Source organism: Balaenoptera ricei, chromosome 10 (assembly GCF_028023285.1).
Source record: "Balaenoptera ricei isolate mBalRic1 chromosome 10, mBalRic1.hap2, whole genome shotgun sequence".
Taxonomy (NCBI): Eukaryota; Metazoa; Chordata; class Mammalia; order Artiodactyla; family Balaenopteridae; genus Balaenoptera; species Balaenoptera ricei.
Genome location: NC_082648.1, coordinates 98869866 through 98980982, shown reverse-complemented (window position 1 = coordinate 98980982; position 111117 = coordinate 98869866). Strand labels below are relative to the sequence as shown.

The 111117-nt window shown below is 44.9% G+C and overlaps 1 protein-coding gene, 1 long non-coding RNA gene and 1 other non-coding gene across 3 annotated transcripts; 2 read left to right on the top strand and 1 right to left on the bottom strand.

Moving 5' to 3' along the window:
- Positions 1–25316: 25316 nt before the first annotated feature.
- LOC132373892 (U6 spliceosomal RNA) lies at positions 25317–25423 on the top strand. Its single transcript, XR_009505548.1, has one exon. It is a non-coding gene; the product is annotated as a U6 spliceosomal RNA (small nuclear RNA).
- A 32837-nt stretch (positions 25424–58260) lies between these two features.
- On the top strand, positions 58261–71191 carry LOC132372741 (uncharacterized). The gene is made up of 3 exons (XR_009505242.1): positions 58261–58395; positions 69869–69931; positions 71048–71191. It is a non-coding gene; the product is annotated as an uncharacterized LOC132372741 (long non-coding RNA).
- A 13832-nt stretch (positions 71192–85023) lies between these two features.
- Positions 85024–99306, bottom strand: RBX1 (ring-box 1). Its single transcript, XM_059937044.1, has 5 exons — positions 99189–99306; positions 97187–97265; positions 92401–92471; positions 89151–89236; positions 85024–86069 (listed from the first exon to the last, which is right to left on the bottom strand). The coding sequence occupies exons 1-5, from the start codon at positions 99264–99266 to the stop codon at positions 86057–86059; spliced, it is 327 nt and encodes a 108-aa protein (XP_059793027.1). The 5' UTR covers positions 99267–99306; the 3' UTR covers positions 85024–86056.
- Between the last annotated feature and the right edge of the window lie 11811 nt (positions 99307–111117).

Below are 111117 nucleotides of genomic sequence, written 5' to 3'. Positions count from 1 at the left end.
CAAAGGGAAGGCTTGAGCTCAGGTCTTCCAGCATGACATACAGGCCTCTTAGCACTGAACACTTAGGGTGGGAAGCAGCTTCCTCATATCTCTGGCACCTCATACAGGAACTGCCACAGAATTCATAGCCAATGAGTGTTTGTTGAATGAATGAATGAATGAATAAACGAAGAAGAAAGTTCTATACATAAACACACACTCATAGTATCTCTTCTATAAAATCAGAACACAGAGTGCCAAAGCCACAAAAGCAGGCACAGAACTTGTAATTGTCCATGTCATTAGGCACAGTGTCCCACCATTAAGACTGAAGTGGGCTAGCATAGGCTAAGGTAACTGAGGAACTTGTATTCCTTATACCCTGAAGCAACCTTTACTGAGCATCTTCTCTGTGCCCAGCACTTTGCTGGATATTGTGGATTCCAACATGGGAAAAACACTATTCCTCTCCTCTGGGCACACTATCTGGTTGGAAAGAAACTCATAGAGGTAAAGTTCCTGGACAGAGTGATAGAGGCTCTCTCAAGGCAAACAAGGATGGTTAATTCATGAGCGAAAGCACTTGTCACATTGGTGCCTCGACACTGCTCACCAAGGCTGGAGCCTATGCTAATGAGAACAGCCAGGAAGGAGAGGATACCAAAAAAGTGGGCTTGGCCAGGCCACAAAGGACCCTGTGTGCCATGCTGGGAAGTTTGGGCTGAGACCTAAGTCCTGCTTTTTTGTTTGGGTTTTGTGGTCATTTGATCTATAAATTAGCACATCTGTACAGTAAGTCAGTGGAATATTAAAATGTTAGTAGTATTGCAAATAAAAATTTGATTGACTGCAAAATAAGAAAAACGATGACCTAAAATTTGGTACTTTGTATTCTAAAAGGGAGCTCCAAAGGATGGCAAAAGAGACAGATATACAAATAAGATGTTTTCAATGCCTTGTACTCCTAAGTTGAGTGTAACTATCACCAAAACGTGTGGGCTTATCAGACTGTGACGCTACCTAAAGGATCTCAAAATAGCTCTGCTCTGCTGTCTGCGGCAGACAAGGTTCTGCTCTATTCGGCAGTAACTCATTCTTTACTATTGTTGCTATTTGACAAACTATTGGTTCTCAGTGTTAATCCAAGCCTGCTAGAGAAGGAGGGCGGGCAGAGGGCTCTGAGAGAAGCATCTTTCCCAGAATCTAATGTAACAAACGTGTCCTGGGCATTTTCAAGATTCCTGCACGGTCCCTGGCCCTGAAGATACAGATATCCAGTTCAGTTCAGTGACCATTTATTGAATAACTCCTATATGGGAGGCACTGTGCTGGGCTCCAGGGATAGAAAGATAAATAAAATTCACATGGTTTTGCCCTCAGTTGCTCACTATCTAATGGGAGAGAGAGTTTTGTAAACAGGAAACTACAATCTAACATACAAGATGCAATGAAAGAGGCTTGGATGCTGTACAGACACTCAGAGGGGGTGCTTCAGGTGAGGTCAGCTTTGGACATGGTGATGTGCTTGTGGGAACCCATATGGAGATCTCCCATGGACAGCTGGATGTACAGGTCTTTAGGGAAATCAAACTCGGTCCTTGCCCTGGAGGGTCTTGCTATGGAGTGAAAGAAACAGAAATGTGAATATAATAGGTCAGTTACAATACTCTGTAGTGAAGGCTAACACAGGGGTTCACAAAGTTGATGGTATGACTACCTTGGCCTGGAAGTTGTGATGTCCCTCTAGGAGACAGCCTAGGAGGAGCTGAGTCTTGAATGATTCAGAGTGGTTATCCTTGTTAAAAAAAAAAAAAAAAAAAAAGGAGAGGCCTATGTGAAATAATTGAGCAACTCCTCTTTGGCTCTGTAGTCTAGGCACAGGTAAGAGGAGAGTGCCCAGAGCTGGCGCAGCAAACATAAAGCTTAGAAGCTGGACAATGGCCACTGGTAATGTGGCTTACTGGGGAGCTGAATGTATCACCTGGTGACATAAGATGTTTTGGGGTGTTGAGGTCATTAGAGGCAGACAAGGCAGCAAACCCAGTGTCCCCCACTCTGCCAACCTACAGACATCTCATTCTGTAGGACTTCAGGTACATCTCCATGAGACTCAGGTGAAATACCTGCCTTGTTCTCCTACCTGCAGCCTCACTGCAGGTTTATTCTTTGCACTACTTCTTTGGCTCATCTTGGCATAAATCAAAGTCAGAGCAATTTCAAGTCAAGTCCAAATCAATATTCTCACTCATTCTTGAACATTAATTAAATTCTGTGCTTTGACCCAACTCAACTTTCTGGGTAAGGGAAACAGACTCTATAAGGGCCTGATGAAGTCCCTGTTGCCGTAGCTAAAAGTGTGTAGAGCAACTAATAGGAGATTCGTGAAGTCATGTATTAATTTATCAAAATTGTTTGAATTGGCACCTCATGTGGCAAACAAAGGGTTAACTTATCCACAGGGCTCTTGCAAAAAGATAAAGGAAAAAAAAGTAGAAAAAAATTGGGCAAATAACCGTCCCCAAACAATAAACAGTTGTGGCTGACAAACCTTAAGGTGACTCCCAATAATTCCCACCTCCTGGTGTCCGTGCCTCTGTGTAATTCCCTCCCCTGAAGTGTGGGCAGAAGCTGTGGCTCACTTCTAACCAGTAGAATACGGCAAAGGTAATGGGATGACACTCCCAGATCATGCTGTGTTAACGTATGACTGTATCAAGAGCAGCCACATTGAGGAAGCCCACCTGGCAAGGGACTCTGGGTGGTCTCGAGGAACTGCAGGAGGCCATCAGCCAACACAAAGCCGGGGCCCTCAGTCATACAGCTACAAGGAAATGAATTCTGTAACCATCTGAATGAGCTTGGAAATAGATTGTTCCTCATTCTAGCCTCCCAATGAAAATGTAGTCCAGTTGACACTTCATGCAGCCCTGGGAGACCCTGAAGTAAGGACCCAGCGAAGCTATGCCTGGACTCCTGACCCACATAAACTGTGAGATAATAAATATATGTATTGTTTTAAGCCACGAAATTTGTGTAACTTGTAATGTAGCAGTAGACAGCTAAAACAATACAGGAAAGGAAATACCAACAGGACTTTTTTATTTATTTATGGCTGTGTTGGGTCTTTGTTTCTGTGCGAGGGCTCTCTCCAGTTGCGGCAGGTGGGGGCCACTCTTCATCGCGGTGCGCGGGCCTCTCACTTTCGCAGCCTCTCTTGTTGCGGAGCACAGGCTCCAGACGCGCAGGCTCAGTAGTTGTGGCTCACGGGCCCAGTTGCTCCGCGGCATGTGGGATCTTCCCAGACTAGGGCTCGAACCCGTGTCCCCTGCATTGGCAGGCAGATTCTCAACCACTGCGCCACCAGGGAAGCCCAGGACTTTTTTTTTAATGCAAATGTATGTATGTATGTATGTATGTATGTATGTATGTATGTATGTATGTATTTAAGCCTCGCTGGGTGGCTTGTGGGCTTTTAGTTCCTGAATCCTCGGCAGTGAAAGCAAGGATCCTCACCACTTGGCCACCAGGGAACTCCCCATGCAAATGTATTTCTAAGTAGGTAATATATTCACATGGTTTAGCACTGTAAAAGACATCTTTTTTGTCCTACTCTTGTCCCCCAGTGACCCAGTGCCCCACCCCAGTGACAATCTTTGTTACCAGTTTCTTCCGTATGCTCCCAGAGCTAATCAGTACACATATGAGGAAACAAATGTGTATTTCTTTGCCTTTTTAAAACTATTTTCTTTTAGTTAAGTGGTATTATACATATGCTATTCTGAACCTTTATTTTTTATTTTTATATTGTGAAATACATCATACCCCCAGAGGAGTGTATGAAACATATACATACATTTTAAAGACAAAGCCAACACTTGTAAAACCGTCATCCAGGTAATGAAATAAAATAAAGCCAGTATCTTAGCAGCCCTGCCCCTGGCTGGGTGGCCTCTCCTATCACAAACCCCTTGCTTCTCTGAGGACGTAACCACTACACCGACTTCAGTCATTATCATTCCCTAGTCTTTTTATTTTATTTTATAAATTTCTTTTATTTATTTATTTTTGTCTGCGTTGGGTCTTCGTCACTGCGTGCGGGCTTTTTCTAGCTGCGGCGAGCGGGGGTTACTCTTTGTTGCAGTGCACGGGCTTCTCATTGCCGTAGCTTCTCTTGTTGTGGAGCACGGGCTCTAGGCACACGGGCTTCAGTAGTTGTGGCACATGGGCTTAGTTGCTGCATGGCATGTGGGATCTTCCTGGACCAGGGCTCGAACCCGTGTCCCCTGAATTGACAGGTGGATTCTTAACCACTGTACCACCAGGGAAGTCCCTTGAATGCATTTTTGACTTATAATATTTTCAACTTATGATGGGTTATAGGGACATAACCCCATCTTAAGGTCGAGGAAGGTCTGTATTTGCTTATGTGTGAAATGACACGTTCAAGGTTATTCAGGGTAACGTTATAATAGCAAAGACTGAAAACAACTTAAATGTCTAGCGGCTAAGGACTGCTTCAATAATTTATGATGCATCTTTACAAAGGAACATGCAGATTTTTTAAAAATTTATACAAGCCAAAAAGGAATATCTTTCAAGATACATTGTTAAGAAAGAAAATAGCCAGGTGTAGAATACTGTGTATAATATGCTACAGCACCTACAGTATATATGCACATATGCTTGTATTTGCAAAGAATATCTTGAAAGGATCCTCAAGAAAATAGGTATAGTGGGTGATCGGGGAATTAGGGTGGAAAGAGACTTTTTTTACTCTATGTCCCTTTGCACCTTTTGGATTTTCTACTAGGTGCACATATCACCTAAAAGTAAGTTAAATAATTTTAAAATGTATTGAGCTCCGATTATCGGCCAGTTCTGTGCTAAATCCTAGAGATATGGTGGTGAACAAAACAAAGACTGCTTTGTGGAGCTCCTCGTCTAGTGATGGGTGACTGTCACTGAAACCATCGTTGGGGTGATATGTGATGAGTGCTATAATAGGGGACATTGAGGCACTTAGGAGGAAAGTAACACAAAGCAGGGATGTCTAACAGAGCCTTGCAGGTGGGCAGGCAGCCTGATGTTTACGTGAGGAGCAGAAAGAAGAGGGAGCCCGCCTGTGGAGGTGGCTTACAGAGACCACAGGCCCCAGCAGAGGAAACAGCATTTATGGAGGGAGAGCAGAGCTCTGTCCATTTGAGGAACTGAAAGAAGTTCGGCTCAGCAGGAAGTTGACAAGAGCGGAGTTGGTTTTCAGAAAAAGCCACAGTAGAAGTATGGGGAAAGGATTGAAAGGGGACAAGAGTGGAGTCCAGAAGACTGGTTAGGAAGCTTCTGCCGTCACCAGGTGATAGAGGACAGGTGGCTGGATCAAGATGGTGGCCGTAGGGATAGAAAGGATGGGACAGATTCCAGAGACATTGAGAGTATAGAATTTACAGACCTGGTGGTTGGATGACAGGGTGAAGGAGAGAGAGGAGCAGTATAACAATAAAGGTTAATATTTGGTAAGGATTTACCACGCGGTAGTACCTGCCCAGCACTTGACATGACTCCATCATTCAGCCGTCTCAGTGATCTGGAGAGGTTAGGTCTGCCACGATGAGAGTGTACAGATTTAAAGGAGCTTAAGGAACTTGCTTGAAGTCACATAGGTACTGTGTAGCAGAATCAGCATTTGAAGCCATATATCTGGCTGCCAAGTTCATGCTCTTGACCCATCTCTTAAGGGTGGCTCCCAGGTGTCAAGTTTGGGCAAATGAGTGGTTGATGACGCTATTTATTGAGAGAAGAAGGTTTGAGGAAGAAAATGGGCATCTGATTCTTCTAATTTAAGGTCCCTGCAAGACCCTACCTGAGTAGGTTAAGTACAATAGACAGTTTTACATATAAAACTGGAGAAAGTTCTGGGCTGGAAATTTGGATATCATCAGGATACAAATAGTGCCTGAGGTCAAAGGAGTGGATGAAATTAGACTGAGACAAACTAAGTAAGAGCAAAGAGGAGCCAGTACAGTTTTTTTTTAGCAAGGAAGTCACATGATCAAATCCTGTTTATAGGAAGATAACTCTGGTAGCAATGTAGAAGATTGGCTGATTTGGAGACATATGTAGTAGAAGATCCAATACATGTGTTCATGTTATCGTTTAATCATCTTCCAAGCATCACCACACACTTTGTGCCAGGGATCACCAAGCCCAGGGAACACAGAAACAAACCAGACCCTGTCCTTGACCTTGGGAGACTTTGGGGCCAGGAAGGAGTGAGATTAGTGAACCTCATGTTACAAGAGGAGTAGGTGGGTACAGGGTGCTGTGGGAGCACAGAGGAGGGAGAGGAGATCTAAATCCACCTTGGGCAGGAGGTTCCGTAATAGAAGACATGGCTAGGGGGTTCCCTGGTGGTCTAGTGGTTAGGATTCAGCACTTTCATGGCCTGGTTCAATCCCTGGTTGGGGAACTGTGATCTCGCAAGCTGTGCATCTTGGCGAAAAAAAAAAAAGAAGATGAAGAAGCAGAAGATGAAGCAGAAGACATGGCTAGAGGTTCATTACTTCTTGATGAACAAGTAAGAGACACCTAGATGAGTAACAGGCAGACCATTGCAGGCAGAGCCAGCAGGGTGGGTGAAGGTACCACTAACTTAAAATGCTTCATTCAGTAACTTCATGGGATTCAGTGAGACTGGGGCAATGGGTGCCTGTGTGGGGAAGGGAAGTAGATAAGGCTGGAGATCTGGATAAGCTCCTAAAAAGCTGGGGTGTGCTTAAAGAAGGAGATTGAATTTTATCCTGAAAATAGTGGTAAAACTTTGGAGGTAAGCAGGGAGGTTATGTGATCAGATTTGCCCTTTAGAAAGATCCCTGTGGCTGCAATGTGGGGAGTGGGCAGGAGGAGGCCAGATGACCAGCAAGAAACATAGCTGGGAGGATGCTGCAGTGGGAGTGGGGAATGGTGGTAGTGATCCAGGTAGAAATGATAAGGACTTGAACTCAGGTGTATGTACTACTCAGCTCTCTCTAAGTTACGCTGCATAACAAACAACTTTAAAATCTCATGGCATATGGCAACATATACTTATTTTTCGCTCATGTAACATGAAGGTTGCAGGTTGGCTATCCCTCTGCTAGATGCAGCTGCACAAATCTTTTCTTTCTGGAACCCAGGATGAAGGAACAGCCACCTTCTGAGACGTGTTGTTCTCATAGCAGAGGGTCGGAGCAAAAGCCCCCCGGTCAAGCCACACAATTGCATTTAAAGCTCTGCTCAGTTGTGACAAAGGTCACATACACTTACATCCCACTGGCCAAAGCATATCAAGTGGCAAAATCCAAAGTCAGTAGGCCGGGGAAATTTGTTATGCGTTGTAGGGAATGAATGATTGTGAACATACAAGACAGTTGATAGCAACCTGTCGTTGAGGACAGAAAGGAAAAATTGATTAGAATCTTATCATTTGGTGGGATTTGATTGGATGTGGGGGATGTGCCAAGGATTACCTCAGGTGGTTAAGTCAAAGGTGGTACCACTCAGTAAGAAAAGGGATACAGGAAGAGGAAGCTTGTGGTAGATGATGCTCAGCATCAAATCTGCCTTCTTGTGATAACGGTACCCTGGTTTTGCTTTAAGGGAACCATTCCTCCCCCACTTTCAACCATTATGCTTCAGGTGAAACTTCTTCTGGCCCCTTACCAAGGGTGGAGCATGTGACCTAGTCTTAAGCCAATAAGAACATTCTGTACTCTTGAACACAATAATCGGTTCAAGATGGGGTTCATGACACAAATCTGGTCAATCAGAGCCAGTGAGGCTCAATTTTAGGTCTTTAATTTGCTGACTTGAATGAGAAAGGCCAGAGTTATGGCAGCACCACGGGAATGGAAAAGAGCCTAGGCATAGAGTCAGCACAGAGGAAGCAGGGCAGGGAGAAGATATGAGACTGGTTCCTGGTGATACCACCTGAACTTTGACCAAGCCATATGTGGAACAATCCCAGGGAAATATGAATTCTAAGCATCAGAAGCCCAGAGGGAAAAGCTAGAGAATGAGTGTTTCATGGAGGTAAGAATAATCTAAGCAAGAGATAATGTGGAATTGAAATAAGTCAGTGGCTTTGGAAATGGATAGAAAGACTGAGTGAGAAACATGTTTGAAGACCGTGGAATTTGTTGGCTCACAGCACATGGGGGTTAATGGAGAGAAAGGTGAAGTTGATGATGTACTAGTAGAGAGCGAGAGATATTTGGAGAGATGGTGAAAGCATTGAGATCAAGAGTACAGGGCTTCCCTGGTGGCGCAGTGCTTAAGAATCCACCTGCCAATGCAAGGAACACAGGTTCAAGCCCTGGTCCGGGAAGATCCCACCTGCCGCGGAGCAACTAAGCCCGTGCACCACAGTTACTGAGCCTGCGCTCTAGAGCCCGTGAGCCACAACTACTGAAGCCTGCGAGCCACAACTACTGAAGCCTGCGGGCCTAGAGTCCGTGCTCCGCAACGAGAGAAGCCATTGCAGTGAGAAGCCTGCGCACCGCAACGAAGAGTAGCCCCCGCTCGCTGCAACTAGAGAAAGCCGCGCACAGCAACAAAGAACAAAAGCAGCCAAAATAAATAAATAAATAAATAAAATAAATTTATTAAAAAAAAAAGAGTACAGAAAGTGGGGCATCCTTGAGGGTCAAAGAATAGGTTCTGTTTTGGACATGTTCAATCTGAGGTGCCTATTGCGGACAGAAAGGCTGGTATGGAACATGATAAACAATGGGTCAAGAATGGAGATGTAGACTTGGAAAATGTCAGTATATAGTTAAGAGTAGAAGCTAAGGGGTAAATGAGCTTTCCCAGAGAAAGCTGATAAAATTGGAGTGGAAGAGAGTCATAGGCCTTGAAGAATCACATCCTTTAAGGAGCTGGCAATGATGGTGGAGAAGTGACAAGACTGAGAGGCATGACTTGGGAAAGGGAAGGGCAAAGTGCTGCAGGCACCAAGGACTCGGGGAGTCTCCGGAAGTAGGGGGTCTTTCCTAACACCCCCCTCTCCCATACAATCTATACCCAATCCATTGGCAAATGCAATCCATTCTATTTTAAAAATAAATCTCAAATCTCTCCCCTTATCTGTGTCCCCACTGCCAGCATGTGGTCTAAGCCACCATTCCACCTGCATAAGGAGACGTATTCACTGGTCTTCCTGCTGCTACTTTTGCCTCCTGTCAAAGTAGTTCTTCCACGCAGAAGCCAGAGTGATCTTTTCAACATGTTAATTGAATCAAGTCACTGCTCCAAGCCCTCCAGTGGCTTCTGCTGTGCTTAGAACAAAGCCCACAGATGATAGGGAACCAGTGGAGGGCTTTAAGTAGGGGAGTGACATAATCAAATTTTTGAGAATTTGGAAAGCATCTGAAAGTTACTGTAATAGCCTGGCGGAGTGGAGAAAGAAGAGAAGCAGAGAGTCCAATGAGGAAGCTGTTAAACGATGAAAGAAAATGTAGAGGGGATGGATTTGAGGACTATTTAGGCAGTTGAATCTGTAAGGTTGGTGGTTGAATGGCTGGCTCCTTGAGGGCTTGAGGTTTCCAGTTAGGGGACAATAGTGCTATTAGCCAGGAATAGGAGACAGTGGTGCATCTAGGCAGCTGTAAGCTGCAGGGGCAAACTGGTCTGGCTTAAAATTCAGGGTCACCCATCTCCCTGGGCCTTCAACAATGCTGAGAATATTACCAAGCATCTCTGGTCAGCTCTCTCTCCAGGTCTCCACAAGACTATTGCTAATCTTTTTTTTTTTTTTCTGCTAAATTATGTACTCCTTTGCCTTCCTCTTTTACTCTCATTAGATGGCCTTGCTTCCTACCGCACAGAGCAAATATAAAGCATCAGAACACAACTCACCCACATCCTTAGGCCTGGTGTCTACCCCATCTCTGGTTTCAATACTATGGCAGAGGGCTTCCCTGGTGGCGCAGTGATTAAGAATCCGCCTGCCAATGCAGGGGACATGGGTTGAAGCCCTGGTCCGGGAAGATCCCATATGCTGCAGAGCAGCTAAGCCTGTGCGCCACGGCTACTGAGCCTGCGCTCTAGAGCCCGCGTGCCACAGCTACTGAGCCCACGAGCCACAACTACTGAAGCCCGCGTGCCTAGAGCTCATGCTCCACAACAAGAGAAGCCACCGCAATGAGAAGCCCATGCACCACAACGAAGAGTAGTCCCTGCTCACTGCAACTAAAGAAAGCCCACGCGCAGCAACGAAGACCCAACACAGCCAAAAATAAAAATAAATAAATAAATTTATTAAAAAAAAATACTATGGCAGAATGAACAAAACCCTCCCTAGATTAGAAGAGAAATTTGGGAAATCAGAGATCTAGTCCAGAATGATGCTATCCTTTCCTGGTAGCTCAGATGGAGGCATTATCATATATTATTTTTATGAAAAAAATCCCCAGGAGGAAAGCAAATGCATTTGGGGGACAAAAAGGCCAAGGAATTTTTATCATTTCTCAGGGAAAAGGGCAAAATCATATCAATCAGAGGAAATTATGTTTTTCACTGGACTAGACAGTGTGGAGTTGGAAGAAATGAATTCTGTGGTGAGAAGGTGAGTTTGCCATTTGGTAACTGAGGAGCGAAACAGCTACAGCTATGGCTGATACAGAGATTCAGCTGAATGCCTAAGATTTTACATCCCTGTTAAGAGTCCAGAGCACTCCCCCACTACCTTTAATCCCCTTGGAAAGTAGTAGACACCCAAGCAGAAGAAGGTTCCACTGACATCCAACTGGAATGTGACACCAGAAAAGGTACTCTCATGCCTGGAGGGATGGGGAGTCCCAAGAGGCAGGAATGGGACTCAAAGTGAGGAAGGGCTTAGGGAAGAGGCTGGCCAAAGAGCCAGAGGAGAGCATGAGGGAGGATCCACTTGACAGAAAGGGAGCCCTTCACTCCTCCCCAATCTCATTTTCTGGGCCCTCCTCCTCTGCCTTTAAAATGCTGAGTGGAGGGACTTCCCTGATGGTTCAGTAGGTAAGACTCCGCTCTCCCAATGCAGGGGGCCTGGGTTCGATCCTTGGTTGGGGAACTAAGATCCTGCAAGCCACGTGGTGGGGCCAAAATAAATTAAAAAAAAAAAAATGCTGAAATGCTGAGCTCCCCAAGACTTAGACCTTGGCCACCTAATACCACTCTCCATCCCTGGGCAGCCTTTCAGTGCCATCTCTACATATGTCCAGTACATGTTTGTTGAATGAATCGTGCATAAATGAAGGTGAAGATTTCTGGAGCAAGATGATGTTATGGGGTCAATTGTGTTCCCCCCAAATTTGTAAAGTCCCAATGCCCAGTATCTCAGAATGTAGCTTATTTAGAGATAAGCTCTTTAAAGAGGTGATTAAGTTAAAATGAGGCCGTTAGGGTAGGGCCCTAATCCAATATGACTAGCCTTCTAATAAGGAGAGGCAGAGACACCAGCGATTGGAGCACACAGAGAAAAGGCCATGTGAGGACACAGGGAGAAGGGACTGTGATATTGTGATATAAGAAATATATATTTGGTCTTTGTCTCCAGTTCATGGCACAGAATTCCTAAAACCCTGAGTGATGGGGGGAGAGGAGTGTCTTTTGTTATTCATAATAAGCTCCTTTCAATCATACCTGAGTTTATGCTAATGATGTACTCTTGGTGGGCCCCCTGGGTAGCTTCAGGAGCTACCAGAAGCCCACCAAGCTTGGGCAGCCCCTTACCAGAGGAGCCAGCCATGGGATTAGAGAGTTGGAACTTTCAACTCCATCTTCACCCACCCACTTCTGGGGAGAAGGGAGGGGCTGGAGATTAATCACCAAAAACCAATGATTTGATCATGATTTGGCTGCGTTGGGTCTTTGTTGCTGTGTGTGGGCTTTCTCTAGTTGTGGCGAGCGGGGGTTACTCTTCGTTGGGGTGCGTGGGCTTCTCATTGTGGTGGCTTCTCTTGTTGCAGAGCACGGGCTCTAGGCACGCAAGCTTCAGTAGTTGCAGCGCATGGGCTCAGTAGTTGTGGTGCACGGGCATAGTTACTCCGCAACATGTGGGATCTTCCCGGACCAGGGCTCGAACCCATGTCCCCTGCACTGGCAGGCGGATTCTTAACCACTGTGCCACCAGGGAAGCCTGAAACATTTGTTTCTTGAAGTTTCTGTAGGTTAGGAATCCAGGAGCAAATTAGCTGGGTGGTTCTCTCTCAGAGGCTGCAATTAAGGTATCAGCTGGGGCTGCAGTCATCCCAAGACTCTACGAGGGTGGGGGAGGGGGGAGAGGGATTTGCATCTGAGCTCACTCACGTGGCTATCGGCAGGCCTCAAAAGTTTCATTTCCAAAAAAAAAAAAAAGAATTAAAAAAAAAAGATCCATTTCCAAATTCCCTCAAATTAAGCTCTGCATGAGACAGCCTCACAACATGGCAGCTGGATTTCCCCAGAGTGAGCCATCCAGAGAAAGAGAAAGAAAGCCCCCAAGACAGAACCACCATCTTTTCATGAACTAATCTTGAAAGTAATATTCTACCACTTCTCCTGTATTACCTTCCCTAGAAGTGAATAAGTAAATCCAGCTCATGCTCAGGGAGAGGGTGTTACACAAAGATGTGAATACTGGGAGGCAGGGATAACAGGGAGTTATTATAGAGACTGCCCACCACGGGGGGGAATGTGCTCACCTCTTTACCTTTTCCTTCTACCTGCTGGCTAGAAGACAGAAATGGTGGCTGGAACTCAAGCAGCCACCTTGTACTGTGAGGTGATCTTGGAAGTGGAAGGTGTAAATGGCACAGCAAAAGGATAGAAAAAGAAGCCAGGGTCCATGTCATTGTGGAGAACCATTCCCTCCATGTGCTGTGTGTCTCTCAGTTTTTATTTATAAATTTATTTATTTATTTATTTTTGGCTGTGTTGGGTCTTCGTTTCTGTGCGAGGGCTTTCTCCAGTTCTGGCAAGCAGGGGCCACTCTTCATCGCGGTGCGCGGGCCTCTCACTGCCGCGGCCTCTCCCATTGCGGAGCACAGGCTCCAGACGCGCAGGCTCATTAGTTGTAGCTCACGGGCCCAGCCGCTCTGCGGCATGTGGGATCTTCCCAGACCAGGGCTCGAACCCATGTGCCCGGCATTGGCAGGCAGATTCTCAACCACTGCGCCACTAGGGAAGCCCTCAGTTTTTATTTAGAGAAAGAAATACTCTTATTTTGTTTAAGTCATTGTTATTTTGGATTTTCCAATTACTGCCAGCCAAACCTAATCCTAAATGATCCAGGTTCCTTTGGTGTGGCCCCGGAAACTACTCCAATTAGTAAAAGGGCTGGTTTTTTATTATTTTAATGCATTAGATATGATCATTACAAGGACTTGCTCTTTTCCTTTTAATATAAATTTATTTATTTATTTATCTTTTTATTTTTGGCTGCGTTGGGTCTTCGTTGCTGCGCATGGGCTTCCTCTAGTTGCGGCAGCTTCTCTTTTTGCGGAGCACGGGCTCTAGACGCGTAGGCTTCCTTAGTTGTGGCACATGGGCTCAGTAGTTGTGGCTCACAGGCTCTAGAGCACAGGCTCAGTAGTTGTGGTGCACAGGCTTAGTTGCTCCACGGCACGTGGGATCTTCCTGGACCAGGGCTCGAACCGGTGTCCCCTGCATTGACAGGCGGATTCTTAACCACCACGCCACCAGGGAAGTCCCCAAGGACTTGCTCTTGATGTATGTTCACTGAAATCACTTTCAGTCTCTTGCCCTCTCCTTTAAGTTCAGCCCCAAACTGTTCTGTGTTCCCTCACCTTTGACTCATCCTCTCTCTCCTTTCAGCTATTTTCCCATCAAGAGGCAGACACTTGGGGCTTCCCTGGCGGTCCAGTGGTTAAGACGCCGCTTCCACTGCAGGGGGCGTGGGTTTGAACCCTGGTCAGGGAACTAAGATCCCACATGCCGCCAGGAGTGGCCAAAAAAAAAAATTAAAAATAAAAATAAATAAAAACAAACAAACTAACAATAAAAACCCACAGCGTAAAAAAAAAAAGGCAGATACTTGAATATAGTTGTAGAACGTGGAGAAGAAATTGGCATAGAGAAGGAAATTAAGAATCCAGAAGGGAGTCAGGAATGCCTGACAGAACAATGCCCTAGAGCAGCGGTCGGCAAACAACAGCTGCCAGTTTTTGTAAATACAGTTTTATTGGAACACAGCCCCACCCATTCGTTTACCTATTGTCTATGGCTGCTTTCTTGCTACAAGGGAAGAAAGGCCCACAAAGCCTAAAATATTTGCTATCTTGTCCTTGACAGAAAGTCTGCTGACTCCTGCCTTCCAGGAGGCAGGGGCGGGGCTTGGGAGCACAGAAGGAGTCAGAGATGCCGGTGAGGCTGGAGAGATAATAAATAGTTCAAGAGAGTGACTGTGGGCCCTAGCCCAGCAGGAAAAGCAGCATGATTAAGGTGAGGCGGAGAGAAAGGAGAAAGATTCAGAGTGGACAGATGGGGAGGCTGAATGCTTCTGAAAGGCAGAGGGAGTGGGTGTGTGTAACATCCCCTGGAGGGGATGTTAACGACTAAGATTGCCCAGGTGCTGAGATCCTCATGACAACTGAGGGTTTCGTCCGGACACCCTGGTCAACCATGAGCACAGATCTCTGGCCCCTTTGCCTTCCATTGCCTGCCCCTGCCCCGGGCCCAGATGCCGAGTTTTCGAAGAGTGAACAGTGACAGGAGACGGCTTGAAGAGACCAAGGAATAATGGCGAAGAGCTGGCAGGAGGAGCTTCAGAGTTAGAGCCCCGGGCGGAGGAGGTGAGGGAACCCGGAGGAACCTCTGCTCCTGCAGCTTTTGGGACACAGCCATCTTCTCTAGCCCCAGTGAGAGCAAGCTCCTGGAAGTGCGGGTCCAGGCTGAGGGCTTTGTTTGCCATGAAGGGGGAGCAAAAGGCCGAGGAGAAAAGGAAGGAGGAGGTGTGATGGGTGAGGGAGCTTGAAATAGCCTAGCGTTGAGCAAAGCAAAGAAAGCAAGGCAATGGGTTGGATTTCCACAAACTTAACTCCAAGATCAGTAATATGTAACTATCATATTTCAAGCAGTAAAACAATCAGTGACTAGCTACTGAGAGTCCCTGTAAGAATTAGGAGGAGAAAACCTCAAAACAAACAAAACAAGGATTAATTTTTTCCTCTGGTAAAAGTCCAGAGGTAGTTTGGTCCATGGTTGGCATTAGGGATTCCAGACGTTATCAGAGACCCAGGCTCCTTCTACCCCCTCTGCTCCGTCCATCTTCCTTTCCTAAGTTATCTCTGTTCTGAGATCTAGCAGCCATAACATTTCCATTCCAGTCAGGAGAAGGAGGAAATGGGAGAAGGAGGTCCCTATAAGGACCCTTCCCAGAAACCGCAGCTGCCTTTACATATCCCGTTGGCCAGGACTTTTACACGACTACACCTTGCCACAAGGCAGCCTTGGAAATATGAATTTCATTCTGAGTAGACACATGCACACCTAAATTTTACAGACCAAGTAGAGAACATATACAGGGAAACAATTTTCTCTGCCACATTCCATCCTTATATCTATATATACAAAAGACGACCATACATCCCAGTTCGCATGGAAGAGTCACAGTTTACACTGCTATCCCACATAATTATTAACAGAATTCCTTTTCACTCAAAAGTGAAAAAAAAAAAAAAAGGGGAAAAGCTTGGTGGTTCCTCAAAAAGTTAAACATAAAATTACCATATGATCCAGCAATTCTACTTCTAGGTATATACCCCAAAGAATTGAATGCAGGGACTTAAACAGATACCTGTACACCCATATCCATAGCAGCATTATCCATAATAGGCAAAAGGTAGAAACAACCAAGTGTCCATCAACAGCTAGAGGGATAAACAAAATGTGAAATATACATACAATGGAATACTATTCAGCCATTAAAAGCCTGAAATACTGATACATGTTAACAACATGGATGAACCTTGAAAACATTATGCTAAGTGAAAGAAGCCAGTCACAAAAGGACAAATACTATATGATTCCATTTATATGAGTTACCTAGAACAGGCAAATTCATAAAGACAGAAAGTAGTTATAAGGGCTGGGGAGTGGGAGAAATGGAAGTTATTATTTAATAGGTACAGGAGTTTCTATTTGGGATGATGAAAAAGTTCTAGAAATTGATAGAGTGATGGTAGCACAACAATGTGAATGTATTTAATGCCACTGAACACTTAAAAACTGTTAAAATGATACATTTTATTTATTTATTTATTTATTTTATTTTTTAAAATAAAGCCTAGGCATGCCATCTTACAGAGAAATCTAACACTTTTTAAATCTTATTTTATTTATTTATTTTTGTTTTGTTTGTTTAATTTTATTTATTTATTTTATTTTTGGCTGTGTTGGGTCTTCGTTTCTGTGCGAGGGCTTTCTCTAATTGCGGCGAGCGGGGGCCACCCTTCATCGCGGTGCGCGGGCCTCTCACTATCGCAGCCTCTCTTGTTGCGGAGCACGGGCTCTAGACGCGCAGGCTCAGTAGTTGTGGCTCATGGGCCCAGTTGCTCCGTGGCATGTGGGATCCTCCCAGACCAGGGCTCGAACCCGTGTCTCCTGCATTGGCAGGCAGATTCTCAACCACTGCGCCACCAGGGAAGCCCCTACATTTTATGTTACGTATATTTTACCACAATTTTTTTCTTAATAGATTTATTTATTTATTTATTCTTGGCTGCATTGGGTCTTCGTTGCTGCGCACGGGCTTTCTCTGGTTGTGGTGAGCAGGGGCTACTCTTCATTGTGGTGCGTGGGCTTCTCATTGCGGTGGCTTCTGTTGTGAAGCTCTAGGCACGTGGGCTTCAGTAGTTGTGGCACGCGGGCTCAGTAGTTGTGGCGCACGGGTTTAGTGGCCCCACGGCACGTGGGACCTTCCCAGACCAGGGCTTGAACCCGTGTCTCCTGCATTGGCAGGCAGATTCTTAACCACTGCGCCACCAGGGAAGTCCCATTAAAAGTGAGAAAAAACCTTAAGGTATCTACCCAAGAGAAAAGAAAGCATATATGTCCATACAAATACTGACAGTTCAGAGCAGCTTTTTGTAATAGCCAAAAACTGGAAACAACCCAAATGTACATCAAGAGGTTAATGGATAAGCAAACTCTGGTATATGTATACAATGGAATCCTATTCAGTAAGAAAAAGGGATACACTCACGATACTTGCAATAACATAGATGAATCTCAAAATAATTATGTTGAGTGAAAGAAGTCATATAAAATAATTTATGCTGTATTTATATATACATTTATATAGAATTTACATACTTCCTAGAAAGTGCACACTACTGTATGGTGACAGAAGTAGATTGGTGGTGGCCTGTTGGGGGGTACAAGGAAGGATAGGAGAGGAGGATCACCAAGGAACACACGGAAGCTTTGGCAGAAGTGATGGATAAGTTCATTATCTTGATTGTGGTGACAGTTTCATGGGTATATACAGGTATATACTATGTCAAAACTTTTCAATTTATACACTTTAAATATGTGCAGTTTTTTATATGTCAATGATACCTAAATAATGTTATTAAAGTAAACATGCACACGTAATTTCATTAACATATGAATAAATAATATTAAAAATAATTTTTTAAAAAGTGTCCTAGTTTGGATGATAAATTAAATGGTCACCCTATATATATTCTTCTCTCCACTTATAAAACACATTCACCTGCTCCCCAATAGAGAAACCCCCCAAATCCCACTGTATCCGGCTCAAAGTCTATAACCTAAGTCTATAACTACCCACTGGGTCCAGATAGAGGTGCAACCTATAAACTAAAAGACAAACTGTCTTTAGATATGTACTAGTGGAGTAGGAACAAGATAATCACAATAAAAATGACTGTTCTGAAAATAAGAGAAATGTCCACTATCCCCCAAGGACACAGGAGAGGTTGGTGTTGGGGAGATGCCTATTGGGGCCACACAGTTTTCAGTGCCTGTTTCCTGCCGGTGCGGGTTTGGAGCCTGGGAATGGCTTCAGGGTTGAGTAGTCACAGATGTTTTCAGGCCAAACTGGTGGTTACTTCGGTAATACAGTAGCCCCCCCCCCCCCCCCCTTATCCACGGTTTCGGTTTCACTTACACTTTCCCTGGTTTCTGTTAGCCAAGGTCAAATGCCATCCGAAAATATTAAATGGAAAATTCCAGAAACAAACAATTTATAAGTTTTAAATTGCACACCGTTCTGAGTAGTGTGATGAAACCTTGCCCAGTGTACCTTTGTCCCGCAGGGACATGAATCACCCGTTTGTCCAGTGCATCCGCACTGCATATACTTCCCGCCCCTTAGACATTTAGTAGCCTTCTCAGTGATCAGATCGACTACTGTGGTGTCACAGAGCTTGTGTTCAGGTAACTCTTATTTCACTTAATAATGGCCCCAAAGAGCAAGAGTAGTGGTGCTGGAAAAAACAGTTTGTATAGTGTTCAATACTATCCATGGTTTCAGGCAACCACTGTGGGGTCTTGGAACTATCCCCCATGGATAAGGGGGGACTACTGTTTAATTCTTTCACTTAGCAGCCTTCCAGACCATTTGCTTCATGTGCAAATGACCACAGTCAAAGACCTCACCTAGATAAAATTTTTAGGCTGGGAGACTTTGGTCTACAAATGAGCCTCTGTGCTGAGCTTATTGGCAGCCGCTTTCAATGCTTCTAACACAGGATGGGAAGGCAAATTCCTTAATCCCATTTTTTGCCTTCAGGCTCCTGGCCTCTGGGGGAAAGTTAGCCTTATCTCTCACTATTGCTCCTAAGCCACTCTTCATAATTGCCTTGGTTTGAAATACCAAAGCAGAGGGCTTCTTTCAGCCCCGATTGTCTCCATGTTAGGGAGCCCTTGGACAATTTGGATTGGGGGCTGCCAGCAGAGTACATTCCTTGCTACCTCTGCTGAAGACTGGAGTGCTTCTGTTTGTGTGTGCCCTCCTCTCTGAGGACTCTTTTTTTTTTTTTTTTTTTAAATAAATTTATTTATTTATATTTATTTTTGGCTGTGTTGGGTCTTCGTTTCTGTGCGAGGGCTTTCTCTAGTTGCGGCAAGCGGGGGCCACTCTTCATCGCGGTGCGCGGGCCTCTCACTATCGCGGCCTCTCTGGTTGCGGAGCACGAGCTCCAGACGCGCAGGCTCAGTAGCTGTGGCTCACGGGCCTAGTTGCTCCGCGGCATGTGGGATCTTCCCAGACCAGGGCTCGAACCCGTGTCCCCTGCATTGGCAGGCAGATTCTCAACCACTGCGCCACCAGGGAAGCCCTCTGAGGACTCTTGAAATCAGAAAACAGCACTCAATGCACACAATGACTGAATACTCCCTACTAGTTCTCCAGTATTCCTGCCCCATTTGGAACTTGCCTTTCAAGGGCGGCCGGCACTTGTGACCCATTAGTGTGTTGTGAAGTCAAGCGGGTCACAGCCAACTTTTTTTTAATGAGGTAGAATAGAATAGAAAATATCAGATGCCTGCAGCCCAGGGCAGAATAGAAGCTCTACTCCACGAAATTCCCTGCTCAGCTGCTTCCAGCTCCCTGGGTCACCCTCCATTGCTGATGGGTGGCCTTCAGCCTCAGGCACCAAGTTTGTATCTGCAGACCAGGCAGAAGTCTGTCAAAAGATGGAGAAGTAGGCAAAGGGTACACCAACAGTCTTTTATTTTCTGTTCCTAGAAGCTGCCATATAACACTTCTGCTTGTATCCCATCAGCAAGAGTTTAGACACATGGTCACATCTAGTGCAAGGAGGGTGAGAGATGTTATTTTCATTCTGGGTGACCGTGTGCCCATTTAGTGATATTACAATAGGAAAAAAGGAGAGAAGAGGTTCATTATAAGGCAACTAATAGGATTTGTGTGTAGATTCAAGGCATTATGAGGGGTAACCAATTCTTTCTTTTTTTTTTAACCAGTGATTTCTTTCAAAACTCAGAGCTATTCTCACATAGCTAGAAGAAGACACCTTGTTCTCGGTCTGCATTTGACCCATTTCCACCTCTTCAACCACTGGATATAGTGCTTAAACTTAGAAGTAGAGACAAGATTCCTAGGTTCAAATCCAGGCTACCCCACTTATGAGCTGTGCGACGTTCGTTGGCAAGTTATTTTAACTTAGTCTTAGTTTCCTTGGCTGTAAATGATGGAAACCAATAGTATTATAGCAGAGTATTTTTACAAGGATGAAATATGAATTTGCATGTAAGGAAGTAGAGTGCCAGGCACATGATAAGCTCTTAATAAATGATAATTCTAATTTTTTTTTTTTTTGGCTGTTTTGGGTCTTCGTTCCTGCACGCAGGCTTTCTCTAGTTGTGGCCAGCGGAGGCTACTCTTCGTTGCGGTGCGCGGGCTTCTCATTGCAGTGGCTTGTCTTGTTGCGGAGCTCGGGCTCTAGGCGCGTGGGCTTCAGTAGTTGTGGCTCACGGGCTCTAGAGCACAGGCTCAGTAGTTGTGGCGCACGGGCTTAGTTGCTCCGCGGCATGGGGGATCTTCCCGGACCAGGGATCGAACCCGTGTCCCCGACATTGGCAAGCAGATTCTTAACCACTGCTCCACCAGGGAAGTCCCAATAAATGATAATTCTAATTTATTATTCAATACCTCCTTGCTGCCTGAAGGCTTAACTACTCAGCACATGAGAGTCTTCTAGAATGTGTCTGTGGTGCCCCTAGTGGGTCCCATTCCCCATTGTATGGTCCCTCATTTATTTATTTTTTAAAAACATTGTTTCCAATTAAAAAGTAATACAACCCAACAACCTCACCTCTAGGAATCTATCTTAAAGAGAGACTCGCATGACTGCACAGAGATGTACCTGATGTGCCGCCATTGTTGTAACAGCAACAAACTGGGAAGCAACCATCAATAAGAGAATATTTTAAAGTTATGGTTGCAGCAACATGGATGGACCTAGAGACTATCATACTAAACAAAGTCAGAAAGAGAAAAACAAATACCATATGATATCACTTACATGTGGAATCTAAAATACGACACGAAGGCGCTTATCTATGAAACAGAAACAGACTTACAGACATAGAGAACAGACTTGCAGTTGCCAAGGGGGTGGGCAGAGGGAAGGACTGGGAGTTTGGGACTAGCAGATACAAACTATTATATAGAGGATGGACAAACATTTAGGTCCTACTGTATAGCACCAGGAACTATATTCAATATCCTGTGATAAACCATAATGGAAAAGAATATATATATGTATAACTGAGTCATTTTGCTGTACAGTAGAAATTAAACACAACATTGTAAATCAACTATACTTCAATAAAAATTTTAAAAAATTATGGAACAGCCAGAACTCTGGAATCCCATGAAGTCATTTAAAAGTCCTAGACTGGGAACTTCCCTGATGGTCCAGCGGTTAAGACTCCGTGCTTCCACTGCAGGGGGCAGGGGTTCGATCCCTGGTAGGGGAACTAAGATCCTGCAAGCCAAAAAAAAAAAAAAGTCCCAGACTGACTTCCTCTGACACCACTCTTCCTCTATCCCGTCTCCAGCCTTCCTGAGGGGTCTCAAACTTTCCACTCTTGTTCCTATTGTGAGACTTCTACGTAAGCCTGTTCTTCAGCTTGGCAGGTTCTGTCCTTGACAGATTTAATTTGGATATGGCTTTCCCTAAACCACCTCTTTCAATCTGAAGGAGTCCCTCAGCCTATCTCTAGCACATCACCCTGTTTTATTTCTCAATATAGCACTTTCCCTTAATTAATTAATTAACTGTTTGCCTCTCCCAACTGGAACATATATGCCAGGAAAGTAGTGCCCTAGTCTTGTTTACCATTCCAACAAAAACTGAGCCTGCTGCATAGTGGGGATTCAATAAATATTTGTTGAATAAATAATATTAGCTATACTTATTAAGTGCTTTCTGTTTTCTGGTCATTGTCCTACATCCTTTAAGTATATTAATATATATAGAATTCTTACAACAATTCCATGAGGTATTTACAATTATTATCATATCATTTTACACATGAGGCATTTGCCTAAGGCCAAGCAGCTAATACGTTGCAGAGCTGAATTTCAACCCAGGGAGTGGGTCCCGATCTTATGACCTTAACCCCTACATAACATTGCCTCTTATATGTCAAGAACCAAAATATACATAATGTAGCTAAAGCAGGGCTCAGGGCAAAATTTATAACTGTAAATGCCTATATTTAAAAAGAAGAAAGATCTCAAATCAATTACTTAAACTTCTGCCTTAAGGAACTAGAAAAAAAAGAGCAAATAAAACTCAAAGCAAGGAGAAGGAAGGAAATAATAAAGACTAGAGCAGAAACAAATGAACTAAAGAGCAGAAAAACAATAGCGAACATCAACAGAACCCAAAGTTGGTTCTTTGAAAAGATCAACAAAAGTGATAAACTTTTAGTTAGACTGACCAAGAAAAAAGGAGAGACGATTAAAATGACTAAAATCAGAAATAAAAGAGAGGACACTAATACTAAACTTACAGAAATAGGAAAGATTATAAGAGGATACCATATGGGGAGCTGCTGATCAAAGGGTACAAGTCTTCTAAGATGAATAAGCCCTGGGGATCTAATGTACAGAATGGTAACTGTGCCTAATGATACTGTTCTGTGTATCTGAAGTTTACTAAGAGAATAGATCTTAAGCATCCTCACCACACATACATACAAAAAAGGTAACTGAGGTAATGGATGTGTTAATTAACCTGACTGTGGTAATCATTTCACAAACTATACATAGGTCAAATCATCATGTTGTATACTTTTTTTTTCCCATTTTTTTTGCCACACCACAAGGCATGTGGGAGGTTAGTTGCCCAGCCAGGGATCGAACCCGTGCCCCCTGCGTTGGAAACGCGGAGTCTTAACCACTGGACCGCCAGGGAAGTCCCATGTTGTATATTTTTAATGTATACAATTTCATTTGTCAATTATACCTCCACAAAGCCAAAAAAAGGAAAAAAAAAAAGAATACTATGAACAACTGTACTCCAACAAACTAGATAATTTAGATAAAATGGGCAAATTCTAGAAAAGCACAAATATCAAAACTGACTCAAGAAGAAATTGAGGGCTTCCCTGGTGGCGCAGTGGTTGAGAATCTGCCTGCTAATGCAGGGGACATGGGTTCGAGCCCTGGTCTGGGAAGATCCCACATGCCACGGAGCAACTAGGCCCGTGAGCTACAAGTACTGAGCCTGCGCGTCTGGAGCCTGTGCTCCGCAACAAGAGAGGCCACGATAGTGAGAGGCCTGCGCACCGCGATGAAGAGTGGCCCCCGCTCGCTGCAACTAGAGAAAGCCCTCGCACAGAAACAAAGACCCAACACAGCCAAAAATAAATAAGTAAAATTAATTAATTAATTAAAAAAATAAAAAATAAAAATAAAAAAATTTAAAAAAAAGAAGAAATTGAAAACATGAATAGGCCTATTACAAGACATCAAATTAATAATTAAAAACTTCCCACAAAAAAAGTCCAGTCCCAGATAGCTTCACTGGTGAATTCTACGAAACATTCAAAGAAGAATTAATACTAATTATGGTAGGTTGAATAATGTCTTCCCCAAAATACCCATGTCTGTCTCAATCTGAAGAATCTATGAATGTTAATTTATATGACAAAGGGATTTTACAGATGTGATTAAGTTAAGAATCTTGAGATGGGGAGATCATCCCGGATTATCTGAGTGGACCTGGTGTAGTGACAAAGGTCCTTCTAAGAGGGATGATGGAAAAGTCAAGGTTAGAATGCCATGTGAAGAAGGAAGCAGAGTCTAAAAAAGAAGCTACTACCCAGCTGGCTGTGAGGATGGAGGAAATAGCCATGAGCAGCTTCTAGAAGCTGGAAGAGGCAAGGAGCAGATAGATTCTCTCCTGGAACCTCCAGAAGGAACCAGTCCTGTTACATCTTGATTTCTCACTTTAGAGTCATTTCTGGATGTTGAATCTGCAGAAGTGTAAGAGAATAAGTTTGTTATTTTAAGCCACTAAGTGTGTGGTAATTTGTTACAGCAGCAAAAGGAAACTAGTACACCAATCTTCCACAAACCCTTCCAAAAACAGAAGAGGAGGGAAAACTTCCCTATCATTGCATGAGGCCAGTATTACTCTGATACCAAAACCAGACAAAGACATCACAAGGAAAGAAAACAACAGACCAACATCCCTCAAATTTAGACACAAAAATCCTGAACAAAATACTAGCAAAATGAATCCAACAATATATAAAAAGGAAAGAATGAATATATGTGTATCACTGAGTCACTTTGCTGTACAGCAGAAATTGATACAACATTGTAAATCAACTATACTTCAATAAAAAAAAATAAAAATTAAAAACATATAAAAAGAATTATACCATGGTATATAATTATACCATTATACCATGATCAAGTGGGATTTATCCCAGGAATACAAAGTTGGTTTAATATCTTATGCAGAAAAAATTTAACATGTGAAGCTTGAGACTGCTATCCTTAGAAATGCCTGCTTGCAAGATTGGCCCTCAGCTGGCATCTGGGAACGTGAATTTAAGGACTGGTAAGAGTAGCTCACTATGCCTACACTGTTTATACAAATCATGTGGTTTATGCTAAATACCTGCTTTCCTTCTGGGAGTCTGGAATTTTGATACGTGCTAGACAAAGCATGCCTATATGACCAGCCTTTATTAAAAACCCTGGACACTGAATTTCAAATGAGCTTCCATGGTAGACAATATTTCACATGTTGTCAGGACTTGTTGGAGGGATTAGGCGTGTCCTATGTTGCCTCCACTGGGAGAGCACTCTGGAAGCTTGTGTTGGTTTCCTCTGGACTTTGCCCCTTGTGCTGTTTCTCTTTGCTGATTTTGCTCTGTATCCTTTCACTATATAATAAAACTTAGCTGTGAGTATGACTACATACTGAATCCTATGAGTCCTTCTTGTGACTCATTGATCCTGAAGGTGGTCTTGGGGGTTTGAAAATCAATTAATGTAATACATCACATCCATAGAATAAAGGACAAAAACCATATGATCATCTCAACAGATGCAGAAAAAAGCATCTGACAAAATCCAACACAGTTTCATAATAAAAATACTTAGCAAACTAAGAATAGAAGGGAGTTTCTGCAGCCTAATAAAGGGAATATATGAAAAACCCATAATTAAAATCAAACTTAATGGTGAAAGACTGAATGATATCCCCCTAAGATCAAGAACAAGACAAGGATGTCCACTGTCATCACTATTTAACATTGTTTTGGAGGTTCTAACCAGGGTAATCAGGCAAGAAAAAGAAAGAAAAGTCCTCCAGGTGCTCGCTTCAGCAGCACATATACTAAAATTGGAACGATACAGAGAAGATTAGTATGGCCCCTGCACAAGGGGGACACACAAATTTGTGAAATGTTCCATATATTTTTTTTTTGGCCATGCCCTCGGCAGTGTAAGCATGGAATCCTAACCACATGATCGCCAGGGAATTCCCAAAGCATTCCATATTTTTAATTATTAGAGAAATGCAAATCAAAACTACAATGAGGTACCACCTCATACTGGTCAGAATGGCCATCATTAAAAAAATCTACAAATAACAAATGCTGGAGAGGGTGTGGAGAAAAGGGAACCCTCCTACATTGTTAGTGGGAATGTAAATTGGTGCAGCCACTGTGGAAAACAGTATGGAGGTTCCTCAAAAAACTAAAAATAGAGTTTCCATATGATCCAGCAACCCCACTCCTGGGCATGTATCCGGAGAAAACTCTACTTCAAAAAGATACGTGCACCCCTATGTTCATAGCAGTACTATTCACAATAGCCAAGACATGGAAACAACCTAAATGTCCATTGACAGATGAATGGATAAAGAAGATATGGTACATATATAGAATGGAATACTGCTCAACCATAAAAAAAAATGAAATAATGCCATTTGCAGCAACACAGATGGACCTAGAGATTATGATACTAAGCAAAGTAAGTCAAAAAGGGAAAGACAAATACCATATAATATCACTTATATGTGGAATCTAAAATATGACACAAATGAACTTACCTATGAAACAGAAACAGATTCACAGACATTGAGAACAGACTTGTGGTTGCCAAATGGGGGGGTTGGGGGAGGGATGGATTGGGAATTTGGGATTAGCAGATGCAAACTATTATATATAGAATAGATAAACAACAAGGTGCTACTGTATAGCATAGGGAACTATATTCAACATCTTGTGATAAACCATAATGGAAAAGAATATGAAAAAGAATACATATATGTATAACTGAATCACTTTGCTGTACAGCAGAAATTAACACAACATTGTAAATCAACTATACGTCATAAAATAAATAAAAAGTCATCCAGATTAAAATGAAATAAGTAAAACAATCTCTATTTACAAATGACATGATCTTGTGTACAGAAAATTCTAAAGAACTCACTAAAAAACTATTAGAAATAATAAATGAGTTCAACAAGGTTGCAAGACACAAGATGAATATATGAAAATCAATTGTACTTCTATACGCTAGCAATGAACATTCCAAAAATGAAATTAAGAAAACAATTCAAGTTAAAATAGCAACAAAAAGAATAAAATACTTAGCTGTAGCTTTAAAAAAAGATGTGTAAGTCTTGTACAATGGAAATAGCAAAACATTGTTGAAGGAATCAGATCAGATGTAAATAAATGTAAAGACATATTCACAGATCAGAAGACTTAACATTTTAAGACTGACTGATTAATTTACAGATTCAATACAATCTCCACCAAGATCCCAGCTGGCTTTTTAAAGAAAAATTGGTAAGCTGATTTAATATTTAAATGAAAATGCAAGGGACTCAGAATAGATAAAACAATATTGAAAAAGAAGAAAACAGTTGGAGGACTCAAACTTTCTGATTTTAAAACTTGAGAGGGTACTGGCATAAGCAAAGGCATATAGATCATTGGGCAAGAATTGACAGTTCAGAAATAAACTGTACATTTATGGTTAATTGATTTTCAACAAGGGTGTCAAGACAATTCATGAGGGAAAGAATAATCTTTTTAAGAAATTCTGCTGCAATAACTGAAATGCACAAGCAAAATAATGAAGCTGGACCTCTACCTCACACCATACACAAAAATTAACTCAAAATGGATCATAAACCTAAATGTAAGAGCTAAAAACTATAAAATCCCTCAGAAGAAAACATAGGACTAAATCTCCATGACCTTGGGTTAGGAAACAGTTTCTTAGATATAACACCTAAAGCACAACACCCAAAAGAAAATAAATAAATTGGACCTCATCAAAAATTAAAAACCCTTGGGAGTTCCTTGGCAGTCCAGTGGTTAAGACTCTGTGCTTTCACTTCAGGGGGCATGGGTTCGATCCCTGGTTGGGGAACTAAGATCCTGCATGCTGCGTGGTGAGGCCAAAAATAAATAAATAAATAAATTAAATAAAATTAAAAGCCTTAAAATAACTATAAGTGGAATATAACCTTTAAAATTTTGAATCACTATGTTCTACATCTGAAACTTATATAATATTTTACATCAACTATACATCAAAAAAAAGTAAAAACTTTTGTGTCTCAAAGGACACTACAAAGAAAGTGAAAAGATATTCCACAGAATGGAAGAAAATATTTGCAAATCATGTATCCAGAATATGTAAAGAACATTTACAACCCAATAATAAATGAACAGATAACTCAACTTTAAAGTGAGCAAAGGATTTGGACAGATATTTGTTTAAAGAAGATGTACAAATCAACAATAAACACATGAAAACATTTTCAACATCATTAGTCATCAGGGAAATGCAAATCAAAACCACAATAAGATACTACTTCATGCCCACTAGGTTGGCTATAATCAAAGATAGACACTAACAAGTGTTGGTGAGGATGCGGAGAAGTTGGAATCCTCATACATTGACGGTAGGAGTGTAAAATAGTGCAGCTCTGTGGAAAACAGTTTAGCAGTTCCTCAAAATGTTAAACATAGAGTTGCCATATGATCCAGCAATTCCACTCCTAGGTATATATCCAAGAGAAATGAAAATATCAATCAACAGAAAAACTTACACATGAATATTCAGGGATTGAACCCAGGCCCTCAGCAGTGAAAGTGTGGAGTCCTAACCACTGGACCGCCAGGGAATTCCCTGTATGATCCCGTTTTTATGAAATGTGCAGAAATAAGCAAATTGATAGAGACAGAAATCAGATTAGTGGTTTCCAGGGCCTGTGGAAGTTGGGGGGAAGTGGGAAGTGACTGCTAACGGGTACCAGGTTTCTCTTGGGGGTGGTAAAAATGTTCTAAAATTGACTGTAGTGGTGATGGTTGCACAAGTCCATGGATATACTGAAAGCCATAGAATTGTACACTCTAAGTGGATGAATTGTACGGTATGTGAATTACATCTCAATATAGCTGTTAAAAAATGTCAAGGAGGCAGGCTTCCACAGTGGCACAGTGGTTAAGAATCCACCTGCCAATGCAGGACATGGAAGAGTTCCCAGTCTGGGAAGATCTCACACGCCTCGGAGCAACTAAGCTCGTGCGCCACAACTACTAAGCCTGCGCTCTAGAGCCGGCAAGCCACAACTACTGAGCCCTCGTGCTGCAACTACTGAAGCCCATGCGCCTAGAGCCTGTGCTCCTCAACAAGAGAAGCCACCGCAATAAGCCCTCGCACCACAACGAAGAGTAGCCCCCGCTCGCCGCAACTAGAGAAAGCCCGCGTGCAGCAATGAATACCCAACGCAACCATAAATAAATAAATTTAAAAAAAAGACAAAAAAAAACGTCAAGGAGGCAATCGGGTGTGCCCCGGAGAAGAGAGGCTGGAGCGGGAGAAATAAGTTGGAAGTTATTGGGCCACAGACAGGGATGGGAGAACTCTTACTGGAAAGATGAGTAGAGAGGTAAGAGGATTCAGGATCAAGTCCTGGGACCTTTCATCACTGGAATGAGGAAAGGAGGGGGGTGCAGGAAAGGAGGCCAAATAGAAGCAGACAGTCGGGTAGGAGACACCCATGTGATGTGGACAAGCTGAGGAGGACTAGCTGAGGCCAAGAGAGGAGAGTCTTTTGAGAAGGGGGAGGGGCCAAGTGTGTCACAGGCAGCGGAGTGGGCAGGAAGGTGCAAGCAGGAAGCAGGGCCGATCCCCGGCTGTCCGCCCCCTTTGGCAAGAAGTCCACAGTGTGCCCCAGTGAAGCCTCCCTGAAGCAGCAGGGGGTGTAGTTAGGTGAAGGGGAAGGAAAAAGAGCAGAGTTTGGTGTTCAGCATGCCAAGGACAATCTCAGTCCTGCTGCTCACTGCCTAAGTGACCTTAGGAAAGACACGGGGTCTGCCTCCTCAGCTCCTGAATGGCCTTTCAGGGTTGATGAGGAGATTGAATACTGTACCCTGTGCAAACTGCCTGACACATAGTGGGCACTTTAGTTGTTAAAAGCTCTGGCTCCAAAGACAGGCAGCTAGCTGTGTGATCTAGGCCGGTTTCCTTAACTTCTCTGAACCTGTTTTCAGGAGGTTCAGGGGTATATTAGTCAAATCCACCTCACTGGCCTGTTCCAAGAGTTAGATGACAAAATGCAAGTAAAGCATTTGGCAGGGGGCTGGGACACAGTAAGGGCTTCACGAAGAGCTGGATGTTCCTTTCTGCTCTCAGCCCTTGCCTTGATGCACGCCTGGGCTGGGTGACAATCGGGGGCCATGGGGAGCAGCTCCCACTAACCATCTTCCTGCAGGGCTGGGCCCCGGCCCCTAAACAGCCGCTCAGCTCAGCCAGCCCGGCATCAACGCGCCACCAAGAAGACTGAGACAGAGCAGAGCGCTGGGCCTTAGCTGGAGCGGGGTGAGTGTGTGCACGTGGCCGGGTGGGGGGCCTGTAGCCTCTCCCTGGCTGGTATTGGCTCGCAGATCGGCAACATGATCACCGCCTTGACCTCGGGAGGGAACAGCTGCTCTGAGGCCATCCCATGACTCGAGTACCTCACATAAGGCCCCCTTAACCTTGGGCAGCTGCCGCGTCCAGGCCAACAGCTGGGCCCCGCGGGCCGTAAATCACTGACGACACAAGCCGGCCAGCGCGGCTGGCGGCTGCTGCCGGGGGTGGGGGCGGGGCGGGGGCGCAGGCAGGGCCTCAGAAACACTCCCCCCGCCCCCCCCCCCACCCATTCCATTCAAGCCAAGGGTGGCGGCTTTGTAGCCTTGCTGGGCAAACTTTCCTCAAATCCGCAGAGGTCTTTCGACACAACAGACGCTGCACTGCAGAAGCAATGTGGACGTCCAGGGGGAGGCTACGTGTATAAGCCGAGCCGGGAACGGGAAAGTCTGACATGAAAGTCACTCGATCACACGCCGTGGGGCTGGCGGGGACCGGCGAGCCCGCGTCTCCAGCCGGAGACCCCGCGCGCGCGTCTTGCCTCGGTCCTGGCGGCGAGCACCGGGGCGCACGGGAAGCCAGCTAACCCCGCGGATTCCACGAACGCGCAGAACACACGCTCCGCGCTGCCCGCCGGCGGCCACCGGGCAGAGGCAGGGGGACCACCACCCGGGGGACTAGGACACCCGCCCCGGGGTATGTTAGTGCCGGGCACCAGAAGACAGCCTGGATTTTTCCATTATCTGATGAGAGTGCATTCCAGACCGTTCATCCACGTGTTTGCTTTGCTCCCGTGTGATTTGTCTAGAAATGTCTGTAATGGCATTTTCCCTTTAACATCGTAATAGGCAGCGGAAAGGAGAAGAGTATTAACCATTCTTTGCCGTTAGATTCCTCATGGCAAAGAAATGGCAGGCGGTGGAAACAAACGTGGGTGTCAACTACCTTCTGGCAATCGTCACCACTTGTTTACATCTTGAAAAGAATGGAAGGAAAAGTGCAAACGTAGAAACAGTTGTTTTAGGTGCTGGAGTGATTTGCTTTTAATTGTCCCTGGCAAAAATAATCTATGGGGTGGGGAGGATGGTAGCCCTGGGGCCTGGTAGTGACTGGGAGGGGTTTCTGGGGGTGTGGGTGATGGTCTACCATCCATCTAGGTGTGGGTTGTTACCTGGGTATGTTCACTTTATTCACCAAGCTGGACACTTACGATTTGTGTGCTTCCCTGTGTGTTATATACTTCAATAAAATGTTTCCTTTAACAAATGTTTGTGAATGATATCTTCTTATTTGTAAACAATAAAGTATTTTCAAAGTTACTCATAATAGGGTGAAAGGGACTTTAGTGATTACCTAAACCAATTCCACTGCTGTACTGATGAGAAAGGAAGGCTCAGAATGAAACTAGTCACTGAGACCCACTGAGTCAGAGGCTGAACCAGAAATGGGACCTCAAAACCCTCTCCCTTCTGTTCCACTGAACCAGGTGACCTCTGCAAGCCTGGATTAAGAAAACTTTAAGAGGATCATGTTTTTTTTAAAAAAGAATAGTGGTAACATTTTCAAATTTAAAAATCAATACAGTGTTACTTTAGGTTTTGAATTGGTTATATGTACAAAAGCTACAGAATTCAAAAGTCACAGAAAAGATTTATGATACAAAGTGTCATTCCCATCCTTAGGAACTCTGTCCCACTCTGCCCCAGGTGCCACTGCAGAGACTTCTGTGTATCTTTCTGGAGACAGTCTGTGCCTGATTAACATGCTTCTTTCTTATTCACAGAAAGGGAACACACTGGACACACCATTCTACACCTGGTTCCCATCACTTCATTAACACACCCTGAACCCTGTTCATTTCAATACCCGTAGCCCCTGCCCACCCCCACCCCGCTTTTAAAGGCTATATAGTGATCCTCTGTATGGACTATTTAAGCAAATCCCCTATTAGTAGACATTTAGACTGTTTCTAGCATTTGATATTAGATCGATGCTGCAGTATATAGACTTTTTCATGTTGTTAGGCAAAAGTGTAAGTAGATCGTAGGATAAATTCCTAGAAGTAGTATTAGTGGATCAAGGGTGCATCCACTTAAAATTTTAGTAAATATAGCCAAATTGCTAGGCATAAATTGTGCCATCTTACAGTCTCATAAACAAGGTATGAGAGCAACTGTTTCCCTCTACTCTTGCGACACAGTGTTTTCAAATTCTTTGGACTGTGCCGATCTGATAGTTTCAAAAGCGTATGTCAGGCTAATTATGATGTATGTTTTTCTTATTATGAGGCAGACTGAACATTTTTTCATTCGCTTGGATCACTCGTTTTTTCACTATGAGAACCATCTATCCATATCCTCTGTCCATTTTTCTATTCCATTTTAAATCGGGTTGTTGGTTTTGTATTGTCAAATTTTTATTTGGAGAATATAATTTACAGAGTGAAAAAAAGTACACTCCTTCAGCACAAAAATCACAGTTATTTTTGGTGTGGTCCTTTCATGGTCTCTTCCAGGGGCATATACATATGTTTACATTATTACAACTAATTAATAATATGTAGTGAGTACTTCCTGGGTGCTAGGCATTGTGCTAAACAATCATAGGGGCACACGAAATTTCTTGTTCTGCTTTTTCACATAATGTAGCAGGAGTGGTTTTTCATGTTGCGACACTGTCTTTATGATTCTCATTTGCAGTGGCTACTTAGCATGCTGTCAAGATAGTGGATATCCCGTCATGTAATTAGCTGTTCTCTAATTGTTAACTTTCAGTTGTTGCATCTATTGCCTTATCATTTCTGATTAGTAAACCCTTCAAATCTATTTTAAAAATTAAATTCTTACATTGATGTTGTAAATTGCATCTTACCTTAACATCAAATAAATATCTTTTAAATACTTATAAATATTCAATCATCGTAATTAAAATGTTTGTCTCATGAAGTAGAGGGAAATGAAATAGCAAAAGTAGCTACTGGTGGGGGGAGGGATAAATTAGGAGTTTGGGATTAACATGTATGCACTACTATATATAAAATAGATAACCAACAGGGACCCACTGTATAGCACAGGGAACTATACTCAATATTTTGTAATAACCTATAAGGGAAAAGAATCTGAAAAAAAATATGTATGTATAACTGAATCACTTTGCTGTACACCTGAAACTAACACAACATTGTAAATCAACTATACTTCAATAAAAAAATTAATTTAAAAAAAGTAACTCGTGGTTATAAAGGGCACACACAAACACACAATATATATGCGTACGTTGTTCATATATTACCTACCACAGCTGCTTTTCCATTTGGTGGAAAAGTCTCCCATAATTTAAAATTAAGGATGAAAAATTATGTCACTCTACTTGCTGCAAAAGGTTTCATTTAAAACAAACTTTATTTGCAAGCACTTTAAAAACTAAATGAATATACACACTTTTTAGTGTGACTTTCTCCTCAATATCAATATAAAAAGTGAGTGCAATTTCCCTTCACATAGCATAAAACTGTAAGAAAAAGAATTACTTTTTCCCTATGCTACCTTTAAAAGTATGGTTGTGAAATTGAAGTGGCTGCCATTATATATGCTTATGTATGTAAAAGGTTGTTTTACAAAAAGGCTTATTTTTCTAAGTAAAAATGTTTTTTTATAATGCCAAGTTAAAAAAGAAAAATAAAAAATTACATGAACAATATGAGTAAAATCATATTTAAAAAATAAATATACCTAATAAAGGGGAAAAACGACTATAAGGAAATACACAAAAAAGTTTACAGTTGAGTTACCAAATTTTCTTCTGTAAGGTAATATTAGTTTTACAATGAAAACCAAGAAATAAAAAAAAATTAATTTTAAGGAAAGAAATGAAATCATAACAGCTCTTGAACAATAATCTGATTTATGGGCCAGAAGATTTGGGGAAGAATTTCTGGGGTCCAGTGTACAGCGGCTCGTCCCACACTACATGGCAGGGCCTTAATTGATTGTTTTCACCCATGCACAGCCAACTCAGAATTCAGACTAGGCAGGATCTCTTTGCCTTGGAATAAAACAGAGCAGAACTGATGTCAGATGTGGGCAGGGACAGATCTGAAAGGGGCTTCCCACCCAGCGGTTAAGGTTCACCTGCTCTATGGACGGACATCAAAATGATAATTATGGGGACAAGGTAACCCAGCACCACAAAAACTCATTGTATTAAGTGGTTGTGATTATAGGTGAGTCCCCACTTCCATGGTATAGAGCATTTTCTGCTTAAAAAGTGGGTGGTGAGGGGAGCTGCGGGAGAGATGAAGTGTTCCCAGAGTGGGAGACAGAGGGGAATAGAATTCTGAGAAAGAAAATGGGGAGGGGAGAACCAAAAGAGCACAGATTGCTCTGGTCATTGTGACACAGCAAGCCCACGAGGGCATGTGACTTGATTTTAGCGTAGGAAGGCCTGAACTCTTGCCTACACACCTGGATGGGTTCAGCCAAGACAGACAAAATCCTGTCGGTCCCCAGTATCCCGGAGTGAGGGGACCTGCCCCTCTGAGCAGGGGCCCAGGCTGTCACGTGGGGTTATTTCTTTGCTGCACTGGTGAATGGAGGCTCAGCGCTCCCGGCTCCTTGTATCAAGAGAAATCACCCAGCTCCTTCCCAGAGGTTCTCTCCCTGAACACCCAGGGCTCTGCTCGATGGTTTCAACGTGCAAACAGGTGGTAGGTTGCAGTTTTCTCTGTGTTGTGGCTCTGAGGTTTTATCACTAACAAATGTGGTTGCCAAGGCAACCACACAGCTGTTTAGTCTCCTGATACTCGTCCACCTAGGTTGGCTTAAGTGGCAGGAGTTTGGGGCTGTATTTCGTGTTCTGTAAACTCTGTCATTAAATCTTCTCTACCTCAAAAAAGCACATAGAAATGGCCACCCAGTGGCTGTCTGGGTTTACACTGCTAGGTAGAATTCTTTCTCTCTTGTCTTCCTCCTTCCCTATCAGACAAATGCAGAGATCACCGGAGGGAAGGGCCGGCGTAGGAAGGAGGAGGGCATGGTGTGTCCAACGAGAGGCTCAGCCATGAGCCGAGTGGTGGTCCTTTATTCTTGCGTTGCTCTTCACAGCTTGCTGTACAAGCCCCTCCCTTGCTGATGCCACCTGCCCAAGGTCACACAGCCAGCGTGGCAGAGCTAGACACAAATTTCAGTGTTCTTATGTCCAATCTGCTGCTCTTTTTCCTGCACCAAGAGGGGAAAGCTGGGGAATCACAGAGGACGTGGGTCTCCAGGGGAGAATGGGGACAGCAGGGAATCACTGCTCGGCTATGCCACCCCAGGTGCCAGGCCACGTCAGCCAGCTCAGCTTCCTTCAACCCCAGTGAGAAACAACAGCTTCCTGGAGTTCAAACTCAGAACCCAGTACCCACCACAGCGTGCTGAAATGATCCATTAGTTGCCTGCCTCCTTGTAGTGAATGCCTGCTTTTGTTTTCCTAGCACCTCTCTTTCCACTGGGAGACCGACCCTACCACATCCCACGGTGGGATGGTCACTCCCAGGGACTTGACCACCACCTAACTGTGGGACTGGACCCAGTAGCCAAGGTTTGGACAATAATGGTGCCAATCTCAGTCCAGAGTGACCGGTCAAAGGGGCATGTAGCCCAGTCTTGGCCAATCAGTTCTCTCCAGTCCATCTGGCTTAGGGACACCGGGAGGGACAGTTGTAACCTTTGAGGCTGGAGGCTGGGGGTTGCCAGCAGTGGCCTTTCCCACCAGATGGAGAGGGTCTGGCTGTGGCCAGAGGGAACGAGACAAACATGTGAGGAGAAATAGGGACACGCAGAGTCAGGAAAAGGAGAGCCCTGCCCACCGTGTGCCACGCAGTCATTCCTACAGCAATGCCTCCCCTGGGCTTCCCTGTTACCCGATCACCCAATTTCTACACCAATTCAAGGGGAAGCCCAGGTGTATTTCTTCTGGCTGGGCTCCAGAGTTACCAATGATGGGAATTACCAGAGTTGCTGTATATTCTCAGGGTAAGTGAAACACCCCAACATAAGTGAACCAGTAGGGTACAGTGCTTAAGAGCATGGTTCTGAAGCCAGATTACATGGCTTTGTGAATTCACTAGCAGTAGAAATTTGGCTATATTACTTGACTTCCCCTAAGCTTTATTCTTCTTATCTGTAAAATGGGAATGATAAAGATACATGCATCATAAGTACTCAATATATGTGGGTTGTTATTATCACATGATTGTTATTGTTTGGGCAGATGATAATAGTACCTGACATGTATAGTGAAGTTTGACTCTGTTAACTTATTCTTTTATTGTTCTTTATATTGGTAATATTTTCATTTGAACATTTTTATATGTATTTGGATTATGAAGAATTGTTGGCTAATACTATTTGTTACAATTAACATTTTTTGAAGGCTCACCGTGTGCCAGGCGGCATGCTAAGTCCTCTACATGATGATCTCACAGCAAGTATGGGAAGGAATGTTTACAAGCCCCTCCTCTCACGGCTGCCTCCACAGGAAAGGAGGGCACTTCACCCAAATGCCCACAAAGAACGCTTCCAGCCTTTCTGCCCCTTCCTTGCTCCTCCTTAAGGGGACAGGAGCTAACCCAACAGTCAGAGCTTGACAATCATTTTCTTAGTGGGTGGGGTCGTTTTAAAATGATTGGCAGGTGCCCATTCCCTTTCTTTTCTACCTGTGACGAGCTGTGTGGGACAGGTGGCTGGTCTCATGCACTTGCAGCTTTTCTACTACACCTGGTGGAATGTTGAGTCAGGCCGCACCTGGGTCCAACCGTCTTTATTTCTGGAGGAGAGAGTAGGACGGTGGAATATAGGCCCATGGCCAAAGGGAAATTCTCAACACGGTTAACTAAACGCCCTGGATTGAAGTTATAGACTGCCCAAGTCAACAGAGTGTTTTATCTAAAGTAACCTATGAAGATTCTGGTATATGGGCTTGGCAATTACAGAAAAGAGAGACTGAGAGAAAAACTAAAGATTGAAGTAATGTAGGTTCCACTCACCATTCACCTGGGAACCTCTGGCCCAGAGCCAAGAGAGAAAGAAGACCCAAAGCTGCTGTGTCTCCAATCTACTCAATTCCAACACACTTGCCCCATAGCGTGTGGCCCTCTCACCATACTAACAGTGATTTAACGCCGAAGGACGGGGATTTTTCACAAGACATTAGCCTGCAGATGCAAGCTAACTACTTCCTTTGGTGCTTATCAGTGATCTTCTTTTCTAAAACAGGAGGGGAAATTGGTTGTGTTGGACTCACTGTGGGAGTGCGTCATTGCGTCGGAGCCCTGGAGGGGAGAAGAGGTGAGAAGCATCCCGCAACCCTGAACAGTACATTACTTGTGCTCAGAGAGGGTGAAGCATCATGCCCATGGCTGCACAGCAAAGTGGCACAGCCTGGATTTAAACCCAGGTCTGCCTGGAAGCACAGCCCATGCTCCTAGCCACTTGACTGCCTCCGTGGCCTAATTTAGTAGTTTACTCACTTAAATGTTACAGAAACAGCAACGTTCAGACCAAGGAAGCTAGAAGGAACAGGTAACCATCTAGCAGAGCCTCTTACCCAATGTGGCTCCCCTTTTTCCAGCATCTTTAGTGGGCGGTCAGCTCATCTCTGTTCAGATACTTCTAGGGATGGTGAGCTTCTCACCTCCCTCCAGGCCAGCCACCCATCTCATTGTTAGAAATGCTTCCTTTTTTGGCCCTGCCGCAGCTTGTGGGATCTTAGTTCCCCAACCAGGGCTCGAACCCAGGTCCCCTGCAGTGGAAGCGCAGAGTCCCACTCCAAAATGCTTCCTTCTAATAAAGGTCCAGCTCTGCCCTCTGGACCCTGCCTAACCTGTTTGCCAAATCCACAAGACTGTCTTTCCTTTACTTGAGGCCTGTGTCCCCTGGAGGCTTCGCTTGTGAACATCTGTTGTTCTCTTATATGGCAAATGCAGAGATACACACAATGCTATTACTGCCCTCATGACGCTCACAGAATAGAGGGGCAGCCAGTTGTAGACACAGAAACCAACAGACCAGAGGAAGAATAAAGTTAAGGGAGACACTGCAATGGTGGGGTTACACACAAGCTGGCAAGAGCAGAGACTCCTCCACCGATGTGCTCCCAGCACCAAACGCAGCTCCTGGCACCCAGCTGGGGTTTAATTAATGTTGAATGAACAGAAGAGCCAGTGATGCCAGGGAAGGGTCCCCTGGGAATGTGTTCTCCAGCCTGGGGCTTGGAGGAAAGAGCTGTATTGGGCCAGGGGGAGACTGAGTCTGAAAACCCCTGGCTTTGCAAAAGCCAGATTTACTGGTTTTTTTTTTTTGGCTGCGTTGGGTCTTCACTGCTGCGTGCGGGCTTTCTCTAGATGCAGAGAGCAGGGGCTACTCTTTGCTGCGGTGCGCGGGCTTCTCATTGCTGTGACTTCTCTTGTTGTGGAGCACGGGGTCTAGGCACACGGGCTTTAGTAGCTGTGGCTCACGGGCTCTAGAGCACAGGCTCAGTAGTTGTGGCCACGGGCTTAGTTGCTCCGCGGCATGTGGGATCTGCCCGGACCGGGGCTTGAACCCGTGTCCCCTGCATTGGGCAGGCAGATTCTTAACCACTGCGCCACCAGGGAAGCCCCCCAGATTTACTTTTAACATTGAAAACTTGGGAAATCTCATATTAAAACCTGGACTTGGGGGGCTCTCCTGAAAAGCTGGAAGATCTTGCAAACTGGGGCCCACAGTCCCTCCAGGTGACTGTCTCTCTGTGCTGAGAAGCAGTGCTCCTTCCAGGCATGAGCCTCATTCTCCTCCAATCAGCTGCTCCCGCTTACACTTTCCTGCCTGGTCCTCACAGGCAGCTGTGTAGACTCTTGTATTGAATCCACTCCCCTCAGTTTCCTCATTACTCTTATTTGGAAAGCTTTTTTTAAATTTATTTTACTTATTTATTTATTTATTTTTATGGCTGTGTTGGGTCTTCGTTTCTGTGCGAGGGTTTTTTTTCTCTAGTTGCGGCAAGCGGGGGCCACTCTTCATCGCGGTGCGCGGGCCTCTCACTATTGCGGCCTCTCTTGTTGCGGAGCACAGGCTCCAGACGCACAGGGTCAGTAGTTGTGGCTCACGGGCTTAGCTGCTCCGCGGCATGTGGGATCTTCCCAGACCAGGGCTCGAACCCGGGTCCCCTGCATTGGTAGGCAGATTCTCAACCACTGCACCACCAGGGAAGCCCCCTGGAAAGCTTTTAATTCAGTGATTCTCAACTTGAAGGATGCGGGAAAGACAGCCTCTTATATACTGGAAAGATTCTAACACAACTCCCTCCCCCTGTCCTTCCTCTCCGCATGCACAATGAAGATCGCTGTCGGAAGCCCAGCCACACCCCTGCCACGCTGGCAGTGCTGAAGGGTGGGAATTCCACCCACGAAGTTTCCCTGATCCTGCGGGAAGATGTGTAGACTCTCATCTCACACAACAGCATCACCCCCCTCCTCTCTAATCATCACTAGAGTTTGTCACCTAGCAACACAGCATCCGTGGGGTAGCAACTGCTCACCAATTCATTCATCCCTTTAGCAGACATTGACTGAGCTGCTCCCACGCCTGGGATGAGCAGGGACTCAGAAAAGATTTGTTGCACTAATGAATGAAGATTTGGGGATGAATGAGGCCCAAAAGGAGGTCAGACTCTGGAGAAAAACAGATTTTAAAAGAAGATTTGTAATACGGGCCATAATAGATGTGTTTATGCATATTTTTATTCCAAGGAGGAAGCCACAGTCCTGTATAGGGAAGTCAGAGAAAGAAGAGGGAGTAGTTCAGTTAGGTCTTGAGAGAGGGCAGGAGTTTGTTAGGACAGGAAGACGGAACAGGAGAACCACGTTCCCGGGCAAAGAAACATCATAGGCAAAGGCTCTGAGGTGTGGAACTGCATGGCAGGTCTGAGACCACAGAAAAGTTCAATATCAATAGAGCAGAGGATGTACCAAGATTCCTAAAATCTATATCCACAAAGGTTCAAGCCAGTCCCAACGCTCAGACAACAAGATCAGAGTTCTTTTGAGACAGAAGGTAGACTCGTATCCCTGCATGGCCCCCTCTGAGCACAGGGCCTGGACTGCCCTGGTCAGGAGAATGTTTGCAGAATAAAGTTGAAGATGAAACAGAGACTGGAAGGGAAGATAGGAACCATCCACATACCAGGCACAACCAAGATGCTGCCTTGGTGCTTCTCAAATACTTTTTTTTTAAAATTAATTAATTAATTAATTTATGGTTGCATTGGTTATTCGTTGCTGCACGGGCTTTCTCTAGTTGCGGCGAGCAGGGGCTACGCTTTGTTGAGGTATGTGGGCTTCTCATTGCAGTGGCTTCTCTTGTTGCAGAGCACAGGCTCTAGGCACGTGGGCTTCAGTAGTTGTGGCTCACGGGCTCAGTAGTTGTGACTCACGGGCTCTAGAGCACAGGCTCAGTAATTGTGGCACATGGGCTTAGTTGCTCCGTGGCATGTGGGATCTTCCTGGATCAGGGCTTGAACCCGTGTCCCCTGCATTGGCAGGAGGATTCTTAACCACTGCGCCACCAAGGGAAGTCCCCCAAATACCTTCTTACAGTAAGTCCCCTACATATGAAAGAGTTCCCTTCCAAGAGCACATTCATAAGTCCAATTTGTTCATAAGTCCACCAAAGTTAGCCTAGGTACCCAACTAACATAATCGGCTATATAGTACTGTACTATAATAGGTTTATAATACTTTTCACACCAATAATACATACATAAAAAACAAACAAAAACAAAAATAAAGAAAACATTTTTAATCTTACAATACAGTACCTTGAAAAGTACAGTAGTACAGTACAACAGCTGGCATACAGGGGCTAGCATGCACATTCGCATCTTTGAAAGTTCACAACTTGAAGGTTCGTATGTAGGGGACTTACTGTACTTGTTCCCCTCAAGGTTGTTACACGGCCCACAGGCCCTTCCAGAGCTGGCCCTGCCTACCTCCCCACCCTCACTGTGTACTCCTTCCCTCGTTCTGTTCTTCTTACTCATGCTGGTCTATTTTCTCCATTCATTAATTCCTTTATTCATTTCCAGGCAGGAAAACAGAGACCAAACCAGCTGTTTTAGTAGGGAGAAATTAATGGAGGAAATTGATTCAACAGATATTGAAGGACTGAAAAGGTGAGGGTGGAACACAGGTAACACTGAAATAGTAACTGCAGGAAGCAGCTACCTCCCCTGGGCCTGGGAGGACAAGGGCAAGGGCTGGGACTGTAGAATCTACACACCTGGAGGAGAGGCCACGGAGCTTGGACTCCGACGAAGCCATCATGACGGCACTGCACCCCACCCCCATTTCCTCAAAGCGCCCGTTGTTCCTATGCACCCCTAGGCTTCCTGGTGCAAGCACCCAAGACTCTCTACCTAAAGGACTTTCTCAGGGCCACAGGAACACGCTCAGTGAGAATGCGGGAAGTACGGAAGTGCCAGGACGTTAACACTTCTAGGGTAGCCCTCAAAGTACGGGAGGTGGAAGTTAGTGGATAAATACCATGCTTCCCTAATCCTAGTGTAGGACAATCCTGAGGACTTCTCTGCACACCTCCCAGAGGGAGTCTGCGGTGGAGCCCTAGGTGCCCACAGTGGTAACCACCCATTAATGCACCCTGTATATCAACCACACCCCCTGTACGTCAGCTTCCTTACCTTCCCCGTCTTACTTTCCCACTACTCTTGCTGGGGTTTCGTGGAATCATTTTCAAAATAAGCTACCTGCTCTCAAATTCATGCTCCATGGGCCCCTCTTCCAGGGGTGCAGATTCCACAGTCCCAGCCCTTGCCCTTGTCCTCCCAGGCCCAGGGGAGGTAGCTGCTTCCTGCAGTTACTATCTCAGTGTTACCTGTGTTCCACCCTCACCTTTTCAGTCCTTCAATATCTGTTGAATCAATTTCCTCCATTAATTTCTCCCTGCTAAATCTGCATGTGATGGAATCGAAAACGAGATGTTACCGGAAGTGGCTCCAGGAAGTAAGCCCTCAGAACGGGATTTTGGAATTGGATCACTTACCAGTCAGCTGGCAGTGAGGACCCTGTTACTGATGTTGAGCGGGATGGCGATAACCCCAAACATGCTGGGCCAGTGCAGTGACTAAGACTCTCTCACCTTTGGTAGATGGGGATGGGGTACAGGTGGAAGAAGCTGCATTGGCATCTGCAACGACGCTGTCACTTGAAAAACACGAGGGTAATGGATTATTATAAGGATGGTGGGGGGACTTCCCTGGTGGTCCAGTGGTTAGGGACTCTAAGCTCTCACTGCCGAGGGCTCGGGTTCCATCCCCAGTCAGGGAACTAAGATCCCGCAAGCTGTGTTGTGCGGCCAAAAAAAAAAAAAAAAGGACGGTGGGGCTGGTTGGCTGTTTTAACTGCCGCCCAGAAGGAAGAAAACAATAGGCTCAAGTCAGTCCACTATCAACTCAGAGCATAATGTGAAAGTCAGAAAGTCTCCATAGTGACATCTAAAGAGACCCTAATCTCCTGTAGCCGGAGGAAAGACAGGGCTGAAAATCAGGCCCAAGATTTTATTTATGAGTTACAAAGGAGGCTGAACTCACAGCCCCAGCAAGTCTCCTCTGCTAGGGACTGGAAAGGGAAGGAGTGGGGCTCTGAGGCCCGGATGTGACATTTGAGATGCAGCAGAGAACCTAGAGCACTCAGAGTCACCATAACCACCCTGGACGGCAGGACTGGCCCCTCCCCTTCACTGGGGAAAGCAGCTTCCCGTTACCTGGAGACCATGCGAAGGCCTCATCAGAGGCAGATGTCTTACACGATGACACTTGTCCTCCTTGAGATCTGCCCTTTCCTGCCCTTAAGGATTCTAGAACAAAAACTAGGGTCAAGTTTTCCCCAAAGAGCTTCAGAACCTGGCTAATATTTTCCAGCAGGAACATGGAGAACATTCCTGGGAATGGATCCTGCTAGTGATGGACCAGGGAGGGTGGTGCCTGGAATTATAAGGTTGGAATGGGGAGAGTTTATTGATGTGAGGGGAACCCTCTCATGATTCAGGATTTAATATCCTGGCAAGGACTTCTGGAGCCAGTTCTGGTACCCTTTGGAATGGCCAGTTCTGGTACCCTTTGGAATGGCCCCTTCAAGCCTGGAAACAATGATGTCCTACAGAAAATTAGATGGAAATGCTGGCCTTGCTTTAGCAGTGTGAGGAAAAGGTCTAAAGCTGAGAGAGGTAAGCATGTTAGGATGGATTACGTTAAACCAGTGAACCTGACCATGATCTCTAGAAGACACTGTCTTCACTAAAGCAGTACGGAATGTACCAGTGAGAGGTCAACATTGTTGAGAAACTCAATGGTAGCCATTCTCTGTGGGCCAGGGTTTACACAAAAGATGCAGCTGTGTACCTGGGCTCCCTAGTGCCAGTATGCATGATGGGATTCTGAAACAGCAGAGGCCAAGTGGTAGCACTTAATCAACAGAGGCAAGACACGCAAAATGACTGTAATGGGGAACAAAATGGGAATGGCAGTCAGGTGGCCTTTAACGCAGAGACCTTGAGGTGATGGATGGCTTTGGCAGATGGCTGATGTCAGGCATTAAAATGGAAAAGTCTAAATCTCTCACCTATTTAGCAGACATTAGCTGGTTCTTATGCCCAGAACCCATCAAATGAAGGCGAGGCCAAGTACCCTCAAGAAAGGACCCTGCAATGCCACAACAAGTAGTACATACTTATATACGTCTATAGCTTCTCCTAAAGGACTTTTAATCATTTACCAGAGTAACTGTACAATACAGAACAGAGGAATGCCAAGATCTTCTGAGGGCTCTTAGATATGGGTCTGAGCTGACACTGATACTAGGAGACCCAAATACCATCATGGCTCCCTTGTTAGAATGGGGGTATATGGAAGCTGGTGATACCTGGAGTCATGTTCCTCTGGTCAGTTCCCAAATCTGTGAGTGAGTAATCAGAATGGATATACTTATTAGCCAGCAGAACCCACACATCTATTCCTTGACTTAGAGAGTAAGGACCCTTATGCTTGGAAAAGTCAAGGAGAAGTCCCTGAAACCGTGGGAGTTCTTTCCTTGGCCAACATCATGTATCAGAAGCACTCCGGCATCCTAGGTGGAATGGTAGAGATTAGTATCCTGTTTAATTCACTGGTCTAGCCCTTGTAAAAGCCAAATGGATCACGGTAGATGACAGTGGATTATTATAACCAAATGGTAACCCTAGTCACAGCTGCTGTGTCAGATGTAGCGTCTTTAGTGTAATAGAGCAGCAACACAGCCTCTAGCACTCGGTATGCAGCTATCGACCTGGCAAGTGCATTCTTTTCAATGGGCAAGAAGGAGGCTCAAAGCAGACTGCATTCACCTGTGATGGACAGACGGCCACACTCACAGTCTTACCCCAGGGCTAAGTTAACTCTTCTGCTTTCTATCATCATATAGGCCTAAAGAATCTTGATCAACTGGACATTGATCCTACGATATACCACATCATCTTGAAGCTGCTCGTCTGATAGGATGTTAGAATGATCTCTAAAAGGCACAGCTGGAGTGTATAGCTGCTATAGTTCTCTGTATGTGGTCTGTAACTGCTCACAAGGTTAATAGTTATTAATTCCTTCTTCCACTATCCACTCTGTTTCTTTTGCCCTCAGCCAGGACTTCAGCAAGTTAGGGTTCTCTACGTGGTAGAGTGCCTTAAAACTTCAGGTCTGGGGCTTCCCTGGTGGCGCAGTGGTTGAGAATCTGCCTGCCAACGCAGAGGACACGGGTTCGAGCCCTGGTCTGGGAATATCCCACATGCCGCAGAGCAACTAGGCCCGTGAGCCACAATTACTGAGCCTGCGCGTCTGGAGCCTGTGCTCCGCAACAAGAGAGACCGCGATAGTGAGAGGCCCGCGTGCCGCGATGAAGAGGGGCCCCCACTCGCCGCAACTAGAGAAAGCCCTCGCACAGAGACGAAGACCCAACACAGCCAAAAATAAATAAATAAATAAATTGAAACAACAACAACAACAACAACAACAAAACTTCAGGTCTCAAAGCAATTTTAAAAAAAAGCAACTTCATGTCTAAAGGGTTTTAACTCTCGGTGGCCCTGATTTGTTGGGTTGCGTTAATTTCCCATTAAGTCTTGCTACTCGACATGGAAGTAATAAGAGGTGTTACATAGGATCCTCTGGGTTCCAGACAGTTTTGCCGCCCCCTTTGTAAGTAACAACTTGCTTTGCTAATTGGGGTGAATCATCCCAGCCAGTAGATAACCTCTTTCTTTACCACTTGGGAAGTGCCAAATGTCCAGATTCCAATTGAATGGAACCATAGCCGTGTCCCCTAATATTAGGAAATATTCCTCCTTTGGGAACTAAGCCCTCCCATCAAGCTTAAATGTGTGGGAGCAGGAATTGAAAGTAGGTGTAACCGTGAGAGGAGCTGCTCCTGTTCCAGACCTTCAAACAGCACCACGTATCGACCACGTGTGTAAGACAGTCTCCCATCCTTTCAGGGTGTTCTTCTCAACTGGCATCCGAACAGAACCTTCAGTAGGTCATTCCACCATTCTTTCAGGCCAGCCGCTTCTAGGTGATGGGGTACATAGTAATTATTACTGAGTTCTACACATGCATGCTCACAGCAACAATTCTTTTGCTAAGAAGCCATTTCCGGGTTTACCTGGTGGCGCAGAGGTTAAGAATCCGCCTGCCAATGCAGGGGACACGGGTTCGAGCCCTGGTCCGGGAAGATCCCACATGCCGCGGAGCAACTAAGCCTGTGCGCCACAACTACTGAGCCTGCACTCTGGAGCCCGCGAGCCACAACTACTGAGCCCGCGTGCCACAACTACTGAAGCCCACGCCTACAGCCTGTGCTCCACCACAAGAGAAGCCACTGCAGTGAGAAGCCGGCGCTCCACAACGAAGAGCAGCCCCCGCTGGCCACAACTAGAGAAAGCCCCGTGCGGCAGCAACAAAGACCCAGTGCAGCCATAAATAAATAAATAAAAAATAAAAAAAAAAGAAAAGAAGTCATTCCCTTGATCAGATACACTGCTGCATGAAATACCATGAAAGTGCAAAAGGCATTCCAAAAGACTATGGATGGTGATGCTGGGCGAAGCATTGCTGACAGGAAAGGCAAATCCTATGCAGAATGCATATTTATTCTAGTAAGGAAAACTGCTGCCCCCTCCATAATGAAAGGGGTCCAGTATAACCAGCCTACAGGCAGGTGGCTGGCTGGTCCCCCTGGGGGATGATGGCATGCAGGGTGGTAGGTCAGTGCTGGTCTCAGCTGTTGGAAGGGTAAACACTCAGGAATGACAGGAGCCAGATCAGCTTGTCGAGGGGATGGCCTTAGTAGCCGTACATATTCTCCATCCCTGTCACATGGACCCGCTTGAACCAGAGTGTCCAGGGAAAGACGCTGACTGACAGCTGCAGAATGTGTCATTTTGTCCACTTGATTATTGACATCCACAGTAGATGTCCCCTGAAGAGCATTCACATAAGACACAAATATGGGGGACTTCCCTGGCGGTCCATTGGTTAAGAATCCACGCTTCCACTGCAGGGGGTGTGGGCTCAAACCTTGGTCAGGGAACTAAGATCCCGCATGCCACGCAGCACGGCCAAGAAACTAAAAAAAAAAAAAAAAAAAAAAAGGCAGATACAAATATGTCCACACTGTGCCCGTTCTGAGCGTTCCATCCACATACCTCCTCCCCAGATTCCGTTACTCATCTTCCAGTCCTGTTCCTTCAAGTCTCTGTTAGCCACGGCCCGTAAGTAAGTCTAATTTCAGGTCATCTCTAAGTCTAGACCATCTGGACAATGAAATATTCTGCTCCAAGTTTTGCCCCTTAGGAGGATTTCTCTTCACCATTGTTTTTCAAGAACACTCATGATTGGGGTTGTAAAGCTGATGGGGTGACAGGTGATGGGGAACTTTATAATGGAAGGATCAAGCTGAAAACACCTGACTAGTCACAAACAGAGACCACCTGGCTTTATGTGATGCATTGGGAAGTTCACATCCATTATAAGGATGCCATCAGCAAAACCCAGAATGTAGGAAATTCTAAAAGACAAATGATCTGGTTTCTTAAAAAATTTTTCAAGGAGAGAGAGGAAATGTTATAGATTAAAAGAGGCTTAACAGACATATCAATCAAGTGCAATATGTGGACCTATTTGGACCCTGACTGTAACAAACCAATTATTAGAAAATCATTTATGGCATAATCAGGAAAATATGAATACTGGTGACTGGATATTAGATGATATTAAGGAATTATTATTATTTTTTTTAGGTATGATAATTATGTTGTGGTTATGTTAAAAAACAAAGTCCTTAACTATTAAAGATTGAGTCCGTACCTGTTAGAGATACATACTGAAGTCTATTTATGATTGAAATAGAATGAATTGTAAGATTTGCTTTAAAATAACCAGGCAGGTATAGATGAAACAAAATTGTATGTTGATAATCATTGATGCTAGATGATGGGTATGAGTTCATTATATTATTCTACTTTCGTGTAAGCCTTAAATTTTCTATATTAAATGGTTGTTTCATTTTGTTTTAATGTATCTTGACCTTATGCTCTCTTTGGCCTCATTTCTCTAGTTTCTCTTCACATCGAAATTTCTTCAAAGATTAATCACTCCCTCACTCCTGTTCTCTCAATTCTCTCTGGTTTGGTTTTCAGCTCTGTCGCTCCTTTTGAAATTATTCCTGCCGAGGTCACCAAGGGTGTCTCTGTTACTAAATCCAATGGTCACTTTTCTATTGTCCTCCTCTTCCTTGACCTCTCCGTGGCATTTTACACTTTTGATCCCTCCCTCTTGCTTGGAACACTTTCTTCCCTTGACTTCTGAGAGGCCACTCTCCTGGTTTCCCTCCAACTTCAATGGCCACTATCTATACCAATTCCAGTCCCGTGATTTTGAATACACTACAGGTTCTCAACTTCCGGATTTAAATCTCTAGCCCTGCTCTCATCCCTGAGAATTCTCTTTCAACACCTTCCTTTGCGGTATCTCCACTTGGATATCTCAGTGGCAGCTCAGGTATAACATGGCCAAACTCCATTTTGGTTTCCCCCATAGCTGCTCCTTCCCCAGTCTTCCTCATCACATTTAAAAGCATTGCCATTCATCCAGTCTCCCATCCTTGAAGCCTCTCTCCTTCAAGACCCCTGTCTAATCCATCAGCAAATCTGGTCACTTCTACTTTCAATTAGTGCCCTGAATCACACCTCTTCTCCCCAGCTCCCTGGTTCCTCTCTGCTCAAGCTCTCACCTGGGCAACCTGATATCCCAGAAAGCATAGCCAGGGCTTTCACCCATCATTTCAGTCTTTCCACTCCTTCCACTGTTTAATCTCCTTTATCTTTATGTTCATCTCCACTCCTTAACGTTTTAATCTACTCAATTTTTAAAATGTTTTCTAAACAAACAATGGGCTTTCCATCAGAAGCCAGTAAGTGTTTCAGGGAGCGTAACTGAAATCTGGCCTGATGTCAAGGATCTGTTTCACAATGCCAGGCAGGGGCAGTGGGTGGAGAGTAAGGGACAGACAAAGCCAGACGGTCATCAGTTGATCATTGTATTTGAGTGATGCGCACCTGGGGGCTCATTTTACCATCATGACTTTCGTTTATGATAAAAACGAAGATGACCGACTTCTCTGTAACTTTATGGACAGGAAATCTTACCGGGCTCTTCAGGTCCGACCTAGTGGCTCTGATCTCGACCATTTAGTGAGGGCTGACTGTTACTAACCGCTATTAGCGCGGCACTGATCCTTCCCGAGCTCCACCAGGGCAGGGGCCCAGCGCTCTCCGGCGGGCTCACGTCTGCAGCGCCCGCCCCCGCCTCGGTGCCTGCTCCAGGCCGGCGGCCAGGACACCTTGGCGGCAGCGGAGCGAAGACGCGGCTCCGTCCAGGCAGAGGCCCCGCACGTGCAGCCTCGGGGACCCCGGGCACCTGCCTCCCCCGCCCCCACCGCGGGCACGCGCCGCGCCGCCCGGGGGGCCGGATGAGGACTGAGACGGCGGAATGGCGATGGGAGTCAGCGAAGGTTAAGGGTCGACATCCGGACAGAGCCCTGGGGTGAGGGTGGACGGGCCGAGGGGAATCTCGAGTCAAAGCCAGAACAAAGGTTGGAAAGAGCAGAGCCCGAGGGCGCGGCGGCCCACCCAGCGCCGGGGCTGGAGGGAGGGCGCGGCCCGCTCCGCCCGGGCCCAGGTGTCGGGGTGTGGCCGGACCGAGCCGGCCGCGGCCGCCGGGGTCTCCCTCCTCGGCGGAAGTGCCCCGGGGCGCCGGCAGCGCGGGACGAGCCTGGGGGCGGAGCGGGCGGGGACTCTGGGCCGCCTGCCCGCGCCGAGCCGCCCGCCGTCGCCTTTGTGTCCGGATCTGGGCGAACGAAACCGCCGCCGGCTTGCTTTCCGGTCCGAGTTCCCTTTTCAGACCCGCTCCCACTCCCTCCGCCCGGGCCCTCGGAGGCCGGAGGAGAGACTCGGTCTTTTAAAAGCAGATGTAGCCCCTACCCGCGCCGCCTGCGGAAGTGGCGCGGTCCCCGAACCTGGCCGGTCCCCCTCCCCCCTCCCCCGCCCCGAGGCAGCTGTGCGCGGGCCCGGGCCGCACAGCGAGGCGGCGGGGCTGTGCCGTGCGTGGCGGGGCCGCGGCGGGAAGGCAGGGGCCGGGTGCCGGCGCGGCTGCGGCGAGGAGACCCCGCAGAGCAGGAGGCCGGGTGCTGGACGGTCCGCCCCTATTATTCGGGGCCCGGGGGTCGAAGGCACGAGGACGGAGTAGACAGGACGCTGCCCAAGGGGCAGGCAGCGCTTGCACACAGGATTCCGTGTAATGTCAGCAAGCCGCCTCTCTGTGCCTCGGCTTTCCGGTCTGTATAATGGGAATGGCATTTGTGCGGGGTACCTGCGGTGCTGGGCAGATCGCCCCTCGGCCTCCTTGCTCCTGAAGGAGATGCGCGCACAAATCTAGCAAAGGTGCCATAATACGCTTCCACGAGGGACAAACCCAGTTACACAGGTTTTCGCTCCGTCCTCCCATTAAATATTCTGAGGCTTCTGGCACCGGGCCTGTGCTGGGCGGAGGCTGCCGTGATGAAGGCAGGAGGCTGGGCCTGCAGGAGCCAATAAAAGAGACTTTTCCCTCTGGCCAGGAAGTGGGCCTTGGAAGCCTGCGGAAGCCAGCCTGCCTGCCCTGGGCCCTTCCGTGTGCCAGGGCGCAGGGTCTCCAGGTAGTGCCATCCACTTGGAGTATCTGCTCCCTGAACTGGTTTTAGAAAGGCACGTGACCTGAACACGGTTGGTGCTTCTAAATGTTGGTGAGATTACTCGGTGTAGACTGTGAGAAGCCAGACCCTGACCCTTCAGTAGGCTGAAAGATCCTTTTCTGTTGCCACCTCTGCATTATAAAGAGCTCCAAAGGGACCCCCTTTCCTCCCCAACTTTTCTCAGTCCTGCAGTGCTTAGTGCCTGATGCCTTCCCTCAGTCGGTACCAACACTGTGGCTTACTTGGTCTTATCCAGGCTGTTCAGTAGGTGAATATTGAGTGAATGGAAGAAGTCTTCTTTTGTCCCCCCCTGCATGCACCCCACAAGATGTAACTAATTAATAATCCCACCTACCGTTTACTGAGGGTCTGTGCTGTGCCAGGTTCTATGCCAGGTGCTAAGTTCATGCTCTCCTATAAGAGGGGGCATAGGTCACTTGGGCAGTGCAGCCAAGCCCAAGCTGGACGCTGGCGTTGGATGGACTCTGGAGGCAATGGGCTGCTCAGCCTGCTCGGCCAGGCTTGCACAACTCCAGTGTCAGAGAGGCCCGATATTCCCAGGGCGGGCACCTGGGCGGTCATTCTGGAAGCTTGCAGGACCATCAGTTCAGCCAGGGTCCAAGTCCTACTGATTCTACCCCTAAATGTCCCTCAACTCCATCTAGGTCTCACCATTTGTCCCCAGATCATCATCCAGAGCACCCTTCCCCTCTGACTGCCAGTTCTCCCTTTGTAATCCATCCCTACCCTACATCTTCTGGAAAAAGCAAATTCCATCCTTAAAACCCCAGGGAGTGGGCTCTTTGCCCTCTGAATAAATCCACACTTTTGGGGCTGGCTCAGGAGGCTCTGGCCACCCCAGGCTCCATATTTTTAGCCTGTTCTCCAGCCACCCCGCTGCAGGCTTTACGATGCAGCAAAACGGAACAGTTCTCACTTCCCTGCCTTGCCTCAGCTGAGCCTTCCCTCTGGGGTCCCACCATCCACACCTGCCTCTCCAGGAAGAGCCCGATGGTCCGGATGCTGCCAGATCGAAGTCACCTGTTTGCTCTTCTGGTTCCTCTGCGAGGACTGAGTTCTAGAGGGCAGGACTGTCATTTCGCACAGACTCCCTAACGTCCAACACGGCGTGTGTTGAGTGAGTCGAATGAATGACACAATAAGTGAATGAAGGGGCTGCATATGAGGCCGGCCTGTCCCTGTGGCCTCCAGTGAGTTTCCCAGGCAAACCTCAAGCAAATAACCCTAACCTGCTTACACTCCACCCAGCAGAGAAGATCAAGGGCAGGTCGAGGTTGGGAGCTATGAATCCAGAAAGCCCCAGGCCTTGCCACAGGGCACTGCTGAAGGCCAAGTAAATCCCATCCCTCCCTCACTTCAGGCCACCCTGTTGATGATCCCAGAAAACTGTTCCCGCACCTCAGTTCCGCTGCGTGAGGACACTTCTGGGCTTCCCGTCAGACTTTTCTGCAGAGGACGGGAGGGATGGGATTTAATATTAGCTAACATTTACCACCTGCCAGGGATTTGCGAAAGGCTTTCTATGTATAATTTCATTTAATCCTCACATTCCCACTGTACAGTTGGGAAAAGTGAAACACAGAGAAGTTTAGCAACTTGTGAGGATGCAAAGTTTCAGAAAGTGTCAGGGCTGGGATTTGATCGTAGGTTGTCTCCCTCCACTATGATTTGAATTTAGGATAAACAGTGGGCCTTTCTTGGCTCACTGGCTTGCAGGGGCCATGGGCTACCTGGTGATAAGCTGGTCGTCCTTCCCTCTCAGTGCAGTTGAGAAGCAGAATCTGAGGGAAACTGCAGAAGTGACCTTGTTACCACAGTAACAGCCCTGTCACTGCAACTGGGATTTTGCAGGCAGGATATCAGCCATACCAGCACGTGCCTCGCCTGAGAAGTTCAGGCAGCACCAAAGTGGCTGCACCTGTTAGGGTTCCAGGGCGGTGAGTGGCGCAAGCCACAGAGGTGGGCCCAGGGGTGAGGGGCCCTATTATATTGTGTCAGACTGAGGCAACTTCCAAACTATAAAACATGCAGGACAGTGCCCATCGTGGAATAATTGCTTTTCTACTCAAAAACCTTCAGTGGCTCCAAATAATCTGCTGTGATTTACCCCTTTGGGATGAATAGGATGTGGACAGGCCATAATGTGTTTTCTCACCATTAAAAACAAACATCTAGGGAATTCCCTGGCAGTCCAGTGGTTAGGACTTGGCGCTTTCACTGACGTGGGCCGAGGTTCAGTCCTTGCTTGGGGAACTTAGATCCCGCAAACGTGGCCAAAAAATAAAAAATAAAATAAAAAGCCATCTAGATTCTAGCTCTGCAATTCCTCTCCCATCTGGGCTTGTTTCTCAGCCCCGCGCCCCATGGACCCAGCACAGACCTACTTTAATTTTCACCTTGACCGCTGTGATAATTTCTCCCTTATTCTCCCACTACAAGCATCCATTTGCTCAACATGTATTTCTTAGCTGGAGGCTGTGCTTGGAGCTGGGGACGACAAAGAGTAGGCCCACTCCTGCCTCCTGGAGCTGGTGGTCCAGCAGGAAGTGCACGCAACACCAGCCATTGTCAAAACCCAGTCATGGGGCTTCCCTGGTGGCACAGTGGTTGAGAGTCTGCCTGCCAATGCAGGGGACACAGGTTCGAGCCCTGGTCTGGGAAGGTCCCACGTGCCGCGGAGCAACTGGGCCCGTGAGCCACAGTTACTGAGCCTGCGCGTCTGGAGCCTGTGCTCCGCAACAAGAGAGGCCGCGATAGTGAGAGGCCCGCGCACCGTGATGAAGAGTGGCCCCTGCTCGCCGCAACTGGAGAAAGCCCTTGCACAGAAACGAAGACACAACACAGCCATAAATAAATAAATAAATAAATAACATTTGGAAAAAACAAAAACAAAAAAAAACCCAGTCATGCTGAGTGTAAAGATACGGGGAGCTCAGGTGCTCCTGAAATGCTCAGACGGACAAAGGTGAGCTAGGGGAGGCATGGGGTGAAGGGCAGAGAGGTGAGAAGCTTGAGGGCTGGGCAGGGCCGGAGCCCAGAGGGCATCATACACATTACACTGCAGGCAATGGATGCGGGGTCCACTGAGGGCAAGAGGGAGAGGCAACAACTTTGTCCAATTTCTTTTTTTTTTTTGGCCGCACCATGTGGTGTGCGGGATCTTAGTTCCCTGACTAGGGATCGAACCTGTGCGCCTGCAGTGGAAGCACGGAGTCCTACCACTGGACCATCAGGGAAAGTCCCAACTTTGTCCAAGTTCTAACCTGATTACCCCACCATGGGCTCACCAGGATAGCCCTGGGACCCGATAGCAATTTCAGCCTTGGTCTCCCTTGTAAAAAGGGGGGACTGGGTGAGATAGTCTTTCAAACCTTTGAACAATTTTAAACCCTAGAGAAAGGTCAGATTTGCAACACAGAAAGTTTTCTCAGGCTGGAGAGAGGCTACCCCAGGCCTCTCTCTCTGCTTCTCCCTAATCCATCCTAGGATGCCTGAGGTTACAATAAAGGGCCCACACCCCCTCCCCATTAACTTGGAATGATGGACTTTTTATTTTTCAAAATAAATTAGAAGTTTAATATATAATGGAATAGAGCTTTAAAATGTCAAGTCACTATAACACTAGGGATACTTTAATAGGAGGTAACTGAAAAAAAAAATCTTGGCCCTACCTTGGAACATTACAACCACAGTGAAAATGGATGAACTATATCTGAATAGACCAACCAGGAATGAGCTCTAAAACATAGTTGAATCAAAGAAGGTTTCAGGAGGGCCTGTAGGGTATGAACCCATATGTTTTTTTTGTTTGTTTGTTTTGGTTTGTTTTTGGCTACGTTGGGTCTTCGTTGCAGTGCATGGGCTTCTCATTGCGGTGGCTTCTCTTGTTGCAGAGCACGGGCTCTAGGCGTGTGGGCTTCAGTAGTTGTGGCACGTGGGCTTAGTAGTTGTGGCTCGCGGGCTCTAGAGCGCAGGCTCAGTAGTTGTGGTGCACGGGCTTAGTTGGTCCGTGGCATGTGGGATCTTCCCGGACCAGGGATCGAACCCGTGTTCCCTGCATTGGCAGGTGGACTCTTAACCACTGCGCCACCAGGGAAGTCCAATCCCATATGTTAAAGGTCTCATTTTTTTTTCAACTGTAAAATGAGGATATAAAATACCGGGACCTCACAAGTTAGTTGTGAGGATTAAATGAGTTTATGCTCCTATGACAGGAACAACGCCTGTAACTTGGTAATCACTCAATAGATGTTAGGCATTCTTACTGTTCTTAAAATTATTTTGGAAACCGTTGGAAGTGTGTATTCCACAATCATAACAGTGGTTGGTGACCCAGACATTATAAGCAAGTAAACACTCACACAAACATGTAATTGTTAATTATGATAAATGCAAAGCAGGAAAACGGACCTGAGGCACAAGCGTGGGAGTCAGCAAGCAAAGGGGAGGATACAGGCTTTGGGGTCTCCTACCCAGACCACGGGAATTCAGTATTCAGGAATTAGGGTAAATGAGACTTCATGCTGAAGGGAGAAAGGTTACTAAAAAGAAGCTGAGAATTACACATTATTGGGTGGAGTCTCTGCTTCTTCAGAAAAGAGTGGATGGAATTGTCCCCAAAATGCAAGTTGCATAGTGTCATTTCTAGGCTTAAAACCCCTCAGTGGCTCTCTGTCCTGGGGATAAAGACCCAATTCCATGTTTTCCACCAAAATTGGGCCCCACATCCCCCCCCCCCCCCCCGCCCGCCATTCCTCTGATATCTGGCCTTAGCTGCCTAGCTTTTCCCAGCCGAGAGTGGTCCAAGAATATTCCTTCGGCCCAGACAGCTCGTCCTCAGCTGTTTTGTTTTACTTGCCATTCCCGCTTCCCCCTGCAACTGCCTCCCTGAATGTCTCCAGGGCCTGGCACATAGGAGACCCTGGACAGACACATGCTGAATTTCCATGTCCCGGCCATCTGGCCCATCCACAATGCCCCTTGAGTGACCTGCTCCCTCTCACCTGTTTCCTGAAAGACTCTCGCTCACATGCCTCCATTCACCTCACTAATACCCGAATAACGTTTGGCTCCAGATGGAGGCTCCCTCTTCTGAGAAGCCCTCCCTGACCACCCCTCTGGGCTTCCACACTGTGCTATAATTGTCCCCTCCTATTGTCACACTGCCGTCAGTACCTCTGTTCCTCCTGGAGCTTAGATTCCAGAGGAAGGAGACAGAAAACACAAAAACAAACAGGAAAAAATATGTAGTGCTATGGGGAGAAGGAAGGAAGCAGTGTGGGAAGAGGGGTGGCAGTTTGGGGTCGGGTGGTCAGGGGAGTTCTCGCGAGAAGACCTGCAGGAGGAGAGGGACTGGGGAGCCAAAGCAGACATCTAGAGGAAGAGCAGTCCAGGCCAGTGCGGAGACCCTGCCTCAAGAGGTACAGCCAATGTGACTGGAGCTGAGTGAGCGAGGGGCAGAGAGGAGGAGAAGGGGGCCCGGAGTATGTAGACTCTGAGACCTTTGTAAGGCCTTGGGCTTGTACTCGGAGTGAGGTGGGAAACTTTGCAGGGCTGTAGGCTCAGGAGGGGCAGGATCTGACTTAAAGGAACAAGCATTCATTGCACCTGCCCTGGCCAGGCTGAGTGAGTCCTGAGGACAGAGAGAAAAACAGCCCCCCAGGGGCTCCCAGGGCAGTGGGGTGGCCCCCAACCAATTAGAAGAGCCCCTCCCACCAGCACGTGGATGGATTGGAACACTTTGCCTGACCTGTATAGTGTGTTCTGATAAAGATTTATTAGATATAAGTGATTAAGACAAGTTCCCTACCAGTTTCTTCTCCTTGTCTTTCTCCTTCTGTGCTTGCCTTGCTTTCTTCCAGAAACATTTATTCAAAGCCTATTATACTAGCAGCAGTACTGGATTATAACCCATAGAATAAAATATCCACAAATCCGTACTGATACAAATGAATGAATGAATGAATGAATAACTAAATAAGTAAATGCGGGGGAGGAAAGGACAGCTCTTTCTTACAGAAGGATTCCAATTAATAAATGCAGAAGGAATGAGGGAAATAGGAGCTCACCATTAGAACACCATAATAATAAGCATGGGAGGCAGGATCCACTGATAGATGCAAAAATTAGTGGGAAAAGTTTAAGGAGAAACAGAATATTTGCATTGTCTAAAAGATATTTATTAACTACAAAAGGAAAAATAATAATTGGACAGGGGAAAAATCTGGCAGACACCATCTTAACCAAGTGATTAAGCTTCATATCTCAAGAATAAGACATCTCAACATCACTTACCCCCTGATGTACTGAAAAGAGGGCCACTTCTGTGTTATCCTTCCCCTGAAGGCATAACCTCCCTCTAATGATGAGAAAACGTGAGATTAAACCGAAGGTGAAGGGCGTTCTACAAAACACCTGACCAGTACTCTTCAAAAGTGTCAAGGTCATGAAGATAAGGAAAGACTAAGGGACTGTTATGGATTAGGGGAGACTAAGGTTACATGACAAGTAGATTCGACGTGGGATCCTGGATGGGACCCTAGAAACAGGGTGGGGTGGGGGAACACTGATGGAAAAATTGGTGAAATCTGAATAAACTCTGTAGTCTAATTAATTGTATTGTCCCGATGTTATTTTCTTGGTTTTGATCATTGTACTGTGGTTATGTAAGATGTTAACCTGAGAGGAAGCTGGGTAAGAGGAGATACGGGAACTCTCGGTGCTATTTTTGCAACTTTTCTGTAAGTCTATAATTATTTCAAAATAAAAAGTGAAAAGAGAGGACTTCCCTGGTGGCGCAGTGGTTAAGAATCCGCCTGCCAATGCAGGGGACATGGGTTCGAGCAATGGTCCCAGAAGAGCCCACATGCCGCAGAGCAACTAAGCCCGTACGCCACAACTACTGAAGCCCCCGAGTGCCAGTGCTCCCCAACAAGAGAAGCCACCGCAATGAGAAGCCCACGCACCGCAACGAAGAGTAGCCCCCGCTGGCCGCAACTAGAGAAAGCCCGTGCGCAGCAACGAAGACCCAAGGCAGCCAAAACTAACTAACTAACTAACTAAAAGAAAAGAAAAAAAAATTAAAAAAAAAAAGTAAAAACACCTGCAATCTACAACCTAGAGATAACAACTATTAACATTTTGTAGTTTACCAGTGTCAATATTTTAAAAAAATATGTGTATGTGCCTGTGTATTTTACTAAATACAATGTATTTACTAAATATACAATGTATAATCCTTTAGCAACCTGTTTCTATCATATATTGCCATACCAGTAAATAACCGACCAGTGGATACTTTTTAAGCCTTTTACACCCTGGGTGCTGCAGATGCAGAGTTAAGCCTGATTTCCCACCTCCAAGGGAGACTGTGATCTAAGGGAGTGAGCAAACTCACCCCTGTGACTCAGTTTGCCCCTCTCTACAATGGGAGTGCCCTTTCTACCTCCCAGCTGTAGAGTTTCAAGGACAGAATATTCACACCGCTGCCCAGGCCTCCCTTCCAAGGGAGACCTGGACTTGATTCTAGGCAGGGAACAACTGCCAGGATCCATCCCAGTGGCCTCCAGGCCTCTGAAGGACAGTGTCCCTTGCATAGTAGGCACTTAAATTAATATATTCCCTAGCTCCACTTCAGCGGCCGGGGCCTCACTGAATTATCACTACTTTATTGTCCTTCGCATGTTTCTCTGGGCAGCGTCCCTGCCTTCCAGGCTGCAGCAGGGATTCCTCCGGGGCCCAGACCGCCCCCTCCCTGGCCCGTGGCTGCAATGTGGTTTGCAGTCGCCTTTCTAGCTTCCCTGGCGGACCCCGGGCTCCTCAGGCCCCCAGCGCCCGGCAGAGGTTCCCGCCCAGAGGAAGCTCTCATAAATGTGTGTTGACTAAACAGGAAAAGAAAAGCCATCGGCGTGCAGGACCAAGAGGGCGTGTGTTTAATCAAACTCCAAACCCCAATACCAACTCCTCAGCGACGCTTTACAAAACGAAGCGCCGAGAAGTTGAGGATTAGTTGGCCGAACTGTTCCCCCCTTTCCTTGGGAGGCGCGGGAGGAAGGATGAAGGGGGAGGGAGGGGTGCTGGTTCCGGACAGGAGGAGCGGGACCAGGAAGAAGGGCCCCTTCGTCCAGCCACTGTGCTCCGCTCCGTGAGTCCCTGGGGTTGAGAAAGGGGGAGGAAGCCCCGGGCGGGTGTCTGGGGCTGGCGTCTCCCGTGTGGCAATCGTGATTGCTCCAGAGCCAGCACTCCCCCTCGCCCACACTTCCTCCCAATCTTCCCGCCCCTTGGCCCTGGGCCCGCACTCCGGCCTCCCTCCTTCGGGCTTGTTTATCTACCTGGCCAGGTGCAGGGTGCTGTGAGGTGTGTGCTCCTTCGGCCTCGCTCAGCCTGGGGGCCAGGGCTATAGCGTGGGAAGCTGTTTTGTTTCTGCTGTAAACGAGGGACATCAGTTCAGATGGTCTCCCCTTTAGTAGAGCTAATGAGTTGCTGGGGACAGGGAGCCCCCTTGATCAGTTTACAAAGGCCGGGGGACACGTTGCCCAGACCTTAGGACCTGAGCTCCTCGTGGCAGGATCCAGACCCACCTCTGTGAGGGTCCCCAGTCGGCTGTACAGGGCGTGGACTTTCAGCGGGGAGGGGTGGAGGAGGCTTGGGAAATATTTACTGAATGAATGAATGAATGAATGAACCATGTTAAGTACAGCTGCAGTGACCACAGGGCAAAGTAGAAAAGAGCAAGAATTCCAAAGTCAAGCAGACAGGCCTGGGTTCCAATCCATTCTCTGCCAAGTATAACTGTGTGACTTGGGATAGCTGTCTAAAAAGTTTTGAGCCCCAGGTTCCTGTAAAATGGAAGCAAAAACATTTTACCTTCTTTATGAGATTTGTGTGGCATCTTTGTAGAGTATGTGGCACATAATAGGCTTAATAAACAGTTACTATTGTTGTTAGTATTGTTTACTAATTCGAGAAATGTGCATCAAGCACCTACTATGTGCCGGGTGCTTTCTAGGTACTTGGAGTTCACTGAACAAAACACAGGACTCTTCTCCTCACGGGGTTTGCATTCAGGCAGAGGAGAGACAATAATACAGAGTGAAGTAAGCCAGAAAGAGAAAAACAAATATCATATATTAATGCATATATGTGGAATCTATAAAAATAGTACAGATAAACCTATTTCCAGGGCTGGGATAGAGACACAGAGGTAGAGAACAGACATGTGGACACAGCGGGGGAAGGGGAGGGTGGGACGAATTGGGAGATTAGGGTTGAAATATATACACTACCATGCGTAAAATAGATAGCTAGTGGGAACATGTTATGAAGCACAGGAAGCTCAGCTCGGTGCTCTGTGTTGACCTAGATGGGTGGGATGGGGGGTGTCCAAGAGGGAGGGGATATAGGTACACATATAGCTGATTCACTTCATTGTACAGTAGAAACTAACACAACATTGTAAAGCAATTATACGCCAGTGAAAAATTTTTTTTAAAAATACAATTGATTTTTGTAAAAACAACAACAACAACAGCAACAAATGAGTAAATGAAGCCGCATGTTGGAAAGTGATAAAAGCCAAGGGGAAAAAAAAGCAGAAAAGTATGGGGAATGAGGAGTGCAGGGGGTGGGGTTGGATTGTCATTTTAAATAGGGTGACAGAGTGGGCCTCATTGAGAAGGTGGCGTTTCAGTGAAGAATTTAGGTGAGGGAGACAGATGTGCCAGTATCTCAAGGAAGAGTATTTGCACAGGAGGCACATGCCCGAGCAAAGCTCCCCAGGTGAACCGTGCCTGGTTTGGCTGGGGGCGGAGTGGCGTGGAGGCAGTGAGCAGGGAGATGACGTCAGAGGTCAGGCGGCCAGATCCCACGGGGTAGTGCGGGCCATGGTGAACTTGGCTTTTACTCCAGGTGGAAAGGGGCCACTGCAGGGTTTTGAGCAGAAGAACAACGTGATCTGACTCACATTTTAAAAGAATAACCTGGGCAGCCAGGTTGAGCATAGACTGAACGGGGTGAGGGATGAGTTTGGGAGAACAGGTGCAGAGGTCCCGGCAGGGCAGTGGTGGCGGTGAGAAGTCGTCGGATTCTGTATTTTGAAAGTGGGGCCAGCTTGGTTTCCTGAGGGTTTGGATCTGGAGTGTAAGAAAGAGAGGAGACCCGGATGACAGCGGTGCTGAGCCGGAACTAGCAGAAGGAATCAGGTGCCACCAACTGAGATGGTCAAGGCTGCAAGTGAACCGGGTTTGGGGAGGAGATCCAGAGTTCAATTTGGATGTATTAAGATCTAGATGCCAGACATGTGCACAAAGATATCTAACAGGCTGCTGATGTAAAACAGAGTTGTTAGTGCTGCTATGACTATTCTCCTCCACTTTCACACCCAGTCCTCACGCCAGCCAGTGAGGAAGGCAGGCCAGGGATTACTTCCCCAGCTTGACAGAATGGAAATCCTATAGAGTGTATACCCAACAGAATTGAAAACAGGTATTCAAACAAATACTGGTACATGAATGCTCACAGCAGCACTGTTCACAGTCGTCAAAAGGTGGAGATAACTCACATGTCCATCAGTAGATGAATAGATGTGTAAAATGTGGGATACCCATACAATGGGATATTAGTCAGGCATAAAAAGGGATGAAGGACCAATACACGCTACGAAGTGTATAAACCTCAAAAACATTAAATGAAAGAAGCCAGTTGCAAAAGACTACATATTATGATTCCATTGATATGAAATATCCGGAATAGTTAAATCTATAGAGACAGAGCAGATTAGTAGTTGCCAGGGATTGGGGGGAGGAGGAAATAGGGAATGATTACTTAATGGGCACAGGGTCTCCTTTGGAAGTGATGAAAATAGTTTGGAATTAATAGGGGTGGGCTTCCCTGGTGGCGCAGTGGTTGAGAGTCTGCCTGCCGATGCAGGGAACACGGGTTCGGGCCCTGGTCTGGGAGGATCCCACATGCCGCGGAGCAACTAGGCCCGTGAGCCACAACTACTGAGCCTGCACGTCTGGAGCCTGTGCTCCACACCAGGAGAGGCTGCGATGGTGAGAGGCCCGCGCACCGCGATGAGGAGTGGCCCCCGCTTGCCGCAACTGCAGAGAGCCCTCGCACAGAAACGAAGACCCAACACAGCCAAAAATAAAATAGATAAATAAATAAATAATTAAAAAAAAAAAAAATAGGGGTGATGGGGCTTCCCTGGTGGCGCAGTGGTTGAGAATCTGCCTGCCGATGCAGGGGACACGGGTTCGAGCCCTGGTCTGGGAGGATCCCACATGCCGCGGAGCAACTAGGCCTGTGAGCCACAACTACTGAGCCTGCGCGTCTGGAGCTTGTGCTCCGCAACAAGAGAGCCCGCGACAGTGAGAGGCCCGCGCACCGCGATGAGGAGTGGCCCCCGCTTGCCGCAACTAGAGAAAGCCCTCGCACAGAAACGAAGACCCAACACAGCCATAAATAAATAAATAAATAAATAAATAAATAAATAAATAAATAAATAAATAAAATTAAAAGGAAAAAAAAGGATTCCTGATGAATAAAAATAAAAAATAAAAAAATAGGGGTGATGGTTGTACAACATTGAAAATGCACTAAATGCCACTGAATTATACGCTTTAAAACGTTTACATTTATGTTATGTGAATTTTATCCCAATGGAAAAAAAAACCCTCTATGAAGAACCTAATGCCAGGCTTATGGCACCCTGCACCATGCAGTGACTCCCACTGCTATTTTCCCGGAAGCCTGTGAAGGACTCTCACCAGTTCCCCATCTCCTTTCTGAGTAAAGTAGCCCAGTGAAGCAAAGGAATGTATCCCCTGCAAGGTCAGTTTAGGGCAATTGGATTTTGCAAACTCCAAACCAGGGAATTTGGTCTGACAAGCATGGGATTCACATCTGAAATCAGCCCTGCCCTGGAAAACCTGTGGCTGGGGGTTGCTGGTGTCCCAGGGAAGCTGTACTTCCAGGTCTGTTCCGGTTGGGGAGGAAGGAGCAGGAACTTCTCAGAGCTGCCCTATTTAACCCTTCAGGGTCAATGCTCCTGAGCTGGAAGGGACTTTATGGATCATCTATGAGGAAATGGAAACTCCAGAAAGATAAATACCTTTTCCCAAGTACCCCAGCCAGTAAACGGCTGAGCTGGGACTAGGAGGAAGGGAACCATCGTGGATATAGCACCTACTCCATGAGCAGGAGCCTCAGGGACATTACCTCAACCACTCTGGCAAACAGCTCTTGGCAGCTCCATCTGCAGATGAGATTCAGGGAGGTTTAGGGACCGGGCTGACATCATGCATCTATTAAGAGGCAGGGCTGGCAGCTGAATATAGGTCTACCTGACTCTTACAATCTGTAATTTTTGCTAGGCCTTTATCTGTCTTCACATGTGTATCCCCAATACGGAGGAAATGAATGAATGAACCAAGCTCTTTCCAGTCTCCCACACCTCCATCCAGATTCACCCTGATCAGAGTTAACAGACGCTCTGGGGCTATCCCATGGTTGCCATGGTAACTGAACTTTTAGAACTTTTAGAAATAGCAGCTGCAGGCAATCCAGGACAAAACCAGTGAACCCTTCTTTTGCTGCACTAGTTAAGGCTTTTCTGTCTAAGCTGACAAAGGTTAACACAAAGCAGCAAAGAGGAGAGATTCCTTAACATACCTTATTGTTCTTGACCATCCTTGTTGACCAAGGACCCTTTGTTTGCCCCACCACTGCCACCTTCACCACACATCCATGGTTTAAAAAATGGTATCTAAAAAAAAAAAAAAAAAAAAAAAAAAAATGGTATCTACTGAGGACATCTCCCTGTAAGTGGTAATGAAATTGTAACCCCGCTCTTTACACATCAACAGTTACAGAGCTACCACCGGAGCTTCAGATCAGCAGGAGACAACCACCATCCTCCCACAGGGTTGATAGCATTTTAGCCCAAAGTCAGAAACTTGACAGTTTTATTAAGTAGTGCATGCCTGTAAGGGTTTGGACTTTTTGAAATATGGAAAATAGCTTCTTGAGGCCATTCCAAACAAAATAAGAAGTGAGAATGAGGAAATAACCACAGCTACAAAGAACCTTAAAAGAGTTGTGATTATTTTGTAAATGAGAAAGCCTGAACTAAACAGGTGGTTTTCTAGGAAACCATAAATTACCAAAATCAATCCTTGGAGACCACTAAATTTTAAACAGACCAAATATCACATAAGAAAATGAAAATGTTATTAAAGAGCTATTCTCCCACACACAAAGGGGAAAAAAACTAGCAAGTCCAAACAAGACTTCAGGTGAATTCAACCACAACTTTGAAGAGTGATGAATAAAAATGCCATTCAAATGGTTCAAAACCCTAGAAATTATAATAAGAAAGCCGCTACATTTATTGAGTCCCCATGTGGCAGATACAGTTCTGAGTGTTGTATTCATTTAATTCTCACAATAATCCTGTTGAGAAGATAAATTATTGTTCTTATTTTAGAGATGAAAAAACTCATAAATAAATAGTTCAGGGTGACACAATTAGTAAGTGGCTGATGCAAATTTGAAGCTAGTGAGTTTAGTTCCAGAATTCACTTTTTTTATTATTATTTTTAATATTTATTTATGGCTGCATTGGGTCTTCGTTGCTGCGCGCGGGCTTTCTCTAGTTTGGCGAGCGGGCGCTACTCTTCGTTGCGGTGCGCGGGCTTCTCATTGCGGTGGGTTCTCTTGTTGCGGAGCACGGGGTCTAGGTGCACCAGCTTCAGTAGTTGTGGCATGCAGGCTCAGTAGTTGTGGCACACAGGCTTAGTTGCTTTGCGGTATGTGGGATCTTCCCGGACCAGGGCTCAAACCCATGTCCGCTGCATTGGCAGGCGGATTCTTAACCACTGCGCCACCAGGGGAGTCCCCAGAATTCACTCTCTTAACCACTATGCCGGGTCAACTCTTCCAAATTCCTTTTATGAATATTACATATCAATACCCAAATCTGTCAATGATAGCACAAGAGAGGAACACTACAGACTATCTCATTTATGAGTATAACAGCAAAAATTGTAAACCTAATATTAGCAAATAAAATCCAGCCGCACAAACAAAAATTATATACTACAACTGAGCAGGGCATACCAGGAAAACAGGGTGGTTCAATATTAGGAACACCATTAATATTATTCACCATATTGACAAATCATTGGAGAAAAACTGCATGATGATTATGACATAGATGTTGAAAAGGTATTTTAAAAATTCAAAAATCCATTCTTGATTTAAAAAGAAAATCCCTTAAGAATTGGAAGGGAAGGATGCATCCTTAAAATACAGTTACACCCCCCCCACACATACATATATACCTCAAGCCAGAAAGCCAACTTGTAAGAATAAAATATTAAAAGACTTCTTGGGGCTTCCCTGGTGGCGCAGTGGTTAAGAATCTGCCTGCCAATGCAGGGGACACGGGTTCGAGCCCTGGTCTGGGAGGATCCCACATGCCGCGGAGCGACTGGGCCCGTGAGTCACAAGTGCTGAGCCTGCGCGTCTGGAGCCTGTGCTACGCAACAAGAGAGGCCGCGATAGTGAGAGGCCCGCGCACCGCGATGAAGAGTGGCCCCCGCTTGCCGCAACTGGAGAAAGCCCTCGCACAGAGACGAGGACCCAACACAGCCAAAAATAAAATATAAATAAATAAATAAATATATATATAAAAAAAAAAAGACTTCTCGGGCTTCCCTCGTGGCGCAGTGGTTGAGAATCCACCTGCCAATGCAGGGGACACGGGTTCGAGCCCTGGGCTGGGAAGATCCCACATGCCGCGGAGCAACTGGGCCCGTGAGCCACAGCTACTGAGCCTGCGCGTCTGGAGCCTGTGCCCCGCAACAAGAGAGGCCGCGACAGTGAGAGGCCCGCGCACCGCGATGAAGAGTGGCCCCCACTTGCCACAACTAGAGAAACCCCTCGCACAGAGACGAAGACCCAACACAGCCAAAAATAAATAAATAAAAATAAAAAAATAAAAGACTTCTCATTAAAGTCAGGACAAAAAAAGGATATCCACTACCATCACTTTTTTTAAAATTTATTTTTATTTATTATTTATTTATTCTGGCTGCACTGGGTCTTCGTTGCAGCGCGGGCTTCTTTAGTTGAGGCTCGTGGGCTTAGCTTGCGGTATGTGGGATCTTAGTTCCCTGACCAGGGATCGAACCCTGGCCTCCTGCATTGGGAGCGTGGAGTCTTAACCACTGAACCACCAGGGAAGTCCCTACCATCACTTTTATTTATAATTGTTCCAGAGGCACTTACCAATGTAATTAAACAAATGAAGAGGAATAAAGTTAAAAAGTGATATAATTATTATTTATAGGTGATGTGATACAATTATATTTTAGAAAACCTACAAAATTCAACTAAAAAATTGTAGCACAAAGAGAATTCAGTAATGCATCTAGGTACAAATTTCATATACAAAAATCAATAGCCTTACTAAATATGAAAAAGATTGTTTTGAAAATATAATGGAAGACTTACATTTTGGCCCAGCAATCCCTCCTCTGAGAATTTATCTTACCAACATACTTGTGCATTCATTCATTCATTCATTTATTCATTCATTCATTTATTCTGCAATTATTACTGAATGCTTACTTATTCAGTATCAGATTCTTTTCTGAGTGCCAAGAATACAAATAAATGAACAAACTGACAAAAACAAAACAAAACAAACAACAACAAACCCTTATAATCTGGTGGTAGGAAACAGATAATTAGTATAATTTTATTTTTAAATTTTTAAAAGCATTTATTTATTTATTTATTTGGCTGAGCCGGGTCTTAGTTGTGGCACATGGGATCTTCATTGCCGCGTGCGGGATCTTTAGTTGTGGCATGCGGGATCTAGTTCCCGGACCAGGGATCAAACCTGGGCCCCCTGCATTGGGAGCACAGAGTCTTAACTACTGGACCATCAGGGAAGTCCCAATAAACATAATTTTAAAAGTAAATGATACAGTGTGTTAGAAGATGATGATTGCTATCAGGATAGGGAAATTGGGAGCACTGGGTGGTCATGATGGACCTCCTGGAGAAGGAAGGAGGTAAGGGGCTGAGCCATGTGAAGATGGGCAGGGGGCAGGCACAAGTTCCTGGGGTGGTATTGAGCCTGGTGTGTGCACACAAAATGAGTCATGTGTGTAACAGCAAAAGATTCAAAGAATAAGTTATTCATCTATAGGGAACCATTTAAGCAAAGGTACATCTACCAAAGTCTAGGGAAACTCTCTGTGATGTGAGATGGGAAGATCTCCAGGATATATTGTTTAGTGGAAAAAAGCAAGGAGCAGAATAGATTATAAGGTATGCTAGCTTTGTGTACCCAAAGGAGGTAAATCAGTGTTAGAAAGGTGTCAATTCTTTTTCAAATAATTTATAAATTTAATATGGGCTCCCCCAAAAGGAATCAGAAAAGCTAGTTTTTAAGAGCTAAGAACATTCTTTAAAAGGAGAGTAAGGAGGGGGGCTAGCCCAACCAGATATTAAAACATATTGTAAAACTATGGTAATTAAGATATTGGGTTGACCAAAAAGTTCGTTCAGGTTTTTCCATAAGATGTTACAGAAAAACCCAAACGAACTTTTTGGCCAACCCAATACTTTTGTATGGGAACATGAGTAGAGATCAACAGAATACAATAGAATATCCAGAAACAGATCCAAATACACACAGGAAATAATTATGTAATAAATTGTCCTGGGAATGTTGAATAGCTTGTCAGAAACAAATATATTTGTATCCTTCCTGCATTAGTTACACTAAAATAAGCTGCAAAAGGCTCAAAGATATAAATCTAAAATGTGAAACCATAGAAGTACTGGATTAAAAAAAATTTATAATCTTGCAGTGGGATGGGCTTGCTTAAGCATGACTCAAAACTCAGAACTCATCAATTCTGACCGCAATAAAAGTTTTAAAATTTTCCATGGAAAAAATAGCAAAACCAAAAGACAACAAACCAAGCAATAATTTATGCAACACATGTAACAGACAAATTTCTGTAACATAAAAACAACTCCTATATATCAAAATGCAAAAGTCTATGATCCTATAGAAAAACAGTCCCCGGATATGAACAAAGAGTTCACAGAAATGGAAATTAACTTGGCCCTTTTATATATATATATATATATATATATATATATATTCTTTTTTTTTTAAATTTTTGTTCATTTATTTATTTATTTTTGGCTGCATTGGGTCTTCGTTGCTGCACGTGGGCTTTCTCTAGTTGCGGTGAGCGGGACTACTCTTCATTTCTGTGAGTGGGCTTCTCAATGCGGTGGCTTCTCCTGTTCTGGAGCACAGGCTCTAGGTGCATGGGCTTCAGTTGAATAGTGCTGATCTAGATTGAAACAAATTCTCCCTTCAGCTGCTAAGTCACTGAGCTACAGGGCCTGGAGGACTGGTCCTTCTGTATCCACCAGGACCACTGTGGGAGCCACCCAGCCTCAGCCTTCTGAGGCCCAGGCACGGATGCTCATCCCACCGTGCCTGTTATCCTCGGTCACTGCCCCAAATATCAGCTCTTTTGGCCATTTCTTTTCTCCACACCGCTCTGTTAATTCCCCTCTTGTTTTAACAAGCCTCTGCTCTCCACCTTCTGAAACCTTTTTCCTTGGTTCTTTGGAAAGCTGATTCTTGGGCAAGAAAATCACCTACACTCTCACTCTTCTACCGGCACAGCCTAGGGTTTACTCTGGGGCCCAGCAGGTAAAGAAAACACGTGAAGTGTGAAGGTCAAGGGGTGAATGCCCGTGCCCGCACTGTGTGGTGAGAACTGGGCAAGCTGGAGAGTTCCTGTGCCCTGACCCAGCTCCAGGCTGACTGTTGGCACGTGGGAATGTGGACCCAATAGGGCCAGACCTTCAGATGGTTCAAGAGAGGCCAGAAACCCTCATATACCCGTGGCAGGAAGATAAAGTGGTACAGCTCTGCCGAAACCATTTGGCAGTTCCTTAGGAAGTTAAACATAGTGTTACCATATGACCCAGCAATTCCACTCCTAGGTATATACCCCAGAGAACTGAAAATGGTTCACACAGAAACTTGGACATGAATGTTCATAGCAGCAACATTATGTCCAAGAAGTGGAAACAACCTGAAAGTCCATCAAGGGATGAATATATGAACAACATGTGGTCTAGTCATACAAAGGAATATCATTCAGCCATAAGGACAAATGAAGTACTGACACGTGCTACAACATGGATGAACCTTGAAAACATGCTGAGTGAAAGAAGCCAGACACAAAAGGCCACTAATTGTATGATTCCGTTCATACGAAATGTTCAGAATAGGTAAGTCCATAGAGACAGAAAATAGATGAGTGGTTTCCAGGGGCTGAGGGAGAAGGGAGAATGGGGAGTGAGTGCTAATGGTACAGGCTTTCTTTCAGAGATGATGAAAATGTTCCAGAATTAGATAATGGTGATGATTATACACCTTTACAGATATACTCAAAACCACTGCATTGCACACATTAAAATGGTGAATTTTATGGTATGGGAATGATATCTCAGAAACAAAGAGAAAGAGGCCAGCAGTCTGGCTCTTTGTGAGAAACCTGATATTTTTCATATTGACTTAATTTTTGAGCAAGCAAAGCAAAGTAAGCTTTGGCCTGTAGGCTACCAGTTCAGAACCTCTGAACAGAAATCACGCTCTCCTCTGAGGTCACCCCTTCCTAGCACCCCTCCCTCGCTCAGCGGTTCCTTTTTCCCCCCTTCCTGGCTCCTCTTGCACCCGCCCCAAGGCTTCTTCCAGACCATCGTCCTTTCCTGCCTCCTCTGTCTCTGTCTCTCAGCTGTGCTCATTCACTGACAGCTCACTTTCTATCTTCCTCTCTCCCCCAGTCCCTCCTTTGTTCTTTTTTAAAAAATATTCATTTATTTGCCGTGCCGGGTCTTAGTGGCAGCACGCAGGACCTTTGTTGCCGCGTGCGGGGTCTTTTGTTGCACGTGCGGGATATTTAGTTGCGGTATATGGGCTCTTAGTTGCAGCAGGTGGGATCTAGTTCCCTGACCAGGGATCAGACCCGGGCCCCTGCATTGGGAGCGCAGAGTCTTAGCCACTGGACCACCAGGGAAGTCCCCCTCCTTTGTTCTGCTCTCTTCGTGTCCACATCTGAGACCCTCCCTACTTTCCAGCTGTTTGTTCGTTGCTCGAACTTCCTGTTCTTTGACTCAAGCCTGTCTTTGACTCCACTCCTGTCCTTACCTCCTTCCCCTCCCTCACTGATTCCACAATTCCCCACCTTGGCCACTCTCTTGACAACATTCTGACTTCTCTCGACCTGTCTCTCTGTTGTACCTGCCTGGAAGCCCCAACTCTGGGTCAGTCTGATTGCCCTTCCTCTCCCGGGGAGCACCTGGGCCCTGAGCTCTGCTGAAGAAAATCACAGCACCACAGAGTCTGGTGCCATCAATTCATGGACGGTGACATAACCGGGCCCACAAATACCGTACCCCAACGACGCTGTCCTCCTCATCAGCTCACCCTGCCACCCTCTACAGTGGCTATTGAAAACCCTCACCACTCCCCCCAAACCTCTGACCTCACCTTCTATTCCACACAGAACCTGGAGGCCTTCAGACAGGAACTCTCCCATCATCCGGCCACCGATGCATGGATTTGACAGGTATTTAAGAGGTTAAGTTGATGGAGATTGGCGGTAAATTGTATAGATGAGGGAGAAGGGAGATCAAAGGAGACACCCATGGGGAGCTCCCTGGTGGCCTGGTGGTTATGATTCTGGGCTTTCACTGCCGTGGCCCGGGTTCAACCCCTGGTCAGGGAACTGAGATCCAGCAAGCCGTGTGGCACGGCGTGGCCAAAAAAAAAAAAAAAGGAGAGAGAGAGAGACGCCCATGTTTCTTACTGGAGCCTAGATGGATGTGGTGCCGTTTATGACATGGGGAAGACTTCACAGGAAGGGGCAGAGGAAGAAGGACAGACCCTGAACCAGAAAGCAGGAGGGAAATCTGGGGAGTTTGGCATCACAGATGTCAAGGCAGATACCAAAACTGAAGTTACAGAACATGCGATGGGCTGAGAGCAAACCTTTGCCACGTATATAACAGATTCGTCATGGAAAATATAGAGACTCTTGAAAGAAACAGGAATGACAAACAACCCAATAGAAAAGTGGGCAACTGATATGAAAGGGCGATTTGCAGAAGAAAGGATCCAAATTTCCAGTAAACATATGAAAAGATGTTCAATGTCCCTAGAATTAGAAGAATGTAAATGTTATGGGTTGAATTGTGTCCACTTCCCCTGCCCCCAAACATGCTGAAGTCCTAACCTCCAGTACCTCGGAATGTGAACTTATTTGGAAATAAGGTTGTCACAGATGTAATTAGTTAAGATGAGGTCATACTGGAAGTGGGGTGGGCCCCTAATCCAATATGACTAGTGGCCTCCTTATAAGAAGAGGGCCATGTGACAACCGAGACCCAGGGAGAATGCCCTGTGGGGACAGAGAATCAGAGTGATACACCAAAGACAGACAGGCACCGCCAGAAGTTAGGAAGAGGCCAGGAAGAATCGTCCCCTACATCCCCTAGGTTTCAGAGGGAGCACCGCCCTGTTGACGCCTCGATTTCAGACTTCTTGTCTCCTAAACCATGAGACAATACATTTCTGTTTTTTTTTTTTTAAGCCACTAGGTTTCTGGTACCTGGTTACAACAGCCCTAGAAACTAATACAGTAAATTAAAATAACACTGAAATGCTTTCTTATTTTTCCCATCAGCTTGGAAAAACAAGAACAAAAGAGATGATAACATCCAGTGCTGTCAAGGACATGAGACAATTCCGCCCATGACTGCCCACTGGAGTGGAATTTAGTGATGCTTCATGGGAGGGCCTTTGGCAGTAAACCATCAAATAAAAATGAAAAGGCCCATGACCTAGAACTTGGCAATTCCTATTCTTTCTGTCCCTGGAGAAATACACGTGTTCACAAAAGAGTCGCATGTAAGAATGTTCTTTGCAGGAGTTCCCTGGCTGTTCAGTGGTTAGGACTCCGAGCGCTTTCACTGCCGGGGGCCCAGGTTCAATCTCTGGTGCAGGAACTAAAGTCCCACAAGCCGTGTGGCCAAAAAAAAAAAATGTCCTTTGCAGTACTGTTGTAATGGCACACCCATCCTGTCCATTGGTAGAGAATGCTTACATAAACTTGTCTCTTCTCAGGGAGGATTCGCTGTGAAGTTAATGAAGCTTAAGCTTCAGGGCCCCTCACTTGCAGCAGCCCAGGAGAGAATCTAGCAATTTCTCAATGTAACTTTGTAATATTTTTCTTAAAGAGGCTCCCACCAAATGCATAAGCTTCAGGACCCAAAAAACTTGAACCTGCCCCATCATACTATATAATGCATGGCAACAGTTAAAAAGAGATGCGGGGCTTCCCTGGTGGTGCAGTGGTTGAGAATCTGCCTGCCAATGCAGGGGACACGGGTTCGAGCCCTGGTCTGGGAAGATCCCACATGCCGCGGAGTGACTAGGCCCGTGAGCCACAATTACTGAGCCTGCGCGTCTGGAGTCTGTGCTCCGCAACAAGAGAGGCAGCGATAGTGAGAGGCCCGTGCACCGCGATGAAGAGTGGCCCCCGCTTGCCGCAACTAGAGAAAGCCCTCGCACAGAAACGAAGACCCAACACAGCCATAAATAAATAAATAAATAAATAAAATTAAAAAAAAAAAAAAAGAGATGCGGCATGGGCTTCCCTGGTGGCGCAGTGGTTAAGAATCTGCCTGCCAATGCAGGGGACACGGGTTCGATCCCTGGTCCTGGAAGATCCCACATGCCACGGAGCAACTAAGCCCGTGCACCACAACTACTGAGCCTGCGCTCTAGGGCCCACGAGACACAACTACTGAGCCCACGTGCCACAACTACTGAAGCCCGTGCACCTAGAGCCTGTGCTCTGCAATGAGAGAAGCCACTGCAACGAGAAGCCCGCGCACCACAACAAAGGGTAGCCCCTGCTCGCCGCAACTAGAGAAAGCCCACGTGCAGCAACGAAGATCCAAAGCAGCGAAAAATGAATAAATAAATAAATTTTTAAAAAAATGAAAGATGAGGCAGACAACAAGAGAGTGGAGGGTTTCATCAAGTGCAGGTCTGAATTCTTACAGAGAAGGACTGAAAGTGGCAAGTTGGTTTGTTATTGGAAGTTCCTGTTGACCTGGGTGGGCAGTTTCAGTGGAATGATGGGTAAGAAATGGCAGACTGCTAGGAGGGATGGTGACAAAGTGGGGACTGTGAATGTGGACAGTCCTTTCAAGAAATCTGGCTGTGAGGAGAGATGAGCTGCAGGAGGAAGTCTCATGAGGGAGGAAGAGGCTTGAGCCACTGTGTTGAGGAAAAAGAACCAGGTAGGCCTGAACCTTGAGGTTAACAGCAATTCTGAAAATATTTGTCATGTGGTTGCCTAGCCTCCAAACACTCTTCCAATTTGGGGCATTATCTCAAGCCCCCATCTCCTATCACAGGAGCAGAAATGGATCAGACATCACGCCCTTCCACCCACCCAGAGCAGCTAGCCAAATTTCTTGAAATATTTGATTTCTACTACCGCTTGCTTCAACTAGAATTTCATAAAAGTTGGTATTTGATCTGACACAGTTTTGTATGGCACACTTGCATGGGCTTATTTTTTGTGGGTTTAGTACGAACCCCCATCTTGTGCTCTGCCATTCAGGAACCCAGAGTCCTGAAAGTCTGAGGCTTCCTGGGCAGATCCCTTTCCACTGTGAGATAATCCACCAAATAGGAAGATTCTTATAACACTCAACACTTTGAGATTTTGGTTCCCTGTGTAAGAGGTAAAATGATTGAGACTTCGTGCAAGTCTAAGCTTACCTTTGACTAACTGTGTGCCTTTAGGCAAGACTCTTAAATGCTCTAAGCCCCAATATCCTCATTTGTAAAGGGGGATAACTGTACTTCTACTGATGAGTACATCCTACTGATGATCTGGGAGACCTGAGACTGAAGAAAGAGTCCAAAATGGTTCTTGTGAACAAGTTGTTATGTTTTATTCCTTGGACCTCAGAAATGGGGACTGAGAGAAGATCAGGGCCTGTGGCCAGGGCAGCCAGTTTTGGAGGCCAGTGCCTGATGAGCTGGGCGAGTGTGAAGAGCCCTGCCCAGTCAAGGCAGTGACGCCACCAGCCACCCTAGCTTCTCTGGAGGACAGGTTAAATGCAAGACTTACACAGAGACTCAGGCAGCAGAGTGACACAGAAACCCAGAGATGCACAGAGATTAAAGCCAAAAGTAGAAGTCTGCTGCAGTGGAAGCTTTGAGCATGCAGAACTCATGAAGTAGTAAAGGCGGAGAGGTGGTAGGTGGTGGTAGCTGCAGACGCTGTTGGTGCCCTGCCCCGCAGCACCTTCGTCCTTCTTAATTTACCTGCGGGTACAGGACATGCTTTTCTGCATGCACTTTAAAAAAAAAAAAAAATTAATTAATTGATTAATTTTTGGCTGTGTTGGGTCTTCGTTGCTGCCCGCGGGCTTTCTCTAGTTGCGGCGAGCAGGGGCTACTCTTCGTTGTGGTGCACAGGCTTCTCATTGCGGTGGCTTCTCTTGTTGCGGAGCACGGGCTCTAGGCGTCGGGCTTCAGTAGTTGTGGTACGTGGGCTCTAGAGCACAGGCTCAGTAGTTGTGGCGCACGGGCTTAGCTGCTCTGTGGCATGTGGGCTCTTCCTGGAGCAGGGCTCAAACCCGTGTCCCCTGCACTGGCAGGCAGATTCTTAACCACTCTGCCACCAGGGAAGGCCCTGCATGCACTTTTTACCTCTAGTATTCTCAGGGCTCTGCTTCTCAGCTTGAGGGTTTTTTTCTGGAGATGTGGGGACTTGCTCAGCCCTTTGTGCTGGGCAGCCCAGAAGGGCCAGAGATTTGAAACCTCTAGGGCAGTGGGCGTCAGCGGATAAACCCCCCAGGAGCACAGCGCTGTGCTGAGTTCTGCAACGCTCCTCCCGGTGAGACTGGGCCCCAGCTGCCCACAGAGGCTTTCCTCACTTCCTTCTCCCTTTCACTTTCTGTCTCACTTTCCCTTTCCCTTGCTGTGCTTCCAGGAATCTCCTCCAAAATAAGCTATCAAGTTCTTATCTCAGGGTCTTCTTTGGGGGAATGTGAATTTAGACAGTAGCACTAGAAGAGAGAAGCAAAATGGAAGATCTACTTCAGGTGCTGAGAAGCAGTGGACACTTGCTCAGAGACAACCAGATGACGGCCTATTGAGACATTCTGGTCTCCCCAGGCTGACTGTGCAGATGAGGATGGTTTCCCATTAGACAAATTTCCCAGTGTGTCTGAGGGAACCTGAGTGTGTCCCTGGTCCTTCCAGCCTGAAGGCACATAACCAGCCTTCCCCTAAGGATAGTTGTCGTTTGTTAAGCACCTACTATGTGCCAAGCTCTGCACCAGGCACTTCACTTTCATTATCTCTCATTCTCATGACAACTTGCAAGGGGGGTAATATCCTCTTATAACAAACAAAGCAGTGTGGTACTGGCATGAAGACAGACACGTAGACCAATGGATTAGAATAGAGCACCCAGAAAGAAATCTTCACATATACGGTCAAAAGATTTTTGAGAAGAGTGCCAAGACTATTCAATGGGGAAAGGACAGTCTCTGCAACAAATAGTGTTGGGAAAACCGGATATCCACAAAAAATTAAGTTGTGCCTTTACCTTATACTATATACAAAAATTAACTCAATGTAGATCAAAGAGCTAAATCTAAGAGCTAAAGCTATAAAACCCTTAGAGGAAGAAATAAGAGCAAATATCCATGACCTTGGATTTGACAATGGTTTCTTAAATATGACACCAAAAGCATAGGCAATGACATTTTTTAAAAAAAGATAAATTAGACTTCATCAAAATTTAAAACTTCTGTGCATTAAGGGACATTATCAAGAGTGAAAAGACAGCTCACAGAAAGGGAGCAAGTTTTTGAAAATCGTATATCTAACAAGCATTTAATATCCAGTTTATAAAAAGAACTCCTACAACTCATCACCAAACAACCCAACTGAAATGGGGGGGGGGGCACTTCCCTGGTGGCGCAGTGGTTAAGAATCCGCCTGCCAATGCAGGGGACAGGGGTTTGAGCCCTGGTCTGGGAAGATCCCACATGCCGCGGAGCAACTAAGCCCGTGCGCCACAACTACTGAGCTTGTGCGCCCCACAACTACTGAAGCCCGTGCGCCTAGAGCCTGTGCTCCACAAAGAAGAGTAGCCCTTGCTCATGCAACTAGAGAAAGCCCACGCACAGCAATGAAGACCCAATGCAGCCAAAATAAATAAATAAATAAAGTTATTAAAACAAAAATGGGTGAGAATTCCCTGGCGGTCCAGTGGTTAAGACTCTACACTTTCACTGCCGAGGGCACGGGTTCAGTCCCTGGGTGGGGAACTAAGACCCCCGAGCCACGTGGTGTGGCCAAAAAAAAGAAAAAAAATGGGTAAAGGATTTGAATAGACATTTTGCCAAGGAAGACATACAAAGAGCTAATAAGCACATGAAAATATGCTCAACATCATTAGTCGTTAAAGAAATGTAAATCAAAACTACTATTGCTTCACACCCCCTAGAATAGCTATTATTTTTTAAAAATGGAAGATAATAAGTGTTGACAAGGATATTGCTATGGATCCAATTGTGTCTCTCCCCCATCCCTCATTCATAGTTGAAGCCATAGCCCCCAATGTGACTGTATTTGGATATAGGCTGAGGGAATTTTTTGTAAATATTTATTTATTTGGTTGTGTTGGGTCTTAGTTGTGGCACTTGGGATCTTTGTTGCGGCATGCAGGATCTTTAATTGTGGCTTGCGGGCTCAGTAGTTGCAGAGCGCGGGCTTAGTTGTCCCACAGCCTGTGGGATCTTAGTTCCCCGACCAGGGATCGAACCCGCGTCCTCTGCATTGGAAGGCAGATTCTTAACCACTGGACCACCAGGGAAGTCCCATAAGGGAGTTAAAGTCAAATGAGGTAATAAGGATGGGACCCTTATCCAATAGATTTGGTGCCCTTTTAAGAAGAGGAAGAGAAACTCTACTCAGTGCTCCCTGGTGAGTAGAAGGAAATCCAAAAAAGAGGGGATATATGTATATGTATAGCTGATTCACTTTGCTGTACAGCAGAAACTAACACAACATTGTAAAGCAACTATACTCCAATAAAAATTAATTTTAAAAAAACATAAAGAGGAAAAGAGACCAGAGTTCTCTTTCACTTTCTCTCCCTAAGTTCATGCACCAAAGAAAGGACATAGCCGGAAAGTGGTTATCTACAAGCCAGACAGAGAGCTCTCACCAGAAAGCAAATTTGCCAGAACTTTGATCTTGGACTTTGCAACCTACAGACCTGTGAGTCATACATTTCTGTTGTTGAGGCTGCCGAGTTTGTGGTATTTTATTATAGCAGCCTGAGTGGACTAATACAGATGTAGAGAAATTAGAGTGCATTGTTAGTGAGAATGCAAAATAGTGCACTGCTGTGGAAGACAATTAGGCAATTCCTCAAAAAGCTAAAATTTAACATGTGATCCAGCAATTCCACTCCTAGGTATTTACCCAAAGGAACTGAAAGACGGGTCTCAAAGAGATATTTGTACACATCATGTGCATTGCAGCAGTAGTCACGATAGCCAAAAGATGGAAAAAAACCAAGCATCCATCAGCAGGTGAATGCATAAACACAATGCGGAATGTACATACAATGGAATATTATTCAGCGAAAAAAGGAATGAAATTCTGATATGTGCTACAGTATGGATGAACCTTTAAAACTTTGTGCTAATGAAGTCAGTCAGACACAAAAGGACACATATTGTATGACTCCACTTATATGAGGTACCTAGAATAGGCAAACTCATAGAGACAGGAAGTAGAACAGAAGTTACCAGGGGCAGGAGGGAGGAAGGAGTGGGGAGTTACTGTTTAATGGGTAGAATTTCTGTTTGGGATGATGAAAAATTTTTGGAAATAGTTGGTGATGGTTATACTATGTTTGAGTGCACTTAATGCCACCAAATTGTACCCTTAAAGTGGTAAATTTTATGTCATGTATATTTTATTGCCATTTTCAAAAACTTGTAAAAAACAAAAACAAACAACAACAAAAGCATGGGAAAAAACCCAAGTGTCCTTCAACAGGTGAATGAATAAGAAAACTGTGGTACCTCCATGTGATGAAATGGATACAATGGAACAAACTATTCACACACATGATAACTTGGATTAATCACAGAGGTATTATGTTAAATTAAAGAAGCCAGTCTTAGGCTTCCCTGGTGGCGCAGTGGTTGAGAATCTGCCTGCCAATGCAGGGGACACGGGTTCAAGCCCTGGTCCGGGAAGATCCCACATGCCACGGAGCAACTAAGCCTGTGCACCACAACTACTGAGCCTGCGCTCTAGAGCCCACGAGCCACAACTACTGAGCCCGCGTGCCACAACTACTGAAGCCCGCGCACCTAGAGCCCATGCTCTGCAACAAGAGAAGCCACTGCAATGAGAAGCCCGCGCACCGCAACAAAGAGTAGCCCCCGCTCACCGCAGCTAGAGAAAGCCCGTGCGCAGCAACGAAGACCCAACGCAGCCAAGAATAAATAAATTAAATAAATAAATTTATTTAAAAAAAAAAAAAAAAGCCAGTCTTGAAAGGTGACATACTGTATGACTCCATTATATGACATTCTTGAAAAGACAACACTGTGCGGATGGAGAACAAGTCAGTGGTCCTCAGGGATTAGAGGCGGGGGAAAGAGAGAGCGCGAGGGAGGTTTTGGGGGCAATGGATTGTGGTGATTACACTAATCTGTATATACATTAAGATTCATAAAGCTATTCACCAAGATGTTTTAAAAAGTTGAGTTCAGGGGCTTCCCTGGTGGCGCAGTGGTTGAGAGTCTGCCTGCCAATGCAGGGGACGCGGGTTCGGGCCCTGGTCTGGGAGGATCCCACATGCCGCGGAGCGGCTGGGCCCATGGGCCACAATTGCTGAGCCTGCGCGTCTGGAGCCTGGGCTCTGCAACGGGAGGGGCCGCGATGGTGAGAGGCCCGCGCACCGCGATGAGGAGTGGTCCCCGCTTGCCGCAACTGGAGAAAGCCCTCGCACAGAAACGAAGACCCAACACAGCCATAAATAAATAAATAATAAAACATTAAAAAAAAAAAAAGTTGCGTTCATTGTATGATAATTTTTTTAAAAATGAGTGACTCAGATCAAGTGACCTGTCCAAGGTCACATGACTCCTCGGTGGTGGGCTGGGATGTGGACCCAGGTTTATCTCCTTCCAAGGTTGCCTCCCCTCCACGGGCCCAGGCTGCCTCTCCAAGGGCTAGTGTGAGGGAGACACGAGATAATGGAGTGAAAGCCCTTTGTAAATGGTTAAGGGCTACACAAATGTCAGCCCTCCTTATCCATCAGGGAACATGGCTGTTCCTCCAAGCCCCAACTTAATGAACAGCATTATTATTATTGATTTGTACATTCAACTCTGGCCTTCAATATATTAAGAACTGAGCTTCTAAAAAAACAAAGCAAACAAACAAAAAACAACAGGTGACATCTTCACTCCTTCCCTAAAGGTCATGTCTCTAGAAGAGAAAAGAGCGTAAAAGAGGAATATCTGGCCACAGTTTAAAATAAAAAGACTGCCTACTCTGGGTCATGGATGACAGCATTGCAGGGTGGGCAGGCCTCTGCAAGTGTGAGGTGGAAACATCATCACCAAAGACCAAGAGAGGGTGAGCTGAATCCCCTGGGTGCAGGTAGGGGGAGGGTTCAGTGTCAACTGTGGGCCCAGGGAAGAGTACACTAGTTTTTGCGTCAGACCAACCTCAATTAAAAATTTGTCTCTGCCATGATTCCCTACAGTGAGAACTTACACAGTCATTTAAGCTCTCTGAGTCTCATTTTCCTGATGTGTAACATGGTCCAGAGCAGCACTAATCTCAAAAATAGATTTTATTTTTGTGAAGATTAAGTGGATGGTAAAGTTCCCATCTATGGCTGGCACATCATTAACAGTCAATGAATAATAAATAGTCATAAAAATAAACATCAGCAATAATTACCAAGCTCTTAGATTTATATATAAAAAGATAACACAAATATAATTTCAAAGCAAACCACAACTATTACAGGAATCAGAAAAAAATACATCTACACCATTGGTTTAAGACTCTTTCCCAGTAGACCACCAAACCCTGATCAGACAGTTGGCTTGGTAGGCATGAACAAAATAAATGAAAGAGCAGTTTATTTGTTCATTCCTTTGTTTTTTTATTCAATTAGTGAAGGCACTGTGGTAGGTGCTGGGGATTCAGGGGTGAATAGGACAGGTGAGGTTTTTGTTCTCCTGGAAATTCAGAACCAGGTAAACAAGTGATCACATAAGAGACCAAGACAACGTAGATCACTAAGTGCTGCGCGGACAATAAAATGGGTTGATGTGATAGAGTGAATGGGGTGGCAGGGAAGTCCTCCTTGGGGAGGTGACAATTAAGGTGAGTTCTGAGGCCTGAAGAGGCCAGCCATGCAGAAATGTGGGAGAGCGCCAGGCAAAGGCCAATGGCCAGGTGATGACTCCCAGAGGTGGGGGGAGGGATGGAGCTCTGCGAATACCAGAGGGAATGACATTCTTAGATGGCCTCGGGAAGGAAGCCAGGGGTCAGCTCACCTGGGGATGAGGTGCTCTGGGTAAGAAGTTTCAATTTTAGTTATAAGTTCAACGGGTGGGCAAGGAAGAGCTCTTTAAACTTAGTTAGACGACACATATATTTAAAGCAGACTAAGATCTCCAAACAGAGGTTAGCTTTGTCAATGGGCTGTTACTAGTCGAAGCCTATTGGCCAAGGCTGCTTCTTCTGCAGAGAGTAGGGGTGGGCACTGCCTACTTTTGCCTCAGTGAGGCTCCAGTTTTAGGTTTCCAAGATTAAGCCCCTTTAGGAGTCAATGTATTATTTATTTGGGTATATTAACGCCCTCAGTCCCTTTACAGTCCATTCTTGCTTGCCTAGGATCCGCTTTTTCTGTCTGTCCGTCAGTAATCCCAGCTCTGATCTCTTCGATGTTAATTTCAGCAGGTAATCTAATTTTCTTTATTTCTCACTTTTCATCCCTAGGTATACCATTTTTATTCTTCTGCCTATTTAATTTTTTTTGGCCGTGCCATGAGGCTTGTGGTATCTTGGTTGCCCCATCAGGGATCGAACCTGTGCCCCCTGCAGTGGAAGCACGGAGTCTTAACCACTGATCTCCAGGGAAGTCCCTCTTTTGCCTATTTTAAAGATGAGGATGCCAGGCTCAGAACCTTGTTCAGAGTCACCTCGTGTGTTGGTAGCAGAGCCAGGATTTTAACCTAAACTCATTTGACCCCTCACCATGGGAAGACAGTGGGGATCAAGAAGGCTTTAGGGAGAAACCTGAGTAGGAGTGTGAAAACACACAGATAATGCTGTATACTCAGGAGGACAGGGATATAATGAAGTAAGATATAATGACAGCAGAGGAGGTGCTTGGAAACTCAGGTAAAGCAAGAGAGAGAGGAGGGCTCCAGAGCTTTACATCTTTATAGCAACACACGGTGGGTAAGTAATGAAGAGTGAAGTTGTCAGTGTGACACAAGGGGCTAAACGCAGTCTCAGTTGTCTCCAAGATGCCCCAGGATGGGAGTGGAGACAAGGAGCCCAGAAACTGACTTTGTTTGAAAGCAAAGATCTGATAGAAGCAGCGATTAGGTAGATCAGATGAGATTGTGTATATGAGAGCATGATGGAAGTGGTGAATTGTGAGGCTCATCCTTCAAGAGCTTGAGTCACTGATCTTGGTAAGTGGAGCCTTCCAGAGTCTGAAGACAATTTAGCATCTTAGGGGGGGATTCTTTTTTCCTTAGTTTAAATGTGAGAGAAAACATAGCAAGAATAAATGAAACATGGTTATAAACGACCTACAGTGTAATCTGCCTAAGTGCAATCTCATTTTTGCATGTTGTATATATTTTTTACTGAGGTATATTGTAGATTTCTTTATATTGTTGCGATCACAATGCCCATGATAATTCTATTTCCTTTTGGCATCATATAATAAATGCTTTCCTGTGTTTCTTATCAGTTGGCACAATTAAAGAAAATATTCTACCCCATCGAAGTCCCATCGTGTAATTATTATTCCACTTGATTAGTGTTAGAGCATTTCCATATGTTTATACCTTTTGGGCAATTGTATTTTCAAGAAGTTCTAAAATTCAGTGATGGGAATTCCCTGATGGTCCAGTGGTTGGGATTCCGCCCTTCCACTGCAGGGGGCACGGGTTTGATCCCTGGTGGGGGAACTAAGATCCCTCATGCCAAGTGGCACGGCCAAAAAAAAGAAAAAGGAAAAAGAAAAGAAATTGATCAAATATGGGACAAAAACAAAGGAGAGAAAAGACAGGCAAAGGACTCTTAGAAGAGTGTTCTGTTGGCTGAGGAAATGAGTGAAGAATGTCAGATGACATTATAATAAAATGATGGGCTTTTTAGGAATGTTTTGAGAATGAAAAGGAAATGGTGTGGGCCTACCCGTTAGGGACAGGAGGAGATAATGATGAGCGTTGAAAACCGAAGACCTGGCCGATTGTTGTAGCAGAGAGGATACGGAGAGAATGTTGGAGAGCTCACAGCACCACAGGGGATGTTGGGGAATCAATCAGGCTCAGGAAATGGGTGGCAACTGGGACCACGGCCAAAATGATGCCACAAAACTAGTCTGGGGAGGTGTTGGCTATTGAGGCTGTTAAACACCGGATGCCACCACCCATTTGGCCGTCTGCACTGGGACTTGGGTGCTGCCCACAGCCGTAAGGGATGGCAGGTTGAGTATCTCTGATGGAGGTTAGCTACCCTACCTTGCTCCAGCTACACAGAAACTGGAGGAGCCAGGATTCGGCATGCTCAACGCCTACGATGGGAAGTGAACTCTGCATCCTTCAAGGTGGGGCTTTCTCAACTAGTGGAGGGGGCATCAGACCAAATTAAAGACTCGTTTCAGGTTGTAGCAAGGAGACTAATGACAGCATGACCAGTCAAGGAACTGCAGTTGTTCCAGAGAAAAACGAAGAAGGCCTGGGCTCTGTCAGTGGCGGTGGGAATGGAGAAGAGGGTACAGATTGTAGTGAGAGTACAACAGCAGAGTGAATAGAGTTTAATGACTACTGAGATGCAGAGGCGGAGAGGAGAATATCTAAAATGCCTTTGAATGCCTATGGCTTCATGAATTGGATGAGTGGCAGTGCCATTAACCAGGCTAAGTCATCCAGGAGGAGGGGTATGCTTTGGGAAAATGACAGGTCAGTCATTTTTGACAGGCTGAGTTTGAAGTGTCCAAGAGACGCACAGCCAGGGAGAGACAATGGACACATTTGGGTGCCATGTTCCTAGACAGTAACTGTGCAGTGGGGTGCTGGTAAATGACTAACAACAGGCTCTCTGGAGAAAAGAAATTCTGATTTGTAGCATTTCTCAATTCTGTGGTGTAAATACAACCACTATGGCCAATTTCTAGGTATCAACACAAGGTTACTAAGAGTGGATTTGTGGGACTTCCCTGGTGGCACAGTGCTTAAGACTCTGTGCTCTCAAAGCAGGGGGCCCAGGTTCGATCCCTGGTTGGGGAACTAGATCCCACATGCATGCTGCAACTAAGGAGCCCGCCAGCCGCAATTAAGACCCGGCGCAACCAAATAAATAAATGTTAAAATAAATAAATAAAATATTAAAGTTAAAAATGAAAACATTAAAAAAAAAAGAGTGGATTTGGAGCCAAAAATAAATAAATAAATCTATTTAAAAAAATTTAAAAAAAATTTAAAAAAAATTTAAAAAAAGGGGCTTCCCTGGTGGCGCAGTGGTGAAGAATCCACCTGCCAATGCAGGGGACAGGGGTTCAAGCCCTGGTCCGGGAAGATCCCACATGCTGCAGAGCAACTAAGCTTGTGCGCCACAACTACTGAGCCTGTGCTCTAGAGCCCGCGAGCCACAACTACTGAGCCTGCGTGCCACAACTACTGAAGCCCGTGCGCCTAGAGCCTGTGATCCGCAACAAGAGATGCCACCGCAATGAGAAGCCCGCGCACCACAAGGAAGAGTAGCCCGCGCTCGCCGCGACTAGAGAAAGTCCATGCGCAGCAATGAAGACCCAACACAGCCAAAAATAAATAAATAAAAATAAATCTATTAAAAAAAAAAAAAAAAAGAGTGGATTTGGGAAGAGATGCACACAATCAGTTGTCAAGAGGCCACCTGGGGGTCCACTATGGTGACTATGAGTGAGGCTGAGGTCTCCCAGACAGAGCAGAACCCGGAGAACAGAATCTTCAGGGACGGACTGAAGAAGAGGGGCTGCCGGAAGGAATCTAAGAGAGAATGGGCAAGTCAAGATCAAGCCCAGATCTGGGCCCTGTCAAGCTCTCCAGAGGTAGCTTCCACCACTTATTCATTTTAAGAAAATCTGCTAGACTGTAAGCTATTTGAGGGAAAAGACTTTGTCTACCTCAGCTGTGTCCTCTAGGTCTGGAACACAGTAAGCACTCAATTAATTCCACTAATACCTTAGGGAAGAATTATGTCCACCAGTTTCATGAGGCAACACAAGAATAACTGAATTGTGTTACAAGGAGACATTTTGGCTCAATGTAAGAAAAACTTCCTAGCAAGTCTTGCAGACGTACACACCTTGTTTGGTCTGCCCCATACCACTCCCATTCTTCTGGGAACTGTCACTCTACCTTTCAACTCTGAGGTTCTCAAGACCGTCACTATTTTCTAAGTGAATCTACCGATTAGTCCGGGTGTCGGCACCTGACACAGCTGGGATTTTTGGAATCAGGACTTGGAGTAAGTCCCTCTCTTGTGGCAGAAACTGGGAGAAGAGGTGGCAGAAGAGGTGTCAGCATCCAGGGTTTTCCTGCCGTATATGAAGCTAGTTTCAGGGATTCCCTGGTGGTCCAGTGGTTAGGACTCCACGCTTCCACTACGGAGGGCAAAGGTTTGATCCCTGGTCAGGGAAGTAAGATTCCCGCAAGCCAAACAGCGCAGCCAAAAAAAAAAAAAAAAAAAAAACACACACCAAAGCTAGTCTCTGCGAAACAGAGGCAGGGAGAATCCCAGCAGCGATGCCCCAGTTCTATTCATTCATTCTTAGGTCCAGCTAGTTCTCTGTCCCTCTTATTACAGGACATAGTCCCATAGCCCTCTCATAAATGTCCCATGCCTTAGAAACTGGATTCGGGTACCCTGCAACCAAGGGTCCCAGTGAATACCCAAGCAGAACTCTCCAAACGTGTAATGCCACCTGTGTGAAAAATGCTGTGCTCTTCACCGCTCAAGTATTCATGCAGTTTGAATGGCCACTTGAAAAGGGTTTAAGGAGCGGATTTCTGCCGAGGGTGGAAGCCCGAAAGTAGCAGCAACGGCAGCAGCCACCTCTCCGTGAGCACTTGCTGTGTGTGGTGGCAAAGTGGGGAAGCTGGGCTCGATCCAGCTTTGAATTCGAAGTCCTTAATTACTAAGCTGGAGGTTCTCAAACTTTTTAGTCTCAGGATCCCTTTATGATCTTAAAAGTTGAAGACCCCAAAGAGATTTGGTGTGGGTTATAGCTATTTACTACAATGGAAATCAGACCGAGAAATTCAAAAGATTTTAAAAGAACAAAAACCCATCACATGTTAACGTAAATATCTTTATTAAAAGTAACTATTTTTCAAAACAAAAAATTAGAAGAGTGGCATTGTTTTACATTTTTGCAAATCTCTTTTATATCCGACTTAGTAGAAGACAGCTGGATTCTCACCTCTGCTTCTTCATTCAATACGTTGCTTTGGTTGAAGGATATAAAGAAAAGCTGGCCTCGTACAGTCATGCAGTCGGAAAAGGAACTTTGCGAACCTCCTGAAAGGGTTTCTGGTACCCTCGGAATTCCTCAGCCCATACTTTGAGAACCACTGCAGTAAACTAACCTGCCTCTCAGTTAAAGACTATATAGCCATTGAATTAGTATTAGACCTGGCAGTTCTTTCCATGGCCAAGGCATTTTAAACAAACTGCAAAGGGTGGTGGTGGGGAAGGAAACTTGAATTCTCCTGTTAACTCAATTTAAATGACATCGATTTCCAACTTGAGTTCACAGATTACTCCTTTGGCAGCCAAGATTACTTATTAGATTTCTTCAAGTTTACTTTTCTAAACTAAGAAGAGAAAGCGACATGTCATACACAAAGTTAACATTTGTATAGTGTTCTTAACAGTTCACAAAGCCTCTTTCTGTGCCCACATGACGCCATTTAGTCCTCGGCAGCCACTTTACAGAGGAAGAGCTCGGAGCAGAGAGGCGACTTGCCCAAGACTGCCATCAGTAGCCGGGCTGTGGACCAGGCTTCCTCGTGACCAAGAGACGCGCTCACAGGACAACTCTGCTCTGCCTCTAACGAACAAACATCTCACTTTCAAAAGCTGGCTTTCCAACCTAGAAAGAGGGGTCCCTTTATGTTCACTTTTCTCACATACACAAGAGGCGGCATCTGTTCTAGAATCCAACTGGATTTTATTTGACACAGAATACAATATGGGTGCAGGAATAGCAAACTGAAAAGACAAAGCAGAAAAAACACGGTTCTATCTAATTTATAATTAAGTAACAGGAGGGCAAGTCATTAAATGGCTAATGAAACAGGCTTGACGGAAGAATTCTCTTTTTCTAGTGCCCATACCTGAAAGACAAGGTAAATTATTTAATTAATTCCTTAGTAATTTCCTGTTTGAGACTATAAAACCTGCTTAAATATATCCGCAAACTTGGTTAAAACTTTGAAAAGAAGTAAGTGACCACAAGTGTGTGCCAAGACCGGGTTACGACCCTGGTCTCTGCCCCTTTCATCTTACTGGCCCCTGTAACATCTTACTTATCTCCCCCTTCTTATGACGGTTCCGCCCCACCACGGACTCAGCTGCACCAGCCTGACTCCTTCCAGTTACCAGGCAGATGCCCGGCAGTAACCGGGAGGCGAGAGGGAGAAGTCAGGGCCGGTGGTTGTTAAAGGGAGCTCCACCTGTTTGCCCCAGGCAGTGGCTCAGACAGCATGAACTCTTGGCCTCCCCAACCTGTGGTGGCCTCTTCACCTCAACTCCAGTCCTCAGGCAAGTTTAGGGTAAGGCAAATACAGAAACCAGTAACTGAACAGCCTTCAATTTCAAAATCTATCATCAGTTCCAATTATAGCCCTGAGTCCACTCAGCACTGCAGAAAGAGAACTGTGGAGTGAAACTAGGTATGGATCTCAGGTCCTTTCTGATTTCCCCAGAAGCCAAAAGTTGGCTCTAGCAAGATTATAAACAAGGGCAGGAAATTTCTTCCACATATAAATGGATTTTTCTTCTTTTTAAAAAAATATTTATTTATTCACTCGTCTGCATCAGGTCTTAGTTGCGGCACACAGGATCTTCATTGCCGCGTGCAGAATCTTTACTTGTGGCACGCAAACTCTCAGTTGCGGCATGCGGGATCTAGTTCCCTGACCAGGGATCAAACCCAGGCCCCCTGCATTGGTAGCGTGGAGTCCTAGCCACTGGACCACCAGGGAAGTCCCTAAATGGATTTCTTGAACACAAAATCCTTCATTATTATCTTACTTAATAATCTCTTTTTTTTTAAAAATAATAATTTCTGTGTGTGTGTTTTTTTTTTTTTTTGGCTGTGTTGGGTCTTCGTTTCTGTGCGAGGGCTTTCTCTAGTTGCGGCGAGCGGGGGCCACTCTTCATTGCGGTGCGCAGGCCTCTCACTGTCGCGGCCTCTCTTGTTGCGGAGCACAGGCTCCAGACGCGCAGGCTCAGTAGTTGTGGCTCACGGGCCCAGTTGCTCCGCGGCATGTGGGATCTTCCCAGACCAGGGCTCAAACCCATGTCCCCTGCATTGGCAGGCAGACTCTCAACCACTGTGCCACCAGGGAAGCCCCTTAATAATCTTTTGTTGTGGTTCTTTGTGGGCAGTTCACCTCTGATTAAAATACCTTGTTATATGGATGGAAACCAGGGCACTAGAACCCTGCATCACTGCTTCCATCATCCTGAAGGGCTACTAGATTCTTTAAGCACTTCACGTAAGAAATTCACTTACATATTGTCTAAAAAAGTCCTCACAGGGTAGAGCTCCAGTGTGTGTTAGTAGGCTGGAGAATAACACGGAAGTTGTCCGTCAGATTAAAGCATGCTGAAATTTGCTTCTTATGAATTTGTTTTCACAGTGCACTGATAACCATGGCCAGGCAGTCACCAGCTGGATACAGTGACAGTGTCAAAGCCCAACAGGAGGGTTCTTTACACCCCCCACTTCTTAGGCTCAGCCCCGGGCACATGTAATGGGCTACGTGAGACAGTTTTGGTCCAAGACGGAACCTGAAGCCTGTCCCAGGGCAGAGCCAATTACAAAGGCCTCTTGAGAACTTAGAACAGTGCTTCTGCCTTGACATGTATTACCTGTCATGGCTCCACTCAGAATGCAAGCTCCCCAAGGACAGGGAAGGACTGTCTCATACATTTTTATATCTTACACATTACTTAGCATATACTTTGCTGAAAGGAATGTGATGGTATGAAGATATTGAGTATTTGGCAGGTTTCTTAAAAAATGAACATGCATCTCACAAGACTTTCAAAATTCTTTACCAAAATAAATAATCAAGTCTAAAAAACAAAATAACTGTACCATTAAGTGATTTGTAAACATTTCACAAACTAAAGAACCCTATTTATTGGTTTTTAAACATAAGAATATTCTACTAGTCAAAACTCATATTTAAGTAAAAATCTCCCTTTTCATTAAAAATTTGATCAAGAAAATGAAAATTCAACAGATAAAAGAGGGTTTCGCACAAAAATATAATAGGCATAAAATATATAAAAAGTAGCCCAGTTTCACTGAAAATTTTAAAAAATGCAATTGAATACTAATTTTCACCTGTCAGTAGCTAAGATGGAGAAGTTTGATAACAGAACATTGGCAAGAAATGGAGACTAGAGCCTCCTGCTTCACTGTCTGTAGGGACTGTGAATTAGTACATATTCTTGGGAAAGGAAAATCTGACACTATCAAAAATAAAAACATACATACTCTTTAATCAGAAATTCCTTTTTTAGGAATTACTACTACAGATATAAAAAATTCTACATGTATATCCAAATACATTCAAGTACATATACAGGGACACTCGGGAAAGCCGCTAAGAAGCTGCTGCTGACAGTCACCTCCAGGAAAGAGATGAGAACAAGGTGAGACTCATCTTTTGTGGTATACTCTTTGACCACTTGAACTTTTGAAAATTTACATGTCATGTTTTATTTACATACTACTAACAGCCACGACAATAATGATTTAGTTGAGATAGCCATAAACGCTGTATCAGAATTAATCAGCATGAGATAAACCAATGAAACATGATAGGTGGATATAATTCTAGCCCAAAGCAAAGACACCTGACATTAGTTAGCCCCTGGAGCCTTATTACTGATGTGATTTTGGAAATATTTAATAGTTTGCAAATTCTCATATTTTTTACCTTCATAGAACCTGGATAGTTGGGAAAGTCTAGGCTGCAAGCTTCTAATGTGGATTCACCTATGCATTTTCCACATAGATGAGCCCTTGTCTAACTAACCAAAAGCTAGTTTATGAAAACAAGGCATGTTCCATGTCTCCATCTTCTAAGACTGTGCACCCTCCAGCTTGACGTGAGTCCAAGAATGATACTGACCACAAAGCCCAACCTTAAAACGTCAAAACATCCAGAGACACCTACTTTTGGAATTCCCACTCTCTGTTGTCCAACGGACACACCTGCCGTGTTTTGAGCCAGCGGGAGATGCAGTGGAAGTGAAAAGCATGCTGGAAGAAAAGATACATTTTATTAAAAATAATTCTGTGAAGGCTCAGCTCTCTCATGACAATACATCTCAAGGCAGTGGGGTAGTTACACACAGGGGCTGGAGAAGAGTGATGGAAGGCAACACACAATGGGAGACAAGAGGTCAACAACGGGTTACACCTTGGTTAGGTACGAGGCTAAGTCCAGTGAAACATGTCAGAAACGTCATTCCTACAAAAGGAAGAATGCATTTAGGAAGCATGGCGGTGTTCTAGCAGTGAGCTCTCTTTCCCTAAGGGAAGATGGAGCGGGGCTTCCTGGTCCTATGCGGCCTGTAGGGGAGGCTTACGCTACTGGGACTCACGCAGGGAGGCCCTTGATCACACTCTGATCACACTCGGATTTCAAACATTCCCCCTTCTTGGTCCCCAGCTGCCCTCCCCACCCTGGAGAAGGGAACCCCAGGAGCAGAGGCATCTACTCAGTGTGGGGAGTGCACCACCCCTGCCACCCACCCAGAGCTGAGAGGGGCACTTCCCTGACCTTCCACACCCAGCTCAACTCTTTCCGAAGGACTTGATTTCCCGATTTGTTTATAGGTGTACTGATATGACAACAGCCTGGTACTCAATGAGCCTTTACTGGGTGAGAGACTGTGTCTTAAAAAGGAATGAGATAAAAAATTAGGGTAAAAGCAAGTATTACGATGGGCACACCACACGCAAACAGCTGAAAGAGCGTCGAAGGGCTTATTCCATGATCAAGACAGGAAGTAAAAGGGCAAAAGTACCAAGACTACTCGGAACTGACAGGGAGCGAGGAGTTGGCCTTCGGATATGGGGAGAAGGAAAGCCCGTGCGCAGTTTTTTGGTACGAGTTAATGACGTGCAGACGCTAACCACAGCACCTCTGCAATGGATGTTTATCCTCCGCCCCTGCTCGTGTGAGCAGCGAACTCGGACGGAACAACAAGAGTCCCCTCACCTGAGCCATGATGGGTCGGCTGAGTGGGGACAGGGGAGAAATGCTGACACCCCAACACACCAGGAAAGCTTTGGCAGGCTTGGCTTAATAACAGCCCTTAACTCTGGTCAGCGTGTCCCCCCAAACATACATGGAACTTAAGAATCATAATGTGGATTATCATCTGTGAATTGTCTTTGCACAAAGACAGAAAGAGAATTCAGTGACAAACACTAGAGTCCACGGCTAGTGCACTGGGGTTACTCAACAGGAAAAAGACTCTCCCAGAGCAGTGGCCCCTTGCAAGACCCCTTTCCTCCTGATGCTCACACAACTCATTATTTCTGAAAAAGAGAAAAAACAAAATTTCCAAAAGGCAGAAAGCGGAGGCATTTTTCTCAATCCCCAGGCGGTGGGGACAGGCTCACGTAAGGGCGTTCAGGACACCCTTCTCCACCTCCCAGCTGCCCCGACAGGCACCTTGCAGCAGTACAGGGTCCTGTACTCCCCAGCCACCTCCGAAGACGGAGGGAAAGACGGGCTGCAAATGAGGCTGCAGGGCTGGTGACAGCATCCCGGAATGTCCCTGTTCCCAGCTTTCTTCCTGTTAACCATCTAAGACATATTAATGAGTATACTGAGCAGTCTCAGAATACACTTCCGGGTGCTTCACACTTTGCAGGCGGTCTGTGAACATCTACTACCTCACTGGAGCCTCCAGCAACCCAGGCGAGCAAGCATGACGGCTAGTATTATCTTCATTTTACAGACAGGAAACTGAAACCCAGAAGAGTTAAGTGACTTGCCTAATTCATAGAGCAGGTTAGTAGAAGACCCAGCACTAGAACCTGGGACTAGTCCAAAGGTTTCAGGCACACCTGCTGGCTCTTCTTGGTGGCAGGCTCTCTGAGCTTGACTCTCCCGAGCTGAATTTAAGGGGAAGCTCACTCCTTTTCCTTCCACCACAAATGACAAGGTTCTTAGTATACGCCTGGATGCCAGGGAGAGCAAAGGGACCGATAAGCTTTATTCTTTATCCCCATAAATGATAAACACTGTCCCTTGGCCAGGGGCTACTGTGAAACTGTCGAAGGGCCCGACAGCATGGAGAAGGTGCCCCACAAGGTGTGGGCTGGGAGGAGAGCCTCAACCCGAGGGAGAAAAGTACTGATAGCTCTCTCTTCAGGAACTACAGCCACCCCAAATTTTATTTATTTATATTTATTAACAAAGACGCTTACTGCGTGCAGGAGGTGTTCTAAGCAGTTGTTTTTTTTTTTGTTTTTTTTTTTTGAGCAGAGAAAGGTTTACTGCAGGGGCATGCAAGGAGATAGGTGGCTCATGTCCCAAAAAACCCCCAACTCCTCTAAGCACTTTTTAACATAAAATCACCTCATTGTGATTGTGACACTATGCAATCTACTATCAGCTCCATTTCATACGAGGCTTAGAGAGGCCAATACCTTGCCCAAAGTCACCTAGCAAGTAAGTCCCAGAGACAGGGAATGATGGTCTGACTTCAGAGTCTGACTTCTTAGGCCTGTGTCATGCTGGGAGCCCTCTGTCCCCTGGGCACAGGACAGGACAATTTTAGCTCCTATGACGGGGACTACATGTCTGTAAGGATGAATTTTTAACACGTGCTGGAAATAACATATTTGATGCCTATTATCCTTCACAGCTGTCACTCCCTGGAAGGCTGTACATTCAGTCCAGAGATGCTGCACAAAACATTTCTGGCATGAGCCACATTAAAAAAACCCCAAATCCTAACTTAGTACATTTGCCACACCTAAAACACACACACACACACACACACGGACACTCAATTTATTCACCTTAGTTCCGCAAGACACCTAGCCTTTTAAAAATGTGTTACGAAAGTAAAGATTTCCACTAACAGAATATTCCAAAGACTGTGCCATAGGCTTTGAAGGCAATTCCCAAGGATGAATCCCCAAAATGTTGCTGACAAAAGTTGGTACACTTTATAATTAAGACAAACTATTGTCTCTGCAATAACTAATAATTTTTACCCTATAACAGGTGAACAGTACAATGCTTTTAAATCTTTTTTTTTTTTTTTTTTTTAAATATTTGTGTACCTTTTGGGAGAAAAGTGGGCTAGTCATTTTTTTCCTAGTTAGTTTCAAGACTGGCAAAGCAGGAAAAGCGGTACTATGTTTACAAGCCATGCTGATAGGGAAAGATGTTTCCTTACGTTACAGACTCCCCACGCAACGGTGCACTCTTCGGAAGTAGCAGACGCCTGGTTGGCTTGACACTCTATGCCTGTGGGAACAAGAGCAACAACCTTTTCACCTACAGCTGCCCTACCTGCACGATGACACAATGACATGACTGGGGGTGGGGGCGGGGGTTGGTGGTGATGGCATAAACATGAACAAAATCTCAAGTGGTTAATTAGTCATAATTTTTTTTTAATGAATGTGGAAAGGGGTGAAGAATAGAGAAGGCAGAGATATGACTTAACAGCATGCTTTGCAATGAATCCCTCCCCTTGTTCAAAAACAGAGTAACGAAGGGAAGAGCACTTTTTAACTCTGAACATAACCTGACTTGTCCAAATGACAGTGATTCCTCCTAATCTGGTAAATTTAGTAAATTCTTAAAGCCACCTCATAACTCTTACTGTTCTGACAACTGGCATCTCTATTCTTGGTGAATGCTTCCTCTCAGGCCCTTACGACACCCAGGTTTGCCACATGAAAGCCTAGCTGGGGGACAAGCTCTAGTCCCTAAAGGAGTCAGGCAGACATATGGATCTGGGACAGAGCAAGTAAAAGGGGGTGAAGAGGCCTGTGGCGAAGTGCAGTGTACGCTCTGCATGAGGACGTCAAAACTCAAGTCCTTAAAACACCGTCAACACAGCAGATCTGTGAGGCCAACGGGTTAGAGGAGACTCGGGGCTACCACTTAGCAACACTTATTGCCCCTGAGGTGATTCTCACTGGTGAATGGAGCAAATTACTGCAAATGTATCCAAATATCAATTTCACAGAGGGGGAAGGGAGGGAACTGAAATAGAATAAAAATCTGACTGAGATCCAGAAAGGATGAGTAAAGCTCTATTGGGGATAAATATTCAACGAACAAGAATTACTAATGTGTAATTTGCTTTCTCTGAAGGTGGTAACTAAATGGAGTCTCCCTTCTGAAGAACAAAAAGCTTCAGGAAAGACTATTTAATAGGAGACAATTACTTCAAACTTCCATAGGCGGAAAACAGTAAGATTGTACGAAAGTAATGCTGAGATGTTAACGCATACATTTGGTCTTAGGGGAAGAGATATACCATAATGCCTTTTCCCCCACCCTTCAAAAATATGAAAGGCAAAGGATCTGAAATCACAGAAGTTGCTTATGCTACCCAGATTCACACTACAAAGAGAATAACTGGTTTTCCTTCTGATAAAAGTGGAGAATCTAGGGCCTATGCCATATATTCAAGAATGTATGGGGGCTGTGAATGCACCCAATTCAAAGAGATGGCAGAGAAGATAAAATCTGATGTCCTTCAAGTTGGATCCTCTCACTTAGATGAGGACTATGTATTAAGAAATTAGCTAAGCAAGAGGCACAATTATTATTATTATTTAAGTAAATAATGAAACTGTTTCAAGGTACATTATCATGTTTAAATTTTTCTAGGTCTACGTATTTTTAAGGGGCTGTTGTTCTATGCCTAGCGCAAAGTAGGCTCTCAGTACCTGAATAAGCAAACAAAAAACACTTCTAAAAATAGAGAGAGAATGGGGGCCAAATGTACAGTTATTCTTATCAGAAAACTCCTAACAAAGAACAAAAAGATACTGTACAGCACAGGGAATATAGCAACTATTTTATAATAACTTTAAAGGGAGTATAATCTATAAAAGCATTCAATCACTATGTTGTACACCTGAAATTAATATTGTAAATCAACTATACTTTAATAATAATAAGAAAAGATGAGAAATAGGATTGCAATACAGAACGTCAGATAAAAGGGGATAAGGCATGAAAAATTACTAAATACAAGTGTAAAATGTTCTCAAAGATAAAATGTTTTCAAGCTTTTGGTCCAGAGGCTGAGCATTGGGGTTTAGTCGTTTGTTTAAACAGGGGAAGGAACTGTTCTCTGTCAGCCTAGAGCAGACAAAAGAGCAGCACACAACAGGTTCCTATCAGACCCCTGCAAAGGCAGAAGTTTATTTTATGTGACTTACAAAGCTTGAGGACTTTTATACTTCAATACAAGAGCATTACAACCAGAGGACTGCTAAGGAAGCAATGGCTTCTTCTTGGAAGTGAAGAGATTTCACACTTTGAAAATATTGATGGACCTGTGGTTTTAGGAAAAGACTAACTTACGGGCAGAGGCTGGGTCTAAGCCCTTCTGGATGCCCCCTTCATCTGGAACAAGATTACCTGAGGCAATGGAGAAAATTACACCTAGCAGATTGTGTTCTTTAAAAGAACCAAGAAACAGGGCAATGCAAAATAAGTATGAAGCTATAGTAGGACAGATAGTATCAATTTGGATTCCAAAGAGGAAGTCTTCAGACCAAGAGTGCTTTGTAGGTGAGTTCAACTGGAGCACAGCCATAATCACTCGTTTATTTACGGCTCTGTATACAATTATTCATTTAATGCCAGACCAGAATTTATTAGAAAATGGCCACTGCTATATCAAGATTCTTATTTTCATCTTTAACAAAAGTGTCTTTTTACAAGCATCATAATTCATCTATTTTTGAAAGGAAGACAAGCCCAGTTGCAGCAACCAGATTTCTCTTTAGTGTCTGTAATAAACAGAAGGGTATGTTCCATAAGGGTAAAGACTTGATCTCAGGTCTTTTATCCTAGACCTTGCAAAATGCCCAGGATATAAATATTCATCAAATGAACATAAGACATGACTTGAAAATACTCTGTTTGTTATAGGAATTCAGTGTTCTACTTCTACATCTGACATTTAAAATATATGATAAAGCAGGTGGCTAACTAAAAGCCCACGCTGACCCCTCAAGTGTTCAACACTAAGAGAAGACAGAATATCAGTGGCCTTTGTCTGTCACCATCTTCCCAAGAAGTGCATTCTCTTGCATCCAGACAGACACACAATGACTTAAATACAGAGGTTAAAAACAAGTCAGGATTACAGAAAAGAGCCCCAAGAAAGTAAAATTTTCTCTGGGCACAACTCCTTGTGAAAACGCACAGCAAGGAATTGGCAAGCACGTAATCAAAAACCCCACCCTAGCACATTTAACACTGTGCATGTGTTTTTCTGTGATGGGTTCCTTCTCTCTACATTAAACATCATGGTAGCTGCTGATCTGCTTTGACTGTTGTGTGAAAAGGTAAACAGGGTCAAAACTCAAAGAAACCAAGGGCAGTAAACTACCAACACATGCCATGATTGTTTTCCCACACAAAATATTTGATTTGTGCTTTCCAAGTTGCAATGACCACAGACTAGTCTCCTATTTTGTGTTTTTATTATTTACTGAGCAAATATCTAGTGAGAACCTATTATAGTTTCTCACTAGATATAGTAGTATTAGAGTACGAGACACTATGCTAGATGCTAGAAACACATCAGTAAATAACATGGAATTATAAAGAACCAACTAAATTAAATGACTGCTACAAAGGAAACTATAGGATGTCTTGGAAATATTTAACAGAACTGTCATAGCTTGTGTTTGTGTGTATGTAAGTATGGTCAGGGAAAACATCTTTGAGCAAGTTCAAGGTGAGATCTGAAGACCAACTATGGGTTAGTTCTACATTGCCCAATAAAGTAGCCACTGGCCACATGTGAGAATTGAGCACATGAAATGTGGCTAGTCTGAAATGAGCTTCTCTGGAAGTGTGAAATACACTTTGAAGACTTAGTACAAAAGAAAAAAAAAAAAGTAAAATATTTCACTTTAAAATATTGATTACACGTTGAAATAAAAATATTTTGGATATAGTAGGATAAATAAAATACAAATCATCTGTTTCTTTTAACTTTGTTAATATGAGTACTAGAAAACTTTAAATTACGTTATTTGCTCACAACTGAGGCTTACATTTAGATTAGACAGTGCTGCATTAGACAAAGATAGGGGGAGAAGAGGTGAAGAACATTTCAGCAGAGGGAACAGGATATGTAAGGGCTCTAAACAAGAGCATGGACACTTGAAGAATGGAAAGAAAGTCAGAGGAGCCACCAGAGTAAGCAGGAGAGTGGCTCAAGATAAAGCTGAAGAGGCAGGTAAGTCATTTAAAAATTAAGTTATAATTTCAATTCTAGAAAGTTGCAATTTCTTTGCCCTATTCCTGACCTCAGTAACAAACCATTTTAGTACCTGGATGAAATAGTAACTGGATGAATAGTGACTGCCCCTGGTGTGATCAACATTCTTGCCCCTATTACGACAAGGATACTAAGTCCATCAACAGCTATAATCAAACCTACTATGTGTTGACCACTATGTGTAATGAAATATGTGGAAATTTAAATTAAATTTCTTTACAGCAATTAACTGCCTATTTAGATGTCGGCAGTGATGTCCCCTTAACTACACTTGGGCTAATGCTGAAAATCCACACACAGGCTTCTTTTCTTCATAAATCCCCAGCAAAAACTAGTTCTAACACAACATTTTAGCTCAAAGTTATTTTTCTTTCTTTCACTATTTTTGCCTTTGAGTCTGGTTACAAGATGGGAAACAGAGAGGATATAATCAATAGTACCTCTGTGTCCACAATTCATTCTAAAGGTGGCCTTGCCATCTTTAGATTGAGTAGGTTTATTCTGAGAGAGGGGTATGCCTGCAGGACATCATAAAAAACTACTTTATTTCAAACATGCCAATGGACTAGATGCAGAAGACCCCAGGTGCTCTGACTGTACTTTATATCTCCTTGTGAAGAAGAAAACTGGTCACATCAGGATGGCCGCAATCTCTGTAACGTTCTCAACTTCCTCCCATCCTCCTCCAATTACTTACAAAGATCCATAATGTGGTTCCGGCAGATGGCACAGTTATCAACCACAATATCCCAGGCCCAGAGGGCTACCGCATTCCACTGCAAAGAGAAAAAGGGGGAACAATGCACTCTACTCTCCTTGTAACACAAGCATAGACACACATAGAACACACACACGACACTCTAGGATTTCAGGCTGCAGTTATCATCTTTTTGGCCACAAGGACCACTAAACAAAAGAGCTTCTAGAGGTTACATTACTCTTATTTATTGTATCAGAGAGCAAGAGTAACCTACACATACGCTCACCCATTCTCCACACAGCTGAGTATATAAATACAGAAATGAATGTCATCTTTTAATTTTATTTTTTCCTACAGTTTAGTCAGCCATATCAATGCAAACAAATCAGGAATAATTTATAAGTGCCTGTTTTAGGTCTAATAATCACAAACTTGAATTACTGTGCAGGTTCTCCTGGCAGTTGCAGAAGAGCTCAATTTCTGCATAAAAAAATATCTGCTCTTCAAGGCGACTTTGGAAGCAGGAATGGGGAGGTCGAAAACAAGGAACAGAATGAACTAAGATGATGATTGGATCATAAAACGGGTAATCGTGGGATAAGCTGGATAACTAAGTACCCAGTGTCAATACACAGAACAAGGTCATCACTTAAATCTTACAAGATAACTGCACAACAAACTCTAAAATTCACTAGGATTTTGTTTAGTTCCTATCATCAAATAAACTGTTTTCAACTTTTACATGCTCAGACTCTTATATTCAGTTAAGATAATTTCCATAAGAGTTTACCTAAAAGTAGTATTTAAGTAACTCAACCCTCTGGCTTCTGCAATTATAAATATTCCCAAACTCCCTTTCATCCACGAATTTGGTGCTACTTCTCAAATCTTCATCTCTTTCAAGCCTAATTCTCAGTGTCTAGTAACTTCTTCAGCACTTTTCACCCTACAGCTTCAACTTGGAGGAAAAAAATCCTACTTCTATTCTTCAACATGGCTGCTGGCTCTAACTGAGCATGCAGGGCCCACAACGAAACGCCAAAAAGCACTAGGAGGGGGAATATTGTCAGGGTTTAGCCGGATGTTCCAGGAATAACAACATCTTCCCTATTTCAGGTCTTCATTTTGTACAGATCTGTTTTATCTTAGGTGGGAATCGGCACTTTTCTCCCAAACTGCTGGCAAACAACTATAAGGCATTTCATGCAAAAAGACACGTCCCACATGTCTGCTTTCCCACTTTTACCAGGTCGTTCGCAACTAGTACTCAACCCTCCCTAAATGACACAAGATTTGGGCTCGCATTTTCTTTTTAACAAATTCCACCATTTTTTTTTTTTTTTTTGGACAGCGGGATTCTGAATATGACCACAGGACTGGTGCGGCTGTGTGACAAACCAACAGACCTCTCAGAAGAGCCAAGAGTTACACTCGAGACACTTTAACTTGGCAAGGGCGAGGACCAGAGAGGGCTAATGGAGGCCTCGATTAGGCGAGGACCGGGTCGGGGTCCCTCAGAGGGACCCCCAAGCTTCGGACAGGAACGGGGCACGGAGATCGCCAGCCCGGGTCCTCAGAGGCCTCCAAAGCGGTAGGACCTCCGGTTCCCGGCTTTCGCCACACCGCCCCATCCTCCACCCACCGCAGCTCTCCGACTCCCCCTTCCTCCCACCCCACCCTCTCCTTCCCCACCCCTCCACCACTCCAGTGACAGCTCAGGCGCTTGGCTCCTGCAGCCAAGCCGCAATCCCGCGTATCTCAATAAGCACCTCCGTGATTGGCCCCTCAGCCTCCTAACGAAACCAACACTGCCACTGACAGTGGGCGGCAGTCACGCCGATCAACCCTAAAACCCGCCCCCCGGCTTCCTTTCGTGGTACCCTGTCCCAGGAACGCCCTGAAGTGAAGCCCTTTCCTCCTCGCCTTGGTCATCCTCGGGCCTGCCAGCCAGATCCACGCCTCTCTAGCTTCCCTGAGGAAGGCGCTGGCGAGACCCAACCTTTTTCACTTCAAAGCGCTTCTTGCCCGCGCCGCTGTTCGTGCCGCTCGGGGTATCCACATCCATCGCTGCCGCCATTTTGGAAACACACGCTCCGTCGCCCGGCTACTGCGCCTGCGCGTCAGCGCACGCCTCGCTCCCCCTCCCGCCCCGGCACCTCCTCCCGCGCCCCACCCCTCACTGGCGCGCGAGGGGCAGGTGGGGGCGGAGCATGTGGCCACGCCTCTTAAAGGCGCTGGCGCTGTCCTCCCCCAACCCCCACCTACCCAGCGTTGGCGGAGAGGAGGCGGTGGCCCGAGCGCCTGGGGCGGGGCCGGGCAGGGCCGGGCCGAAGTGAGCGAGCAGGGTGGAAATGTTCGAAAGGGCTCGTTTTCGTCGCCCTCCCCCGGGAAGCCCCCGGCCACACTCCCTCAGCTGGGGCGGCGGCTGCTTCCTCCGCTTGGGCCGCGACCTGCAGCACCGGCCCCGCCTCGCCTTCCCCGGCGCCGCGGAGCTCCCCGGCTCGCGGGTCCTTGTCGCGTTCTTCTGGGGAAGGGGCGAGGGTGGGCGTCCCGCCTCCCGCTGCCGAAACCCGAGACCTCACACTGTTCTTTCCAGATCCTGACCCGCTTACGAGCCCGGCCTGAGTTGCTACCCTCCCTGAGAGGCCTGAAGCACCGTTTGGTTTCCTAATTCCAATTCGGGAAATACTCAGGATTCGATGGGGAGGCTGGAGCCCCCCGCGTCCAGTGTCCTCCGCAGGATCAAATTGAGCAGGCATTATGTAGCCCTGCCTTCACCTGCCCACCTGAAATAGGTGGAGGGAGGAGGCTTAGGAGACTGGGAGATGACAGCCACAGCCCACCCAAAATACCAGTCCAACTCGGAATGGCCTTTGGTTAAAGAACACGATTTACATTTAACTCACTTGAGCACACACTTCCCATTCCTCAATTGGTCATCGGACTATGGGGTCCTTTCTCCTTAATTTCGGTCCTCTTTCCTCTCTTTGAGCCATGATCACATCTGCAGTCACTGTACTTCTTGAAGTATTTCTGTGAGGCATTTGCCACTTATTCTTACTGGTCATTCCTTCCCAGCCAAGGCACCTGAACTTTATGTCACCCTCCCATTTCTAGACCAGCCCCCCCCCCTTTTCATCTCTAATCTTGCAGAGGTATGACTCTGCTAGATCACTCTTAAATCTTGTATTAGCTTGTTTGAAATCTCATATTTTCTATTAAAAGAGAATTGAAGAGTGATGGATTGTGTTGACTCCATTGTTAAACCAGAAGAAGTAGGATTTGTTTCCTTGTCTTAATCATAAACAAGAACAACAAATCTGTGAAAACACCACCACAGCTTTAACCAGACTAGAATAGAGAATAATTGTGTGAGACCTTAAAGCATTATAGGAACCTGACAAAGTTTTTCTAAGCCCAAGTTTTGTTAAATTAATGATTCCATGTTAAGAGTTCTGTCATCTTATTTATTGTGTTCCTGCAGGAATACCCGAAACGCATAGTAAACTAAGGTGTTGAGTGCATATTTATCCTTCATTCAACAAATTCACTGAGTATGTCCAGGTCCTGTTATAAACAGGAGAGACACTGTGATGAAGGAGTCTAACTCCTGGTAGGGAGATAATACACAAGTCAACAAATAAACACATCAGAAAATCTCAGATATCAATAAGTGGAAACAAGGTCATGAGACTGAAGGGAGATGGAAGCAATATTAAATTCGGTGATCAGATAAGGCCCCTATGAGGAGTAACATTTCAGCTGAAGTCCTTCCAAGGGCTTAAAAGGCCCTGTATGATATGCTTCCCATTCATTTTACTGTGCTTTTCTTCTTTTCTTTAATGGTACATGTACCTTCTAACATATTTTTTCACTTACTCATTAGATTTATTTTTGTGTGTGTGTGTCCCACCAAGAGGGGATTTTTTTATTGTTTTCTTTATTGGCAACAAATACTCCTAGAACAGTGCTCGGTAAGTTGTAGGTGCTCAGTATGTGTTGAATGAATACATTTGAAGCTTGAGCAAGGGGAGTGTGGTAAGAGATGTTGGACAGGCAGGAAGGGGCCAGATCAGGTAGGGATTTTATTGAAGGTGTTATGGGAAGATATTGGAGGGATAAAGTAGGGGAGGGGACTAAAAGTGACATAATTTTTTTTAAATTAATTAATTTATTTATTTTTATTTATTTATGGCTGTGTTGGGTCTTCGTTTCTGTGCGAGGGCTTTCTCTAGTTGTGGCAAGCGGGGGTCACTCTTCATTGCGGTGCGCGGGCCTCTGACTATCGCGGCCTCTCTTGTTGCAGAGCACAGGCTCCAGACGCGCAGGCTCAGTAATTGCGGCTCACGGGCCCAGTTGCTCCGCGGCATGTGGGATCTTCCCAGACCAGGGCACGAACCCGTGTCCCCTGCATTGGCAGGCAGACTCTCAACCACTGCGCCACCAGGGAAGCCCGACATAATTTTATTTAAGTTTTTTAAAGTTTTTAAGCTTTGTAGGAAGAAGGTATTGTAGAGGTACAAGAGAGGAAGCACCAACAATTTACAAGTTGTTTGCTTTGTAAAGAGCTACAGTGGGGCAGTTCCATTAAGGTATGAAAACCTCATGTACTGATCTCTCCTTTGGAGATTTACCTTGCTGTGATGATTGGCCACCGCGTTCTGTATACTAGATCCTGCTGCATAAACCTAAGGAAACTTTTTGTAGACCCCATACAGATTCCTATCCTTCAAAATTTTACTTAGTTTACAGTGCCATAGGTTGTAATTTTACTTTAGTTCTATTCAGTTCATCGATCCATCCATTGTTTCATTCAACAAATATTATTTATTTATTTATTTATTTAAAACGTTTCCCCTTCCCAACAATGGTAGGTCAGGAGCACAGGTAACAACCTGGACTTTTTTATTTTTTAATTTTTTTTAATATTTGGCTGTGTTGGGTCTTTGTTGCTGCGCACGGGTTTCTCTAGTTGCAGCAAGCAGGAGCTACTCTTCATTGCGGTGAGCGGGCTTCTCATGGCAGTGGCTTCCCTTGTTGCGGAGCACGGGCTCTAGGCGCCTGGGCTCAGTAGTTGTGGCTCATGGGCTCTAGAACTCAGACCCAGTAGCTGTGGCACACGGGCTTAGTTGCTCTGTGGCATGTGGGATCTTCCCAGACCAAGGCTCGAACCCGTGTCCTCTGCATTGGCAGGCAGATTCTTAACAACTGCACCACCAAGGAAGCCCCTCAACAAATATTTCTAAAACATCTACAGAACCTGCTGTGTGTTAATTATACCATGCTGATCTGGATAAAAAGACATCTGACATTTTAAGTACTTGCAAAAGTTCCCTTTCATCATTGAACTTATGATGTGTAACAAGAGAGGCAATAGTCAGTTCATGATAATTCCAATGAATTTTAGGAAAGGGGAAGTACAGGGTGCCTTGAAGCAGAAGGACAGTCTGGAGGGTGGGGGAAGTCCTCTTAGAGGAAATGTTTTGAGATTGAAAGATGAGCCAGACAAAGAGGAGTGGGTGCAGTGGTATGCTGGTAAATGTTAAAAAACCAGCTCTTAAAAAAAGAAAGGGGGAAAAAAAGCGCCCTGATTTGTAGCTTTAGCAGCCAGATTGCAAAATTCCTGAAAATTTAACAATTGCTTCCATAAGCTGATGCAAGCTGGCTCCAGCACTCACACATACTGAGGGATATGGAAGAAGGTGGCATTCCAGGTTGAGCCAACAGTGTACAGAAGGAGATGGAAGCTGGAGAATGCATAGTGCACTCATAAAGAAGCCTGGAATGGCTGCAGTATGAAGAGAATGAGGGTGATATAAAATGTCTGCAAAGATGTGCAAGAATCAAATGTTAGTCTCTCTTCCCAATTCTATATTTAGCAATGTCATGTTGTTAGCTTGAAATTGGCCATAATCGAGTATTTACATTGTGGAAATCAACCCACACTACAAACCAGGAGTCCCCTTACCCTCCTAGATTCAGTTGTTAAACATTTACTGCTGGTATGGGCCAGGTCTTGCAAGAATGTTCAGTAGAGCCATGCAAAGAGTTTTGGTCTTTATCCTCAGTGATGAGAAGCCACTGAAGGATTTTAACCGGTTAGCCACATGGTCAGATATGCCTTTTTCAAAAGTGCTCGGCGTGTTAATGGAGACTAACTGGGGAATCTGGACTTCTACCTCTACCCTCCCTTGCAGGAGCAGTGTCAAAAAAGGAAGGTTTAAATAAGATCCAGAGTCTCATAAAATAATATTAAGATGTCTAATTTTATTAGAAAATCACTCAACTTACCAAGAGCTGTGAGATCTAAAAGTGAATGAAAAAAGACTATCTATCAATAGATGCCAACACCAAGATGACAGATGTTAGAATTATCTGACAAAGATTTCAAACCAGCAATGATAAAAATTTTTCAACAAGCAATTACACACAAGCTTGAAACAAATGAGAAAACAGAAAATCTCAGGAAAGAAATAGAAGAGATAAAGAAGACCCAAATGGAAATTTTAGAACAGAAAAATTCTATAACTGAAATATCTCAGTGGATAGGCTCAACAGCAGAATGGAAGTGACAGAGAAGGAAAAAAAAAGTCACTGAAATGGAAGATAGAACAATAGAAACTACTCAATCTGGACGAGAGAGAAAATAGACTGAAAAAACAAGACCAAAGACCTCCAGAGCGAAAATAACGAAAGATCTAACATTTGTGTCGTCAAGAGTCCCAGAAAGGAAGGACAAAGAGAGCCAGGCTGATAATGTAATTGATGAAGTAATGGCTGAAATACTTCTCAAATTTGGCAAGAAACATAAAACTAGAGATTCAAGAAACTGAGTAAATCCTAAATAGGATAAGCCCAAAAAACCCATGCCGAGACACAATTAAACTTCTAAAAACTAAAGAGAAAGAAAAAAATCTTGAAAGCAGCCAGAGAAAATGACAACTTACCTATTGAGGAAAAATAATTTGAATGACAGCAGATTTCTCATCAGAAACCATGGAGGCCAGAAAGAAGTGGCAAAATATTTTTTCAGTACAGAAAAAACAAAAACAAAATCTGTCAACCCAGAATCCTATAGCCAGTGAAAATATTCTTCAGCAATGAAGGGGCAATCAAGACATTCTAAGATGAAGGAAAACTAAGAGAGAATTTGTCAGCAGCATACCCACCCAAAAAATGGCTAAAGGAAGTTCTCTAAAATAGGAAGGAAACAATAAAACAAGGAACCTTGGAACAACAGGAATAAGAAAGAACACACAGTAAGCAAAAACAGAGGTAAATGCAATAGGCTTTCCTTCTCCTCGAGTTTTCTAAATCATGTTTGACAGTTGAAGTAAACATTATAAGACTGTCTTATGTGGTTCTAAATTTATGTGGAGGAAATATTTAAGAAAATTACAAATGAACATACAGGAAGGTAAGCTATCTATATTTCACTCAAACTGGTAAAATGATGACACCAGTAAACTGTCATAAGTTCTGTATATATAATGTAATACCTAGAACAACCACCTTAAAATATACAAAGAGATACACTTAAAAACATTATAGATGAATCAAGATGGAATTCTAAAAAATGCTTAAGTAACCCACAGGAAGGCAGGAAAATAAAAATAGAGAAATGAAAAACAGAACAAACAGAAAACAAAAAATAAAACAACAGACTAAATTCTTAACATATCAATAACTACATTAAACATAAATGGTGTACATATACCAATTAAGAGACAGAGATTGGCAGAGTAGATTAAAAAAATGACCCAATCAATATATGCTGTCTACAAGAATCTCACTTCAAAAATTATGATATAGGAAGGGTACCAGTAAAAGAATGGAAAAAAAATATGTCATGCAAACATTAAGCAAAGGAAAGTAGAAATGACTATATTAATATCAGATTAAGTAGACTTTAGACCAAAGAATATAACCAGAGAGAGGAGGTAACATCATAAATGCTAAAAAAAAAGTCAATCCACCAAGAAGACATAGCAGTTCAAAATGTATATGCATCAAAAAAAAAAAAAAAAAAAACTGTGCTGCAAAACATGTGAAGAAAAACTGATAGCTTTTAAAGTAGAAATAGACAAATCCACCATTACAGTGGCAACTTTTAACACCTCTCTTTCAGCAATGGATAGAACAACTAGACAATCAGCGAAAACATAAAAGAACTCAACACCACCAACAACCAATGGGATCTAATAAACATATTTAGAACACTCCATCCAATAACAGCAGCATACATGTTCTTCTTCAAGGGCCATGCAGCATATACCAAAATGGACCATATCCTGGGCCATAAAGCAAACCTTAGGGCTTCCCTGGTCGTTAAAGCAGTGGTTAAAGCAGTGGTTAAAGAATCCGCCTGCCAATGCAGGGGACACAGGTTTGAGCCCTGGTCCGGGAGGATCCCACATGCCGTGGAGCGGCTAAGCCCGTGTGCCACAACTACAGAGCCTGAGCTCTAGAGCCCACGAGCCACAACTACTGAAGCCCATGCACCTAGAGCCCGTGCTCCGCAACAAGAGAAGCCACCGCAATGAGAAGCCCACGCATTGCAACGAAGAGTAGCCCCCTCTCGACGCAACTGGAGAAAGCCTGCACGCAGCAATGAAGACCCAATACTCTGTAATGGCCTATATGGGAAAAGAATCTAAAAAAGTGGATATATGTGTATGTATAACTGCATCACTTTGCTGTACACCTGAAACTAACACAACACTGTAAATCAACTATACTCCAATAGAAAAATAAAAAATACATTAAAAAAAAAACCTTAAAAAATTTTGAAGAATTGAAATCATATGATATATTCTCCAACCACAATGAAATCAAACTATAAGTCAATGAGAGAAAGGTAACAGAAAATTCTCTAAACACCTAGAAACAATAATCCATGGGTCAAAGATGAAGTCTTTTTTTTTTTTTAATTTATTTTATTTATTTATTTATTTTTGGCTGTGTTGGGTCTTTTTTGCTGTGCGCAGGCTTTCTCTAGTTGAGGCGAGCGGGGGCTACTCTTCACTGCGGTGTGCAGGCTTCCCATTGCGCTGGCTTTTCTTGTAGCGGAGCACGGGCTCTAGGTGCACGGGCTTCAGTAGCTGTGGCATGTGGGCTCAGTAGTTGTGGCTCATGGGCTCTAGAGCGCAGGCTCAGTAGTTGTGGCGCACGGGCTTAGTTGCTCCGCGGCATGTGGGATCTTCCCGGACCAGGGCTTGAACCCGTGTCCCCTGCAGTGGCAGGCAGATTCTCAACCACTGCGCCACCAGGGAAGTCCCAAAGATGAAGTCTTAAGGGAAATAAAAATATGTATATTGAACTGAATGAAAATAAAAACAGAACTTGTCAAAATTTGTGAGACACTGCTAAAACAGTGCTGAGAGGAAAATTTTTAGCACTAAATGCAGACATTAGAAGAGGGAAAAAGAAGGACTTCCCTGGAGGTCCACTGATTAAGACTCCAAGCTTCCACTGCAGGAGGTGTGGGTTCGATCCCTGGTTGGGGAACTAAGATCCCACATGCCTCGCAGCACAGCCAAAAAAGTAAAAAAAAAAAAAGAAAAAAAAAAAAAGAAAAAGAAAAAAGAGAGAGGAAAAGAGTAATCTAAGTTCCCATTTCAAGAACCTAGAAAAATAAGAGCAAAATAAACCCAAAGCAAGCAGATTGAAAGAAATTATAAAGAACAGAAATCATTAAAGTTGAAAACAGAAGAACAATAAAGAAAATTAAGGAAACAAAAAAATAGGTTCTTTGAAAAGATCAATTAAATTGACATACTTCTAGCAAGACTGACAAAGGAAAAAGGGAGAAGACAAAAATTACCAATATCAGGATTGAAACAGGAGATATTATTACAGACATAAAAGTATCATAAGGTAATACCACAAACTCTACACATGAATTTAACAACTTAGACAAAGTGGACTATCTCCTCAAAAAACACAAATTACCACGACTCACACAAACAAACCACAAACAAATAATTTGAATAGCCCTATAACTATTATGGAAATTGAATTTATAATTTAAAAAAAACACATCATGCATTGAGTTACCAATATTTGAACAGCTTTATGGAGATGTATTACACATATTGTAGAAGGCGCCCATTAAGCGTACATTTTAAAGTTTTCAGGATATTTGTAGATACGTGCAATCATCACCACAGTCAATTTTTTTTTTTTTTTTGGCTGTGCCACGTGGCACATGGAATCTTAATTCCCCAACCAGGGATTGAACTGGAGTCCCCTGCATTGGAAGCACGGAGTCTTAACCACTGGACCACAAGGGAATTCCCTGAAGTTATAATTTTAAAGTTTCCTCAAAAGAAATCTCCAGGCCCAGTTGGTTTCACTGGAGAATTCCACCAAATGGTTAAAGAAGAATTAAACCAATTCTACAAAATCTCTTCCAGAAAATAGATGAGCACTTTCCAATTCATTTTATGAAGCTAGTTTTACCCTAATAAAACTAGACAAAGACAGTGCCAAAAAAGAAATCTACAGACTAATATCTCTCATGAATATAGACACAAAAATTATTAACAAAATATTAGCTCACATAATTTATCAATATATAAAAAGAATTATTTACCATGACCAAGTGGGGTTTATTCCAGGGAAGCAAGTTTGGTTCAATATTTAAAAATCAGTCAGTGCGGGCTTCCCTGGTGGCGCAGTGGTTGAGAATCTGCCTGCCAATGCAGGGGACACGGGTTCGAGCCCTGGTCTGGGAAGATCCCACATGCCGCGGAGCAACTGGGCCCGTGCGCCACAACTACTGAGCCTGCGCGTCTGGAGCCTGTGCTCCGCAACAAGAGAGGCCGCGATAGTGAGAGGCCCGCGCACCGCGATGAAGAGGGGCCCCCGCTCGCCGCAACTAGAGGAAGCCCTCGCACAGAAACGAAGACACAACACAGCCAAAATAAATAAATAATTAAATAATAATTAAAGGTGCTAATAAAAAAAAAAAATCACTCAGTGGATTCTACCATATTAACAGGTTCAAGATGAAAAAAAATCACATGATCATATCAGTAGATACAGAAAAAACTTTTGACAAATTTCAACATCCATTCATGATAAAAAAAAAAAAACTCTCAGAGAAATAGAAATAGAGGAGAACTTCCTGAACTTGATAAAGGACACTTACAAAAACATGCAGCTACCATACTTAATGGTGAAAAACTGAATGCTTTCCCCCTAAAATTGGGAGAAAGTAAGGGTGGCTTCTTTTATCACTTTTATTCAATATGACACTGGAACTTCTAGCCAGTCCAATAATGGGGGGGGGGGGGGAAACGATATAAAAGGCATATAGATCAGAAAATTGGCTGCGTTGAGTCTTCGTTGCTGCGCACGGACTTTCTCTAGTTGCAGCAAGCAGGGCTACTCTTTGTTGTGGTGTGCCGGCTTCTCAATGCAGTGGCTTCTCTTGTTGCAGAGCACGGGCTCTAGGCACGTGAGCTTCAGTAGTTGTGGCACGTGGGCTCAGTAGTTGTGGCTCGCGGGCTCTAGGGTGCAGGCTCAGTAGTTGTGGTGCACAGGCTTAGTTGCTCCGTGGCATGTGGGATCTTCCTGGACCAGGGCTCGAACCCGTGTTCCCTGCATTGGCAGGTGGATTCTTAACCACTGCACTACCAGAGAAGCCCAAAACTGTCCTATTTTTAGATGACACATAGTTTGTGTAGAAAACTTCAAGGAATTAAAAAAAAAACCAAACCCTTAGAACTAATATGTAAGATCAGTAAGGTCACAGGATACAAGAGAAACACATAAAAATTAATTGTATTTGTATGTACAAGCTATGAACATGACATAGAAATTAAAAACAATATGCCATTTATGATCATCAAAAAATTAAAGTTATAAATTTAATGAAACATGTATAGGACTTGTATGCTTAAAACTAAACAACACTGATGAGAGAAATTAAAAAAAGAAAACTTTTTGAACGTTTTTTTTTGCCATGCCGCACAAGTTGCAGGATCTAAGTTCCCTAACCAGGGATCAAATCCGGGCCCCTGCAGTGAAAGTGCCAAGTCCTAACCACTGGACTGCCAGGGAATGCCAAAAAAACTTTTTTAATAAATGGAGACACATACTGTGTTCATGGAGTGAAAGATTAAACATAGTAAAGATGTCAATTTTCACCAAACTGATAAAGTTGAACACAATTCCTATCTAAATCCCAGCACTTTCTTTTTTTTTTAGTTACAGACAAAATTATTCTAAAATTTATGTGGAAAAGCCAAGGTACTAGAGCAGCTAAAACAATTTTGAAAAGAAAGAATAAAATGAGAGGAATTACTTTATCTGCTTTTAAGACTTATTACAGGTAATCAAGACTGTGTGGTACTGGTAGAGGAACAGAGAGATAGGTCAACGGAACAGAGCAGAAAACCCAGGAAAAGACCCACCCAAAATGCCCAAATAAATTTGAAAAACGTGCAAAAGCAATTCAGCGGAGAAAAGAGCATTTTCAACAAATGGTGCTGGAGTAATTAGACATTCATAGGCAACCAAAACCAACCAAAGAAACAAAATCCTTGACCTATTCTCACACCGTATATGAAAATTAACTCAACATGTATCATGAACTTAAATAAAAACATAAAACTATAAAACTTTTAGAATAAAACATAGGAGGAAATATGCAGGATTTAGGGACAGATTTCTTAGACGTGGGACTTCCTGGTGGTCCAGGGTTAAGACTCTGCCCTTCACTGCAGGGGGCTCGGGTTGGATCCCTGGTCAGGGAACTAAGATCCTGCATGCCGCATATGGTGCGGCCCAAAAAAAAAAAAAAAAAGAGAGAGAGAGAGATCAGAGGAACAATTGATAAATTGGACTTCATCAGAATTAAAAACTTTTGCTCTGTGAAAGACTGTTAAGAGGATGAAAAGATAGTTACAGAGTGGGAGAAAGTATTTGCAAAGCAAGTTTACGACAAAGCGCTAGCATCTAGAATATAGAAGGAAATCTTAAAACTAAACAGTCAAAAACCAAACTAATTAGAAAATGGGCAAAAGACAGAAAGAGATATTTTATTGATGAGTATATGCAGATGGCAGATAAGCACATGAAGAGATGCTCAACATCATTAGTCATTAGAGAAATGCGAATTAAAACCACAATGAGATATCACTACACACGTGTCAGAATGGCTAAAATAAAAGCTGTGACAACACCAAATTCTGGTGAGAATGCAGAGAAACTGGATCACTCATACATTGCAGGTGGGAATGCAAAACGGTACAGCCATTTGGGAAAACAGTTTGGTAGTATCTTTTTTTAAAAAAAATAAATTTATTTATTTAGTTTTGGCTGTGTTGGGTCTTTGTTGCTGCGCGCGGGCTTTCTCTAGTTGCGGCGAGCGGGGGCTACTCTTTGTTGCGGTGCGCGAGCTTCTCATTGCAGTGGCTTCTCTTGTTGTGGATCACGGGCTCTAGGCACGTGGGCTTCAGTAGTTGTGGCTCTCGGGCTCTAGAGCGCAGGCTCAATAGTTGTGGCGCACGGGCTTAGCTGCTCCGCAGCATGTGGGGTCTTCCCGGACCAGGGCTCGAACCCGTGTCCCCTGCATCAGCAGGTGGCTACTCAACCGATACGCCACCAGGGAAGCCCTGAAATATCTTTAAAAGGTAAACATGCAACTCCCATACAACCCAGCAATTGCATTCCTGGGCATTTTCCTCAGAGAAATGAAGACTTCTGTCCACTTTAACATCCATACACAGGTTTTAGCAGCTTTATTTACAGTAGCCCCAAACTGGAAGCATCCAGATGTCCTCCAGTGGGTGAATGGTTAAACTGTGGTACCTCTATACCACTCAACCAGTGAAAGGAATGAACTATTGACACACGCAACTACTGGATGACTCTCCAGAGAATTATGCTGAGTGAAAGAAGCCAATCCCAGAAGGTTACAT

What these genes read in the sequence shown, in the direction of transcription:
- RBX1 (XM_059937044.1), bottom strand. Translation starts at nt 99,266, where the DNA reads ATGGCGGCAGCGATGGATGTGGATACCCCGAGCGGCACGAACAGCGGC. An exon ending in AGCGCTTTGAAGTGAAAAAG is followed by an intron (nt 97,266 to 99,188) that starts GTTGGGTCTCGC and finishes TTCTCTTTGCAG; the next exon opens with TGGAATGCGGTAGCCCTCTG. An exon ending in GAACCACATTATGGATCTTT is followed by an intron (nt 92,472 to 97,186) that starts GTAAGTAATTGG and finishes TTGTTCCCACAG; the next exon opens with GCATAGAGTGTCAAGCCAAC.